The 120,633-nt window shown below is 54.5% G+C and overlaps 3 protein-coding genes across 7 annotated transcripts; all 3 read left to right on the top strand.

Annotated features, from left to right (window-relative positions):
- Positions 1-1,221: 1,221 nt before the first annotated feature.
- On the top strand, positions 1,222-31,522 carry GNA11 (G protein subunit alpha 11). The gene is made up of 7 exons (XM_064280248.1): positions 1,222-1,379; positions 23,593-23,777; positions 24,752-24,906; positions 25,403-25,531; positions 26,537-26,666; positions 26,866-27,019; positions 28,444-31,522. The coding sequence occupies exons 1-7, from the start codon at positions 1,244-1,246 to the stop codon at positions 28,632-28,634; spliced, it is 1,080 nt and encodes a 359-aa protein (XP_064136318.1). The 5' UTR covers positions 1,222-1,243; the 3' UTR covers positions 28,635-31,522.
- An 11,268-nt stretch (positions 31,523-42,790) lies between these two features.
- Positions 42,791-89,714, top strand: LOC100669150 (guanine nucleotide-binding protein subunit alpha-15). Of its 3 annotated transcripts, XM_064280249.1 has the most exons (8): positions 42,791-43,834; positions 56,424-56,608; positions 57,779-57,933; positions 58,745-58,873; positions 60,760-60,889; positions 64,882-65,035; positions 77,197-77,282; positions 77,753-89,714. In XM_064280249.1, exons 1-8 carry the CDS (start codon positions 43,690-43,692, stop codon positions 79,022-79,024), a joined length of 2,256 nt encoding a protein of 751 aa, XP_064136319.1. In that variant the 5' UTR covers positions 42,791-43,689; the 3' UTR covers positions 79,025-89,714. The 3 variants fall into 3 exon arrangements, with proteins under 3 accessions (XP_064136319.1, XP_064136320.1, XP_023396704.1); XM_064280250.1 differs by lacking the exons at positions 77,197-77,282; positions 77,753-89,714 and adding an exon at positions 71,231-72,184 and having other exon boundaries at positions 42,849-43,834; XM_023540936.2 differs by lacking the exons at positions 42,791-43,834; positions 56,424-56,608; positions 57,779-57,933; positions 58,745-58,873; positions 60,760-60,889 and having other exon boundaries at positions 64,923-65,035; positions 77,808-89,714.
- A 731-nt stretch (positions 89,715-90,445) lies between these two features.
- NCLN (nicalin) lies at positions 90,446-115,418 on the top strand. 3 transcript variants are annotated; one of them, XM_064280257.1, is made up of 15 exons: positions 90,446-90,687; positions 98,755-98,945; positions 100,722-100,866; positions 102,760-102,854; positions 104,371-104,451; positions 106,155-106,258; positions 107,936-108,024; positions 108,121-108,260; positions 108,649-108,827; positions 110,355-110,442; positions 110,523-110,561; positions 111,465-111,628; positions 112,751-112,804; positions 113,522-113,600; positions 113,796-115,418. In XM_064280257.1, exons 1-15 carry the CDS (start codon positions 90,504-90,506, stop codon positions 113,853-113,855), a joined length of 1,692 nt encoding a protein of 563 aa, XP_064136327.1. In that variant the 5' UTR covers positions 90,446-90,503; the 3' UTR covers positions 113,856-115,418. The 3 variants fall into 3 exon arrangements, with proteins under 3 accessions (XP_064136327.1, XP_064136328.1, XP_064136329.1); XM_064280258.1 differs by having other exon boundaries at positions 111,468-111,628; XM_064280259.1 differs by lacking the exon at positions 90,446-90,687 and adding an exon at positions 96,714-97,915.
- The last annotated feature ends 5,215 nt before the right edge of the window (positions 115,419-120,633 follow it).

Consider the following 120,633-nt stretch of genomic DNA (forward strand, 5'->3'; position numbering starts at 1 on the left):
CTGTACTGAAGGCTGTGGTCTTTGATCTTCATTAGTAAGTACTTCAAGTCCTCTTCACTTTCAGCAACATGTTTCAGGAAAATCTTGAGTAGGCTTGTTTTCCTACAGTCACATTCCTGACCCCCAAACTTATTTATTAAAAGTGTCTTGGGGCAAAAGCCAGGCGGTTAAACAAGATGATTGATAGGGGGCCAGGGTCTCCTGGTTCCACCCAGCCGGAGGCGCATGGCTGTATGCATATGAATGGGAAGAAGTCATGGTTACATTCTCAGGAATGCTGGAGCTGGAACTTGTAACAAACTGGAGTTTTGATTCGGACCTTATGTTAGCCATTTTATTATGTCAAGTGCCTCAGTTTTAGAGATTTGCTAGCACAAATGTTTGTTCCATGTCTGGTATATAGTAGGCGCTCCATTAATGCTTGTTCCACACCTTGTGTACAGCAGGCTCTGCATTAATGGTTGTTCCACGCCTGGTATACAGTATGAGTTCCGTTCATGCTTGTTCCCTTAATGGATGAGCGGAAAGTTCGTTCCCAGTTATGTCATGCCTTGGCGCTTCCCGGGGGAAGCGCTGGCTCCCTGCGCACGCGCAGACCTGGGAGGCTGCGACCCCTCCCTCCCCTCCTCCCAATTGCCTGGTCTGCGTCTCCCTTTCCAGGGCCGGCCCGAGCCGACCCGAGCCGACCCGAGCGGAGCCGAGCGGAGCCGAGCCTGTCCCTGTAGTCCGCCACATTCCCACAATCCTGGGCGGCCGCGCCCCGGCTCCCGGCTGCGCGGCCCTCTTCCCACGTCGGCGCAACCAAACCCGCGGGCGCCCCCGCCCGGTGCCGCCCCGCCCTTCGCTCGCCGCGACGCCCCGCCCCCGGCCGCGCCACTAGTCCCGCCCCGCGGTGGGCGCGCGGGCCGCCTCCCCCTGCCATTGGCCGCGCGGGCTGCCAGTCCGCGGGCTGTTTTCCCAGGGGTTAGGTTGTCCGGCGCTGTCGCTCGGTCGCGGCGGCTGCGGGTGGCGGCGGCGGCTGCGGGTGGCGGCGGCGGCGGCGGCGGCGGCGCGGGGGCTGAGGGGCGGCCGGCGCAGCGCGCGGCCGAGCGGAGACCCGGCGGCTCGCAGGCGGCGGCTGAGGCGGGGCCGCGCCGGCTCGGGGCCGAGGGCCGAGCGGGCGGCGGCCGAGGAGGCTCCGGCCGGGACCCGGGCCGCGGGGCGGCGGCGGCGGGGGCGGCCGGCGGCGGCCGGGGCCGGGACGATGACTCTGGAGTCCATGATGGCGTGTTGCCTGAGCGATGAGGTGAAGGAATCCAAACGGATCAACGCCGAGATCGAGAAGCAGCTGCGGCGGGACAAGCGCGACGCCCGGCGCGAGCTCAAGCTGCTGCTGCTCGGTGAGTGGGGCGGCGGGGCCTGTTCGCACGCTGCCGCCCGGGCCAGCCTGCCTGCCGGCCAGGGTGCGCCCCAGACCTCCGGGGTAGCTGTCCTCCTGGCCGGGGTGTGTTTCCAAACCTCCAGGGCATCCTGTCTGCCGGCCAGGGTGCGCCCCAGACCTCCGGGGTAGCTGTCCTCCTGGCCGGGGTGTGCTTCCAAACCTCCAGGGCATCCTGTCTCCCGGCCAGGGTGCGCCCCGAACCTCCGGGGTAGCCTGCCTGCCGGCCAGGGTGCGCCCCAGACCTCCGGGGTAGCTGTCCTCCTGGCCGGGGTGTGCTCCCAAACCTCCAGGGCATCCTGTCTCCCGGCCAGGGTGCGCCCCGAACCTCCGAGGCAGCCTGCCTGCCGGCCAGGGTGCGCCCCAGACCTCCGGGGTAGCTGTCCTCCTGGCCGGCGTGTGCTCCCAAACCTCCAGGGCATCCTGTCTGCCGACCAGGGTGCGCCCCGAACCTCCGGGGCAGCCTGCCTCTGCTGGCCAGGGCGCGCCTCAGAACTCCAGGACAGCTTGCCTCTGCTGGCCAGGTTGCACCCCCAGATCTCTGGGGCAGCCTGCCTCCTGGTCAGGGTGTGCCCCAGAATCTCTCCTGTGCCAACCCTGCCTCTGCTGGCCCGGGTGCACTCAAGGATCCCACTGTCAGAATGGACCCCCAGCACACCCATGGTCAGCCCTGCCCCTGCTGGTCAGGGTGCATCCCCAAGCTTTTCAGGGTCAGCCCTACCTCTGCTGGCTAGGGCACACCCCCAAACCTTCTGGGGCTAGCCTGCCTCCTGGTCAGAGTGCCTCCAAATCTCTGGGGCCAGCCCTGGTTCTGCTGGCCAGGGTGCACCCCAGAGTCCCACTGTCAGCCTGAATCCCCAGGACACTGGGTCAACCCTGCCTCCACTGGCCAGGGTTCACCCCCAGATCTTCTAGGGTCAGCCCTACCTCTTCTGGAGAGGGTGGACTCCCTAACCTCTGGGACCAGGCTGCCTCTTGGCCAGGGTGCATCCCCAAACCTTCCAGGGTCATCCTTGCTCCCGCTGGCCAGGGCGTATCCCCAAACCCTCCAGGCCAGCCTGTCTCTGCTGGTCAGGGTGCACCCCCCAAACTCTCTGGGGCCAGCCTGCCTCTGCTGTCCAGACTGTCCCCCCAGGATCCTCTGGGATCAGCCCTGCCTCTTCTCTGGGGACAAGCCCCCTCCACGCACAGGACTGGCTCTCTAGGTGCCCCCCACCACCACCCAAGGGCCGTAATCCACATAATGCACCCCTCACCCCCCAGGATCCCATCTGGACTCTTCCCCACCAGGTGGAGCCCTGTCATTTACACACAGGGCCTGTCCTCCTCCAGAGGCCTCTGGGCCCCCTTCCCTTCAGGGCCACTCCCCTGCCTCTACTCCGTTTCCAGGAAAAATCGCCCCTTGCAAGGTGTGGAGAAAGCTTTCCTCTCTTCTCGGGGTTTGCCTGTGCTGGCCTGCGCTGGCTGGAGGCTGGGGGGAGGGCGGGGGGCTGATACCTGAAGGCACCTCTGCAAGTTTTCAGGATGGGCGGACTCGTCCGCCTGCCGCGCCATCAACCCCCTTTCCTTAAAGTGTTGGGAGCTGGGGTATAGAGTCAGCCAGCCAGGCCCGAAGCCCATGTTCCCCTAGGTCCTCCTCCTGGGGGGGAGGGGGCGATTCATGTCCAGGGCTTCCTCTCCCAGAGGCTCACCTGTTAACAGGTAGTAAGCTGGCCCAGGTGTCCGCAAAGTGTTGTCACCCCAAATAAGGGCTGTTGAAGGACTTACCTTTGCAGTCAAAGGCAGGCAGGAAGGTCGTTTACACAACAGAAGCCCTCACTGGGGGAGCACCTGGTTTCCCTCCTGGACTGAGGGGAGGCTTGGCTTTATGGCTGAGGGAGGGGGAGGGAGGAGGGCTCGTCACAGAGGGGTGCATTGGAGGACAGTGGCTGTGGGTTTGAGAAGCTGTGTCTGATGGTGAGTGAGCACCTTGCTGGGTGGCCACTGGGAAAGTGGCGGTCTCGGTGGAGAGTATGTTGCTTCCGCACACAGTGACCCTTCTGCATCCCTCCCCACCCTGGGCTAGAGAGGAGAAGGTATTCAGCAAGTGCTGTCATTGGGTGCCATCAGGTCAGTTTTTGAGACATAGTGTCCCCATGTGACAGAGTAGAACTGCCCTGCAGGGTTTTTTAGGCTGTCATCTTTAAGGATGGCCCATTGTATAACCTTTCAGTGTGTGCATGACTACCAACCTAAATGTTAGTGGTTCAAACTTACCAGTGGCAATGCGAAAGAAAGGCCTGGCGATCTGCTTTTGTAAAGATTACAAGGAAGAAAACCCTATGGAGCATTTCCACTCTGGAACACATGGGGTTGCTCTGAGTCGAGGCACCTAAAAACAACAACCTTTGTGGGAGTAGATTGCCAGGGAGCCTCGGGGTGGGTTTGAACCACCAACCTCTTGCGCCAGCCAGGGAGTCAAGGAAGGCAGGTATCAATGCCCAGCAGAGGTGCGAGCAGTGAGCTTTGGGGTTGGGAGGACTTCCTGGAGGAGGTGTCTCAGAACGAAACCCTGAGGGTTGATTCCTATGGCGATTCCGCTTGTTTTGGGGACTTCTCAGGAATCCAGGGGACCTATGCTCCCTCATTCTCTGAAAATTCACATCTGAGCCGCATTGTATCACAGATTGAGGACACCCTGCTGGGAGGATTTTAATGTCCAGGGGATAGGGCTGGAGGGTGCAGGAGAGGGAACTCAACCCTTCACCTGCTTAAAAGCAATTGCTGTGAACTGACCCCCTGACTCATAGCGCCCCCATGTGTGTCAGAGGGGAACTGTGCGACACAGGGTTTACAGTGGCGGATTTTTCAGAAGCAGATATCCAGGCCTTTCTTCTGAGGCGCCCCTGGGTGGACTTGAACCTCCAACCTTCCAATTGGCAGCCAAGCATGTTAGCTGCACCACCTGCTTCCAGGGAGCTATCCCGCTCCCAGGAAGCAGGCCGTGGGTGAGTGATGGTCCCCATCTTGTAGGGAGAACTTTGAGGGTTACCGTGAGGTTGGCCCAGCTGGGGGGAGCCGTCAGGCTCCGTTCCTGCAGCAAACAGGCAGGTGTTGGGGATCGCCACGTTGAGGCCACAGAGTCCCCTCTGCACTGTAGTGGGAGCCAGGCCTTGCTTTTTCCTGGAATTCTTCCCTCCCCCTCCCCTGTAGGCCGGAGCTCAACTGCTTCCGGCTCCTCCTGGATTAGCACCGGTTCCACGCCCTGGGCTCCCACGTGCCTCCTTTGTGGGGTTGAGGGTAGAGCCGCAGGGCTCACCCCTTTGGTGCATGGTCCTGGCCCCGGCCCCTGCCTCCAGAAAGCTAGGCCACTCAGCAAGTGGCTTTGACACCTGTGTTTGTGGCCAGGTGGGGCTTGCTGTGGTCACTTGAAGCGGCCTGGCCCATGCTGTCCTTCCAGTCCACCACCTTCCGGGGCTGCACACACCTGTGGGGTGGCTCGGCCTGGCAGGTTTTTTTTTTCCTCCATTGTTGTTATTAGCGGCTGTCGAGTTGTCCCCGACTCATGGTGACCCCATGCCCAGTGGAATGAAATGTTGGCCCCTCCTGCGCCATCCCCATGATCAGTTGTGAATGGGACCATCGTGGTCCACAGAGTTTTCACCAGCTGGTTTTCAGAAGTCGGTCTCCAGGCCTGCCTTCCCAGTCTGTCTTAGTCTGAAAGCTCTGCTGATACCTGTTCATCACCATAGCAACCTGCAAGCCCCCGCTGGCGGATGAGTGGTGGCTGTGCCTGAGGTGCACTGGCGGGGAATCGAACCCGGGGCCCCGTGCGGAAGGTGATAATTGCACCACTGAACCGTCAGTGCCCCATTAGGGTGACCGTATTCGTTACAGTTTATTGGGTTCTCATCTCTCCCCCCATTAGACTCTGGGGCCCAGGAGGGCAGCCCGGTAGGGATTTTTAATGACACTTTCCTGGTGGTGGGGGACAGTGACCCAGTGGGGGTCCCAGAGCCCGTCTCTGGTGAGCCCAGAGCTGGAGTCTGGTTCCATCTCCGGTCTGCACAGGCCCTCCATCCTGGACTGCCTCTGCAGCGCCTGTGAAGAATTCCTCTTAACTCTTCAAATCTGGGTCTCCTTCCTGGAGGGCAGCGTTCCCCACTCCACACCCCGGCACTGCTGACACAGGGCCGAGTCCTTCTCTGGAGTGGGGCTGTCCTGTGCGCAGTAGGATGGTGAGCAGCACCCCTGGCCTCCGCTCACTCGATGCTAGTAGCGCCCCTCCCCCCACCTGTGGCTACCACAGATGTTCCCAGACATCGCCAGGTGTCCTCTGGGGGGCAGAATCACCACCGATAAGAACCACCTTCACACCAAATCAAAAAACCCGTTGATACTGAGTCAGTTCCGATGCCTAGCAACCCTATAAGACAGAGGAGAACTGCCCCATAGGGTTTCCAAGGCTGTAAACATTTCTCTCCCGAGGAGCGGCTGATGGGTTTGAACCACTGACCTTTCGGTTAGCAGCCAAGTGCTTAACCACTGCACCACCAGGGCTCCTTCACACAGTACAGTGGTACACAATATAAAATGCTTATTGAGAAGCTGGTGTTTAATGAATCACATGTTTCATGGATGCTTGAAAAGTGAGTAGTTTTGTAAAGCCCAAAGCCATGTGTGTGTGCATACGTATGAATTCAGTAAGACCATCCGCCATCGAGTTGGTTCTGACTCCTGGCGACCCCGCGTGTGTCAGAGTAGAACCGTGCTCCAGAGTTTTCAGTGGATGATTCTTTGGAAGTAGATTGCCAGGCCTTTCTTGTGACGTGTCTCTGGGTGGATTCAAACCACCAACCTCTGAGTTAGCACCCAGGTGTGTTCAGCGTTGGCACCGCCACCCAGGAACGCCACGTGTTCGGTGGTCAATATATGTAGGAATATTTGTATTCGGAAGGAGCCGTGGTGGCGTAATGGTTAAGTGCTCGGCTGCTAACCAGAAGGTCAGTGGTTTAAACCCACCAGTAGCTATGGGGGAAAAGACGTGGTGATCTGCTCCTGTAAAGCTTTTAGCCTAGGATACCCTATGGAGCAGCTCTGCCTGGTCCTATAGGGTCGCTATAAGCTGGAATTGATTCGTTTGCACACGACAACAACAAAATATACAGTGAAACTTGCAAGAGCCAGAACACAATGGGACTGCCTTGTTTTACGGGGTCTTGCAAGTTTTCCACCTTTGACAGGGTGCAGTCTTAACACTTTTCTGTCACTCTCTATTAAAAAGTGGAAAATATTTGAGTTTTTCTTCACTGACGGTTTCTGCCTTACACAGGTTCCAGCTTTCACAGGCTTACTTTTTGTTAGCAGCCTGGGATAGAGCAAGCAGTTTATGATGAAAGACTGGTGCTTTGAACTTACCCGGGGTACCGCAGAAGAAAGACCTGGCAATCTGCTTCTGGAAAGATTGCAGCCAAGAAAACCCTAGGGCCCAGTTCTGCTCTGACACACATGGGGTAGCTGTGAGCTGGGGGCCTGCTGGACAGCAGCTGACGCGTCTAGATGATTCCTGTCTGCATCCTTATTCATTTTCCTGTCTCTTGATAATGGCAGCTGCTGATGGCGAGGGGAGTACTGTGTACTGTCATTTCTCCCGTGCACCATACCAGCCACTGTGCTAGACACGCTGCCACGGTTGCCCGTGGATCCTCCTCGCCTCTCCCAGAGCTCTGCACTATTCCTCCATTTTACAAATGAGGATTCCAGGGCCCCGAGGGACTAAAGACCCAGTTTGTAGCTACTGGAGTTGGGATTCCTAGGTGGTCCGTGCATTTACCAAAGGGACCCTTGATCCATTTGGTCTGTTGTTTTAAAATCAGGATTTCCCCGGGCATCCCGATCCTGGGGTCTCAGTGGCCCTGCGCATAGCCGAGCAGAGTGACTCTGGGATTTCTAAATAAAGCTCGGTGGTTAGTTCTGGAGGCTTCCTGTCCGGCCTCCGCAGGCCCCCAGTGGGCTCTGACTGGCAGAGAATCTGTATGACTGGCCGGCAGATGGGAAGGACATGGCCCCTGAGCGCTTTGGAGGCACGTAGTGTGGCCACAGGCACACCCAAAGTCTCTATGGCACATCCCTCGTGGATCTCAAGAGAGGAAGTGCCCTCAGACAGCCTCTCAGACCCCAGGCCAGAGCCTGGGGCTGTGGAAGGCCAGTGACTCACCCCAGGACTCATCCTTTTAATTGTATTTACAGTTTTGCTTGAAGGGGCTGTGTTCTCAGGGTTCCGTCCCTGGAAGTACAGAAAGTTGCAAGTAGGAGGCCAGGATGGCTCAGACCCCTCCTCGCCCTGCATGTCCCAGGAGGGGGACCCCAGGAAGCTGTTTGCTTAGGGTACAGTTCTTCCCTTTACTGAGCTCGTGGCCCAAACCAAACCAAACCTCTTGCCATTGAGTCAGTTCTGACTGATGGCGACCCCCTGTGACAGAGTAGAACTGCTCCATAGCGTTGTCTTGGCAGTAATCTTTACAGAAGCAGATTGCCAGGCCTTTCTTTTGCAGCACCACTGGGTGGGTTTGAACTGCCAACCTTTAGGTTAGCAGCCGAGTGCAAACTGCTTGCACCGGCCGTGAAATGATCCCCAGGAGGACGGCGTGTGTTCACAGAGAGCTCAGGACCTTGGCCAGCCTACCGGCCTTCCTCCCGCCCTCCCAGGTGTCATCCAGGCTCTAGGGGCTCCCGGGCAGTGATGAGGACCTCTCCGCCAGTGACTGAAGTTTGGTGGTTTTGCGCCTGCTCTGCGTGCCGCCCGCTGCCTGCCCTCCCCTGGCAGTCACCACGGTTTTGCCCCTGCTCTGCGTGCCGCCCGCTGCCTGCCCTCCGCTGGCGGTCACCACGGTTTTGCCCCTGCTCTGCGTGCCGCCCGCTGCCTGCCCTCCCCTGGCGGTCACCACGGTTTTGCCCCTGCTCTGCGTGCTGCCCGCTGCCTGCCCTCCCCTGGTGGTCACCGCGGTTGGAGTGGAGGAAGTACTTGCCCTGCCTCCTCAACCACACCCGGTTTCACTTTCTGCTTTCTGTGGTGCAGCTGCTCTCCGCTAGAGGCCAGGATCCTTGGCGGCCCTGTGTGCAGCCAGGGGAGCTGGGGATTTGGAGGGGTGTGCAGCGGAAGAAACGGGTGGGCATAGGGCTGGGGTGGGGTCATGTGGACACGCCTCATTTAGACTTAGGAGCCCCAGCCCCACCGACTCTGGCGTTTGCTGTCCCAGGCTCGGCGCTCTTGGCCGTGAACTGAGGACGGTGAGCCCTGCCAAGAGCTGGGGTGGCCGCGGGCTTTGGAAGCACACACATGTGGGATTTTGTTTGGCTGAAATGAAGACGACTTACAGAACTGGGACCCTCCACCTTGGGGCTGCTGGCTGGGGCTGTGTTCGCAGCCACTGGGAGATGGCGATGGAGTCCCTGGCGGTGCGAACAGTTCACACACTTGGCTGCTAACCAAAAGGTTGGAGGTTCCAGTCCATCCAGAGATGCCCAGGAAGCAAGGCCTGGAGATAACTTTCATAAATGAGCCACTGAACACCCTGTGGAGTACAGTTCTACTCCGACACACACGAGGTCGCCAGAAGTCGGAGTTGACTCCGCGGCAACTGGTTGGTTATCTGGTTTGGATCCTCCTAGTCTGGCCTGCCCCCCCCCCCCCGCTGCCAGGCTGCTCCCGGAGGCAGGACCGGGCGGGCAGTTCCAGCCCTCCTCGGCGCCCCTCCTCGGCGCCCCTCCGTGGCCCTGGGGGCCATCCCGGGCCCCCTGGGCAGTGTCATGTGGCGGGTGGGCCCAGGGACTGCGGCGACTGCAGAGGCTCAGAGGCCACAGCTGCCGCTTGATGGCGTGTGGCTTTAGGCCTGTGCCTCGGTTTCCGTGTCTGTTAAACAAAAGGCCGGGACTGAGGAATCGGTGCTGACCGATGCGGAGCGTTCACCGAGTGCTAGCCGAAGGACACGCAGTGGGTGCCCCATTAGCACCCTTCTGCGAGCAGATCCCTGGCTAGAATCTGCCCCGTGGCACACCTTCAGAAGGGTCTCCCCACCTCGGCACTGCTGACACGGGAGCTGATCCTTCTCTGAGGTGGGGCCGTCCTGTGCACCGCACTGTAGGGTGTTGAGCAGCACCCCTGGCCTCCACCCACTCCATGCCAGTAGCAGCCCTCCCAGTTGTTACAACCACAGACGTCTCCACATTGCCCAGTGTTCCCTGGGAGCAGAATCACCCCTGGGTAAGGACTACTGACTTGTGCCTCTTATGAACCTCCCCATTTCCCTCCCCATAGGCCTGACTAGGGGTCCTGGGTGCCCCTCCCCAGGAAGCAGTGCCGTGTGTTACCAGCTCCCAGCCCCACGACAGGCAGCCTAGGGCCGTGTGAGTCTCAGGCCTTCCAGAATGCTTGTTGAGTGACTTGACTTTACTTATTGGAGTCACAAATCTGGGAGGTTGAATGGAAATCCTCTGGGGCTCCCCACACCCGGCTTCCGGGAGCCTTCACACACTGGCCTGGGGTGCGTTTCCAGTGCTCCTGTGTGTGTGGAGAGGCTGAGGACCCTCTGGAAAGATGGGGTGCCAAGGGACAGCCCGGAGCTGTGCCTCTTGCCAGCTGCCCTCCTCTCTGTCCCCCTGTGGCCTGGGGGTACAAAGCCACCATGGTGCAGCCAGCCAGTTACCTCAATTCTGTAAGCCTCAGTTTCCCCATCTGTCAAATGGGAACGATTCCACTCCCCCAGGGGCTTATTGTACAATTACGTGAGATGGTGCTAGTGAAGGGTTTTAGCGCAAAATAGGATTAATATTTTGCTCTTCAAAGTAGTCGGAATCCTGGGAGGTAGGTGCTGCCCAGCCTATGCATGAGGACCACGAGGCCCGGGAGGCACCAAGCTGGTCTGTGGAGGGATGGAGCTCTCCCCGGCCGGCCTCAAAGTCAGGTGCTCTTTTACTGTACTGTCTGCCTCCCTGAGCCTCAGTTTTCCCTTCTGCTGAATGGAAATAGTTAGACTTTTTAGGGTCATTGTGAGGATTAAGCGGGTGATCTGCGTGGGGGGTGTTGTCCAGCAGGGGAGCACCATGCTCATGATCACCATTGTCGTCGTCGTCTTTTTTTTTTTTTTCAGTTTTGTTGTTGTTGTTGTTGAAGCTGTACACAGCAGAACGTACACCAATTCCTCAGCTTCAGCATGAACAATTCACAGACGCTGATCACACTCTTCGAGTCGTGCAGCCATTCCCACCCTCCTGTTCTGAGCTGTTCCTCCTCCATTAACCTAAGCCACATCCTGTCCAACCTTTCGAGTTGCTGTTGTCAATTTGATCCCATATAGACAATTCTGTTATTTTTGGTGGAAATATACAGAGCAAAACCTGCGCCCATTCCAGTTTCTAGACGTAGTGGTCAGTGACATTGGCTACATTCTTCACATTGTGTCAGCATTCTCGTTATTTCTGTTCTGGTCGCTTCCATGTCTTTCATCGCCCAGCCTCCCAAACTTCTCTCTGCTTTAAAATAGCTGTTGACCCTTTGGTTTTACGTAGATAACTTTTGTTTTTTCTTTTAAACAAATGGAATCTTGGTGGCGAAGTGGTTAAGAGCTCAGGCTGCTAACCAAAGGTCAGCAGTTCGAATCCCCTGGCCACTCCTTGGATACCCTACGGGGCAGTTCTACTCCATCCTGTAGGGTTGCTATGAGTCAGAATCGACTCGACAGCAATGGGTTTTTGGTCTTCCTTAAATAAATGCAATACTCAAGGATGTCAATCTTTACTCATTGGGCTGAAGTGTTTCTTAGTTTAAAGGTGACTTCAGGGGATAGTTTCAATTCAAGGTTTGAAGAGTAACTCAGGACCGTAGTCTTGGGGACTCCTCCAGCCTCAGTAGGTCCAGTCAGCCTGGATTTTTTAAGAATTTGAAGTTCTGTTCCTCATTTTTCTCCCTTTTTATCAGGATTCATCTGCTGTGTTCTGGGTCAGTAGCAGCAGCCGGGCACCATCTAGTCCTTCTGGTCTCAAGGTGGAAGAGGCAGTGGTTCACGTAGAAGAGCACAATGCTCAAAGCAGACCTTCTTTACTAATTAAGCTAAACTATTATTTGGCTTAAAGAAGGCTTCAGGGATATTTTTGGTTTGAGGTTTAAGATGTAAAGATTATCTCAGGGCAGTAGTTTTGGAGGTTCACCCAGCTTCCATGACTCCACAAAGCCTGGATTCCATGAGAATTTGCACTTTTGTATATTCCCTCTTTTGGTCAGTCTTCTTATATAGAGTTTTGGATTGAAACATTCAGTAACAGTAGCCATGTATCATCCAGTTCTTCTGGTCTCATGGCAAAGGATATCACCATCATTATTGTTATTCCTTGTGGTCCACACCCATTGGTGGCGATCCCCTCGACCACTGAGCGGGGTGTCCCTGTCCCACAGCAGGCATCCCCCGAGATGAGGCCACACAGCTTTGGCTGTTCCAGTACCTTCTTGAATCTGCAGTGCCTGGATCTAGCTTGGTACCGTGGGTGTGCACTGGACACTGTCAAATGAACCAGTGGAAACCACCCTTCCCAACTCTGCACCCTTTGCCCAGAGGCCTCGGCCGGGTTGGAGTTGAAAGGGACCAGACTGGCAGCTCAGAGCCCTCACTGGAGGCCCCCCAGGGGTAGGTGTTGGGTGGAAGGGCAGGTCTGAGGCTTCTCGGGACTCTGCCCCTCCCCGTCCCACATCACAGCTCTCACCCGAGCCTCATGGCATCGCTGAACTGGGCAGGCCAGGACTTCAGCCTGGTCACGTTGTGGACACCCAGGCCCAGCACCCACAGGAACACACAGCTTGCCCAGGCACTCAGCTAGCCAACAAATATTCACCCGCTACTGTGTGACCCGCGTCTGGCTCCTGGCCTGTGCTCCTCATGTGCGGCCACCACCCATCTGTCAGCGGAGGCTCGTGTGTTGCTAGGCTGCTGGACAGGTTGCAGTGTGCAGAGCTTCCAGACTGAGACAGACTAGGAAGGAAAGCCTGGTGATTGACTTGTGAAAATCAGCCAGTGAAGACCCTAGGGATTGCAATGGTCCGATCCGTAGCCGCTCACGGGGATGGCGCAGGACCCAGCAGTATTTCATTCCACTTGTGTGTGGGGTCGTCACGAGTCAGGGCTAACTTAACTTCACCTAACAATGACAACAACAACAGATAGCTAGGCACTGAGCTGGGCTCGGGGAACACAGCAACCCAGGGGAGAGGAAGAGCTGATAGTAAACCAGGAAAAAGGAACTAAGGTTTAGATGGGACTGCTGTGTGTGTCGTGTTGGAGGATGACAGCTTACTTTGGGTGGCCAAAGATGGCCTTTCTGAGCTGTGACCTGAATGGCAGGTGAGAAGGCTGTCCTTCTAAAGCCAAGAGGGAGGGTTCCAAACAGGGAACAGCCTGTGCAAAGGCCTTGGGGCAGGACTGTGCCTGGCGAGTTGGAGGAACAGCAAGGAGGCCTGTGTGGCTGGAGCAGAGTGAGCGGGGGGAAGAGAGGAGGAGGGGAGGCAGGAAGGCACAGGGTCCTGTGGGCTGCAGGGAGGGCTGGGGCTTTTACCCAAGGGAGATGGTGCAGATGGTGGGTTGGGCAGGACTCAGGCTCACTCAGGTCTCCCCAGGTCCCCATGTGGTGTGGCCATGGACAGTGGCTTCAGGAGGGGTTGTGATCAGACTACAGTGTGTGGAGACAAGGATGAGGGCCTCAAGAAACACGTGTTGAATGAATGACACACCACGGAGCCCGGTGGAGGCAGGCATCCCCACCTTCACCAGTGTGCGTGGAGACCTGGTCACAACAGGGTAGCACGGCTGGGGCCCCGAGGTGAGGATGGGTCTGCACCTCCCCCAGGCCCCTGCGCCCCCTGCAGACTTTGCCTCTGGCACAGTGATAAGATTACCCAGCAGAGTCCAGAGGTAAGTCCCTCTGGCACGCTTTGCCTCTTGCACAGGTGATAAGATTATCTGGCAGAGTCCAGAGGTAAGTCCTCACCCGTCACCTGCAGGGCAGAGGCTCCCGCTGCTCTTCCTCGAACTGTGCCAGTCAGGTGCCCTCCATTCCTCTGTTCCCTGGAGACCCGAGGCCATGAGGGCCTTGGTCCAGCCCACTGTGCCTGCTGAGACGCTGAGCACTGGTACCAGTGAAACATGGGGAGACCACAATCCTGGGGTGGTAGAAACAAGGTGTCCTTGTGTAGCTAGAAGACCTGAGTCCGCTCTGCTCTGACAGGCACCGCTGTGTGACTTGAGGCTGCTGCTTGACCTCTCTGTGCCTTAGTGTCCTCCCTGTCACCCGGGGCTATGGTCTCGGTTGCCCCAGGGCTCCTGAGAGTTCAGTGAGAGGACGCACGTGCCGGCAGCAGTTTGTAAACCTGCGGCAGTGAACCGTAAAGCTGACACGTGGAGCTGTCCTCCTCAGAGGGTTTGCACTTTCTCCGCCGCCTGGATAGGAAGTCAGTGCCCTTGAGCCTGAACTTGCTGACACAGCTTGTGATCCTCAGCTCCGTGAGATCTCTGGGCTGTATTTCCAAAGGCCAGGAGCATTGAGATCCCACGCACATGCGGAGGCACACACCCACAGGCACACACGTACACATGCACGCGCATGCGCGCGTGTGCACAGAACACGCACACTCACATGTACACACAGGTACACACCCACATGCTCACATGCACACCCACAACACATACGTACATGCAGGTACACACCCACATGCTCACATGCACACCCACAACACATGTACACACAGGCACACACATGCTCACATGCATACCCACAACACATATGTACATGCAGGTATGCACCCACATGCTCATATGCACACCCACAACACATACATACACACAGGTACACCCTCACATGCACACCCACGACACATACGTACACACAGGTACACACCCACATGCTCATGCAGACCCACAACACATACGCACACGCAGGTACGCGCCCACATGCTCACATGCACACCCACATGCTCACAGGCACACCCACGACACATACGTACACACAGGTACACACCCACATGCTCATGCAGACCCACAGCACATACGTACACACAGGTACGCACCCACATGCTCATGCAGACCCACAGCACATACGTACACACAGGTACGCGCCCACATGCTCACATGCACACCCACAACCCATACGTACGCGCAGGTACACACCCACATGCTCATGCAGACCCATGACACATACGTACACGCGGGTACGCACCCACGTGCTCACATGTGCACGTGCATGTACACGTACACATGCAGGCACGTGTGCACATGATACCACATGTATCACCTCTGAGGCCGTGTGTTCCCTGGCGCTGACCAGGGGTGATCAGAGTTCCCAGCGTGGCCTGCGCTGCTCTGGGTGTGTCTGGAGTTTGCCCTCCAGGTTCCTGCAGTCCTGGGGACAGGTGGCCTCATCGTCCCCAGCACACAGCCACGGCCCGGAGGGCCTCACTGGCCCACAGCCGGCTGCCGCCTGAGCCCTGGGCTTTGGCTCTGAGCTGCGTGCCCTTGTCCAGACTTCACCCTCCCTGCCAGGGTTGTGGGTCTGTGGTCACTGTGCACTGAGATAGACATTGGGCTGTCAGAGCTGGCTCACCAAATGCCTGCTGCTCCGATCCTCCCCTCGCTACCTGGGGACCTTGGCCAGTGGCCCGGCTCAGAAGTAACCCCTCCTGGTGTGTCTCTAGACCGTGACCCAGTGGTCAAGGTGGGGACAGCGATTTTCTCTTCCTGCCCTAGTGGCCTCTGCTTTCCTTCCCCTCCTTCAAGCTTGGCTCTGCCGTCATGCCAGCGATGACACTCAAGCCACTGCCTGTGGTCAGTGGCTCCTCTGTCCCCCGGCCCGCGCAGGCCACTCAGTCCAGCAGCTATCCTGCCCCGTTTCCCAGACACACCCTCAGGCTGCAGAGGCAGAGCAACTTGCTGTGGTCCTGTGGCTGGGCAGGGCCAGGACCCCTGGCCTGTTCCAGGGTTGGGACGAGGTCCTTGTTCTCAGCAGCATGAGGCGGGAGAGGAGCAGTGAAGTTGGCCTCACGGGCAGGGACCAAGGATAGGTACCAGGTCCATCGTCCATTCATTCACAAAATACGTGCCTCCCCCTTGTGTCCCAGGCCCTGTGCCATCGGCTTGGGGTGTGAGGTGGGTGAGCCAGACAGGCTCCCTGCCCTAGCGGGTGACATCCCAGTGTGGGGGGCAGCTGGGGAACCTGGGACCTACCCACCGTGCAAGTGGGGGGTCGGTTACAGGTAGGTGTGCTGTGGAAAAGAGAAGGGGGGCTTCATAGGGGTGACTGGGAGGGCTGGGGCTCTTCTTGGGAGACATCAATTTAGGTCTCTGGAAAGGGAGTCCCTGCTGTCTGGAAGGAGGACCCAGTTGGGGGCAGTTGATATTGAAAGTGGTCCCAGAGAGTTGAAAAGGCCTGTGTCCTGGGGTGGAGCCCATGAGCATTCTGGGACAGCCAGTTCCCAATGGGCCAGGAAGTGAGTCCTCGCTGGGCTGGGGTCTGGAGCCTCCCCTCGGTGTACAGCGTGCAGGTGTGGAGGCCCAGACAGAGATTCTGATTCGGCCTGCGTTCAGGCCCCAGGCACCGTGTGCAGAGAGGTGGCTGGACTGAGCTGGCTCAGGGAGAGAGGGCGGCCTGAGCAGGGGCCAGGCCAGGTCTTCAGGAGCACAGCTGGCAGCTGGCCACCAAACCTGGGCTGCAATGGCTGCCTCGGATGCCGGCCACAGCCTCCGCCGTCCTCCCGCCCTGCCCTGGTGGCCAGGCTCAGCAGGGGCAGAACGCCGAGCCCTAGCCAGCTGGGCCTGGCCTGACTTCCCACCGCAGCTGACGACGCTCCAGGTGCTGGCCCTTCTGGCTTGGACACTGCTGGCCAAGAGCGCGCGTAATACGAGGGGGCAGCACGCCATGGTTGCGTCCACCTCTGCCCTCCCACCCCTTCCGTGGTACCTCATCTGTCTTCCAAAGGGACGGTTTCCCCAGGTAGAGGGGCCAACCAGTCAGTCTGAGCACTGAGAGTCCTATGTTCCTGGCAGATGGGGACAGCCGGTCCCTTACCCCCAGGCGGTCCTTCATGCTTCTCCTGGAGGTTGGTCCCTAGGTTGTGCAAATGGTCAAGCACTCGGCTTCTAACTGAAAGGTTGGCAGTTTGAACCTACCCAGAGGCACCACACGAGAAAGGCCTGGTGATCTACTTCTGATGGGGCATAGCCGTGAGCACTCTGTGGAGCACAAGTTACGGGGACACGTGGGGTGGCCGTGAGTCAGAATCGACTTGACGGCAGCCGGCTTGGTTTTTTTCTTTGGAGGTCAGTCGTGGGCAGTCTGCTTTGTCTCGTGAGCCTGTGAGACAGCTGGCGGGACAGCGCTGTTGTGAGGGACATGACTCGTGGCCCCATTCCTGGGGACCCATCCGGACATGCTGGCACATCCACAGACCAGATAGATGGGCAGGGTTCAAGACACACTTCTGGGTGACCCCGGCCCCTGCCTCATTAAGGACCCTCTGACCTTTCAGGTGGCCGTTCCCACCTTGGGCCTTCTCCGTGTCCTGTGTCTTCTCACCTCCTGATTCTAAGGGAGGGGTCTGGCAGGGGACTCCGCCTCCCAGCCCGCGGGGTCTCTGATTTATCAGCCTTTCCGCCCGCTCTCTCACTGCCCGCTTCACTCACAAATCTTGGTGAAGATGGCACCGTTCTCTGCCATCGTCTTTGTTTGTTTCTTGGCAGCTTTAATCTGCCCACCAAAGTCAAGGTCACGCTCTTTCCTGGTGTTCGAGGCCCCTGCACCCTTCTCTCACCCCTGGTGCCGCACTGTTTGCTGCTTTTTGAACACAGGAGGCCCTTTCTGGCTCTTGCCACGTTGGCTCCAGCATCCCCTGGATATTTCCTTCTCGTCCTTTGGGCCCCGTCCTCCCTGGGAGAAACGAGTGTCTCCTTCCCACACACATCCTGGCCCTAACGGCAGGGACGGTGGAAGCCGTGGCCATGGCAACAGCTGACCATTATCAGATGAGGCAGCCGAGGTTCCCACCTGCCTGCCTGCCTCCACCGCCCGCCCATGGGCACCAGGCACAGAGACACCCCCGGAAGACAAACGCAGACAGACCCCACGTAGCAGAGGAGTGAGGCCCCGCGCTTCCCATTCGGCCTGCGTCTCAGTTCTCTAGTGCTGCTGTAACAAAAATACTTCAAGTGGGCGACTTTGAAGAACAGGAACTTACCATGCCCCAGCTCAGGAGGCTAGAAGTCTGAAATCAGGGCGTCAGCTCCAGGGGAAGGCCCTTCTTTGTCTCTTCCAACTTTTAGTTGTTGTGTTGTTAGCTGCTATCGAGTTGGCCCCTGACCCCGACTCAAGAAGACCCTTGTGCGCGACAGAAGGGAACACTGCCCAGTCCCGCGCCATCCCCGTAAGCGGTTGCAGATCGGACCGTTGGGACCTGTGGGACTTTCATTGGCTGATTTTCAGAAGTAGATCTCCGGGCCTTTCCTTCCTCGTGCACCTTAATTCGGAAGCTCCGCCGAAACCTGTTGAGCATCAGAACAACACGTGAGCCTCCACTGACAGGTGGGTGATGGCTGCACATGAGGTATACCGGCTGGGACTCGAACCCAGGCCTCCGTACGGAAGACGAGGATGCTACCCCAGAGCTGCCACTGCCCTCCACCTTCCAGGAGCTGCCAGCAGTCCTGGGCGTTGCTGGGCTTGCGCCTGCCCATCATCAAGTGGAGTCGAACCCCTCCATAAGGTACCAGGCGGAAGGGTTGGCTTTAGCGCCCGCCCTACTCCTGTGTACCCTCACTAGCATAACAAAAGAAAACCCAGTATCCAGACGGCCGCGTCCACAGGTGAGGGGCTGGGATTCCAACATGTAGCCCTGGGCGACACAGTGTAGCCCGTGACAGGCCCCCAGCTGGTTCTCTAGCTGGCATGTCCTGGAGACATCTGGGAAGGTGGCATCCTAGAGGGCGAGGTTTGTGGGTTCGTGCTCCTCTGAGCTGTCTGACGTGCGTGCTCCCACGTGGCCTGTGCTGTTGTCGCTTAACCATACTGCCCACCGAGTCCCGGGCCCTGCTGGGGCTCCCGGGGAAAACCCTGCCGTGCAGTCCTCACTCCAGCCCGACTGTCATCCCCTCAAGGGCGAATGGGGTCTCACTGCCTCTTACCTGCCCCCTGCTTTCTGAGCCCACCTGCAGGCCCTGCCTCTCTCCTGAAGTGCCTCCACTGGGCTGGGCAGCTCAGAGCCTGGAGCCACATGGCCTAGATGGGCTCAGCACCCCCCTTCCCACGCTGGGCCAGCAGCATCACCTCCCCGAGCCTCATCTCTACCTCTCTGTCCTGGGGTCGTGGCGGCCACCCCCAGGGGAGTCAGGGGAACCACATTCATCAGTGTGTGCGAAGTGCCCAGTAGCTGCGGGGCTCCCCACCTGCACGGTGCACTCACCTCCCAGTGGTGTGACTGTAAAGCACGCTTGGTCCTCATCATTTGCAGCTCCCTATCTGCGAGACCGCCTGTCCACTCGCACTGTTTTCACAGACTAGCTCACGCGCAGGGCGGCTGGTCCTGTGTTTGCGAGACTGTAAACCACCCAAAACCAAACCCGTTACCATTGAGTCGATTCTGACTGAGCGACCCTACAGGACAGAGTAAAACTGCCTCCTGGGGTTTCCAAGGCCGTAACCCTTTTGGAAGCAGACTGCCGTGTCTTTCTGCCATGGAGCGGCTGGTGGGTTCAAACTGCCGACCTTTCAGTTAGCTGCCGGGTGATTAGCGACTGTGCCACCGGAGCACGTTTTATGGACGATTGAAATTCAACTATGGTGAATGATTAGAACTGACCGGTATTTATCATTCTGTTTTAGGCTGCTTCCAAATTTCTGCTATCCCAAAGAATGCTACAAAGAGTGTTCTCATACCGAGCCCCTGGAGGCAAGTGTGTGACTGTTTCCCTGAAGTTTATATCTAGCAGCTTCTTGTTCCGTCACGCCATACCCAGCCTCTTGCAAAAACAAAAACCAAAGCAGCCCCTGTCTAGTCGACCCTGACTCATGGCAACCGCATATGTATCAGAATATAACTGCACCCTATAGGGTTTTCAAGCTTTCACAGGTAGATACCCAGGCTTTTCTTCTGAGGTGCTTCTGGGTGGGCTCGAACTGCCAACCTTTTGATTATCAGCCCAGTGCTTAACCGTTTGTGCCGTGCAGTGTGTGGTGTATCTCTGGTGAGGTTGGGGTCCCCGGGCCTTGGCTTAAAGAAACACAGGGGCTGTCGGAGGGCGAGGTGTTGATGTGTAAGTAGGTTGGGGAGGAATTCGAACTTGCAGCTGCAATGGTGCATCTTGGGCCCAAGTGACGAGATGCTCGTTTCTCGTGGGGCCTGGACCCAGGCGTGTTGGTCGAAGACTGCTGCTTCGGAACCTTGGTGTCGTTGGTGGCACTCCAGATAGAACGAGAACGAAGCACGGAGAGGCCAGAGCGGACGGCTAGCAATGATTAACCAGGCAGCCGCTGCCCTCTCCGCTGCCCGCAGCACCGCCGGGAGCCAGGCCAGTGCACCTGCGTTTAGAACACACTCAAATCTCACTTCCTATTTTTGTAAAAAATAATTTTTTGTTGTTGAGAATATACACAGGAAAATATACACCAATTCAGCAGTTTCTACAGGTACTGTTCAGCGACATTGATAACATTCTTCGAGTCATGCAACCATTCTCAGCCTCCTTTTCCGACTAGTTCCTCCCTTATTAACGTAAACTCACTGCCCCCTAAGGCTCCTGTCTAACCTTTCGCGTCACTGTTGTCAGTTCGATCCCATGAAGATAGTTCTTCAAAGAGCACAGCGCTCAAGGCGCTCACTTCCTATTCAGGGCAAAGTGCAGCCTGCTCGCTCTGACCATTGAGGCTTCCACATGGCCTGCGGCCACTCAGCTCTGTCCCCACATCCCTCCCCCCAAGTGTGCCCACACTTTCGGGCCATTCCTCGGCCTCTCGGGCAGTGTTCTGTGGTTTTCAGGTGCTTTCGTGGCCTCCTGGATCTCCCCAGCCCGCTGCTGGGCTGAGGCCTGCCCCCCATGCCATAGGGAGGTGGTGGCAGCACAGAGGGGCTGTGCGCTGGGCCATGGCGAGCAAAGGGGCCAGCGGAGTAGCTGCGTCTTGTAGCGGACGGGCCGGGCTTGCCCCTGCTCTGGGTATTGGGCTTCAGATGGCTGTACCTGTTCTCCTGTTTCCAGGTGAAATACTCTTCCGGAGGAACCAGCAGGGAGCCATGTTTGTAATAGCATTTTGTACAAACCAGGGGTCCTGTGGGTGATGTCTGGGGACATTTGTGGGTGTCATAACTGGGGAAAGGTGCTACTGGCATCGAGTGGGTGGAGACCAGGGATGCTGCTCAACACCCTACAGTGCACAGGACGGCCCCACGCCAGAGGATGATCCAGCCCCGAATGCCCACAGCGCCGATTTGGAGAAAGTGGTATTAATTATTTGGAAAAGAGGTCGGTTTGATCCCTGCTGACACTCTTGCAGTTGTTAGCTGCTGTCAAGTCGCCCCACACACCGTGGAATAAACCCACTGCCCAGGCCCGTGTCGTCCCCACGGTCAGTTGTGGATCGGACCATTGGGATCCATAGGGTCTCATTGGGTGGACTCAAACTTCCCACCTGCCATTTAGCAGCCAAGTTCATTAACTGTGTGTACCCCCCAGGGCTCCTGGGAAGGTTGTATTAGTCAGGGCTCTCCAGAGAGACAGAGCCAGTGAGATCTGTATTTATACTCCCTCTGTCTGGGCACCGACCTTACAGGGTTCAGCGCAGTTCCTCTCACAGGCTCCTCTCCAGAGGCCCTCCTACCCTCAGACAAGCAGCTCTTCCTCTGTGATAGGGAATTTTATGTCAACTGCTGTATAACGGCTTGGGGACCACGTCCAACCTCCTTTCTGTTCACCAGGGAGAGGGAGGAACAAGATCCACAGCCCGAGGCTGATTCCTGTGAGCCGGAGGTCAGACATACCTCCTCTCCCCACCATCTTTACCAACTGTGACACCAACCGTCCCTCCCACGGCACTCGCTACTTCCCTCCTGGGTTCCATAAGTCATGGCAACGGCCACACAGAACTCACAGACTGTGCTCACGATTACAGGGTTTATTAGGGAAGTAACAGGTTACAACTCGAGCTCAGGAACACTTAGGATACAGTTCTTTCTTCAGGACAGCCTCTCCCCAGCCGTGCTCACAGGCACACCTCTCCTGGCCCTCAGCCTCTGCCCGAAGGCACGCAGCTGTCTCCGTCCGTGGTCTGGGAAGCCCACAGCGCTGTCTCCTGCTGCCAGGTCTCTCCTGCCACCACTTCTCACTCTCTTCAGGGTTACAGCTCTCTCTCTCCCAGTCTCCTGCTGCTTCTCAGTACAGGGATCCCTCACCGTCTTCAGGGTTACAGCTCTCTCTCTCCCAGTCCCCTGCTGCTTTTCAGCACAGGGATCCGGGATCCGAAAGACATGCTGGCTCCTGGCTGTTCTTCCCTGGTGGTGGTCAGATCTCGCTCCCACCTCTGGGGTGGCTCATTTCAAGCCCAGTGGGGTGGCAAAACTGACCAGTCCCTTTGTGAACCACAATTGCTCTATCACACAGTCCCGCCCGATCATTTGGCTGGGAGTTAGAAGACCATGGCTGGAAAGGCCACACAAAAGTGACCTGTCACACCACAGCTGGCTTGGCCCTGGTGCCTGGCTATTTGGTCAGTTTCTGTGAAGGTGTGACTCACACATGATTAACATTGAAGTCAGTCCCCTTTAAGTAAAGCAGATTACCCACTACGATGTGGGTGGGCCTGGTCCAAGCAGCTGAAAGCCTTAGGCGCAAGAACCAAGGTTTTCCCAGGGAGAGAGATTAAATATAGAGATTGATTTTAAGGAATTGGGTCACGTGATTGTGGGGGCTGGCAAGTCTAAAAGTCATAGTTGAGGCAGCAGGCTAGAAGCCCCGCAGCATATAGATGTTACAGCCTTGAGATAGAATCCGTGTCCCTGGGGGAACCGCCCTTTAAGGCCTTCAACTGATTGGATCAGGCCCACCACACTTGGAGGGTGATCTGCTTTTCTTGACGTCGACTGATCTACTCTGGGTACTAGTCTTGGTGGTGGTACCGTTGCTGGTTTTCAGCCTCAGAAAAGCTGGGTTTGACTTCATCTCTGTCACTCACTTCCTGGCAGTGTGACTCCGGGCACGTCACTTGGGAGGAATGGGAGTTTCGTTCTTACTAAGCAGGTCTTATACTTTTGGGGTAAGCACTTTGCAAGCATCACTCCTCATGCCCCTGAGCCTGAGTTTCTTCCTGTATAAAATGGGGGCATACATGAGGGGATAGTGGAGGTAAAACACGGGGAAGAGCTTTACAAAGTGGGCAGCTGCCTGCCATCTAAATGTCTAGACGTCTGCCCTCCTTAGCCAGGAGTGAAGCCGGCAGAGCAGCAGCCCCTACCCTCTAAGAGCCTTCGTTCCTAGAGCAGAGGGGTCTAGCAAGGCGGCTAACAGACAGGCTTTGGCCCCGGCCCACCAAGAGCCCTGGGCAAGGAACCCTACCTCTCCGTGCCTTGGTTTCCTCATCTGCAGGATTCAGTGTGCCAGTGGGTGTTACCCAGCGTGCACTACGGTGGCGCCCAGGGGACACTAAAGCAGCACCCAGTGTGCACTGTGGTGGTGCCCAGCATGCACTACAGGGGTGCCCGGCGTGCACTACAGGGGTGCCCGGCGTGCACTACAGGGGTGCCCGGTGTGTACTACAGGGGTGCCTGGGGTACACTAAAGCAGCACCTGGTATGCACTACAGGGGTGCCCAGCATGCACTACAGGGGTGCCCAGCATGCACTACAGGGGTGCCCAGCGTGCACTACAGGGGTGCCCAGCGTGCACTACAGCGGCGCCCAGCGTGCACTACAGCGGCGCCCACGGTACACTAAAGCGGCACCCGGGTGCACTACAGCGGTGCCCAGCATGCATTACAGCAGCGCCCAGCGTGCACTACAGCGGCGCCCGGGGTACGCTAAAGCAGCACGTGGCCGATGGGGACTGTCCTTGGCAAACGTGGGCGAGTCACGGGGCTCCCCCCTGCGGCCCCGGCCCCAACGTCCCCCCCACTCCGTGGTTTTGCAGGCACGGGCGAGAGCGGGAAGAGCACGTTCATCAAGCAGATGCGGATCATCCACGGCTCTGGCTACTCGGAGGAGGACAAGCGGGGCTTCACCAAGCTCGTCTACCAGAACATCTTCACGGCCATGCAGGCTATGATCCGGGCCATGGAGACCCTGAAGATCCTGTACAAGTACGAGCAGAACAAGGTCAGCTGCCAGCCAGGGCACCACAGTGTTGACCTGAGGGGTGCTGGGGTCACTGGACTCTGAAGTTCAGGGCGTTCCGTGAGAGGAGAATTGACCCTGGGCCACGAGCAGGCTTCGAGGCCCAGGGAGGGTGGCTCATGGGGCTCCTAGAAACCATGGGTCCACTTTGACCATCTGTCTCCTCCTGCCATCAATGAGTGATAGTGATACCTTCCTTCTCAGGCTGCTTGCTCTCAGAATTGACTTGACAGCAACTGGCTAACTGGTTGGAGGTTGGCATGGAGTGCATTTTTGTTTAAATGTGGTTGAAATTAACACGTTTACGTAAGGCTCGGGAAGGCTAGTAAACCTGCCTTCTAGTATGTCTTGAATTTGAGTCTTCTTCCCTTTATCTTTTGTTCACAAATGATCAGGATCCTTCTAGGGCCTGCTGTTGGGTTGGGGTTGGAGTGTTCTGGGTGTGTGGTCTCTGTGAGTATCTTGCCCCTGGGCCTGGTTTGCCTCCCCTCTACGGTCTCTTCCAGCTGTGGCACTTTATGAGCGTCCAGGTTTGTATTTGCACACAAATCTCCAACAGCATCTAGAGTAGGGGTCGGCATACTATGGCCTCTGGGCCAAATCCGGTCCTCCAGTTGTTTTTGTCGATAAAGTTTTATTGGTACACAGTCACGCTCACTTGTTGACAAACTGTCCATGCGGATTTTCTCCTCCACAGGGCTGCTTTATCGGTGGGTTTTACTGTGGGGGACTTGTACTGAGAAACCATTACTATCACTGGCCTTCGCTTCTTTCAGATGAATATTCATGGGAAACCTGAGTCATGATTCCAGCTCTGTGGTCAGAGAGATGCTGCCTGGTTGGGCCAAGACCCCGACAGGGGCCCAGCAACGAGGCTCCCGTCGCTCCATGGGGCGTGGCGCCCTTTGCCAGGCCCACTGCTGCGGCTCATTGCCCCCCCTCCCCCCACCTTGCAGGCCAACGCCCTCCTGATCAGGGAGGTGGACGTGGAGAAGGTGACGACATTCGAGCACCAGTACGTTAACGCCATCAAGACGTTGTGGAATGACCCCGGGATCCAGGAGTGCTACGACCGGAGGCGCGAATACCAGCTCTCCGACTCCGCCAAATAGTGAGTGTGGCCCCGCTGGCACAGCCTGGGACGCAGGAGGGGGCTGCCTAGTGAAGATGGCGCATGGCTGCAGGGCGTGGCTCTCCCAAACTTGCCAGAAGCCCCCCACCCCTGCTCCCCAGACACTTCACCCGAGACCTGCAAAGCTCTTCCATTCCAGCCCTCCGGGGCCTCACCTTCCAGGCAGGAACCCCTGCCTTTCCCACACCCGGGCTCGCAGTGGGGCCTGGTTCTCTTTGCTGAGTGGAATGGAAGTTTCTGGGCGCTGGCCTGGTAAGCTCATGCCTGCAGTGGCGGGAGCCCTTCACGGACATTCTGGCACATTCCATCACTTTTTGGCCTGCGCCTGCCTCCTTTCCCCAGCTGGCCATTGCCGCCTTCCATCCCCAAATGATTCCCGAGTTTCCCGCCCCCCTTGGTTTTGGAGGCCAGCATGTGGCTGGGATGCGGTGCAGGTACCGGCCTGAGCAGCCCCCTCTGCCGCACTGTGTTCCAGCTACCTGACTGACGTTGACCGCATTGCCACCCTGGGCTACCTGCCTACCCAGCAGGACGTGTTGCGGGTCCGCGTGCCCACCACCGGCATCATCGAGTACCCCTTCGACCTGGAGAACATCATCTTCAGGTAGCCGGGGGGACGTGGTAGCTGGGGCGGAGGGGGGCGTGCATCCCCTAGTTATGCTCAGGGAACCCTGAGACTGATAAAGACTCTGGCCCAGTCTCAGTGTCCCGGGCTCTGATGGCCACAGGGACAGATGCCAAGGGACATTTGAGGGGTGTGGTGGCTCCCAGCCACCTCCAGGGAACGGCACCTGGCTAGGCCTTGGGAGATGAAATGGGGACTCCAGTGTTGATTCTGGGTCTGAGGGACATGGAGGGGGGCGGGGTAGTCCGGACTTCTGCCAGAGCCTGGTGCTGCGGGGCAGGGCGAGGGGTCCTAGTCACCACAGCTGGAAAGGTGGAAATATAAGCTGCTTGGGACTTGAGGTTGAGGAGCGGGGGGTGGGGTGGGGAGTTGTCCTAAAGGCCCCCAAGGGACTCCCACCCCGTCCTTCCCACCCTCTGTCACACGCTGTCCCATAGGTGGCCTCTGTTGTCACGAGCTCTGAGGGAGGCTGTTGTCTAAGTTCCCCACTGGGCAGATTACAGAGCAGAATGACGGTCTCAGCCCTGGAGGCCAGAAGTCCCAGTCTGCGGTGCCTGGAGGCTGTAGGGGGGGATTCTTCCTCACCTCTTCCAGCTTCTGGTGGTCCCAGGTGTTCCTTGGCCTGGGGCTCCTTATGGCCATGTCACTCCAGTCTCTGCCTCCGTTGTCACACGGCCGTCTTTTCTCTGTGCCTCTGTCTCTGTCCCTTCTCTGTTATGTGACACCATTCACGGTATTAGGGCCCAGGCTAGCCCAGTGCCACCTTGTGTTAACCTAACTGATTACATTTCCAAAGACGCCGTTTCCAAACAAGGTCATGTTGCAGCTACCAGGGCTAGGACCGGAACACAAGGCTTTGGGGACACAGTTCAACCTGCAGCAGTGGGGACCTCTTGACTGGCACGGGGCTTGTGGAAGGTGGATCATGTCGGCAGACCTGGTGTCGGGAGCGTTGAGTCCCCTGTGCGCCTGTGTCCCCCGCAGGATGGTGGATGTCGGTGGGCAGCGGTCGGAGCGGCGGAAGTGGATCCACTGCTTCGAGAACGTGACGTCCATCATGTTCCTCGTGGCCCTGAGCGAGTACGACCAGGTTCTTGTGGAGTCTGACAACGAGGTGGGCGTCCCGCGAGTGGGGCTGTCAGGGGCCGGGTATGGGCGGTGAATGTGGGACGTGGCCCCCCACGCTTCCCAGGGCGGGGACAGAGCTGAGGCCTCAGGGCTGGGTGAGGGGACACGCCTGGTCGGGCCGGCGCGGGGGGCACCCTGTGTGGGGCTGGTCAAGGGTGAGTGAGGCCTCACCGCTCTGCCCCCAGAACCGCATGGAGGAGAGCAAAGCCCTGTTTCGGACCATCATCACCTACCCCTGGTTCCAAAACTCCTCCGTCATCCTCTTCCTAAACAAGAAGGACCTGCTGGAGGACAAGATCCTCTACTCCCACCTCGTTGACTACTTCCCCGAGTTCGACGGTGAGCTGGCCTGCAGGGGTCCCCAGCCCCACTTCGCAGACAGGTTGCCTGAGGTGTGGCCGGGCTCTGCCCAGCCTCTATACACCGAGGTCCTCATGGGACCCGGGGAACATTCTGGAAGGATGTCAAGTTCAGTCCGCAGGGATCCAGGGGATGACACCCCCACTGGGCTCAGTGGGCTCTTCCGAGCAGAGCATCTGACAGACGCCTTGGCCATTATTCGTGCTGTTGTCACTGCTCAGGGTGCTAGGTCAGGGGGGCCGGCCTCCCAGGGAGGGGGAGCCCCGAGGCTTCGCTGGATTTCAGCTCCAGGAGCCTTGCCTTCCTGCGGGGCCTTCCTCCTGCTCGGCACCTGGGCACGGGGGCTCAGACGGTTGGCAGCCGGACAGCAGGAGCTGGCATTCAGGACCCCTTGGTCTGATTCAGCTCCTCTGAGCAGGAGGCCCTTCAGTCAGCAGCCTGTGCACCGCCGCCCACGGCCACCAAAAGGGCAGCAGAGGGCACTCTTTGAGGCCTGGGAAGCCAGAGGGTGGACTGAAGGATGCCCCAGGACCACCGCCCGACCCCTGCCAACTGACCCAAGGCCTACCTGGAGCGAAGCACTGTGTGCGGGTGGTCCCTGAACCTTCCCACACAGCCCCCATAGCCACTCAGCTGGGATCAGTGGGTGGGGGCAGGTGAGGCTGGGCAGATGGGCGGGGCCGTGCTGGTGGGGGGCGCAGGAGAGTGTCACGTGCCAGAGCCCCGAGTGAGTGGAGGGTCCTGCAGCTGTCACTGTGGGTAACAGTGCTGGTGGCCCCCACAGGCTGGAGCCGAGTAGGAGGCTCCATCGGGGTCTAAAGGCGGGAGAGTGGCGGGAGCTCAGAGAGTCCCCAGGGGACCCTGGGCCAGTGCCTCTCCTCCTGGGGGCTGGAGTACCCCCTGTGATGTAGCGGTTGCGACAGGCACTGGGGGCAGTGTAAGGGTACGTGTGTGTGCGCGCGCATGAGGGTACACTGTGCATATGTGCACCTGTGTCATTCCATGTGCACGTGGGTGTGAGGGGCAGGCGTGGGGGGAGTTTTTCCCGGGGGAGGGGGCGCCGTGGGCATCAGGGCCTGGGCAGAGTGTTTGTGTTTTGCCTCAGGCCAGGGCAGCTGCTCAGCAGGTCAGCAGGGGGATCCAGTGGGGCCCCAGGGCCGGGAGCTTCCCGGGCGAGCTGGGCTGAGCACCAGGGGTGGTGGGTGGGACTGTGGGTGAAGCCGGCAGAGCCCTGAGGGGCTGGGGGCAGAAAGCGGGCCCTCGACCCTGAGGGATCGCCCTGGGGGGTGCGACGCAAGTGAGCAAGGCCAGGTGGGTGGGTGGGTGTCAGTCAGGATCAGCCGTGCAGCGGCGTCTAGGAGCCCCCCGTGAGTGCATGCCTGACTGCCCCCCCATACCCCCAGGACCCCAGCGGGATGCCCAGGCTGCTCGGGAGTTCATCCTGAAGATGTTCGTGGACCTGAACCCTGACAGTGACAAGATCATCTACTCGCACTTCACCTGCGCCACTGACACGGAGAACATCCGCTTCGTCTTCGCCGCGGTCAAGGACACCATCCTGCAGCTCAACCTGAAGGAATACAACCTGGTCTGACGCCCGGGCAGGCGCCCAGGGCCTCAGGCCGGGCCAGCCGCAGCCGGCGTCACCAGCGGGCTCGGGCTCGTCCCCAGTGGGCTCGTCCCCCAGCGGGCTCGTCCCCAGCTGGCTCGGGCTCGTCCCCCAGCGTGCTCTCCCGCCGTGGAGGAGCCCTCCCGTCTTTTCCCTTCCTGTTTTTAACCGATGGTTTTTATTTCACAGCTATCAGGGGACGGACAGCTTTCTTTCTACAGACTCCACACTTCGGCACCTCCTCACCCGGCTCCGCCAGGGCGGCCTCTTCCTGGCCTGGACCGTGAAGCTCGGGTTTTTTTGTTTTTGTTTTCGTTTTTTAAATGAAACACAAGGACTGGCCACATGCAGGCACCCCATTTTCCCCGGCCCGGCCACCCTTCCAGCCAAATGTTGGGGGCCCTCGCCCACCCCGCTCTGGCCTACCCCGTCACTGGTCGCCGAGTCTTTCTCTCTCTGCCCTGCCGTTTTTTTCCCTCTTGATTATGAAAGGTGTGGAGACTCGGAGGCTGTGATTTCTCTGTTTTTAAGTTATTGAGTCCTGTGCATCTTCACGGTTGACGGCTCTCTCCGCTCACTGGACTCCAAGAAGAGGGGGTGGGCAGCGCCCCCAGTTGCCCACCCTGGGAAGTGCCTAACCACTTTTTTTTTTTTTTTTGGAGGAAAAACAAGGACAACACCTGGCTTTGCAGGTGGGAGAGGCACCCCTGGGCCTCCCTTGTGGTCCCTGAGGAGATGCCGCCTGGCCCCGTGCCCCGAGCTGTGGGGCTCGGGCTTTCTCTGGGCGGCATTTCCAGTGCCAAAACGTGGCCAGGTCGGAGTGCCTCGGATTGTGGGCCTACCCGGGCCTGGGGAGCAGGAACAGCAGGAACGGAGGGAACGACAGCTGGGAGGCGAGTGTCAGGGCCCCACCCAACTCTAGTTTGTTTTTTCACCCGTGTGGGCAAAAGGAGGGTGGGGTGGGGACTTTTAGAACATTCTCAGGTCTGTCCCCGAGAGGTGGAGAGAGCAAGGGCCAGTGAGGGAGATGCCTCCTTGTTGCCGCACAGCCGCCAGCTGAAGCGCTTCTGCTCACCCTGCCCCGGCCGTCCCGCCGGGCACCCCGCACGGGCACTTTGCACAACGCGGCCGGCCAAGAGGGGTTTGCAGAAGCGGTAGCTGGCACCTAGCCCCCCTGGCCAGCTCCGACCACAGCCAGAACTGAGCCAGACATGGCAGCCCTCGGGGCTTCTGCAGGGCCCGCACACCCAGCTCTCCCAAAGGGGCTGTGAAGGCAGGCACCGAAGCGGGGGCTTTTAGTTTTTGGGGGGGTAGTGGGGTAGGTAGGCTTTTCATCTGTTGCAGACTGAACACTACTGTGTTTTCTATGCATTCTGGTTGTTTTTTTTTGTACAACTGTCATGGGAGTAATGAACTGCCAGCGATGCCTTTGACCCCTTTGTGACATGGGGACCTTGCCCCCCAGCAGTCCATGCAGCCACTGCTCTCTGGGCCCCCCCAAAATAAAAACAACCACTTGAGAGTCAGACCAGCCAAACAGCAGACTTATGTGCCCCCTCTCGCTTCTCTTCCAGGCAGGGGACAGAAACCAGGGGAGGCCTAGGGGGTGGGGGGCAGGGAGACAAGTCAGTTGGGGGGCAGCGACGTTCCTGGGGATCAGCCCCATTGAGGGGCAGGAGGGGGTTGGGGCAACCCCTTCCTCACACCCATCTCCCTCAGTGTCTACCCAAAGGCCCCTTTCTTGTGCCATGTGTCTGCTTATGAGGGTTGTCCCAGAAAAGGTGCACAGACAGGCTCCCCTCAGCCTTGACCCCGCCCCATGTGTCTGTCCATTGCTGGTAGTACACCTGCTAGCGGCTTGGGGTCCCCTGGAACCAGCACCTCCATGTCTTAGTGTCTCCCAGGAAAGGAATCAGGTGTGACCCACCGCCCAGGCCCCTCTCCAGTTGGGGCTCTCTGGGGATGGTGTGAGAGTTACTCAGAACGTGGGGGAGGTGACAGTGTTGACCCTTCCTGAGGGTCAGAGAGCCAAGCATTCCAGAGCTGGGGGCGGGGGCCAGGAGGGAAGGGGACTGCCAGATCCCAGGACCTCACAGAAACCCAGTTTGCCTGTGCCGCACCCCAAGAGTGGAGGCAGGGCTGGTGACCCCTCCACTTGGCCCCAGAGAACACAAGACAGCAGTTCCCACGCCAGTTGGGGGCGGGAAAGGGGCATCCCACCCCAGGGTCCTGCCGGCCCCAACCCGGGGCCTCCATCCGACCTTGGCTTTCGAGTGCGTGGCCAGCAAGGCCCTCGGGTTCCCCATGTCTGAGGTTTTACTGTCTTTTGGATGAACTTAATTTCTGTAACTGCTTTCTCATGAGTGCTGCCTGCCTTCGCCTGTCTGAAATCAGGGCGGCACAGTTGCCAACAGAAGTCCAGCTTGGCGCCCTGGTCGCCCCCCCCCCCCAGAGAAGTGTTATTGTGCCAACCGCCCTCGTCCCAGGGTCACACTCGAGACTCACAGTGCCAGCGGAGTGGACGTCCTCCGGTCACACTTGTACAGTACACGGCCCGCCCTGAGACAGCCTGAACTGTGACCTATTTCAAAGAGAAGATTATATAAAGCGCCGTTTTTAAACCTTTTGTCATTTGAAATGCATGTATTGTCGTGCCTGTTGGGACTGGGGGGAGGAGTGGGGTGTGCCCGCTCAGTGCAAACCCCCTCGACTGGCGGCTGCCCAAGTCCTCAGCGGGTGGGGCAGCACGAATTTTGCTCAAGGTGTTGGGGCCCTGACCCCCTAATCCAGAAATACCGATGGAAATCGACTTTTCATATCTTTCTCCTAAAATGAACTGTCTGTTTTAAATTGGAATAAATTTTGTTCCTAAATGCTGCGGCCCCCTTCTGGCCTTATTTCCTGTTCCTAACTGGTGGCTGGGGACGGGTATGCAGAGGCCTGGCTCCCAGGGAAGCTCTTGAAGGCCCTCGAGGCTGCCGCCTGGGCTGATGGCGGGGGCGGGGAGGGGGGCTGGGACTGCACACCTTGTTTGGGGAAGAGAGGACACAGATGGGAGAGCCCGGATTTGGGGCCCAACGCGCCACTCTGTCCCAGAGGCCCTTGGGAAGGGCACCCCTTGGGCCTCCATTCTGGCAAATAGCGAGGTGTCGGGCCAGCGAATCTTCCACTTCCCTTGAGTTTTATCTACCGGTTCATCAGTCAGATGTGCCCCAAGGGCCCACTGGGTGCTAGCGCTGTGCTGGGCACTGTGACACAACCCTGCCCCCCCCCCCAGCCAGGGAGAAAGCTCTGGTCACCATGACATTTTATGTGTGCACACAAAGAGGAGGGGGTGGGTGGGGGTGGCAGTCGTGATTTTCAGTGGGCGCCCCACCAGCGAGAAGTGAGCCATCCTGTTACCCCAGGGAAGAGGTCCCAGGCAGAGGGAACAGCACGTGCAAAGGCCCTGGGGTGGGAGGGCATTCAAGGACCAGCCAAGAAGAGGTCAGTGTGGCTGCAATAGTGAATGAGGGGAAGTGGATGAGGTACAGGAGGCTGTGTGGGCCGCTGGGAGGACTGAGGGCTTTCCCAGAGAGGTGGGAGCCCTGGAGGGCTGTGAGCAGAGGACAGATGGGCCCTGACTCAGGTGCTCACGGGCACCCTCTGGCTGCTATGGGGAGAACAGATTGTGTTGGGGGGTGGGGGGTGAGGCCAGGAGCCAAGCGGGTGTCTGGAGAAGGGCATTCCAGGCAGAGGGACCAGTCCGTGCAAAGGCCCTGGGGCAGGACCAGGCCTGGTGAGTTGAGGGAACAGTGAGAAGGCCTGTGTGGCTGGAGTGGAGTGAGTGAGGAGGAGAGAGGAGGAGGTGAGGGCAGGGAGGGGATGGGGCAGGTTGTGCAGGACCCTGTGGGCCGCAAGGAAGACTTGGGCTTTTACTGAGGGAGGTGGGAGGCCTGGGGGGCTGTGAGCAGAGGAGGGACGGACCCTGTCTCAGGTACTCACGGGTGCCCCCAGGCGGCTGTAGGGAGAACAGACTTTGGGGATGAGGGCGGGAGCCGGGGACCAGGGTGGAGGTGACTGTGCTGGTCTAGGCGGGCGATGAAGGGGCTGGACCAGGTGGAAGCAGAGGTGGGGAAGTCGAATTCAGGATCAAGGGATACTGTGGAGGGCGCCCCAGACGACGCTGCCGTTGTGGGGGGAGAAAGAAGAGGGCCTGTGGATGTCATTCCTCCTGGGTCCAGCAGGTGTCACCAAAAGCAGCTGAGAGCCTTGGCTGCCAGAAGTTAGCCTTTCCCACCCACCATCGGAAGCCAGGACCTCTCCTTGTCCACATTTTCTGAAAGGGAAACTGAGGCACAGAAGGGAGGTCGCCGTCCAGTGGATTCCAGCTTATGGCGACCCCATGTGTGTCAGAGTAGAACTGCGCTCCACAGGGTTTTCTTTTTTTGTTGTTTGTGTGGATTTCTTTTGTTGTTGGAAATATACACAGCAGAACAGTGGTGTCTGTAAGGGTGCAGGGGGTGCAGGCAGCACCGGCTGACGCTGTCAGAGGGGTAACACCAAAATGACTGTCTATAAAATTTTTATGCAGTGTTTCAGGAGAGATTTGTTATTTTTTATGAAAATATCCCTATAGTTATAACAACAAATACGTTTTTTGTAAGCCCAGCTTTGTTGTTAGGTGCCATCGAGTCAGTTCCGACTTATAAGGATCCCACGTACAACAGAACGAACCAGTACCTGGTCCGGAGCCATGGCACAATCCTTGCCGTGGCTGAGCGCATTGCTGCAGCTGCCGTGTCAATCCATCTCATTGAGGGTCTTCCTCTTTTTTGCTGACCCTCCATTTTACCAAGCATGGTGTCCTTCTCCAGGAACCAAGACCTCCTGATAGCACGTCCAAAGTATTTGAGACCAAGCTTTGCCGTCCTCGTCCTCACTTCTAATGAGCATTCTGGTTGTACTTCTTCTAAGACAGATTTGTTTGTTCTTTGGCAGCCCATGGTATATTCAATGTTCTTCCCCAACACCGTAATTCAAAGGCGTCCATTCTTCTTCAGTCTTCCTTATTCATTGTCCAGTTTTCACATGCGTACGAGGTGATTGAAAATACCATGGCTTGGGTCAGGTGCACCTTAGTCTTCAGGGTGACATCTTTGCTCTTCAACACTTTAAAGAAGTCCTTTGCAGCAGATTTGCCCAACGCAATGCGTCTTTTGATTTCTTGACTGCCGCTTCCACGGCTGTTGATTGTGGATCCAAGTAAAATGAAATCCCTGACAACTTCAGTCTTTTCTCCGTTTATCATGATGTTGCTCACTGGTCCAGTTGTGAGGATTTTTGTTTTCTTTGTGTTGAGGTGTAATCCATACTGAAGGCTGTGGTCTTTGATCTTCATCAGCAAGTGCTCCGAGTCCTCCCAGCTTACATGTATCAGTGTAAGTACAAGGCTAAAACTCTGTGCTAATTTACTTTTTGAACCTTCTAATGCACTCTGATCAGAGCCATCATTATTAGCCAATTACAAGGATGCTTCCAATCACATGGTTCCATCTGGACACGCTACGAGCAGGCGCTGTTATTCTCATTGCTGCTGGTGTTATAGGCGCTGATTTTGTCAAATTTTCTGGTCTTTTAGCTCCAATACTGTGGTAATTAGTATTTGTGAACCTATATCAATAACTTTTTTGAGAGCGAAGTAGTAATTAATGGAAACCAGGGAGTGATATATGGGAATTACGATTTACAAGTAACATTAGCCCAAAAAACATGACTAAGGATTCTGCGTGGTCTGGTACGGGAGGAAGTTCATGGGGGGTGACACCATGAGTTACCGCACTGGGTGACACCAACCCTAGTGTCGTGACTGGCAGGACGTACACCCATTCAAGTGTCTACATGTACAGTTCAGTGACGTAGATTACATTCTTGGAATCGTACAACTGCTCTCACCCTTCTTTTCCAAATTGTTCCTCCCCCGCTAACACGAGCTCACTGCTCCCTAAATTTCCTATCTAAACTTTCGAGTTATTGCTGTCAATTTGATGGAATATAGATAGACCTTAAAAGAGCAGTGTTCAAAGCAGGCATCCTTCTCCAGTTATACTACACTATTGTTTGGAACAAACAAATCTGTCTTGAAAGAAATACAGCCAGAGCGCTATTTAGAAGTGAGGATGGTGAGGCTTCATCTCACGTACTTTGGACATGTTACCAGGAGGGATCACTACCTGGAGAAGGACATCATGCTTGGTAAAGTACAGGGTCAGCAAAAAAGAGGAAGACCCTTGACAAGATTGATTGGCCCAGTCGTGCAGCCATGGGCTCAAGCATGGCAACAATGTGAGGGTGGCGCAGGCCCAGACAGTGTCTCATTCTGTCGTGCATAGGGTCACTATGAGTCAGAACTGACTCAACGGCACCGAACAACAACATTGTTCGGGTTTAAGAAGATTTCTTAGGACATTTTTGGTTTCAGGTTTAAAGATCATCTTAGGGCAATAGTTTTGGGAGTTCATCCAGCCTCCAAGTCTCCAGAAAGTCTGCAGTCCTTGAGAATTTGAAATTCTGTTCTGTATTTTCCCCCTTTTGATCAGGACTTTTCTGTAGAATCTTTGCCCAAAGGGTTTTCATTGGCCGAGTTTTGGATTTAAATCACCAGCCCTTTCTTCTGAGGCACATCTGGGTAGACTTGAACCTCCAATCTTTCAGTTAGCTCTTCCCAGGCCTTGACACCACAGTCCAGTTTGCCCGGCCAGCTCAGGCGTGCCACCAAGATTGACGACGTACTTTGCTGGCTGGTGCAAAATGAAAACGAAGGACCCATGTTAAACAATGATGCTGAATTTCAAGATGGTGACAGCAGGGCCTTAAACCTTGAGCAATGTCCTAGGCCCATGAAGCCAGCTCTGCTGCTGCCCCAGGCTCCCCCACCCACACCAACGTTAGAATTCTCCCTCTGTCCTCACAGGTAGCCTTGGGGAGGTGCTTCTGACTTCTGATGCACTCCTTCAAAAGCAGAGGCCCAAGAGGTTTGGACTTGCCCAAGATGACATTTCTGCAGCAGCAGGCTGAGTCAGACCTCAAACACAGACCATCTGACTCTCCGCCTGGAGTCATCTCCTCATCCACACCCCCAGGAGCACGTATTGAGTGCCCACAGCCTGTTGGGCCCTGGGCTGAGTGTTTAGGGGGCACAGGGCAGAAGGAGACCAGTCCCTCACTGCCTGGTCTTGTTGGAAAGACAGGTGAACCCCCACAAGCCGAGATGGGGATGCACAGTGCCTGGGGAAGCTATGGAGAAGGCACGACCCATGGTGCCCATGCTGGGGAGGCCAGCTACTGGGGAGTCAGGAAGCATGGGGTTAGTTTCTCTGGGATTTTAGGATCAGCCTTAGAGTGGGGCAAAAGACCTCTTTAAAGTGTTAAAAAGCAAAGATGTCACTTTGAGGGCTAAGGTGTGCCCAACCAAAGCCATAATATTTTTCAGTCAATTCACAGACATGTGAAAGCTGGACAGTGAATTAAGAAGACTGAAAAAGAATTGATGCCTTTGAATTACGGTGTTGGTGAAGAATACTGAAGATACCATGGACTACCAGAAGGTTGAACAAATCTGTCTTGGAGGAAGTACAGCCAGAATGCTCCTTGGAAGCAAGGATGGAGAGACTTCGTCTCACATACTTTGAACATGTTATCAGGAGGGACCAGTCCCTGGAGAAGGACACCATGCTTGGTAGAGGGTCAGTGAAAAAGAGGAAGACCCTCAGCGAGACGGGTTGACACAGTGGCTGCAACAATGGGCTCAGACATAACAACGATTGTGAGGATGGCGCAGGACCGGGCAGTGTTCCTTCTGTTGTACATGAGTTTGCCGTGAGTTGGAGCCGAGAAGAACAAAAACTTAGAATTACAAGGGGTCTAAGAGAAAATTGAATCCCATCCCCTGTCTTAGGTGGGTTCCCTGAAAACAAACTCTAAGACAGGAGATAGGGGGGAAGAACTCTCGGGGCATACCTGTAAGGGGGTCAGGATGGCAGGCTTAAGAAGCAGGAGGCAGGGCAGTTGCTGCTGAGAGTTCGGCCAGTCCCCCGGGAAGCCCTGGCGCAGGGGTGGCCCTTTCCCAGCTGGCTTCAAGAATCTGCTGGAAAGAGCAAGGGGGTTTTTCCCATATGTTGGTCTAGTCACCACAGTAGTGAATGACTACCCAAAACCCAAGTGTGTCCTTCTGGCTGTAATAAACCAAAAGCAGTTCTGACTCATGGCGACCCCATGTGTTTCAGAGTAGAACTGTGCTCCGTAGGATTTTCAGTGGCTGATTTTTCAGAAGCAGATTGCCAGGCCTTTCTTCTGAGACACCTATGGGCAGACTCGAACCTCTAACCTTGTGCTTGGCAGCTGAGTGAGTTCACCGTTTGCACCACCCAGGGGCTCCTTGGCCATAATGGGTGTAACTAAACGGGAATCCTAAATGAAGAAGCCAGCAGTTCCTGGGACCAGATTGAAACGAATCCTACTGAAAAAGAGAAAAACAAAAATATCCAAAATGTTCTACTTCCTTTATAAAAGGAAGTAGCATAGAGACTTTTTTTCTTGTCCAAATAAATGGTTCATCAGTAAAAGAAAAAAAAAGTCGGGGGTGAAGGGCCAGGTCTTTGTGTTCCAGCATTGGCTGTGGGCTACCCCTGAGAGCGGGAAAGACATTGGCCATGGCCAAGGGCAAGGGCAGAGTCCTGTAAATGACACAGCTGTGGGCCCCCAGCAGCCAATACTCCCAGCACCTGGGGGTAGAGGGGAGTCGGCCGTGAAGAGGGATCTGGTAGAGCCCAAAAAGGTCCACTACGGTCCACCCCTCCAAGCTTGGAGATATAGCACCCAAGGGCGCAAAAGACTTATTCAGCACTTGTCAGGCCAGGACTTGTCATGGTTGTTCGCTGCTATCAAGCTGGTCCCCGACTCATAGCAACCCCCGTACAACAGAATGAAACATTGCCTAGGCCTGTGCCATCTTCATGATCATTGGTATACTTGAGTCCGTTGTTGCAGCCACTGTGTACTTTGAGTGCCTTCCAACCTAGGGGACTCATCTCCCAGCACTATATCGGACAATCGTCTATGGTGATCCAAGAGTTTTCACTAAGTGATTTTTGGAAGTCAATCACCAGGGCTTTCTTCCTGGTTCATTTAGCCTATAAACTCCGTTGCCTGGTCTTGCACCATCTTCATGATCGTTGGCATATTTGAGTCCATCTTTGTGGCTATTGTGCCAATCTATCTCACTGAGGGTCTCCCACACCCTCCCTGGCCCTGTACTTCACCGAACATGATGTCCTCCTCCAGTGATTGATTCCTCCTGATGACATGTCCAAAGTAAGCAAGTCGGATGTTCTCTTTTGATCCACAGGGTTTTCACTGGCTAATTTTCAGAAGTAGATTGCCAGGCCTTTCTTCCTAGTCTTAGCCTGGAAGCTCCACTAGACCGGTAACATAGCTTCCAGCACCACAGCAAGATGCAAGCCACCACAGTATGGCACACTGACAGACGGGTGGTAGACAGGAATCCATACATTCGCTGAAACTCATAGAACTGAACACGGAGGAAAGCAAATAAAACTCTAGGGAAATTAAAAAAATTAAAAGTCAAATAAATTTTATTAGTCAAAAAAAAAAAGCCCAACCCTAAAACGTGTAAGTGAATACCATAGAAATCAGAACAGTGGTTAGAGCTGGAAGAAGAAGAAGGGCGTGACTGAGAACAATATCACGGGTGCTAATAATGCCCGTCATTTATTTGAAATTTTTTTACCGTGATAAAAAGTATATAACAAAACATTTGCCAATTCAACGTTTTTTACGGGTACTGACATTGATTATACTCACGTTGTGCAAACATCGCCACTGTCCTTTTCCAGATCATTCCATCCCCCTCCCCAGGAGCTCTGTGTCCCCTAAGCTATGAGTTCCCCTTTCCCCCTCCGTCTTCCCCTCGTCCTTCCTGAGCACCCTCATGTCGCTCCTGACTCACGGCCACCCTATAGGACAGAGTAGAACTGCCCTGTAGGGCTTTCTAGGCTGTAATCTTTATGGGAGCAGATCACCAGGTCTATCTCCTGAGGAGCCGCTGGGGGGGCTGAAACCGCCAACCTTTCAGTTAGCAGCCGACGGCTAACCACTGAGCAACCAGGGCCCCTTTTGGTCTCTATACATTTGCCTATTTTATATAAGTGGGACCATGCAATATTCGTCCTTTTGTGTCTGACCGATTTCACTCAGCATCGTGTTTTCGGGGTTCACGTATTAAAGCTTCGTTTCTCTTTAGGGCCGAGGGATATTCCATTGTAGGGATGGGCCACACTCTGCTTTTCCATTCATCTGTTGATGGACATTTCCGTTATTTCCACTGATAATATCCTTTATCTTGGCTGAGTGGGTGTTTGGAGAGTGTCGGTTAACAGTTTATTAAGTTATGTGGGTCCCTGGGTGGAGCAGTACTGCTCTGTCCTATAGAGTCACTACGAGTCAGTATTGACTCCATGGCAGCAGGTTTGGGTTTTTTGGGGGGGAGGGGTGGCATGAATGGTTTGCACTCGATTACTAACTTAAAAGTTGGCAGTCTGAACCCACCCAGTGGTGCTGCAGAAGAAAAGCCTGGCAATCTGCTCCTGTAAAGATCATAGCCAAGAAAACCCTACGGAGCAGTTTTGCTCTGTGACACATGGGGTCAGCATGAGTCGGAATTGACTGGATGGCAACAGGTTTGGTTTTTGGTTATTAGGTTCTACACTCGTGTTTGATGCATTTTCTGTGTGTTTTGTGTATTTTCTGCCAACACACTCACCCTGTTGTTGTTGTTAGGTGCCATCGAGTCGGTTCCGACTCATAGAGACCCCATGCACAACAGAACGAAACACTGCCCGGTCCTACACCTTCCTTACAATCATTATGCTTGAGCTCATTCTTGCAGCCACTCTGTCAATCCACCTCGTTGGGGGTCTTCCTCTTTTCCGCTGACCCTGTACTCTGCCAAGCATGATGTCCTTCTCCAGGGACTGATCCCTCCTGACAACATGTCCAAAGTATGTAAGACGCAGTCTCGCCATAGTTGCTTCGAAGGAGCATTCTGGTTGTACTTCTTCTAAGACAGATTTGTTCGTCTCACCGTGGTCTCCTCAAATGCAGCTAAATGATGCTAAGTCCAGAGCTGTGCCTGCCACGTGGTGAGGAAGCCTGTTTGGGGAACTAGAAGGGAGCCTTGTTTTGAAGCTGGGGACGTGAGCAGAGGCTAGACCACAGAATGCGTGCTAGGCCCCGGGGTTGAGCAAGGGAACTGCCCCTTTCCTGGAGTCAGCAGGAGCCACAGAACGTGGTAGATGGAGGCCTGACACCGTGGACGCCCTCCTGTTGTGACTTGCTTGGGATCTGGCGTCCCATCCGTAAATGGACAGCAGGGAGCAGCCAGGAGGGTGACCCTCCGTGATCACAGGACCTGGGCCTCCCTTCATTCCCGGCTGGGACTCTGCCTGACCTCCTGCTCGGCCAAGCTGGTCATTTCTGTTCTGCAGAAGCAGCTGTCCAGCTGCTGCTGAGCAGCCCCAACCCATTTCTGCTTTTCTTCACCTGCCTAGAGTAGGAAGTCCCCCAGCCTCCTGCCTTGGGGAGCCTTAGAGGGGGCAGGGCAGGGCCTGCTGGCCCTGGTGACCCACCAAGGGCCCCTATCACGCTTGCCATCTGCCATTCGTTATGAATCAACGGCGGAGAAAACCACACGTTTGTGCTGAGCTGGCCTGGGCCCCTTCAACGGCTGCCACTACAAAGCCTGGGTGTGGGGGAGGTGAGACCGTTGCAGCCAATTGCACCCTGGGTGCCTCACTCACCCTCTCTGAGCCCCGCTGGTGCCATCCATGAAGGGGTCTGTTGTTGGGTGCCATCGAGTTGATTCCAACTCATATCGACCCCATGTGACAGAATAGAACAGCCCCAGAGGGTTTTCTTGGCAGTCATCTTTACAAGAGAAGATAGCCAGGTCTTTCTCCTACGGAGCTGCTGGTGGGTTCCAGCTGCCCGCCTTTCAGTTAGCAACCGCCAGCGCTCCTGTGAGGGGTCTAGAGGCCCCCCAAACGATGAGTATCTCTCAGGGAGTTCGAGCAGGAACTTTCAAGAGAGACTCCCCCAGTGGGAAGTCTGCACCCCAACGTAGCAGTGAAGATTTGTTGAGTTGGAGATGCCCCAAGACCCCTCTTTAGCTGCATCTACAACCAGGAACCCTGGGTGATGCAAATAGTGGATGCACTCAGCTGCTGACTGAAAGGTTGGAGGTTCAAGTCCACCCAGAGGTGCCTCAAAAAGAAGGGCTGGCCATCTAGAACACGAGCCATCGAAAGCCCTGTGGGGCGCAGTTCTACTCTGACACACAAGGGGGCCCCATGAACCAAGGTGGACTCCATGGCAACAGGCCTAGAAATCAGCCCTGTTTGTCACGCCACTTCCACTTCGACGCTCCACTTCCAGGGCCCTGGGCCTGAGAGGGGCCAGCAAGGCGACCTCGTGGCCGTGTTTGACCAATGGATTCAACTCCAAAGTCCCTTAATACCTTAGCTGCATGTTTGATATCTGTTTCCGGTCGCAGATGTCGTCTGTCAGTGAAGCCTTCCCTGACCACCCTTTTTAAAGACCCGACCCTGAGCTTCTCAATTTACCATTTCCCTTCTCTGCTTTATAAAAAAAAAATACTTCTCCCCAAATGTATCACTTGAATATTCTGTTTACTCTTTTCATTTTCTGTCTCCCTAGTGAGAATGTTAGCTGAGGGAGGTTGGGGGTTTTTGTCATTTCCCTCTCCGCTGGGCCCTTGGTGCCTAGCACTGTGCCCAGCACACAGTAGGCACTCAATAAATGTTTGCAGATTAATGAGTGGCTTAGGCAGAGGCTCCCTCCTCCAAAGCTGCCTGGTTAGAGTTTAGACTCTGGGCCCGACAGACGAGAGACAGAATCCCGGGGGCAAGTCTCTCTAACTGTTCTGTGCCTCAGTTTTCCCATCTGTAAAATGGGAATAATACTAGTAACTGGAGGTTAAAGAGCCCTCCTGGCGCAAAGGTTAAGCACTCAGCTGTTGACTGAAAGGTTTCTCCTCCGGAGAAAAACCTGGCAATCTGCTCCCATAAAGAGTACAGCCTAGGAAGCCCTACGGGGCAGTTCTACTCTGTCACGTGGACTCGATGGCACTTAACAACAACAGTACGGCGCCCCACCTGTCTGTCAGGTTGTCATACTGTGCTGGCTTGTGCATTGCTGTGATGCCGGAAGCCATGTCACCAGTCCTTCAAACACCTGAAGTGTCAGCCATGGAGGACAAGTTTCAGCAGAGCTTCCAGACTAAGACAGACTAGGAAGAAAGGCCTGGCAATTAACTTCTGAACATCAGCCAATGAAAACCCTATGAATCACAATGGGACATTGTCTCATATAGTGCTGGGAGATGAGCCCCCAGGCTGGAAGGCGCGTGATATACACAGTGGTTGCAACAGTGGACTTGGGCAGACCAACAACGGTGAAGACGGTGCAGGACTGGGCAACATTTCATCCTGTTGTCCATGGGGTCACCATGAATCGGAGCCAACTTGACAGCAACCAACAACAACGACAGTATTGTTTATTGTGGTCTTGTTTATGGGCTATACACTTATAATTGTTTTGCTGCTATTTATAAGGTTTTCACTGGCTAGTTTTTTCAGAAGTAGACTGCCAGGTCTTTCTTCCTAGTCTATCTTAGTCTGCAAGCTCCACTGAAACCTGTCCGCCACGGGTGACCCTGCTGGTATTTGAAATACCGGTAGCATAGCTTCCAGCATCACAGCAACACGCAAGCCACCACAATATGACAAACTTACAGACAAGTGGTGGCAGACATTGTGTATTATGGTGAATTATGGCGTTGGCGAAGAATATTGAATATTCTGTGAACTGCCAGAAGAACGAACAAATCTGTCTTGGAAAAAGTACAGCCAGAATGCTCCTTAGAAGCAAGGATGGTGAGACTTTTTCTCTCGTACTGTGGATGTGTTGTCAGGAGGAACCAGTCCCTGGAGAAGGACGTCACGCTTGGTAAAGTAGAGGGCCAGTGAAAAAGGGGAAGATCCTTAATGAGATGGACCGACACAGTGGCTGCAACAATGGGCTCAAGCATAGCAACGATTGTGGGGTGGCGCAGGACCGGGCAGTGTTTCGTTCTGTTGTGCACGGCGTTGCTATGAGTTGGAGCTGACTCAGCGGCACCTAACAACAGCGGCAACACAGTTGTAATTGCTTTAATAGTCATTGTTAACCAGTTGCCGCCGTATGGATCCCAACTCATGACAACTCCATGTGTTTCAGAGTACAAGTACCCTCTGTATGGTTTTCATGGCCGTGACCTTTCGGAAATAAATCTCCAGGCCTTTCTTTCGAGCTGCCTCTGAGCGGGCTCAACCACCAACCTTCTGTTTAGTAGCTCGGTACTTAACTGTTTTCACTATCCAAGGAGTCCAACAACAATAGTGTTATGATGAGCATCTCCAACTGACTTGGAGGAGGGTGAGTAAGTGGTGGGGGGGGACAGCGGGAGAAGCGTTAGAGGCCCCAGGAGGAGAGTGTCCACCCCTTCTCCGGAATGAGGAAGGAGAGCCCAGCGGAAACCGCCGGGACCCAGACTGCTGTTGGGGTTTTTTCTTGACGCCACCCCGCCCTCGCCGGGGGCACCCATCTCACCTCTTGGGGTGCCTTTCACCCAGCAACCTGTCTGGCTGGGTCTGGGCAGGTCTAGTGATGGGCGGGGAGCCCTGAGCCTCCCCACCTCTCCTGCCCCTCCTCTGGCCCCTCCCTGTTCCCAGACTCAAGCGCCTCTGAGTTGGGCTCCCCGGAAGCCTGAGACAAGGAAGTCAGGGGACCTGGGGGGGTGACCCCCAAGAAGGCATCTCCTTTGCATGCGGCTGCCTGGAGCCCTCCCTGGAACCAGCCAGCGTGGGGTGCCCTCCCCGTGGGGGCCGGGGGGCCATGCCGCCTGGCACCCTCTGAGGCCCACACCATGGCCCGGGCGCTGACCTGGCGCTGCTGCCCCTGGTGCCTGACGGAGGATGAGAAGACGGCTGTCCGGATCGACCAGGAGATTAACAAGATCCTTCTGGAACAGAAGAAGCGGGATCGTGGGGAGCTGAAGCTGCTGCTGCTGGGTGAGTCCGGGGGAGGGGGGACCAACCGGACATGGGAGGCCGAGACGGGACCTACTTGCATCAAATGTGGTGCCAGGAGACACGGGGAGCTCATTTTACTGATGGGAAGACTGAGGCTCAGAGAGGCCACATTTTTCATTCAAGGTGAGACTCGAACCCTGGCCCATCCACTTGGCAGGGCATCTGTGAGGGTAGAAGTGGCTCAGCCCAGCAGCTGGTGGCAGCCCGGCTCCTGCCAGGCAGGCCCAGCCCGCCCAGCCTGCTTTTGTGTCACCGGGAGGGAATGATGGCTCAGGTGTGCAACCGGCCCTGGCCGGGGAGCCACGTGGGCTGGGCCGGCTCCTGCCTCTTGCTCTGTCCTCCAGAGGGCTCTGGACCCTCCTATCCTTTCTCCTGCTGGTTGGGATTGGTTCTGGCAGCTTCCTCAGTAGCAGCCCTTCTAGGGGCTGGGGCTGATTGATTGATTCATGATTTACTGAGTACCCACTGTCCACGAAGGTTAAGCCCTCAATGGTTAAGCGCTTGACTGCTAACCGAAAAGTTCAGCAGTTCGAACCCGCCAGTCACTCCTTGAGAGAAAGACCTGGCGATCTGCTCCTGTAAAGATTAAAAGAAAAAAAATTGCTGTCCAGTGGATTCCGACTCAGAGACCCTGTAGGACAGAGTAGAACTGCCCCATACGGTTTCCAAGGAGCAGCTGGTGGATCCGAACTGCCAACCTTTGGGTTAGCAGGCGAGCTCTTAACCACTGCACCATTACAGCCTAGGGAATCCTATGAGACAGTTCTACTCCATCACATGGGATCACACAACAACAACTAGCAGAGGTTAGGGACACAGCAGCGAACAACATAGAAAAGATTTCTGCCTCCCTGGGTCTCATCTTCCAATATGGAAACAGGCATTAAGGCGTAAGCCAATAAGCAAATGAAATAATTTCAGGCAGTGAGAAGAGGTAGAAGGGCAAGAAAACAGGGCAAGGGAGTAGAAGTGACTTGGGGCGGCTTTGGAATTGCTGATGTAAGGCCCCAAGGTATTGTAGCCCACAAGTCTCTGTTCACCCAACCATCTTCCCCTGCTCGTGACCAACCTTATTGCAAGAACTCTAGCCTTGGAGGGTCTTTCTGGGACTCCCAGAGCCATGGAAGCTCCTGAGATGGGGGCTAGAGAAGGTTCCAGGCACCCTAAGGTCTTTGCTGGGCAAAGAGGCAGGTCACCATGTATGGTCGCCATCTTTTTTCCCTTGTTAGGTTTTTTTTTTTTTTAGGTGGGAGGAGACAGCTTGTAGAGTGGAGAGTGGGGAAAAACAGTGGGGAGCAGGGCCCCCTAGGAATTACACCGTAATTCGGAGCCCTTCCAACTCTAGCCTTGGTCCCTCTTGCTGAGCTAAGTAAAATAGTTTTTCTTCCGAGGAGCTGGTATGGCACAAAACTCAAACTCTGGCCCCCCATGACCTCTCTAATGTCAGCGTCTACTCTTTTCTCCTACAATTCGTTGGCTGCAGCTACCTGGATTCTTTGCTATTCATCGACTACATCATTTTTTTCCTGAAATGTTTGGTAGAATCATGAGTGCAACCATCTGAGCCTGGAAAGTTTTAAATTATGAATTCAATTCCTTTAGCGGATATTCCTATTTGATTTCTTTAATAGGTATAGGGCTATTGAGGCTATCGATTTCTTCTTGAGTGAGCTTTGGTCATTTCTATCTTTCAAAGAATTTGTCCATTTCTTCTAAGTTGTCAAATGTATCGGCATAAAGTTGTTTATAATAATTCTGTCATTATCCTTTTTAATGTCTGTATGATTTGTACTGATGTCTCGACTTACATTCCTGATACTGGTCATTTGTGTCTTTGCTCTTTTTTCTTGATCCATCAGGCTAGGTGTTTATCAAAATTGATAAAATTATTTCTCTTTCCTTGAACATCTCAAGTTAATTTATTCCCACCTCAGGGCCTTTGCACTTGCCATTCGCCCTGCCAAGAGCACTCAGCAGTACCCAAACCTTGGTATGACTGGCTCCCTTACTTCATTCAGGTCTCAATTGAAGAGTCACCTCCTCAGAAGAGTCTACCCTGACTAGCCTAACTACAAAGATAGACCCATCATTCTATTTCCCCTTTCTCTGATTTTTTTTTTTTCATAGCACTCATTAGAAATACCTGTTTATTTCTTTATTGCCTGTATCTCCAATTATCCAGCATATGACACGAGGTCAGGGGCTGTGTCCGTCTTGTTCAGTCTTGTGTCCCCAGCATCTAGCACAGATATACAGAGCCTGGTGCCTAGTAGCTGCTCCATAAATGCTTTTATTTTTTTAATTTTCTATTTTTTGTTGTTGTTGAAGATCTACTCAGCAGGACATACACCAATTCAACAATTTCTACATGTACACTTCAGTGACACTGACTGGATTCCTCAGGTTGTGCAACCATTCGCATCCTCCTTTTCTGAGTTGTTCCTCCCCTTTTCGCATAAACTCACTGCCCCCTCAGCTTCCTATCCAATCTTTTGAGTTGCCACTGTCAATTTGGTCGCATATAGATAGTTCTTAAAAGAGCACAATGCTCAAGGCAGACATTCTTTACTGACTAAGCTAAATGGTTGTTTGGTTTAAAGAAGACTTCAGGGAATATTTTTGGTTTAAGGTTTAAACATTATCTCAGGCCAATAGGTTTGGGGGTTCATCCAGCCTCAATGGCTCCAGAAAGTTCAATAAATGTTTTTAAATGAATGAACAAATCCTGTTTCAGAGGGTATTTTCCCCAGAGGCTGTACCGTATCTTCCTGTAGCTGGGGACATCCTTTACCCACAACATTCTGACCACTGCTCAGCCAGCCCCAAATCAGAAAGCCCCTTCTACTGGTGGTAGTGGGGTCTGTCTTCGTCCCCAAGCGCAGATGGTGGCACTATGGGTTGTCGTTTACACCATCCCCATCTCAACTCTGAGAGTCACCTTTACACCTTCCTCTCTTCTTGAAAACAAATTGAATCCAAAAGTTTTCTGTTTTTTTTTTTTTTCCCTGGAGGTGGTGGCTGGCGATCCTTTCGAGAAAGAGGGCAAGGGGCTTGGAGGTCTGTCCTTGGCATGAATGGGGGGACAAAAAAAAAAAAAAAAGGCAGAATAAAGCAATTAAACGTGCCAGCTCTGGCCTTAGCACTTTGAGGTAGGTACTGCTTATATCTCCAGGTGAGGAAACTGAGGCCCAGAGAGGGGAAGTGACTTGCCTAAGGTTGCACAGCCAGGATTGGAACCTAGAATTCTGGTTCCAAAGTCCATGTCCTTGACTGCCCTGTTTAGCCTGCCTTGGCAGGGAAGAGCCATAGAACCTCAACAACAGATGGGGAAATTGAGGCCCCGGGAAGTAGCAAGATTAGTCTGCAGTCTGCAGCCTGAGCCAGGCTTGGGAGCTAGTCTCCTGCCCCCAGCTGCCCAGGCCCATCTTCCTGTCTCCCCAGCAGCCCCGTTTCCTGGGCAGGTGGCAATGCATGCCGGGGTGGCCATCCCACCCAGGAAGAGCTGGGCGCAGGCCGCCTCATGATGTCCTGGGCTTGGCGTTTTCCCAACTCCTTCCCAGTTTCTGCCTGGTTCCACTTCCTTCTTGCTCACCCCCAGGAGGAAGCAGCCACTTCCTGTCTGGGCTGTATGGCTGCACCAGGTGGGAAAGGCTCTGCCACAGACCCCAGCCCCATTTGGGGGGATTTCCAGAAACAGACCACTCCCCTCATTTCCACCGAGAAGCTTCAGGGCAGTCATCAGCCTGAAAGAAGCACCTCTGATAAAGTTTCGAAACTTTGGGTTGTGACCCACTTGTCATTGGTGAAGTCCGTTTAGTAGATTGTGACCAGAATTAAGAAATATTCTTAAGGTAAAATATACATAAGGAGCACTGCTATAAACGAAAGGTTGGCGGTTCAATCCCACAGAGCTGCTCCTCGGGAGAAAGACCTGCCGATCGGCTCCTGTAAAAATTACAGCCTAGAAAACTCTATGGAGCAGCTTTACTTTGTTGCTGGGGTTGCTATGAGTCAAAATAGACCTCACGGCACCCAACAACAACAAAATACATAGAACATAAATTTGCCATTTTAACCGTTTTTAAGTGTTCAGTTCACTGGCACTAATGACATTCATGGAGTCCCTGAGTGGTGCAAACGGTTAAGCGCTCGACTACTAGCTGAAAGGTTGGCAGCCCAAACCCACTGAGAGGTGCCTCGGAAGACAGGCCTGGCAATCTGCTTCTGAGAGTTCAGAGCGTTGAAAATCCTGTGGGGTAATTGTACTCTGAGACCCGTGGGTTCGCCGTGAGTGAGAGCCAACTTGACAGCAACGAACAACAATTACATTCACGGTGTTGTGTGACCATCACCACGATTCATTTCCGAAAATATTTCATCACCCCAAATGGACTGGACTTTTTTTTTTTTTTTTAATGAAGAAGAACAGAGGAGAGAAATCAATCCAACTCAACAAAATGAAGTTAACTGTTGCTTCGTGAAACATTTGTTGGTTCTATGCATTTTCGGGGGGACCCTAAATCTGAGAGTTGAAAGATGCCTGAGGGGTCACAGGGTCCGACCCCCCGCCTGAGGTCTAACTAGCATCTTCAGTAGCACCAGAGAAACTGCCCGAAGTCCCGTGTGGTACAAACACTAACCTAAAGATTGGTGATTTGAACCCACCCAGTGGCACTGTGGAAGAGAGTCCCAGTGATCGGGGTCCATAAAGATTACAGCCAAGTGGTTATCTAAAATACTTCACGGGTCCCACTCCATCTGGAGCAACGGAGAATGGAGAAAACCGAAGACACAAAGGAAAGGTGAGTCCAAAGGACTAATGGACCACAACTACCACGGCCTCCACCAGACTGAGTCCAGCACAACTAGATGGTGACCAGCTACCACCACTGACTGCTCTGATGGGGATCACAGTAGAGGGTCCCAGACAGAGCTGGGGAAAATGTAGAACAAAATTCTAACTCACAAAGAAAGACCAGGCTTACTGGTCTGACAGAGACTGGAGAAACCCCAAGAGTATGGTCCCCAGATACCCTTTTAGCTCAGTAATGAAGTCACTCCTGAGGTTCACCCTTCAGCCAAAGATTAGACAGGCCCATAAAACAAAAGGAGACTATATGGGCACACCAGCCCAGGGACAAGGGCGAGAAGGCAAGAGGGGACAGGAAAGCTGGTAATGGGGAACCCAAGGTCGAGAAGGAGAGAGTGTTGACATGTTGTGGGGTTGGCAACCAATGTCACAAAACAGTATGTGTATTAATTGTTTAATGAGAAACTAATTTGCTCTGTAAAGCTTCATCTAAAAGTACGATTAAAAAAAAAAGATTACAGCCAAGAAAACCCTATAGAGCGCAGGTCTACTCTGTAACACGTGGGGTCGCCATGAGTTGGAATCTACTTGACAGAGACTAGTACAGAAGCCATCTAGCTTCAAGTGGCCATGGAAACATCATATTAACTGGCATTTTGATGACCCCTGACCCAGCCTCTTCCTTGGCCACGTCCCATCCGCTTGATTAGGGGCCCAGACCTGGGTTTACTCATCTGGGAGTTTGCTGAACAGCTAAGTCACCTTACCTCTCTGAGCCAAGGGCCTCCTCTCTGAATTGTGAAATAGCGGGACTCTTTGTGGGAATCAGAAGTCCCCGGGTGGAGGGGGAGGCGCACACAGTTAAGCACTCAAGTACTGACCAAAAGGTTGGAGGTTAATGTCTGCCCAGGGGCACCTCGGAAGAAAGGCCTGGCAACCGACTTCCGAAAACTCAGCCATTGAAAATCCTATTCAGCACAGGTCTACTCTGACACACACGGGGGTCCTGGTGAATTGGAACCAACCCCACTGCAACTGTTTTTGTTGTTTGTTTGTTTTCCGGTTTTGTGAGGATTGAATGAGGCCTCAGTAGATGGAAAGAGTTAAATGAAGTTCGTTGTGATGATGGCGATGATGATGTTGGTGGTGACTCAGGTGGGACGTGGGGGAATTCTTGGGTATAATCATTAAAAATCCCATGGGCAACTATTGCCTGAGATCATCCTTAAACCTTGAAACAAGAACATCCCCTGAACTCTTCTTTAAACCAAAGGATGCTGTTGTTGTGGGCCGTGGGGTCAATTCCAACTCATCGCGACCCTGTGTGACAGAGTAGAACTACCTCACAACGGTCTAGCTTGTAACTAAGGAGTGTCTGCCTTGAGCATTGTGCTCTTTTAAAGAACTATCTCTATGGGAGCAAACTGACGAGATCAGACGAGAAGCTTAGGGGGCAGTGAGTTTGTGTTGATGGGGGAGGAACAATTTGGAAAAGGAAGGTGACAACGGTTGCACAACTCGAAGGATGTAATCCATGTCACTGAACTATACATACAGGTTGTTGAATTGGAGTATGCTCTGCTCCAAAAAATTAATTAATTAATTAAAAGAATTATTAAAAGAAAAAAAAAAGCTCATGAGCTGTGCGTCCAAGCTCACCAGCTACATGACCCAAGGCAATCCCTTTCACCCATCCGAGACTCAGTTTCCCCATGTGAAAAATAGATGAAGAGATGTCCCTCTCCCTTTGGGGTTCCTGCGAGATGGTGCATGTCAGGTTCTTAGCACGTCGTGAGCATCCCATATAGAGCGAGCCAGCTCACAGCCACCTCTGCAGGCCCTCAGTCCCCCTTCAGGATCCCCAAACCTCCAAAGCTCTGAAAACCTGAAGGTCTCCAGAAGATTCTACGAGGGAGACCTCCTGGCAATGGTGGGAGGGTGCCTGCTGACTCTCTGCTGTGAACGTTCATAGGTTCTGCTGCTAAAAAATTCATGAGTTTGATAACCGCGTGCGGCCCCAGATGCTGCCCTGGGTGTGTGGCCAACGTGCTGCGTCTTCTTCTTAAAATCCGAGCAATCCCCGAATCTGAGATACATACAGCCCCGCATCTGAGCGTTTCAGAGAATTTCTGATTGTGTACCTGTGGGGTTTTTTTTGTTTGTTTTTCTTTGTTTAGTAAATTTTATTTTGGAATAATTTTAGCTTTAGAGAAAAGTTGCAAAGATTATACCCAGAGTTCCTGTCTACCCCGCACCCAGCTTCCTCCGAGGTTAACGTGTCCCCGACACCTGGTGCCTTTGCCACAACCCAGAAACGAACGTGGGTGCCTCCTTACTAATGAAACTCCAGACTTTATTTGAATTCGACCGGTTTTCCACTGAGGAAGAGAGGGTGCCAGCCTCATTTTTTTCTGTTCCACATTGCATCGAAGGCTTTGTGTGTGTGTGTGTGTGTGCCAAACTTTTTATTTTGAAATAATTTCAGACTTATACCAAAGTTGCACCCAGGGTCCCCAAATGTTAACATTTTACTACATTTCCTTTACTCCTCTCCTCTCTCCATGTATGTGAATACGTACATATGTCTATAATACACTTACGTAAACCAAAGGAAACAAACAGGTGTTGTCGAGCCAGCTGGGACTCATAGCAACCCCACGGGTGTCAGAGGAGAACTGCACTCCATAGGGTTTTCAATGGCTGAGTTTTCAGAAGTAGATTGCCAGGCCTTTCTTCTGAGGTACCAGCGGGTGGACTCAAACCTCCTACCTTTCGATTAGCAGCCATGTGCTTAACTGTTAGCCCACCCAGGGTCTTCGTATACATACCTACATATACGTGTATGTATACACACACACACATATATGTCTATTATGTACTCAGGCGTGTATAGACTTGGAGCCCTGGTGGCATAGTGGTTAAAGAGCTCAGCTGGTAACCAAAAGGTCAGCAGTTCAGATCCACCAGCCGTTCGGTGGAAACCCTACGGGACAGTTCTACTCTGTCGTATAGGGTCGCTATGAGTCGGAATTGACTCAACGGCAACAGGTTTGGTTTTTGTCTTTTTTTGGTATATATGTTCTTGGCATCCTGAGAGGCGCAAACAGTTAGCTCGCTGGGCTACTAACCAAAAGGTTGGTGGTTGATTGAAAAGCCTGCGGAGCACAGTCCTATTCTGAGGTACGTGAGATCACTGTGAGTCGGAATCAAATCCACAGCGACTGGTGGTCAGTATATACCCTTACAATTTATATCATACATAATCGTGTATAAATTTGCGTATTACATATTCATATATTTAATACACACATGCATGCTTTTTTTCCCCTAAACTATTCCTAAGTTCTGGGCATGATAACTTTTCAAGCCTAAATATCTCGGTGGGTTTTTGAGCCCCACTTAGAAATGGCAGGACCGTGATCAAATGATCAAAACAGCAGTCAGCAGTTAGCAGGCTGCAGTGCTTCCCGTCCCGCTCACCCACAGACCCTATTCACATGGGGCCAGCTTTCCCAGGTTCTCCACCAAAGTCCTTTACAGCAAGAGGAAAGCAGCCAGTTGTCGTGGGCCAAAAGTCCGATAAACCTATTTAACAGCTGGGGAGCCCAGGGCAGAATGGGAGGCGGCCACCCCGACGTGTGCTGACAGTGTGCGTGTTGGGGTGTTGGGGTGTTGGGAAGCACATGGAGGACAGAGAGGCCCTTGGCAGGAGCTTCTGGGAAGATGGCCGCCCTCTTCCTCTCTGGCTTCCCACCTCCCTGCCCTCCTTCTTGATCCCCTTCTGCTTCCTCCTGTTTCCTCATTCTGGGCTCCAGTCGGGTCACCCCTTCCCTTTTTTCTGCTTGTTCCAGTTCCTCCTGTGCCAACCTACCCCCCCCCGACACCGACTTCACATCCTGGGGGAGGCAGGAAGGAATCCTCACCCTGAGCCTCCTGTGGCCAGTGTCCAACAGGAGCCTCCAGGCACACTATACCCATTTTGCAGATGAGAAAACAGAGGCCAAGGGACCATCTTGGGATTTCAGAGTTTTGGCAATAGGGAGCTAGCCTTAGTCTTTGAGCTTCAAGTCTTGGGCTCTCTGTTTTTTTTGTTTTTAATATTTTATTTTTGGTGAAAGTACACACAGCAAAGAGAACCCTGGCAGTACAGTGGTTAAGTGCTCAGCTGCTAACTGAAAGGTCCGAGGCTTGAAAGAACCCACCAGCTGCTTCTTGGGAGAAAGATGTGGCAGTCTGCTTCCTTAAAGACTGTTGTTGTTGTTGTTGTTGTTAGGTGCCCTCGGGTCCATTCTGACTCACAGTGACCCTACACACAACAGAACGAAACACTGCCCAGTCCTGCGCCATCCTCACAATCATTGTTATGCTTGAGCTCATTGTTGCAGCCACTGTGTCAATCCACCTCGTTGAGGGTCTTCCTCTTTTTTGCTGACCCTGTACTCTGCCAAGCATGATGTCCTTCTCCAGGGACTGATCCCTCCTGACAACATGTCCAAATTACATGACATGAAATCTCGCCATCCTCACTTCTAAGGAGCATTCTGGCCGTACTTCTTCCAAGACAGATTTGTTCGTTCTTCTGGCAGTCCGTGGTATATTCAATATTCTTCACCAATGCCATAATTCAAAGACATCCCTCCTTTGGTTTTCCTTTCTCATTGTCCAGCTTTCACATGCATATGAGGTAATTGAACACACCATGCCTTGGGTCACCTTAATCCTTAAAGTGACATGCTTGGAAACCCTATGGGGCAGTTCTCTACTGTCCTGTAGGGTCGCTACGAGTCAGAATCAACGCTACGACAGTGGGTTTGGTTTCTACACAGTCAAATAGGTTACCATTCAACCATTTCTGTATGTAATATTCCGCGAGGTTGGTGACATTCTTCAGTTTGTGCCGGCATTCTTATTTCCATCTGAGCTGTTTCACCCCCTGCCCCCAAACTTCTCATCTGTGCTTTGCAGTAGCTGTTGTCTATTTGGTTTCATACGGATAAATTTTAAAAGAGCAGTTCTCAAGGGTGACATCCTGGACTTTGAGCTAATCCGCTATTTAGTTAAAAGGTACTTTCAGGGAAGTCCTGGGCTCTTGAAGTTTTGAGTATTATTACAACAGACCAAGGGCCAGCAGAGGCCCCCCTCCCCCAAATTCTGTAGCCAGCCCTTCAAAGACCCCTCTCCCCCCTTTGTTTGATCTGTCACCAAGGCCATGGTGATTCTGTCTCCAAATATCTCTCAAATGTGTCCTCTTCTTTCCTCCACGGTGGCTACCTGGACCAGCCCCATCATGGCCCACCTAGACCAGTGCGGTAGCCTCTACCCGGTCCCCAGCTCTCACCCTCGTCCCCCACAGTCTGTCTTCCCCACAGCAGCCAAAGAGTGCCCCCGAGCACCTGAGTCAGTTCAGTCCCTCCTCTTCTCACAGCCTCCAGGGCTCCTACCTCCCTCAGTAAAAGACCAAGTCCTCCCTGTGGTCCACAGGGCCCTGCAAGACCTGCCTCGTCCCCTCCCTGCCCTCCCTTCCTCCTCTCTCCCCCTCACTCACTCCGCTCCAGCCACATAGGCTTCCTCTCTGTTCCTCCAACTCACCAGGCCCGTTTCTGCCTCAGGGCCTTTGCACGGGCTGTTGCCTCTGCCTGGAACACCCTTCCCTAGATCCAGGCATGATAGCTCCCTTCCCCGCCTTTAGATCTCAACCTCACAAGGCACCTCTGATAAGAAGCCTTCCTTGACCACTCAGCTGCCACTCATCCTACTTATCCTGCCTTGTCTCCTTCATAACATTTTCTCCACCTGAAATTATTATAGCAAATAGCAATAATAATTATTATAACAGGAAAATACTGTAGGAAGTAATATTTCTTCTTCTTATTAGCATATATAAGGAGCCCTGGTGGTGCAAGAAAACCCTGGTGGCGTAGTGGTTAAGAGCTATGGCTGCTAACTGAAAGGTCGGCAGTTCAAATCCACCAGGCATTTCTCGGAAACCCTATGGGGCAGGCCTATTCTCTCCTATAGGGTTGCTATGAGTTGAAACTGACTAGATGGCAACGGGTAACGGGTTTCTGGTGGTATAACGGTTAAGCACGCAGCTGCTAACCAAAAGGTTGTTGGTTCAAACCCAGCAGGGGGAGAAAAGACCTGGAGATCTGCTCCCATGAAGATTACAGCCTAGGAAACCCTATGGGGCAATTCTACTCTGTCATATAGGGTCGCCGTAAGTTGGACTTGACTTGATGGCACCCAACAACACCATTGTTATTACATGGGAAGTAATAATAATAATAATAGTGAACACATGTAGCTTTTACTGTGTGCCAAAAACCAAACCCATTACTGCCGAGTCAACGCCGACTCGTGGCGCCCCCTTGTGTGTCAGAGGGGAACTGTGCTCCACAGGGTTTTCAATGGCTGAGTTTTCAGAAGTAGACCTCTAGGCCTTTCTTCTGAGTGCCTCTGGGTGGACTTGAACCACCAACCTTTCACTTACCAGCCCAGGGCTAACCATTTGCACCACCCAGGAATTTCAACTCTGTGCCAGGCATGGTTATAAGCATCGGAGTCTGAGAGCCCCAGGGAGCTCCCCAGGGAAGAGGAACCCAGCCCCGCTTCAACCCCAAGGGCCCCATCTTTTACATTTATTACCACAGTTTTAAACAAAACCGTGTCTCAGGAAGGGTGTGGTAACTTGAGAAAGGGAGAGAGGAGAGAATAACTTTCCTACGGAAAAAACACCAAGCTCCTGACCCTGGCAGTCTGTTCCCTGCTCTTCATGTCCCTAACCCCGCCCAGCTCCAAGTCTCTGCTCTAACCCAGGGGTCAGCACACTTTCTATAAAGGGCCAGAAAGTCAATATTTTTGGCTTCATGGGCTAGACAGTCTCTGTCTCGACGGCCCAACTCAGCCTTTTAGCACGAATGCTATACATCAATACATCAACGAATGGACCTGGCCGTGTGCTAATAAAACTTTATTGATGGACACTGAAATAGGAATTTCAAAGAGTTTTCATGTGTCAAGAAATAGTCTTCTTTTAATTCAAGCACTTAAAAATATAAAAACCACAACCACAAAAAGTATTGAAAAAAATTTTTTTAAAAAAAACATAAAAGCTGGCTGGCCATACAAAAGATTCTGCCCGTGGGCAGGAGTTTGCCTGACCCCTGCTGCAGACACTTTACCGTAAACTTATTTATTCCTCAAGTCAACTTCACAAGGCAGGGCGGAGGCGGTGGTGACTCAGTGGTTGAATTCTCACCTTCCAGGCAGGAGACCAGGGCTCGTCTCCTGGCCAATGCACCCCACGTGCGGCCGCCACCCGTCTGTCAGTGAAGGCATGTGTGTTTCTCTGATGCTGAACAGGTTTCAGGAGAGCTTCCAGGCTCAGACAGACTCAGAAGAAAGGCCTGGCTATCTACTTCTGAAAATCAGCCAATGAAAACCTTACGGATCACATGGTCTGATCCACAACCAATCATGGGATGGAACGGGACTGAACAGCCTTTCGTCCTGGTGTGCATGGGGGCCGACTCTATGGCACCTAATAACAACAGATTGCCACCCAGGTGTTACATATGGGGAAACTGAGGCACAGAGAGGGGAAGTGGCTCACCCAGGGCCCAGAGCAGGGGTTTGAACTCAGGTGGCCACCGCCTGAGTGGATGCAGGTTGTGGCCCTTAGTGGCCTGTGCTTGCTGATGCGGGTGTCTCTGGGGGGGTCTCAGCGTGGAGAGCTGAGTGATCATGGCACCCCCACAGGCCCCGGCGAGAGCGGGAAGAGCACATTCATCAAGCAGATGCGGATTATCCACGGGGCGGGCTACTCGGAGGAGGACCGCCAGGGCTTCCGGCCACTGGTCTACCAGAACATCTTCATCTCCATGCAGGCCATGATTGAGGCCATGGACCGGCTGCAGATCCCCTTCGGCAGGCCTGAGAGCAAGGTGAGCCCGACCGCCATGTCTCCCTCAGACCCCAGGGCAGGGCCCTGTCCCCCCTCAGGCTCCCCTAGAGCAGGGCAGTGTCTCCCTTTCAGGCTCCCCTAGAGCAGGGCCCTGTCCCCCCTCAGGCTCCTCTAGAGCAGGGAAGTATCTCCCCCTCAGGCTCCCCTAGGTAAGGGCCGTGTCACCTCTCAGGCTTCCCTGGAGCAGGGCTGTGCCTCCCTCAGATTTCCCTAGAGCAAGGCCATCTTGCCCCAGGCTCCTCTAGAGCAGGTCCGTGTCCCCCCTCAGGTTCCCCTAGAGCAGGGCCGTGTCCCCCCTCAGGATCCCCTGGAGCAGGGCCCTGTCCCCCATCAGACTACCCTAGAGCAGGGCCCTGTCCCCCCTCAGGACTCCCTAGAGCAGGGCCCTGTCCCCCCTCAGGCTCCGCTAGAGCAGGGCTGTGTCCCCCCTCAGGCTCCCCTAGAGCAGGGCCCTGTCCTTGCTCAGGCTCCCCTAGAGCAGGGCCGTGTACCCCCTAGAGCCTCCATTTCCCATGGCCGAATGACATTACGTTAACAATAACTTCTTCAAAGACCCTATTTCCAAATAAGGTCATGTTTGCAGGTACCAGGGGGAGGACTTGAACATATACATATTTTAAATCCAATACATTTAGGGATATGCATAATCAGTTATGCATCATAATTAAACATAAATGGCAAAGTGTTCACAAAACCGATCATTAGTTGGTTTATTTTTTTAATTGATGATTAATTGAACATTGTTGTTAGTTGCTCTTGATTCGATTCCAAATCATGGCGACCCCATGTGTGCAGAGTAGAACTGCTCCATAGGATTTTCAAGGCTGTGATCTTTTGGAAGCAGGTTGCCAGGCCTTTCTTCCAAGGCACATCTGGGTGGATTCAAACCGCCAATCTTTCTGCCAGTAGTCCAGAGCTTAAATGTTTGTGCCACCTAGGGACTTATTTTTAATATTTTTAGATACCTTTTTTTTTTCACTGTGATATACCTATTTGTTACCTAGGCCTCAAAATGTTTGCCATGTCAACAATCTTCACATGTACATTGAACATGTGTTTTGGGGACACAATTCACCCCATAATAGGAGGGGAGAGGAGACTTTCGGAGATGCCCGGAAGGGTAGCTCTGACCTGCCCACCCACCCCCCAGCACCACGCCAGCCTGGTCATGAAGCAGGACCCCTACAAAGTGACCACATTCGAGAAGCGCCAAGCACTGGCCATGCAGTGGCTGTGGAAGGACCCGGGCATCCGCACCTGCTATGAGCGGCGGCATGAGTTCCACCTGCTGGACTCAGCCATGTAGTGAGTCTGGGCTCCACGGGGGACGGGCCAGGAGGGCGACGGGGAGGGAGCACTGGGCATGGCCAGAAGGAGAAGTTGCCAACCCCGCCCCAGGGGACCACTCCCCATGGCTGGGGAAGGATGTTGGACACAGACAGCGGGGTGATCTGCTCCAGGCTGATATTGCTCCTGGGGCTACACTGCTCCTGGGGTAACCCTGGTCTTGCGGCGATGCTGTTCTTGGGGTAACCCTGTTGTTGGGGTGATGCTCCTCCTGGGGTGATATCACCTCTGGGGTGATGTTGCTCCTGAGGTACACTGTTCCTGGGCGACCCTGTTCTGGGGTAACACTGTTTTGGGGAACCCTGTTCTGGGGTAACACTGTTCTGGGGAACCCTGTTCTGGGGTAACACTGTTCTGGGGAACCCTGTTCTGGGGTAACACTGTTCTGAGGTGACGCTGTCCCTGTGGCTCCTGGAGCGCTGCTGTTCTTGGGGTGACATTGGATCGTTTGGGGTGCTTCGCTGCCTGGGACCATTCCTGGTCTCTCCCTGTTCTTGGTGCTGAGCTGCTGTGGGGCTGCAGCTCTACTGGAGTGACACCGCTTCCTGGTGACATGCTCTAGACATCTCGCTGTTCCTGGGGCCACGCTGCTCCAGGAAAAACTGCTTCTCAGTGATGCTCCCACAGCTTCAGGGGGTGCTCCTGGTCACCTACAGAACCCAGAGCGGGGGGCTCTCTTCCCCTGGGAGCATCCTCTCTGGGCCCTGGGTGGGGGTCTGAGAAGCAACAGGAGGCCACAAGCCAGGCCTCAGGGCTCCTTGCTCCACAGCTACCTGTCCCACCTGGAACGCATCACTGAGGAGGGCTACATCCCCACGGCACAGGATGTGCTCCGCAGCCGCATGCCCACCACTGGCATCAATGAATACTGCTTCTCTGTGCAGAAAACCAACCTACGGTGAGCACTCAGCCAGGCCCACCTATAAGAGGGGCAAGGGAGGTAGGGCTCTGAGGGATGAATAAGAGTTCCACAGTCTTAGCCCTCAAGGAGCTGTCAGGCTAGAGGAGGCAAAACTACATAGACACCTCCATCCCCATGGTTAGGACTGGGACAGAGGGATAAACAAGGTGTAGGGGAGCTCCAGGAGATGGGGCATGTGTATTGGGGCATTGAAGGGTGAGTAAGGAGTTCCCTAGTCGTGACCCTCTAGGGTCTGCTTGTAGGTTGATGACAGGTTGCTAAGGAGGGATGTGAGGCAATGCATGGAGACAGGGATTGTGTTCAGTCCCCCAGTACTTTGTCCCTCTTTCCAAACACTTCCTCCAGTGGAAGGAGAGTCCACAAGTTAGAGCCAAGTTTGGTTCTCTTGTTTCTCTAGTGATCAGCTCAAGGTCAGAGTGGGAGCTGGTGAATGTGGGTGGGTGGGCAGAAGGATGGAAGGATGAATGGATGGATAGATGGGTGGATGAATGAGTGGGTGTATGGGTAGATGGGTGGGTGGGTGAATGAGTGGATGGATAGATGGGTGGGTGAGTGGATGGGTGGATGGATGGATGGTAGATGGATGGGTGGATGAGTGGATAGATGGATGAATGGATGGATGGAAGGAAGGAAGGATGGGTGAATAGATGGATGGGTGGTGGGTGGATGGATGGGTGGATAGATGGATGAATGGATAGATGGAAGGCAAGATGGATAGACGAATAGATGGGTGGGTGAGTGGGTGGATAGGTGGATGGATGGACGGATGGAAGAGTGGGTGGGTGGGTGGATGGATGGATGAATGAATGGATGGGTGGGCAGATGGATGGATGGATGAATGGATAGAACAGTTAGGAGATGGGGGATGTTCACAGGGAAGTTGGGCTGAGGGGTTATTTGTAGGTTGGGGAGAGCGTTGAATATGTTTTGGGGCTGAGTCTAATGACTAGAGTGACATCTCAGAGGAAACTGAGCCTTGGAGGGGAGGTAACTGGCCCAAAGTCCTTTGACCATCAAGTAGCTGACCTCAGCTTCAAAACCTACCCAATCTCCACCCCTGTACTCCCTCAACCCCCTTGGGATATGGGGTTCCAGGGAGTCTGAAGACAAGTGAGAGCACTTGGTCTTGGGAACCAGGATGCTCAGGCCTGGACAGAGCCCAGCCACTGGATCCCTGGCCTTGGTTTCCCCTCCTGTAAAATGGGCAAGTCCCTTCTTGCTCTGAGGTTTCTGGTCTCCTCCCAAGCCTCAGTTCTGGCATTTCCCGTCAGGCCGCCTGAGTAACGGTCGCATCCCTGGGGGAAATGACGTAGCCTGCTATCAGTGACCCACATTTCTTAGAAGAGGGAACAGGAAGGGAGGAGGGCTCAGGCTTTTGTTGCGGCGTGTGGGGGCGGAGGCTGAGCCCTGCCCTGGGCCACACACAGAGTGGAGGATGTCTGCTGTCAGAATAGCCTTCGCTGCCACCTGTGCCCCTGAGTGGAGACTCTCATACCAGTTTTACTGAGGGGTAAACTGAGCTCTGCAGAGGCGAGGCCATCTTTCCTGAGTCACACCAGAGAGACACCAGCTCTGTCTGACTGGTGCCCTCTACTGGGGGGCGAGGAGAAAGCAGGCAGCTCAGGGTTGGGGAAGTTTAGGCAAAGTCTCCTCTCTCCTCCCTGATGAGCCCCGGTTTCCTCATCTGTAAAATGGGGATGACGTTTACACCTGCCTTATGGGTGTGCCCGGCTGCAATCCACAGGATATATGTGAAGAGTCCCATGGTCTTGCTGTTGTTATCGTTGGTGTTGGGGTGCCTGGGCCTGACTAGGGTCTGGGGTGCTGATTCAACCCTGGAGCTGAAACGGGGTGTCCTGTAGGATCGTGGACGTCGGGGGCCAGAAGTCGGAGCGCAAGAAGTGGATCCACTGCTTTGAGAACGTGATTGCACTCATCTACCTGGCCTCGCTGAGCGAGTACGACCAGTGCCTGGAGGAGAACAACCAGGAGGTTAGGGGTCTCCCCCTGCGGCCCTGGGACCCTGCTCTGAGCCGGAAGCCCCAAGACGCAGACCCACAGCAGTTACAGAGGGGAGCCGAAGTACACATACAGACACACGTGTGTGCACACACACACACTCAGCTAACACCCCAGACACACACTCAACCAGGTATCTCAGACACAGACACACGCACATGAGCACACACACACGCACACTCAACCAGATACACACATGACCGGACACGTGCACACACGCTCAACCGACACCCGCAACACACACACACACGCACAAACACAGGCAACTAGATATCCCAGACACACACTCACACACCCACACACACCAACCGGGCATGTGGAAATTCCTGCCCACCAGGGGCTCAAGCTCAGAGGGGCTCCTCCCAAGAAACCCTCGAACAGTTAGAACAGTTACACCTGTTCACAGGCACAGCCTCGGGGGAGTCACAGACACGGATCCACAGTCACGTGCACCCACGCAGGAACACCCAAGCCCAGGGACACGGGCCTGCAAACACACTTGCAAATATACATGCACAGCCCCTCACAGCCCTCAGGGCCCCTCACGGCCCTCACGGCCCTCAGGGCCCCTCACGGCCCTCACGGCCCTCACGGCCCTCACGGCCCTCAGGGCCCCTCACGGCCCTCACGGCCCTCACGGCCCTCAGGGCCCCTCACGGCCCTCACGGCCCCTCACGGCCCTCAGGGCCCCTCACGGCCCTCACGGCCCCTCACGGCCCTCACGGCCCCTCACGGCCCCTCACGGCCCTCAGGGCCCCTCACGGCCCTCACAGCCCTCACAGCCCTCAGGGCCCCTCACGGCCCTCACGGCCCTCACAGCCCTCAGGACCCCTCACGGCCCTCACGGCCCTCAGGGCCCCTCATGGCCCTCACGGCCCTCAGGGCCCCTCACAGCCCTCACGGCCCCTCACAGCCCTCAGGGCTCCTCACGGCCCTCACGGCCCCTCACGGCCCCTCACAGCCCTCAGAGCCCTCACAGCCCTCAGGGCCCCTCACGGCCCTCACAGCCCTCACAGCCCTCAGGGCCCCTCATGGCCCTCACGGCCCTCAGGGCCCCTCACAGCCCTCACGGCCCCTCACGGCCCTCACGGCCCCTCACGGCCCTCAGGGCCCCTCACGGCCCTCACGGCCCCTCACAGCCCTCAGAGCCCTCACAGCCCTCAGGACCCCTCACGGCCCCTCACAGCCCTCACAGCCCTCAGGGCCCCTCACAGCCCTCACGGCCTCTCACAGGCCCTCACGGCCCTCAGGGCCCCTCACGGCCCCTCACAGCCCTCAGGGCCCCTCACAGCCCTCACGGCCCCTCACGGCCCTCACGGCCCTCACGGCCCCTCACGGCCCTCACAGCCCTCACAGCCCTCAGGGCCCCTCACGGCCCTCACGGCCCTCACAGCCCTCAGGACCCCTCACGGCCCTCACGGCCCTCAGGGCCCCTCATGGCCCTCACGGCCCTCAGGGCCCCTCACAGCCCTCACGGCCCCTCACAGCCCTCAGGGCTCCTCACGGCCCTCACGGCCCCTCACGGCCCCTCACAGCCCTCAGAGCCCTCACAGCCCTCAGGGCCCCTCACGGCCCTCACGGCCCTCACAGCCCTCAGGACCCCTCACGGCCCTCACGGCCCTCAGGGCCCCTCATGGCCCTCACGGCCCTCAGGGCCCCTCACAGCCCTCACGGCCCCTCACAGCCCTCAGGGCTCCTCACGGCCCTCACGGCCCCTCACGGCCCCTCACAGCCCTCAGAGCCCTCACAGCCCTCAGGGCCCCTCACGGCCCTCACAGCCCTCACAGCCCTCAGGGCCCCTCATGGCCCTCACGGCCCTCAGGGCCCCTCACAGCCCTCACGGCCCCTCACGGCCCTCACGGCCCTCACAGCCCTCAGGACCCCTCACGGCCCTCACGGCCCTCAGGGCCCCTCATGGCCCTCACGGCCCTCAGGGCCCCTCACAGCCCTCACGGCCCCTCACAGCCCTCAGGGCTCCTCACGGCCCTCACGGCCCCTCACGGCCCCTCACAGCCCTCAGAGCCCTCACAGCCCTCAGGGCCCCTCACGGCCCTCACAGCCCTCACAGCCCTCAGGGCCCCTCATGGCCCTCACGGCCCTCAGGGCCCCTCACAGCCCTCACGGCCCCTCACGGCCCTCACGGCCCCTCACAGCCCTCAGGGCCCCTCACGGCCCTCACGGCCCCTCACAGCCCTCAGAGCCCTCACAGCCCTCAGGACCCCTCACGGCCCCTCACAGCCCTCACAGCCCTCAGGGCCCCTCACAGCCCTCAGGGCCCCTCACGGCCCCTCAGGGCCCCTCACGGCCCCTCACAGCCTCTCACGGCCCCTCACAGCCCTCAGGGCCCCTCACGGCCCCTCACAGCCCTCACAACCCTCACGGCCCCTCACGGCCCCTCACAGCCCTCAGGGCCCCTCACAGCCCTCACGGCCTCTCACAGGCCCTCACGGCCCTCAGGGCCCCTCACGGCCCTCACGGCCCTCAGGGCCCCTCACGGCCCTCACGGCCCTCAGGGCCCCTCACGGCCCTCACGGCCCTCAGGGCCCCTCACGGCCCCTCACGGCCCTCACAACCCTCACGGCCCCTCACGGCCCCTCACAGCCCTCACAGCCCTCAGGGCCCCTCACAGCCCTCACGGCCCCTCACAGCCCTCACGGCCCCTCACAGCCCTCATGGCCCCTCACGGCCCCTCACAGCCCTCACAGCCCTCAGGGCCCCTCACGGCCCTCACAGCCCTCACGGCCCTCACAGCCCTCATGGCCCCTCACAGCCCTCACGGCCCCTCACGGCCCCTCACAGCCCTCACAGCCCTCAGGGCCCCTCACGGCCCTCACGTCCCTCACAGCCCTCACGGCCCCTCACAGCCCTCACGGCCCCTCACAACCCTCACGACCCCTCACGGCCCCTCACAGCCCTCACAGCCCTCACAGCCCTCAGGGCCCCTCACGGCCCTCACGGCCCTCACAGCCCTCACGGCCCTCACAGCCCTCATGGCCCCTCACAGCCCTCACGGCCCCTCACGGCCCCTCACAGCCCTCACAGCCCTCAGGGCCCCTCACGGCCCTCACGGCCCCTCACAGCCCTCACGGCCCCTCACAACCCTCACGACCCCTCACGGCCCCTCACAGCCCTCACAGCCCTCAGGGCCCCTCACAGCCCTCACGGCCCCTCACAGCCCTCACGGCCCCTCACAGCCTCGCGCAGGAAGACTGGACACTTTCTACAGTCACATTGTTGCCTTGACTCAGAAAGGCTGGAGGTGGCTCTTCTGTAGGTGTGAACCTCTCTCCTTTCCTCCTAATTAACACCCAAATGTGCAAGTCAGAAAAGTGATTATCTAAGGGATGTGTACCTTCAGGGGTTAAAGTTTCACACGGTTTGGGGCTCTGAGGTTCAAATATGAGAATTTCAGCTTTCAGAGGGAATCAGGTCGAATGAATTCTGGGTCATTCTGACACGCCTCTTCCTAGAATTGAGCCACGTATCCAAGACCACATCTTACTTATACGTGACAGAAATACATACAGCCAGAAGATTGTGGCCAAAACCAGACACGGGGGCCATCCCCAGCTACGCAGACAAAGACATTCCCGGGCACTCAGATCCACTCAGACGGTCATCACACATGGATGTGCAGCCTCACGGGGTGCACAGGCAAAGATGCGACCAGATATACAACACACAGCTGGGTCCAGAGAGAAAGCCACAGACAGTGCACATTCAGGAAGGACACTCAGACCCCCAACCACAGACCCAGCTCAGCGACCACACGTGTCCAGGCCCAGCGGGCACACAAGCTGAGGGTGGGCACAAAGCCATGTCAGGCAGCTGGCCACACAGAAACATGGGCACACCCCCTCAGGCCCAGCAGGGCAGGAAGGGACACATGTCCACGTGGGCGAGGGTTCCCTGTAAAGACGGAGCTAGCTGACTGGAGCACTAACCTGTCTGTGTCTCCAACCCAGAACCGCATGAAGGAGAGCCTGGCCTTGTTCGGCACCATTCTGGAACTGCCCTGGTTCAAAAGCACATCTGTCATCCTCTTCCTCAACAAGACTGACATCCTTGAGGAGAAGATCCCCACCTCCCACCTGGCCACCTACTTCCCCAGTTTCCAGGGTAAGTGGTTCTAGGGCTTTCTACAAGTGTCACCTCCCAAAAGAAGCTCCCAAGAGAAAAACCACTCTGGGTCCTACCCCAGCCCGGAGTCGCTGGGGCTTCAAACAGGACTTCTGATCAGACAGACCTGAGTGCCAGGCCCAACTCCTTCCCCTTCCCAACCTCCCTGGGCCTCAGTTTTCCCACCTGTAAAATGGGGATAAAAGAGAAGAAGTCCTCTTAGGTTATCCAATCTAGACTAAAGTGAAGAATTATAAAATATGTATATATTGCTGTTGCGTGCAATTGAGTCAATTACGACTCAGAGCAACACTATGAAACCTTTGAGAGCTAGAACTCGACAGGACCGCCTTGTTTTTCCAGGTCTCACAAGTTTTCTGTCTTTCACAGGGTGCAATCTTACCACTTCTCTGTCTCTGTCAGTGGAAAATATTTGAGTTTTCCTTCTCTGACAGGCTTCTGCCTTACACAGGTTCCAGCTTTCACAGGTTTTACTGTGTGTGTGTGTGTGTGTGTGTATACATATACATGTTGGAGCCCTGGTGGCACGGTGGCTAAGCATTAAGCTGCTAACTAAAAGGTTGGCAGTTTGAATCCACCCGCTGCTCCTTGGAAACCCTATGGGGCAGGTTTACTCTGTCTGATAGGGTTGCTATGGGTTGGAATCAACTGACAGCAACGGGTTAACGTTTTGTTTAATTGTGTGTTAATCAAGACAAGCACAACTGGCATAAACAGGTTTGGGATCAAATCTTCAGTTCGACCAGAAGGGCAAAGGCCCCAGGCCAACTGGGGAGAAACACAGTAAACTCTGGGTTGTCGTTGGGTGCCATCTAGTCTATTCTGACTCATAGAGACTCCATGTGACAGGGTAGAACTGCCCCATAGGGTTTCCTAGGCTGTAATCTTTACTGGAGAAGATTGCCTGGTCTTTTTCCCATGGAACTGCTGGGTGGATTTGAACCACCAACCTTTCAGTTAGCAGCTGAATGTTTAACTGTTGTGGCACCAGGGCTCCTAAAGTGTTGGGTACCATTTAGTATATTTTACAGAGGGGATGTAGGGTTTTGGTTAATCCAGGGATGTGGGTAGGAAAGGTATGTATTAGCTAGCACCTTCCCCAGAGAGCCACTCTGAGGATACAGAGAGGTGATAGAAGGATCCTAGTTACCCCTTACTGAGGTAACGAGCTTGGTGGCTTAAACTAAATAAACAAACAAAAAAAACAAATCCGTTGCCTTCAAGTTGATTCCAACTCATAGCACCCCATGTGTGTCAGAGTAGGGTTTTCTCCGTCAGGTTTTCTTGGCTGCCACCTTTAGAGAAGCGAATTGCCAGGCCTTTCTTCCATAGTGCCGCTAAGTGGGTTTGAACTGCCAACCTTTCAGTTACTAGTCGAGCACAAACCATTTGTACCACCCACGTGTCTTGTCTTAGTGGCTTACCCATTGCCTATTGCCCTGGAGTCTATTCCAACTCATAGCGACCCTATAGGGCAGAGTAGAACTGCCCCACAGGGTTTCCAACAAGCGCCTGGTGGATTTGAACTGCCAGCCTTTTGGTTAGCAGCTGAATTCTTAACCACTACACCACCAGGGTTTCAGCCACGCACTCACGATTTTGTGGGTTAGCCATCCGGGAGGAGTTCTGCTGGGTGAATTCGCCTCTGAGGTATCCACACAGAATGAGCGGGGTTGGCTAGGATTGGAGATATCTTTCCAAGACAGCTTTTTTTCCTATGTGTCTGGTGCCTTGGTGTTCCTTGGCGTGTCTCTCTCTTCCTCTCTTTGTCTCATTCTCCCCATTTGGTGTCTCAAATCCAGGGCCTCTTCATGTAAGTTGGGCTTCCTCACAGCGTGGCAGCCTCAGGGTAGTCGGTACATGGCAGCTGGCTCCCCCTAGAGCTAACAGGGACTCATTAGCCCTCATTCAAACACTATGCAGTAGGACTTATTCTTCTCAGCATCATATAGATGGGGAAACTGAGCAGAGAGCCATTCAATCACTTGCCAAAAGTTGTACAGCCAGTAAGTGGTAGAGGTATGATTTGAACCCAGGGTGTCTGAATCTGGAGCCTTCCGCCCTTAGCCACTATTCTATCCTGCCTTCTGAAATAATGATGATCACACAAGATCACAAAGGCTTCTGACAACTGAACACAAAGTCCTCTACATGATAGCGTTGTGTCTTCACAACAAGCCTATGGGGCTCACGACTGTTACAATCGTCATTTTACAAACGAGGAAACTGAGCCTCAGAGAGGTTAACACGGATTATATGAGGTAACTCAGGAAGGAGCCCTGGTGATACAAGGGTTAAGTGCTCACTTGCTAACCGAAAGGTTAGTGGTTTGAGCCCACCAGTGGCTCAGTGGGAGAAAGACCTCGTGATCTGCTCTGATAAAGATTGTTGTTGAGGTTGTTGTTGTTGTTGGGTGCTGGTGAGTCAGTTGACTCATAGAGACCCTCTGTATAACAGCACAGAACACTGCCCGGTCCTGCGCCATCCCCACAATCGTTGCTATGCTTGTGCCCATTGTTGCAGCCGCTGTGTCAATCCATCCCATTGAGGGTCTTCCTCTTTTTCACTGACCCTCTACTTTAACAAGCATGACGTCCTTCTTCAGGGACTGATCCCTGTTAATAACATGTCCAAAGTATGTGAGATGAGGTCTCGTCAGCCTTGCTTCTAAGGAGCATTCTGGTTGTACTTCCTCCAGGACGGACTTGTTTGTTCTTCTGGCAGTCCGTGGGATATTCAATATTCTAAGCCAACACCGTAACTCCAAGGCGTCAACTCTTCTTCGGTCTTCCCTATTCGTTGTCCAGCTTTCGCATGTATATGATGCGATTGAAAATACCATGGCTTGGGTCAGGCGCGCCTTAGTCCTCAAGGTGACATTTTCACTTTTTAACAGTTTAAAGAAGTCTTTTGCAGCAGATTTGCCCAACGCAATATGTCATTTGATTTCTTGACTGCTATTTCCGTGGGCATTGATTGTGGATCCAAGTAAAATGAAATTCTTCACAACTTCGATCTTTTCTCCTTTTTTATGATGTTGCTTATTGGCCCAGATGTGAGGATTTTTGTTTTCTTTAGGCTGAGGTGTAATCCATACACAAGGCTGTGGTCTTTGATTGTCATCAATAAGTGCTTCAAGTCCTCTTCACTTTCGGCAACCAAGGTTGTGTCACCTGGATAACGCAGGTTGTTAACAACTCTTCCTCTAATCCTGATGTCACATTCTTCTTCACACAGTCCAGCTTCTCAGATTATTTCCTCAGCAGACAGACCGAATAAGTATGGTGAAAGAATACAACCCTGACGCACACTGTTCCTGACTTTAAACCATGCAGTATCCCCTTGTTCTCTTCGAATGACTGCCTCTTGATCTATGTACAGGTTCTTCATGAGCACGATTAAGTGTTCTGGAATTCCTATTCTTCACAATGTTATCCATAATTTGTTATGATCCACACAGTCAAATGCCTTTGCATAGTCAATAAAACACAGGTAAACATCCTGCTGGTATTCTCTGCTTTCAGCCAGGATCCATCTGACATCAGCAACGATATCCCTGGTTCCACGTCCTCTTCTGAATCCAACTTGCAGTTCCCTGTCAATGTACTGCTGCAACTGTTTTTTAATTATCTTCAGCCAAATTTTACTTGTGTGTGATATTAATGATATTATTCAATAATTTCTGCATTCGGTTGGATCCCCTTTCTTTGGCATAGGAATTCACATGGATCACTTCCAGTAGGTTGACCAGGTGGCTGTCTTCCAAATTTCTTGGTGTAGACAAGTGAGCGTTTCCAGCATTGCATTCATTTGTTGGAACATCTCAATTGGTATTTCGTCAGGTCCTGGAGCCTTCAATGCAGCTTGGACTTTTTCCTTCGATACCATCAGTTCTTAATCATATTCTACCTCCTGAAATGGTTGGACATCAAACAATTCTTGTCAGCTCAGTGACTCTGTGTATTCCTTCAGTCTTCTCTTGATGCTTCCTTCATCATTCAATATTTTGCCCATAGAATTCTCTGATATTGCAACTCAAGGCTTGAATTTTTTTCTTCAGTTCTTTCAGCTTGAGAAATGTGGAGCACGTTCTTCTCCTTTCATTTTCTAACTCCAGGTCTTTGCACATCTCATTGTAATATTTTACTTTGGCTTCTCAAGCTCCCCTTTGAAATCTTGCGTTCAGCTCTTTTACTTCACCATGTCTGCCATTCGCTTTAGCTACTCTATATTCAAGAGCAAGTTTCAGAGTCTCTTCTGACGTCCAGTTTGGTCTTTTCTTTCTTTCCTGTCATTTTAAAAACCTTTTGCTTTCTTCATTTATGATGTTTTTGATGTCATCTCAAAAACTCATCTGGTCTTTGGTCATTAGTGTTCAATGCCTCAAATCTATTCTTGAGATGGTCTCTAAGTTCAGGTGACATATACTCAAAGTCGTACTTTGGCTTTCGTGGACTTGTTCTAATTTTCTTCAGCTTCAACTTGAACTTGCATATGAGTAATTGATGGTCTGTTCCTCGGTTGGCTCTTGACCTTGTTCTGACTGATAATATTAAGCTTCTTCTTCATAGTTTGTCACAGATGTAGTCAATTTGACTCCTGTGTATTCCATCTGGTAAGGTCCACACGTATAATCGCCGTTTATGTTGTAGAAAAAAGGTGTTTGCAATGAAGAAGTCATTGATCTTGCAAAATTCTATCATGCAATCTCCAGGGTCATTTCTCTCACGAAGGCCTTGTTTTCCAACTATTGATCTTTCTCCTTTGTTTCCAACTTTCTCATTCCAGTCACCAGTAATTATTAACGCACCTTGATTGCATGTTTAATTAATTTCAGACTGCAGAAGTTGGTAAAGATGTTCAGTTTCTTCATCTTTGACCTTAGTGGTTGGTGCATAAATTTGAGTAATAATTGTGTTAATTGGTCTTCCTTGTGGGCGTATGGATATTATCCTGTCACTGACAGCTTTATACTTCAGGAGAGATCTTAAAATGTTCTTTTGATGATGAATGCGACACCATTTCTCTTCAAGTTGTCGTTCCCAGCATAGTAAACTGTCCGATTCAAATTGGCCAATATCAGTCCATTTCAGCTCACTAACGCCTAGGATATTGATGTTATACGTTCCATTTCATTCCTGATGACTTCCAATTTTCCCAGATTCATACTTCGTACAGTCCCTTTTCTGATCATTAATGGATGTTTGGCAGCTGTTTCTTCTCATTTTGAGTCATGCCACATCAGCAAAGGAAGGTCCCAAAAGTTTGACTCTATCCACATCTTTAAGGTCAACTCTTCTTTGAGGAGGCAGCTCCTCCCTAATCCTATTTTGAGTGCCTTCCAACCTGAGGGGCTCATCTTCCAGCACTAAAGCAGACAATGTTCTATTGTTATTCATAAGGTCTTCACTGGTCAGGTTTTTTCAGCAGTAGACTGCCGGGTCCTTCTTCCTAGTCTGTCTTAGTCTGGAAACTCTACTGAAACCTGCCCACCATGAGTGACCCTGCTGATATTTGAAATACCAGTGACATAGCTTCCAACATCACAGCAATTTGCAAGGCACCACAGTATGACAAACTGCCAGACACATGGTGGCCCATAAAGATTACAGCCTAGGAATTCCTATGGGGCCATTCTGCTCTGTCACATGGGGTCGCTATGAGTCGGAATTCACCCGGCACCACCCAACAACAGTAAGTCACAGGGCCGGGTCTGGGAATCCAGAAGGTCTTATTCCCGTTGCGTTTTCAACACATATGTAACGAGTGCTCCAGTGCGCTTCACCGGGGAGCCACTTAAGGTGCCTTTGGGGACTGCCCTCCCCTTCTCTTGGCCTCAGATTCCCCTCTGCATAGTACTGGGATGTCTGTCTCTGCCACTTCAGGCTCCCATCCCCCCAGCACCACAGTTCTGCCCAAAGTCCCAAAGCAAAATCCCATTTGGCCGTCTCAGGTCATGTGAACCAGTTGATGCTCCTATTGGCTGGACTCAGTCATGTGACCAGCTATAAAACCAAAAGGTGGAGTCAACATAATGGAACTCTGGCCGCAGGAGTTGTTGGGGCGCACCCAGCCCTGATGCTGTGGTTATGGAAGAGGGGTGCTCCTCATCAAAGCTTCTCCAGAGCCCCCTACATGCCACCTGTCCTGACCTCCTCGCATCCTTTCCCCCAGGCCCCAAGCAGGATGCTGAGGCAGCCAAGAGGTTCATCCTGGACATGTACACCGGCATGTACACGGGCTGCGCAGACGGCGCCACAGAGAACAAGAAGGGTCCGCGCTCCCGCCGCCTCTTCAGCCACTACACGTGCGCCACGGACACGCAGAACATCCGCAAGGTCTTCAAGGACGTGCGGGACTCTGTGCTCGCTCGCTACCTGGACGAGATCAACCTGCTGTGACCCAGGCCCGGTTCCTATGGGGCTCAGATCCGCCCTGGCGGCGGGGGCGCGCGGGGCATCCTGAGGGCGCAGGCTGCGCGCAGGGCCACTTGCTCCGTTGGACCTCAAAGCCCCTTGTCTTCCTAGGCCCAGGTGTCAGGAGGGCCGCGATCGAGCAACTCGGAAGGTGGGAGACTGGTGGCCGCCACTCTCTGCCTTTCACCAGGACAGTTCGCGTTTCCTTGACTCAGTTTCCCTGCTTGGAAAGGGAGCAAAATGGCCACTTGTGTTGCCAGAGGGGAGGAAAGAGTTAAAAAGTGGGGGGCTCGAGTACTTAAGTGGGTATGTCTCTCGAAGGAGCCCCACCCCCAGGATGTCGCCTCCTGTCTAGAGGTCTGGGACCCCTGGAGGGGGGACGCACCTCCGGGAAGCGAGGCCTGGTCCTTCAGGCCGAGAGACCCGGGCTCTGGCGCCACCTAGCGGACTTCATGGGCAGCGTAGGGTCTTCTGTTTCCTAGGGACCAAGAGGCCACCAGGAAACGCTGCCCTTTTCAGAGACTACCTCCCCGCCAACTCCGTTTTACAGACTAGGAAACCCGAGGCCCACAGGCACCCCCTCCTGTCCAGGCGAGGCCGGGGCCAGGGCGTACTGCCTCTCCCGCCCTTCTGTATTTATTCCCTCACCTTCTGCGGGGCCCCTTGCAGCATTAAAAAAATGACATTCTGGAAACCTATGATTTCTTAAGGACCTGGTCGCCAGCATCCTGCTTTTGTCCCTCTTGTTCCTTTCTTAGATCGTCTTCCCCGGGACCAGCGGTTCTGGTGGTTGAGGGGGTGGGAATAGCAATATAGAGAAGGAAGGGAAGTTCTACTTGTTATCCACCCACCTGTGCCAGGAGCAGTGCCAGAGCTAAGCGGGACTGTGGTCACTCTGAGCCAGGCGGTGGACTCCCAGCCCCCTCCCCGATTGAGGAGACAGTGGCAGACCCTCTGTTGCCACATTCCCCTCCAAATTCCAGCAGCAGCCCCAGCCCAGCTTGGTTGAGGCCGAGGAAGATGATGAGGATGGCTCCACTTAGTCTATCCTAGACTCTGGTTCATGCCTCTGGCCACCCTCAGAGCTGCCCCATTACGTAGGAGCTGTATCACCCCCATTTTACAGATGAGGAAACTGAGGCACAGAGAGGTTGAATGATTTGACCGAAGTTACACACCTGAATGCGATAGAGCCAAGATTCCATCCATTCATCCATCCATCACATTTGGGGTTTTTTTTTTTTTATTATATTTTTATTTTGGTGAAAATATACACTTTGTTTTTTTTTTTTTTTTTTTACTGTAAAACAAACAATCTTCTACAACTGTTTTAGACTGAGGGAAAAATTCGAAGATGGTACGGAGTTCCCTTCTAGCCCTCACCCAGTCTCCCCTGTTGGTAACGCCTTATATTGTTGTCTTTAGGTGCCGTCAAGTCGGTTCCAACTCATAGTGACCCCACGCACAACAGAAAGAAACACTGCCCGGTCCTGTGCCCTCCTCACAATCGTTGCTATGCTTGAGCCCATCATTGCGGCCGCTGTGTCAGTCCATCTCTTTGAGGGTCTTCCTCTTTTTTGCTGACCCTATACTCTACTAAGCGTGACTGACCCCTCCTGATAATGTGTCCAACATGATAACATGTGAGACATAGTCTCGCCATCCTTGCCTCTAAGGAGCATTCTGGTTTGTACATCTTCCAAGACAAATTTGTTCATTCTTTTGGCAGTCCATGGTATATTCACTATTCTTCCCCAACACCACAATTCAAAGACGCCAGTTCTCCTTTGGTCTTCCTTACTCATTGTTCAGCGTTCACATACATATATATGACACGATTGAAAACACCATGGCTTGGGTCAGGTGCACCTTAGTCTTCAAGGTGACATCTTTGCCTTTCAACACTTGAAAGAGGACTTTCGCTGCAGATTTGCCCAGTGCAATGCGTCTTTTGATTTCTTGACTGCTGCTTCCATGGGTGTTGATTGCGGATCCAAGTAAAATGAAATTCTTGACTACTTCAGTTGTTTCTCCCTATATCATAATGTGGCTTATTGGTCCGGTTGTGAGGATTTTTGTTTTCTTTCTGTTGAGGTGCAATCCATACTGAAGGCTGTGGTCTTTGATCTTCGCCAGTAAGTGCTTCAAGTCCTCTTCACTTTCAGCAAGCAGGGTTGTGTCATCTGCATAACACAGGTTGTTAAAGAGTCTTCCTCCAATCCTGATGCCCCGTTCTTCTTCATATAGTCTAGCTTCTTGGATTATTTGCTCAGCATACAGATTGAATAAGTACGGTGAAAGACACAACAACATCTTATATTAGTGTGGTCCATTTGTCACAACTGAAAAACCAACATTGGTATGTTGCCGTTAACTAAACTCCATACTTTATTCTCAACAATCAACGCCCACGGAAGCAGCAGCCAAGAAATCAAACAAGGTATTGCACTGGGAAAATCTGCTGCAAAAGACCTCTTTCAAGTGTTAAAAAGCAAAGATGTCACTTTGAGGACTAAGGCGCACCTTACCCAAGCCATGAGATTTTCAATCGTCTTGTATGCACGTGAAAGCTGGACAGTGAAAAAGGAAGAAAGACAGAGAACTGACACCTTTGAATTATGGCGTCGGTGAAGAATATTGACTATCCCATGGACTGCCAGAAGAATGAACAAACCTGTCTTGGAGGAAGGACAGCCAGAATGCTCGTTTAGAAGGATGGATATTTCTTTCCCCTCCAGTGAAGAACATGGTTCCTGATAATATCAATATATCTGCTACGTTTCTCGAAGCCATCATACCCGTGCTAGTTTCAGAATTGCTACACCCGTACCGCTCCCAACGACAAACCGACTAAATAAATCTCACGATTTCTTTGTCATTCTTTTTATCTTTAGACTCAGTGCTGTGTTTGAAAGTTACATGGACTGGTTCTTTTTTTTCTTTTTTTTTTCATTGTGGTTATGTTGTTCATTTGAAATACATTTCAGTTCATTTGTTTTCTATTTGTGTTTCATTTTAAAGCACTTTTTTTCTCCATCCTTGTTGATTTAATTTTACATTTCTGAGTATAGACAACACTAACAAAGTTATAAAAACTATGTTGTTTTTGTTGGTCGCTGTCAAATCAGTTGTGACTCACGGAGACCCCATGTGTGCAGAGTAGAACTGCTCCATAGGGTTTTCAAGGCTGTGATCTTTATGGAAGCAGCATTGGCATCACTAGAGGGATGAAGGGGGTGCAGACCACACCAGGTGACACTGTCAGAGGGGCAACACCAAAATGACTGTCTATAAAATTTTCCTGTGTTGTTTCAGCAGAAATTTATCATTTTTAATAAAAAAAAATATCTCAGTGGTTAGTATAACGACAAAAACATTTTTCGGAAGCCCAGCTTACAAGGTATCAAGGTATCTACGCAGCTAAAACTTTGTACCGTTTACTTTTTGACCCTTCTAACGCCCTCCGGTCAGAGCTGTCATTGTTACCCAATCACAATGATGCAGCAAGTCCCGTGATTTCGTCTGCACGCCCTGTTGTTTTAGTTCCTGCCGGTGTTTTTGTAGTCGCTGACTTTGCCAAATTTTCTAATGTTTTAACTACAATATTGTGGTAATGAGTATTTGTGAACCTAATATCAATACTTTTTTGAGAACGAAGTAGTAATTGAAGGAGGCAGTGATATACGGGAATTACCATGTATAAGTAACAGTAGTGCAAAAAACATGACTAAGGATTCTGTATGGTGTGGTACGGGAGGAAGTCCGTGGCGGGGTGACACCATGAGTTACCGCACTGGATGACACCAACTCTAGTAACGCCACTGGGAAGCAGATTGCCAGGCCTTTCTTCCATGGAGCCTCTGGGTGGGTTTGAACTGCCAACCTTCCAGGTAATAGCGGAGAACTGAACCGTTCGGCTGCCCAGGGACTCCTGTAAAAACGTCACAAAGACTACTATACGACCCACTCACAGAGCATCATTCCTTTCCCTGTCCAATTTCCATTCTACTTACCATTTCATTAGTTCCTGTAGGTAACCAATTTCATTAGTTCCTGGTTTATCTTTCCTGTGTTTATTTTGCAAAAATAAGCAGATGTGTGTATTTTTTTCTCCTTCTTTATTACGCAAAAGGTAGCATACTACATACACTTTTTTGCACTTTTCCAAAAAATGTAATACTAGGTCCTGGAAATCACACCATTCTGTTCATAGAGCCATCCTCCTCCTTTTTCACAGCTGCATAGTACTCCACCATGGGCTCAGATTAGTTTATTCAGCCACTTTCCTGGGTATAGGCATTTGGGCATTTTCTGTTATTTTGCACTTACAAACTACACATCAATGAATGTTAGATGCCATCAAGTCGGTGCCAACTCACAGTGACCATATGTACAAAAGAACAAAACACTACCCAGTCCTGCGCCATCCTCACAATCATTGTTATGCTTGAGCCCATTGTTGCAGCCACTGTGTCAATCCATCTCGTTGAGGGTCTTCCTCTTTTTCTCTGACCCTCTACCAAGCATGATGTCCTTCTCCAGGGACTGATCCCCCCTGATAATATGTCCAAACTACGTGAGACAAAGTCTCACCATCCTTGCTTCTAAGGAGCATTCTGGTTGCACTTCTTCCGAGATAGATTTGTTTGTTCATCGATGAATCCACCTCTGCGTATTAATTTTGTTAGAGCTGTATCTTCAGAGTAATCTCCTAGAGGGGGGACTATGTCTATAACACGGAGATAATTGTAGGATTAAATGAGAAGCGCTTGGCCGCTAACCAAAAGGTTGATGGTTTGAACCCACCCAGTGGCTCCGCAGGAGAAAGACCTGGCAATCTGCTGCCATAAAGATTACAGACTAGGAAACCCTATGGCGGGGGCAGTCCTACTCTGTGACATGGGATCACCATGAGTCAGAATCGACTCACCGCACCTAACAACAACAAATGTACATAAGAGGCAGCAGTGGTTCAGTGGTAGAATTCTCGCCTTCCATGTGGGAGACCTGGGTTCGATTCCCAGCCAGCACACCTCATGCCCAGCCACCAGCCGTCTGTCAGTGGAGGCTTGCATGTTGCAGGGGTGCAGAACAGGTTTCAGTGGAGCTTCCAGACTAAGAGGGACTAGGAAGAAAGGCCTGGCAATTGGCTTCTGAAAATCAGCTAGTGAAAACCCCGAGGAGCACAAAGGTCCAGCTCGCAACTGATCATGGGGTGGTACAGGACTGGGCAAAATCCTGTTCTGTTGTCGACGGGGCCGCCGTGAGTCGGGGCCAACTCCACTGCAGCTCACAACAACGATGCAGGTAAAGCCTCTCACGCAGGAGGCTGCAGTTTATGGAAGGTCCCCGTTGGACAGATCTGCCTACGTTCAGCTGACCTCTGCTTTCTCAGCACATCTTGATTTAGACCTGAGTTTACTGTCTGGGCCTGGGCTCAGTGTCTCAGCAGGAGCCACGTGCTCAGTTGGGGTCGGGGCTCAGTCCAGGGTCAGTACAATGCCCCTCATGGCATACCTATGTCTCTCTTGAGGATATCTGTGCTCCATGGGACACTTGTACCTTTCATGGGACACCCGAGCCCCCATGGGACACCTGAGCCCCCATACGATACCTGAACCCCCATGAGACACCTGTGCCCCCATGGGATATCTATGCCCCCACGGGATACCTGAGCCCCCCATGGGATATCTGTCCCCCATGAGACACCTGTACTTTTCACAGGACACCTGTGCCTTTCATGGGACATCTGGCTAGTAGAGTTGCCTCCACCACCTCCTCCCCATGGCCAGGGGCCACCATTGTCTCGGGTAAGCTCTTGATCAAATGACCTTGGGGTGGGGAGGGGGCCTAGGGGCACGTGGGGAACCTGCAGGGCCTTCTCAGGTGGCTGGAGGTCACCCCTCGGGGGTTTGGTGGGTTGGTCGAGGAGGTGATTGTGGGGTGGGGGAGGGGCCAGGCAGGGACAGTCATACTCACACCTCTGGATTCCTGTGCCATTTCCCACCCCCGTACCCCAAAACCTGGCCCAGGAAGAGTGGACCATTCCAGGCATGCTTCTAGAAGTCGGGGGACCCACAAGACCTGGAGGGCGTAGCTAAGGGAGGGTGGGGACCCTCTCCACTGGGTGACTCCAGCAGTTGGCCCCTGCCACCTCCAGGGCTTTCGAGGGCCAGAAGGGGGCAGCTGGGGCAGGGCCAGGGTCTGCAGCAGAGACTGGCCACGGTACCCTCCTCGGGCCCCATCGAGCCGACCGTTGGGTTGCTCCTCCCTGTCCCAGGCCTCACCACCACCCTGGGGGTACCTCGAACATAACAGGAAATTTCAAACAACAGGAAACAGCCGGGGCAAGGCAGTAGCTCCACCCTGCCCGGCCCAGCCACACCGGGCGGCAGTCTGCCCCGGGCCCGCTATGAATGCTACAGGGTACCCGGTGGTGGCCCCTGAGTTCTGCCAGCAGCTGGCAGACGAGGGGCACAGCCGGCTCATCCTGCTGCACTATAACCACTCGGGGCGCCTGGCCTGGCGCGGGGGGCCTGAGGACAGCGGCCTGGGGGCCCTGCGGGGCCTCTTCGTGGCTGTGAGCTGCTTGGTGGTGCTGGAGAACCTTCTAGTGCTGGCTGCCATCACGACCTGTATGCGGTCCCGGCGCTGGGTCTTCTACTGCCTGTTCAACATCACGATGAGCGATCTGCTCACAGGTGTGGCCTACCTGGTCAACGTCTTGCTCTCGGGCGCCCGCACCTTCCACCTGACACCCACCATGTGGTTCTTTCGGGAGGGCCTGCTCTTCACAGCCCTGGCCGCGTCCACCTTCAGCCTTCTGTTCACCGCCAGCGAGCGCTTTGTGACCATGGTGCACCTGGTGGCCGAGAGCCGGACCACGAAGAAGGGTCGAGTCTTCAGCTTCATCTTTCTGTGCTGGCTGTTGGCCGCGCTGATGGGGCTGCTGCCAATGCTGGGCTGGAACTGTGTGTGCACCTTTCAGCGCTGCTCCAGCCTCCTCCCGCTCTATGCCAAGGAGTACATCTTCTTCTGCGTGGTCGTCTTCGCCCTCATCCTGGCTGCCATCACCGTGCTCTACGGTGCCATCTTCAGGCTGGTGCGGCTCAACGGTCGCCAGGCCCCGCGGTCCCGCCGGATGCTCCGCACCGTGCTCATGATCCTGGTGGCCTTCATCGTGTGCTGGGGACCGCTCTTCTGCCTGCTGCTGGCCGACATCTTCGGCTCCAACATCTGGGCCCAGGAGTACCTGCGGGGCATGGACTGGATCCTCACGCTGGCCGTGCTCAACTCTGCAATCAACCCCATCATCTACTCCTTCCGCAGCCGCGAGGTGTGCAGGGCTGTGCTGGCCTTCCTGTGCGGGGGCTGTCTGTGGCTCGGCATTCGAGGCCCTGGGGACTGCCTGGCCCGCGCCGCCGAGGCCCACTCCGGCGCCTCCACCACTGACAGCTCGCTGAGGCCCAGGGACAGCTTCCGGGGCTCCAGGTCGCTCAGCTTCCGCATGCGGGAGCCCCTGTCCAGCATCTCCAGCGTCAGGAGCATCTAGGGCCAAGGCGGGGGTGACAGGACAGCCGCCAGGCGTGTGCCTACGCGGTGTCCTCCTTCGGCAGAAGAGGGGGGCCTGGGGCCAGCGGGTTCAGGAGAGGCGTGCGAGAGAAGGGGTCTGCCGGGCCCTGAGGCCCTCCGGAGGCCTCCCCTGATACCGAGCAGGTTTCCGGTCGTCTCCGTGGAGGAGAGGACTGCGCGTTGGAGTAGAGAGCACTCCGGAGGCGGGCCAGTGGGTTTGCCTGCAGCCCGGCGCCTGTGTGATTCTGGGGAGTCCTGGCCCCAGGCTGCGAGGGGCAGGCTGTGGGTTTGATGCCCTGGCAACAATGACATTCGATGACGGTATGACATGCCGAGGTCTCCCTCTTATTCATGCGTGTGTGTGCGTGCTGAGGGGCCATGTGTGGGGCCGAGAGCCGGCAGCGTGCGGGTGGGTGTGGCCCCAGCCGGAGGGTGGGCAGTCTGGGCTTGGGGGTGTGACTGTGAGGACAAGGGGGCGTGGGGGTGCGTGCGTCTGCGAGTGGATGGGTACCCTCCCTCGCGTGTGAGAGATGGAGACGGAGAGGGACAGGAGAGAGACAGAGAAGGAGGGAAAGAGAGAAAGAGGGGGAGAGAGGGACAGGGAGAGAGGGAGAGACAGGCATCTGGGGCGCCGTGTGTTTCTGACTCTGTGTGAGTGCGTCTGTGTGTACGATGTTTCTGAACGTGTGTGCTTAGGCGAACTAGTACCTCGGGGTGTGCCCGTGAGTGTGTGCCCTGAGTGTAACATAAATAGTAGACAATGTTCATATGTCTGCGTGTGCACAGACACCTGCGTGTCGGTTCTCTCGTGCGAGGGCGTGTGTGCGTGTGTGTGCACACGGGCGTGTGCATGCCTGTGTGCGTGTATGTCAGCACGTGTTGTGCATGCATGTTTGGGTGCGTGTGCATGTGTGTCACCAATCACTCTCACCATGTGTCTGGTCCGGCCGTTGGAGACTTCCCAGGCCCGCCCCTTCTAGCTCACTTCCCCTTTCCCTTCCCCTCCCCTGACCTCAGGCTGGGGGCCCCCAGGCTCCTCCCCCACCCCCCAGGAGTTGTCCAGCCAATTTTTCACAAACTGAAGCTAAATTGGTCCGCGGGCTCTGGTCTCTGTCTTTCCAGGTCTCAGCCTGGGAACTGGCAGAGGGGCTGCCTGGCCCACCTGGCCTGGGGGAATCTGGCCCACTCTTCTAGCTTTCCCTTCAGTGCCATCTGTAAAATGGGCTCGTGGCAGCACCTATGACCCGAGGTACACACCCAGAGCTGGTCATTGTGCTGGGCTTTCAGTGGTCCCATAACATGTCCTGCGATGTCCCGTACGGCAGCCACCAGCCTGTGTGTGTGACTGCTGAGCACTTGACAGGTGGCCAGGGCAACTGAAGAACTGAACTTTTAACTTTATTTAATGTCCATTAATTTATGTTTAAATATCCCCATGTCGTTGTTGCTGGGTGCTGTGGGGTCTATTCCAACTTACAGCAACTCCATGTGACAGGGTAGAACTGCTCCATGGGGTTTCCAAGGCTGTAATTGATCCTTACGAGAGCAGATTGCCAGGTCTTTCTACCGTGGAGCCACTGGGCGCCTGCACTGTCTGTCATTCTTCACTCGACTGTCACCTGCCCATCCTCCAAGTCTCAGCTGAGGCACCACCTCCTCCGTGAAGCCTTCCCCAGTTTCTCCTCCCTAGGCCTCCTCTGGGCTCCCTCAGCTGCCTATGCACCCCCTATTGTGGCTCTGCCTGGCCTGCGTCTTCTCTCATTTTCCTCCTGATTGCTGCCTTCTCAACCTTCAGGTCTCAGCTGAAGTACCACCTCCTTCAGGAAGGCTCCCCTGATTTCCTCTCCTCCCTAGGCCTCCTTGTGGCTCCCCCAGCTGCCTGTGTGCCCCCCCATTAAGGCTCTGATATCCCCTAGTTATATATCCACCTCCTCCAGTGGACTGTGAGTTCCATGAGGTGGAGACTGTAGCTTTGTCTTGGTCATCTCTGTGTCCCCGGCACCCAGCCCAGCACACAGTAGTCGCTCAACAGCCAGAGCTCTGGGAGAACTGCACCCAGCAGCCCGCCTGTGGCTGAGCCTTGGAAGTCTCTTTCTTCTCCTCCTTCTCCACTCAGCCTCTTTCCTGGTGGCAGCAGGACTGTCCTCAAGAGCCCTGACTTGTGCTGGCTGGAAAACTCAGTGGCTAACAATGACCCCTGTGCTGGCATCTGTAACAATTGCTGCTCCTTAGCTCTGCCACAAACCATGGGCCTCAGTTTCCTTATCCGTAAAATGGGAATGGTGGTAGCCCCTGCCCTCCTGGGTTGCTGTGAGGATTTGGCAAGATCGGGCACATAAAGACCCTGGCACTTAGCAAGTGTTCACGAAATGGGACGTGTGCGCGTATGTTTTAAAGAATAACAATAACGACAAACCCTTATGTATTGCCTGGTGCCTGGCATTGTTCTAAGCAGTTTGTATTAACTCATTTAATCCTCATGAAACCCCTATAAGGTGCTGTTATGGGTTGAATTGTGTCCCCTAAAAAGATACGCTGGAGTCCTAACCCCCGGTACCTGTAAATGTGACCTTGTTTGGAAACAGGATCTTTGCAGATGGTATCGGTTAAATTCACAGGATGTCATACTGAGTAGGGTGGGCCCTAATCCCACCTGAGTGGTGTCTTATGAAAAAGGAGAGGGGACTCAGGGAAAAAGAGAAGGCAGACAACCACGCGAAGGTGAACCTGCGAGCCTAGGAATGCCTCGGGCCACCAGAAGATGGAAGAGGCAAGGAAGGACCCTTCCCTAGAGCCTTCTGAGGGAGCGCAGCCCTTCCAATGCCCTGAATTCTGATTTCTGGCCTCCAGAACTGTGAGACAATAAACTTCTGTTGTTTAAAGCCACCCCCTTTGTGGTTCTTTGTTATGACAGCCTTAAAAAGCTAATGCACGTTGTTACTGTTAGACGCTCCCAAGTTGACTCCGACTCATAGCCACCCGGGGCAGATTACCCAGTACGCACGGTGTGCACCGCTTTGCATTGAGCAAGGTACGAAGGTACGAAATTGTATTTACTTGCTAATCTGTGGTGAGCAATTTCACACGGGTTTCATCATATAGTTGACGTGGTAGTGGACAGGTGAAATTATGCACTGCAGATCGGTGGGAAGGCACAATTGGGCCAGTGCATACCTTGCTTATTAGGTAATCTGGCCCTGAAGCCACCCCACGTATAACAGAATGAAACGTTGCCTGGTCCTGTGCCATCCTCATAATTGTTGCTGTGTTTGAGCCCATTGTTGCAGTCGTTATGTCAACCCATCTCATTGAGGATCTTCCTCTTTTTCTCTGACTCTCTGCTTTACCAAGCATGATGTCCTTCTCCAGGCATTAGTCCCTTCTGATAACATGCATTAGAATGCTCCTTGGAAGCAAGGAACACAGGTACGTACCGCCATTAACCCCATTTGAAAGATGGAGAAACTGAGGCACAGAGAGGTAGTCAGGTGACTAGCCTTATGCAGGTAAGAAGAGAGGTCTCAAGCCCTTTTAGGAGGCAACCATATTAGAGCCTGGGCTGTCAACTCGCTGAGGGCCAGAGCTGCAATCTTCTGCATCCTCCAGCCTCAGTCTTCCCATCTGTACAAGGGGTGGAGTGGCTGATAGTCTTTAAGTACCACTGGTCCTGAGACCTGGATTCCTAGAGATGCCGAAGTGTCTTAGTTATCTCGTGCTGCATAACAGAAACACCATAAATGATGGACTTTAACAAACAGAAATTTATTTTCTCACAGTTTAGGAGGCTACAAGTCTGAATTCAGGATGTCAGCTCTGGGGGAAGGCTTTCACTCTGTCGGCTCTGGAGGAAGGTCCTTGTTCCTTTCAGCTTCTGCTCCTGGGCAATCTTCATGTGTCTTGGCATCTCTCTTCCCCCATCTCTGCTTCTCTCACGCCTGCTTACTCTCTTTTATATCTCAAAAGAGATTGACTCAAGACACACCCTATATTAATCCTCTTATTAACATAACAAAGACAGCTCATTCCCAAACGGGATATAACCACAGGTATACCCTGTTAAAATCATTGCCGCACGTCTGGGGTCTTAAACGCTAGCAAGTGGCCACCTAAAATGCATCAATTGGTCTCAACCCACCTGGATCAAAGGAGAATGAAGAATACCAAGGTGTCGGGGACAGCCCCAGCAAGGAAAGACCCTCGCTGCACATCCTGGCAGATAATCTGAAGAACTGACAAATAGCCCTTTCCAGACTCATACGTTCAGGGAAACTTACTGGCACGGGCAAGCTGCTGCTCTCCAGTGGCGGCCGGCTGGAGTATTTTCCACAACCACCTGGCAAGGGACCCAAGCTTATATACCATTCCAGCTGGGACCAAGGTTCATCGTTTTCTCCCACGTCCTTGGGCAGTCAGTGTTCCCAGGGACTTCATGTCCAGGCCCAGATGTTTTCCTTCTTGTTGCTACGGCATTCTTTGGCCTTGGCCACTGGCCCAGTCATGCCACTCCCGGCCTTGTACATTAGCCCAAGTCCATCCCGAATTCAACCCCAGCACGCTTCAGGGGAGAGCAAAGCTGATTCCATTAGGGGAGGATGCATATAGCTGAATAACATTACCTTACAGTCCACCCCTGCATACCCTCCTATTGTCCTTACCATCTTACGGCCCCCTCTTCTGTGATAGCCCTCGGACTTGGCATGCAGAGGAGCGTTGCAAAGCCAGACCACATTCTCAGTATAACCAGCAACACAGGAACAGACATAGTAGTAAGAGTCCCAATATCACCCAGAAGCCTGTGCGCCAGGCGGACGGGAGGGATTGCAGCCAGCTGGAGACAGGGTCAGCAGCGTCATGTTTGATAGAAGTGTGGTGTTGCTGCAAGTCCTACAGAGCCAAAGACGCATTTTTAGAGGCATCGGGGCTATACATGCAACATTCAACTTTTATCATGGCATAGGTGCCACCATAGGTGGCAGTCAGGATGTCAAGGGCCATCCTACTCTGAAGGACGACCTTCCGTATTTGTTGAGTCACCCTATTCAGAAGGGTGCTAGCCCACCTGGTGGTGTTAAGTGCAGCTGTGGTGTGTCTGGCTAGCACCCCTACCTGCCAGTCCACATCTACAGTGGTGGCCTGGGATGAGAACAGGGACGAGGGGCAAAACCACCACGATGCGCACTGGTATCTGTGCTGGACTGTTACAGTTTGCCAGTTGTGGTGTAAATACCAACAGCTATGTACAGCCGCCCAGGTGCAGTTCCCCACCCAGTTGTAGGGCAGTTATGGCCACCCATGGAAGCCGCATGTCCAAAGCCACCCTTGGGTGATGGGCATGCCCCTGCCCATAGGCTTTGCTTTTGCTTCCCTAACCAACTATTGGCAACAACTAGCAGGGTTCTAGCACACTGTTATTGGGGGTCCAACCCATCACTCTGAGGGGACAAGAGGTATTAGTCCCATTCCGATGCTCCCAGTAAAGGGAAGCTTGGCCCTTTATAAGGACTTGCTTCCACCTGCAGTCAGGCATTATACACTGCGCATGACTTTCTCCAACATGCGGTACCTCTCTTCCGCTCCACGCCACAACCGGGACCGAATTCCCAGTGGCACTCTCTCATTGCTTTGCTGTGGCCACAGGCCCTACCCGTACCCCTCGGGGTAACAGGGTATGTCCAGTTGGCACGGCTGACCTTGTATTAACACTCCTAAAGCCTGTATTTGTTTTCCAGCGAACTTCGCCTGCTGGAAGGCCTCCTCTTCCTTTGTCTCTCAGTCCCACACTGCCCTTTTTTCACATTCTCTGTCTCTCTTCTTATACCCTCGCTTTCTAGAACTCTTCCTAGTTTCACTTGTCTCTCTCTCTCATTCTCTTCCCCTCTAGCCCCCCATATCGCTTTCTCATCCAATCTTTTTGTTTCTCTCCTTCAGTCTCACTTCTTTTTTCGCTAACCTATATAGGGGCCGTAGGGTGTGGGCTATGTGGGGTACTAAGGGGTGCTAGTACCCCAAGAACAGGAGCCCGTCAATTGCCTGTAGTTGCTTCACAGTTTCTGGGCATGGGTAGGCTTGGACTTTATCTATCGCTGCTTCAGGCATCACTTGTGTCTTACCCAACTACAAAACACCCAAGTACCTGACCGACACACCAGGCCCCTGCGTTCTTCCCTCATTCACTGCCCATCCCCGCAACTGGAAGTGCATGACTACTTCACTAACTGCAGTCTGCAAAGAAGCAAACAGTCAAAGGTCAGCATGACATCATCAATATAGTGGAATACAGCCACCTCAGCAAGGGGAATCCACCACTTGAGGTCAGTGGCAACCACGCCATGGCATATGGTGGGACTGCGCAGGTATCCTTGTGGGAGCACGGTGAAGGCCCACTGCCTCACTTCCCGACTGAAGGCAAACTGGTCCTGGCTGTCTGGGTGTAGAGGGATGCTAAAGAAAGCATTAGCCAAGTGGTAAGTGTCCAATGCCTCCCCCATTTGCCCCATCATCTGCGCGATGTTGAGTACAGCTGCAAACAAGAGGGGAGCCACCTTATTCAATTCCCAGTAGTCTACCGTCATTCTCCAGGAGCCGTCCGGCTTGTGCATTGGCCAGACAGGACTATTGAAGGGGCTCTCGGCTGGTCTCAGAATCCCCACTGGGTGTAGCTCCTTCACGGCCTCAGTGATTTCTTGGTGCCCACCAGGGAGGCAGTGCTGCTTAAGGGCCATGACCTGAGCTGGGGAGTGCAACTGCACAGGGAACCATTTAGCATTACCCTGTACTACAGGTTTTACGGCTTTCACTTGCAGGCAGAACTCACCGGAGGTCTGCAGCTCCAGCCCCAACAAGGTATCTCTGCCCAGAATGAATTCCAGTATCAGGGCATGGGAAGGCCTTTGGGGGTAGCCTTCTAAGCTGCAGCACTAGTTTGATTTGCTGCACCCTGACACCCCCACCCCCGTATCCATCGATAGCTGTTTAGTGGCCCTTTAAAGCTATTTGGGTTACCATACATCAGGCTGCATTCTGCCCCAGTGTCTACCAAAGTCAAAACATGTTGCTTGTTGGTGAGGGTCCAGCGTATGATCATTTCAATGTGTGGCCTCCGGTCCCCTGTCACCCAGCGGAGGGCTTCCTGCACCTGCGGTGCACCTTGGCCACACCTCTAGTCCAGGGATGAGGGAGATTCCCACCCCTTGGTCGGGGAGCCTGAGGCTTGGCCTCCTCTCGTGGGCTCTGGTCAGAGCCTTTGCGGAACTCAGATCTTTTGTCAGGAACAATTTTACACCAAAGACACACATTTTATAGAATAGACAGTTTGATCAAACACACGGCACAAATAAATGCCCTTGCAGGGAACTGCTGCACTGAGACCCCAGACTGCTTGTCTGAGATGCATGGTCCGGGCTGGGGTTGTCTCCTCCCCTCCCATCAGCCATTTAAACCTGTCCATTGAAGTGCTCAACTGCCCCTATGTCTTGGGGTGATAAAGAGTATGAAGAGTTCGTTCAAGATCCAGCGGAAGCCTCTGTATAGGATAAAATGCCCCGATACGATTTACCTGCTGAGAACACCCTGGCCTGTTGGCTGAGGAATCTGTCCCTGCACAGGTTTAGTCTTGGCCAGGGTCTTGTAGGCAGGTCAGCTTTCCTGTGCTATCCAACGTTTTCTGATGACAGTGGCAGTCCATGCGTGTAGGGCAAGTCTAGGAGGGTGCGTGAATTCCATGGGCAGTCCTCTCTTACATCCAGGAGGTGGTCGATTGCACATCTCTTTACCCTGGAGCAGACAATGCTTCAGCCTCTGCAGTCAGCTGGTAAGACCGGTCTGCTCGTTGGCTGTTTTCCACTCTCAGCACAGGGGCTTTTCTGATGACTATCCACACAAGTAACAAAAGTTTCTCAGGAGCAGAACTGATTTTGTTATTTATTTCGTCCAGATGTCTCATCTCTGTAGGGGATTGCTTTATATGTCAGTCCGAGGGTTTTCAGCGGCCAGATTGAATGGCCAGGCTGTTAGCTATAGCCCATGTCACAGTTTCCTCATGCCCCTCTAAAAATGGCCCTAACTGCAGCAATTCCCATCAGGACTTGGAGGCAAAAGTCTACAAAGGTGTGCATTAATACATCGACATCATCAGTACATGCAGTAAGGAGTTGTAGGGGCCCCAAGGGACTTCTCCATAGTCAGGCTGGGGTAAGTGTCTCAGTGAGAGTGACCTCAGGCCCAAAGTATACCTCACTGGACTTTAATTTTAACACAAGGCCTTTGCTCCTCGTTGGTAACAGAGGAATTAGGCTTAATCCTCAATCTTAATTATTTCTGAAAGATCTGGGAAAAGTTGGCAGAGCCCTCACTCATTTATGGGGCCACACCTCCATCACACCAAGTGCAAGCGTGGGTCCAGCCCAGTTACCTGGTAACCTGGAGGTGGGCCCCCTCTTTTAGTTTTCCCCTTACCATTGCAGCTACAGCTGGGTTGCTGTTCAGTTACCTTGGTGGGGGCAGCTGTCAGAGAATTCTGAGGTCTCTTCAAGGTCGCTCAACACAAGCTATCCTGACGGGCTTTTTACTCCTGTTTTTTCTTTTTTCCCTGCTGTTTTAACTCTTGCTTTGCACTGGGTGTTACAGGGCGTTCTCAGTGCCAGAGACCTGTTTATCCCCTCCAAGTAGCTCCAGTCCCATGCTCTACCGATTGAGCTAGCCAGGCTTGGCTGGCCACCCCAGGATTTCTCCCACAGAAAAGCATACGGGCCAGACCTCCCCACATAGAGGTCGTTGGCCACCCCAGGATGTCCCCCGAAAATGCCTCTTGCTTCCACAAACGGGGCACTAATGTTTCAGGGGAGGAGGAGTATGCTGCCCGCAAACCCTCCAGTTGTAGCTCTGCTTCCAGCTGCCTAGTTAGGGCCCTAGCGGCTGGCTCCGCATCGGACGCCCCTCTCAGCGCTGCCAGTAGAAGCCACCCCACACAAGCCGCCTCGGTATGGCAATGTGGCTTTTGCTTTGGGGACTCCCAAGAATATCGCCATGCCCACAACAGCAGCCACACAACTCCCGCAACCAAACCACGAACAACCTTTTCTTTCTCAGCATGCAAAGGCTTTAGTAACTGCAACAATCCCTGTGGCACTTTAGGGGTGTCCCCATACTCATGCACAGGTCCCCAGGCACCAACAGCCTGGGCTAGTGGTCCCAGGGTATGCGTCCCTGGCCACCCTGGGATTTCCCCCAGTGGAGCCCGCTTTTCCCCATGCATCTGGGAAGGCATGGTGTGCCCTTCAGATCCTGCTGACTGCGCCACTTGTCGGGGAACAGCCCCAGCAAGGGAAGACCCTCGCTGTGCATCCTGGCAGATAATCCGAAGAACTGACACATAGCCCTTTCCAGATTCATACATTTATTCAGGGAAACTTACTGACATGGGCAAGCAGCTGCTGTCCAGTGGCGGCCGGCTGGAGTTTTTCCTCCACCACCTAGCAAGGGACCCAAGCTTATATACCATTCCAGCTGGGACCAAGGTTCATCGTTTTCTCCCACGTCCTTGGGCAGTCAGTGTTCCCAGGGACTTCATGTCCAGGCCCAGATGTTTTCCTTCTTGTTGCTAAGGCATTCTTCAGCCTTGACCGCTGGCTCAGTCATGCCACTCCCGGCTTTGTACCTTAGCCTGAGTCCATTCCGAATTCATCCCCAGCATGCTTCAGGGAAGACCAAAGCTAACTCCATTAGGGAGGGAATGCATATAGCTGAATAGCATTACCCTACACAAGGACACAAAGTGATTACAAGCCTAAGAGACAGAAATGGCCACATAAACCAGAGACTACATCAGCCTGAGACCAGAAGAGCTAGATGGTGCCCAGCTACAACCGATGACTGCCCTGACAGGGAACACAGCAGAGAACCCCTGAGGAAGCAGGAGAGCAGTGGGATGAAGATCCCAAATTCTCATAAAAAGACCAGACTTAATTGTCTGACTGAGACTAGAAGGACCCCGGTGGTCATGGCCCCCAGACCTTCTGTTGGCCCAGGACAGGAGCCATTCCCGAAGCCAACTCTTCAGACATGGATTGGACTGGACAATGGGTTGGAGAGGGATGCTGGTGAGGAGTGAGCTTCTTGGATCAGGTAGACACTTGAGACTATGTTGGCATCTCCTGCCTGGAGGGGAGATGAGAGGGTGGAGGGGGTTAGAAGCTGGCGAAATGGACACGAGAAGAGAGAGTGGAGGGAGGGAGCAAACTGTCTCATTAGGGGGAGAGCAATTGGGAGTATGCAGCAAGATGTATATAAGTATTTGTGTGAGAGACTGACTTGATTTGTAAACTTTCACTTAAAGCACGATAAAAATTTAAAAAAAAAGGTTTATGCAAAAAAAAAAAAAAAAGAAAGAAAACATTGCCGTAGTTGATTCTGACTCATAGTGACGCTATAGGACTGAGTAGAACTGCCCCACAGAGTTTCCAAGTAGTGGCTGGTGGTTTGAACTGCTGACCTTTTGGTGAACCCCCATAGCTTTTAAGCACTGCAGTGAGGTTACCATTTACAACACATATTTCTGGGGGATACAAATTCAGTCCATAACACCAGACTTACCAAACACAAATACAGGACGCCCAGCTAAATTTGAATTTCAAATAACAACGAATAATTATTTAGTACAAGTATGTCAAAAATATAGATAAGTATAAATATAAATATTATCTCTCTCTCCACACTACAAGTCCCATAATCCACTGCCTAGGAAACGTCTATCGTAATTTCTTCTTTCATTCATTCAAACCTTGCATAGACCACTTATGGTGTGCTGGGTCTTATGTCAGGTATTGGGGATACATCAACGCAAAAACGGACAAAAGTCTTTCCCTCCATGGAGTTTATAATCTACATTCCCAGGGAGTTTTAACTGACTACCTCTGAAACTTCTGCCAGGAAGACTACAACTCCCATGAGCCTCTGCGCTTGTTCACCAGGACTACAATTCCCAGGAGGCCTTGCGCACCAAACAGGCCCTCCCTTCCCTCGTGCCCAACCTCCTTCTGGGTCGCAAGGTCACGTCCTGGCCCCGCCTCTCGCCCCTCGCCCTCGCCATAAAGACAGGTTTTAAGAAAGTTCGATTGCAAGTTTTTTTTAATCATTTTATTTTGGGACCATGAGTTTATGTGAAACTTCAGCAGCGTTAGCCAAATAGTTCACAGTTTCCAGCAGAGATTGGGAGGAATACCAGAGTGGGCCTACAACTCCCAGGTGGCTGTGCGCGGCGGGAGGACCACAGCTCCCAGGAGGCTGCGCGGCAGGCGTGCCGGTCCGCGGCGCTGCCTGCAGGACCCCGCGGCGGGCTCGGGCTGCCCGGCGCGGTGCCCACAGGACCCCGGCGGCTACCCATGCCGAGGTGAGTCCGCGGGAGCAGCTGCCGCCGTCCCGTCCCCGCCACCGCCGCCCCGAGCGGCCCCGCGCCGGCCAGGATGCTGGAGGAAGCCGGCGAGGTGCTGGAGAACATGCTGAAGGCTTCGTGCCTGCCGCTCGGCTTCATCGTCTTCCTTCCCGCGGTGCTGCTGCTTGTGGCGCCGCCGCTGCCCGCCGCCGACGCCGCGCACGAGTTCACCGTCTACCGCATGCAGCAGTACGACCTGCAGGGCCAGCCCTACGGTGCGTGCCCCCGCGCCCCCGGCCTCCCTGCTCCGGCCCCGGGCCCCCTCGGCCGGGGCTGGGCGCTCCGGGCCCCAGCACCCGCCGCTCCGGCCTGTCCAGGTGAAGTCCCGCGCAGAACTCACCTGGGCGGCCAGACGTCTCCTTGGCCCCGGACGAGGCAGAGCTCGGCTGTCCTGGACCCCCTCCTCGGCCCCCGCTGTCCTTGGCAGGTGCCCCCGTAATCCGCGCGAACTTCCGCAGCACCCAGGCCTGGCCCTCTGACTCCCCCTGACATGCTCGTGGCCCCGACCCTCTGGCCAGGCTCCCCCTTCTGGATCCTTATTGGTCCCCTGTCCGGTCCCCATCCGGACCCGAGCCCAGCTGCCTTGCCGTGGCGTCTTCCCCCGAGGTGCCTGGCCAGTGCCCCTGTGACCAGAGCCCCCTGCTCTGACCTCCAGCCCCAGGCGCCCTCCCACGGCCCACCACCCAGGCCGGTGCCCCGGAGGTGGAACCTTTAGCCAGCTTCATTTGAAGTTAAGCGTCGCCTGGGTTCTGCGGGTTCTGCCTCGCTCCCACTCTCCACGGCCCCTGCGTATTCCTGTCCTTCTTATCCGATGCCCACTCTCTCCCCACTTCCCAGCTCTAGCGCCTGCATCAAGTCCCCCTTTCTGCCAAGCAGTTTGCCCCACTTCCAGCTCATGGGCCAGATCGAGATTCCTCAGCGTAATCCCTTCACCTGCCTCCCCAGCTCAGTCCCCTTGCTTGGACTCCTTGGGGTTCTCTTGGACCCCACCCCTTGTCTCCTCCTGGGTTGCATACTGATCCCCCTCCTCCCATAATCTCAGTTCTTCCATCGTCCCAGGATTTCTTGATTGTCTCTGATTCTGGGTCAGCACCCCTCCTTTAAGGCCCCTCATCCAAGTCAGCACCCTCAGGATTTCCGCCCCCCACCAGAACCTGCCCAGCTTCCTCTCACCAGTCCTGCCCCCTACTGGCCTGACCTCAGTGCCTGAAACCCAAAAATGCAAACTGATTTTGATTCTTAACGACCTCATAGGGCAGAGTAGAAGTGCCCCACAGAGTTTCCGAGGCTGTAAGCTTTACAGAAGCAGACTGCCACATCTTTCTCCAGCTGAGCGGCTGGTGGGTTCACTGCTGACTTTTTGGTCCGCATCCAAGCACTTAACCACTCTGTCACCAGGGCCGCTCCCCCAGTGCCAAAATCATTCTAAATTCCCTTGTCTTGTCTCCTGACTGTGAAGGTATTCGGGACCCCCAGTGAGGTCTAGGTGTTCCAGAATCTTCTAGCATTACCAGAAGCCCCTGGTTTTTCTTCCAGCCTGGCCCCCTGCAAGTCAAGGCCTGACCTTCCCGTAAAGGACCTGCATTCCCAAATTCTTGTCCCCCTGGATTCTAAGTCCAGCTTCTCTTGAACTGACCCTTTTGTTGGGACATATCAGGCCCAGCCTGGGGTCCCTTGGCCCCCTCCAGCTGTCTGCCAGGCCCTTGGGGGCCCCCAGTCCCTGGAGACTGATCCAGACCATCCCTCAGAACCCCCTACCCAAAGCCACTTTGTTTCCATTTATGGCAGTGGGTCTCACGAGGGTGATTCTGCCCCCCAGGGACACTTGGTGATGTCCGTGGTTGTCACAATTTGGGGGGGGGTGCTATTGGCACCTCAAATGTGGAGGCCAGGGATGCTGCTTAACCCGGTACAATGCAGTGGACGACCCCCGTGTCAGCCAAGCCACCGTGGAGAAAGCCAGATTCTAAGTCTGAGGTCCCAGGCCACAGAGGGGTGAGAGTGGGAAGCAAGGAGCCGCCGGCAGTATGAGCGCGTTTGTAGGCATCACTTGGCGTTTTCCTGGGGAGGGTCCTTACCAGCGCTGTCCAGTGGAATTTCTGCCGTAAGGAACACGTCGCTGCCTGGTACAGCGGTCCCCAGCCCCATGCAGCTGCTGAGTACTTGGTATGTGCTGAGTCCAACCAAGAAATCAAACGTTGAATGGTAATTGTAATAAATTTAAATAGCCACAGATGCTAACTGGCTGCTGTCGAGTGGACTGTGACTTTCGGCGACCCCGCGTGTGTCAGCGTGCAGTTGCGCTTCGCGTGGTTTTCAGGGGCTGATTTTTGGAAGCGGATGCCAGGCCTTTCTTCTGAGGCACTTCTGGGTGGACTCAGACCAATAGTGCCACTCGGGGACTCCTAAGTAGATGAATGATAAACGGATGCGGAATAGACATGTCCAGAGCAAGAGAGTTGGACGGTGTTCTTTTGTGACCCATAGGGTTTTCAGTGGCTGGTTTTTCAGAAGTCGATAGCCAGGGCTTTCTTCCAAGGTGCCTCTGGGTAGAGTCAGACGAGGCCGAGCGCGTTCACCGGCTGTGCCTCTCAGGGCTTCGCGCGTGTGGCTAGGGGCTACCACATTGGACAGCCCGGGTGTAGGGCTCTAGTGGATTTCCCAGAGGAAACCCAGATTCCAGAACTGGAGTCAGCCTGTTTTCTCCAGGTCCTTCCAAGTGGCTGTTGGTTCCTGTCTCAGCCCCTCCCCCGCCTGCCCCCTTCGCCTGCCCACAGCCTGGCCAAGAGGCCCTTGCCAACCCCTCCCAGCACCCCCAACTTCTCTCTCAGCCCCTGGGCAAGCGGGCAGCAATGATCTAGCTGACCCCCCTCAGGCGTCCCCTGGCTGACGTGCTGTCCTGCTTGCAGACGGAGGGGGACCCTCTCTCTCCCTGCAAACCTGCCCAGGAAGTGGCAGTCCCGCCTTTTCTTCACTGGGACAGACTTTCCGACTTGGGAGAATGGTCCTCTTAGTTTCCCTCCCAATCCTTGCAGACCCTTCTGGAACCTTCTTTTCTTTTCACCACCTTACTTGTCATTTACCGTATTTCCTCCTCTGTTCCCACAGTCCTTTGTTTTCTCGAATTTTCCTCAGCTTCTGTGTTTCCTCCCTTCCTTTCCCCCTAAAACAAACAAAAAAACAGTTGTCATTGAGTCAACTTGTAGCGACCCCATGTGACAGAGTAGAACTGCCCACAGGGTTTTCTAGGCTGTTATCTTTACAGGAGCAGATCGCCAGGCTCCTGCAGAGCTGATGGGTGGGTTTGAACCTTTGAATTAGTAGCCGAGTGCTTAACTGTTACACCACCAGGGCTCCTTCACCCCATCCTACCCAAAACAAAACCAAACCCGGTGGCGTCGAGTCGATTCCGACTCATAGCGACCCTATAGGACAGAGTAGAACTGCCCCACAGAGTTTCCAAGGAGCGCCTGGCGGATTCAAACTGCCGACCCTTTGGTTAGCAGCCATAGCACTTAACCACTACACCACCAGGGTTTCCGATCGTAGGCACCTGTAAACCGGTTGCCATCAAGTTGACTCCGACTCATGGTGACCCTGTGTGTGTCGGAGTAGGGTTTTCAATGGCTGATTTTTCAGTAACAGGTCACCAGGCCTTTCTTTTTTTTTTCTTTTTAAATGTTGTATTTTAGATGAAGGTTTACAGAGCAAATTAGTTTCTCATTAAGTAATTAATACACATATTGTTTTGTGACATTGGTTACCAACCCCACAACATGTCAGCACTCTCCCTTATCTACCTTGGGTTCCCCATTACCAGCTGTCCTGTCCCCTCCTGCCTTCTAGTCCTTGTCCCTGGGCTGGTGTACCCATTTAGTCTCATTTTGTTTTACGGGCCTGTCTAATCCTTGGCTGAAGGATGAATCTCAGGAGTGACTTCATTACTGAGCTAAAAGGGTGTCTGGGGGCCATACTCTCAGAGTTTCTCCAGTCTCTGTCAGGCCAGTAAGTCTGGTCTTTTTTTGTGAGTTAGAGTTTTGTTCTACATTTTCCCCAGCTCTGTCTGGGACCCTCTATTGTGATCCCTGTCAGAGCAGTCGGTGGTGACAGCCGGGCACCATTTAATTATGCTGGACTCAAGCTAGATTGCTAGGCCTTTTTTCTGCGGTACCTGTGGGTAGACTCGAACCACCAGTCTTTGGTTAGCAGCCAAGCATGTCTACCATTTGTACCACCCAAAGACTCCATAAAGTTACAGCCAGAAAACCTTATGGAGGGAGCAGTTCTGTAACAGGCGGACTGCCCTGAGTAGGGATCAACGTGACGTTGGTTGTGTGTGTATGGTGGGGGGAGGCATTTAAAAAAAAATGGGGAACTTGTGGTCAAGGCCAGGAGATCTGACTCCTTGTCTTCTCTGGCAGCAGCCCAAAGGCCAGTATGGTGAGGGCTGGAGAGCTCCCTGGCTCGCCCATGGGCCCAGGATCCCCGAGGGAGCCCCGGGACAGCCTGAGTGCCTCTGCCCCTGCCGAGTCACTCCTGATTGCAATCACCTTCCTGATCTCTTAAGAGCCTTCTCTTGTTTGAGCCGCCCTTGGTTCACTCTTCTTTCCCAACTTCCTTTCTGCGGCTGTTGAGAAACTTAGGGCCGGGCTATTTGTTTCCAACTGTCGGAAGACAAGCTGTGTGCTCTTTGTGCTTAGGTGTGAGCTGGGTGTCTGAGGGTAATTGGCCAGGTTCAGGGCCGCAGGCAATCTAAGGCTCCCCTCCTGCTGGATGGACTCTGGCCCTCCTTCCCTGAGTGCTTCCTTCGTGTGAGTCCCAGGCGTTAGTTAATAACAACAGGTAGTGTTTGCTGGAGGGCAGTGGAGGCTCTGTGGTAGAATTCCCGCCTTCCATGTGGGAGACCCGGGTTCGATTCCCAGCCAGTGTACCTCATCCACAGCCACCACTTGTCTGTCACTGGGGGCTTGTGTGTTGCTAGGATGCTGAACAGATTTCAGCGGAGCTTCCAGACTGAGAGGGACTAAGAAGAAAGGCCTGGCGATTGACTTCTGAAAATCACCCAGTGAAAACCCTATAGATCACAATGGTCCGATCTGCAACCGATCATGGGGACTGCACAGGACCAGGCAGCATTTTGTTCCATTGTGCTTGGGGTTGCCATGAGTCATAGTCAAGTAGACGGCAGCTAATAACAGCAACCAAGTGTTTTTTTGAACACATAAATTGTGCCGGGCAGTGTGTTTACCGCTTCCCTCCGTCCCATCTCATTTGATCCCCATGAGGACCCTCTGAGGTGGGAATAGCACCCCTCAGGAGGCCCGGCTCCAAAGACCCCTGCCAGCCAGACTTAATCTGGTAGGGTTTGAGAAACTACAGCTAGTAGTCCAAACTGCCCCCTCACTTGTGTTTGTCAATAAAGTTTTATTGACACACAGCCATGCCCCATGTGTTGTTTTATGGCCTGTGACTGCTTTGCGCTGACTGCATCATCTGAGGTGAACGTTGCAACAGAGGTGTGCAGTCAGCAAAGGTGAAAATATTGACCATCTGGCCCTTGACAGAAAGAAGTTTGCCAAGTCTGTTCCCGTGTGGGGAACCAGACTCTTCTTTCTGTCCAGGTGCCCAGCGCCTGTCTTTGTGGCTGTCCACCACGCCCTGCCTTGTGCTTGTCCAGACACGGGTGTGAGGGAGGCCACTCTGGTTTTACCTCCCTGGCAGCTAGGGGCCAGAGGAGGAGCGTGAGCTCTGGGTGGGTCCCCTCCTGCCTCTGGACCTCAGATTCCCCATCAGTGAACCACAAGGCTCACTGAGGACACGTCCATAAAGCCCCAGGCTCCAGGTGGAGCTAATGGGGAGCTTCATCCCAACCGGGACCCACAGGGAGCCCAGGCCCAGTAGCCATCCCCGCCCTGCCTTGTCGTGCCACCAGGCACCTCCTCTCTGGGCTCCATTGCTCCCTCTCACAAATGGGGCTCACATTTGCCCCCGGCAGGGTCATGGGGCCGAGGAGGCTGAGGGCTTGAGGAGACAGGTGGCGTGAGGGGGAGGGGCACTCCCAGCATCCGAGGGCTCCAAGGACCTCCTCAAGGTCTTTGCTGCTTCCTCTCCTTTTTCTCCCTTGGGGCCTTCCGGCCCAGCCTAAGGCAGAGCATAGGCCTGGGCAAGGGCCTGAGCCACCGATTCTAGGGGGCAGGGGGCCAAGGCGGGAGCCCAGGGCCTGGGGTGGGTGGTCTGCTCTTGCTCCTTGGTCAGACACCTTGGCGGCCCAGCTGGGACAGACGTTCCTCCTGGGTCCTGTCTGCACCCCTGTGTGAGCCTGTCAGAATGTGCCATTTGGGATTGGTTCTTCTCACGCTCTGCCCGCCTCTCCAGATGTCCCTGGAGAGCAGACACAGAGGCTGCTGCGCTCCTGGCCCCAACCCCAAAGCAGCACTGAGGCCTCACAGAGATCTGCCCCTGAGCGCAAGTGGCCGACCCTTAGGACCAAGGTTGGCTCTGGTTGGGCGTTGAACTTGCCTGAGCTCAGTATTTCTGAGCACTTCCTGCCTAGGCCCTGGGGCCAAACCCAGCTGCACAGTGTTGGGGAGGCTTTGTATGTTCTGGGGTTGGTCTGCACAGCCCTGAAGTCTTTTGGATTCGTTGCTTGTTGTTAGCTGCTGTCAAGTCAGTCAGACTCATGGTGACCCTGCGTACAACTGAGCAAAATGCTTTCCCGTCCTGCACCATCCCTGTGATCAGTTGCCAGTCGAATCATTGCAGTGCACGGGGTTCTCCGTGGCTGATTTTCAGAAGTAGAGTGTGTGTGATGCTGAGGCTACAGCCCCACCGAGACAAGTCCTGGGCCCACCCTGAATGCCTGCTGATAGCAAGTGAACAAACCAATTCTAGAAGGTACCAAGGTCTGTGAAGGGAGCAAACAATGGCTGTTAGACCGGGTGGCCAGGGAGACCTCCTGAGATCGAGAGTGGGTATGCCTGGCATGAGAGAGCCACAGAGAGAGTGCCCAAGAGAGGGGGACAGAGCTGCAGGTGGACAGAGTGGGCAAGGTGAGGTTGGAGGGCAGGGCCAGGGGCTCAGGACTGAGGCAAGCAAGGGGTGGAGTTTGAATTCTTTCCCCAGGGCATTGGTTGCTGTGGACGGATCATCACAGTAACTGCAGGGGTGACCTGGGTTCTTGGTAGATGGCCCACTCCGTTTTTATAACTGAAGTTTTATTGGCACACAGTCACGCCTATTCATTTCCGTATTGTCTGTGGCTACTTCCACACTACAGTGGCAGAGCCGAATCCTCAACACAGACATTGTGGCCTGCAAAACTGACAGTATGGGCTCTCTGGCCCTTTTGGGAAAACATTTGCTGGCCCCTGATCTAGAATTACGAGCAGGAGACGGATTGTGGCTTTTGTCAGACTCTCAAGAGACACTGTAGCTCCACGGAGGGTAAGTCTCGGTTTAAAGCGAGCGCTAAGCCCGTGGGAAGGAGCCCTGGTGATGCTGCTCTCAGAAAGGTTGGCAGTTTGAACCCACCTGGCAGCTCTGCAGGAGAAAGACCTGCCGATCTGCTCCCCTAAAGATTATAGCCTATAAAACCTTATCAGGCAGTTCTCTGATACATGGGGTCGTTATGAGTCAGAATGACTCCAGGCACCTAATGACAACGTACCCCTGGGCAGTGGGATGGGTTGGCTGCTAATGGACCTGAGCCACGTACCCCCATGGTCCCCGTCACCAGCTACATTGGGGACAGACTGGGAAGGACCTTGGGAGGATCCTGAGCCGACGTCTCAGAGACTCCAGCGCCTGGTGCAGGCGGGTGTGTGTGTCTAGGGCAGCACGGGGCTGGACGCTGCCCCCTTCCCCACGTGACCTGCTGTCCTCCCCACATGACCTGTCCTCCCCACGTGGCCCAGCGCCCTCCCCACATGTCTTGCTGTCCTCCCCACATGACCTGCTGTCCTCCCCATGTGGACCGGCGCCCTCCCCACATGTCTTGCTGTCCTCCCCACGTGTCCTGCTCTCCTCCCCACATGGCCTGGCGCCCTCCTCATGTGACCTGCTGTCCTCCCCACGTGGCTTGGCCCCCTCCCCGCGTGGCCTGCTGTCCTCCCCACGTGGCCTGCTGTCCTCCCCACGTGGCTCGGCCCCCTCCCCACGTGGCCTGCTGTCCTCCCCACGTGGCCCGGCCCCCTCCCCACGTGGCCTGCTGTCCTCCTCACATGGCCTGCTGTCCTCCCCATGTGTCCTGGCACCCGCTGAGGGCCCCCGTCCTGTCCCCGCAGGCACGCGGAACGCAGTGCTCAACACAGAGGCGCGCACCATGGACGCGGACGTGCTGAGCCGCCGCTGTGTCATGATGCGCCTGGTGGACTTCTCCTACGAGCAGTACCAGAAGGCGCTGCGCCAGTCGGCCGGCGCCGTGGTCATCATCCTGCCGCCTGCCATGGCCGCTGTGCCGCAGGACGTCATCCGGGTGAGCCCTGAACCTCCCCCTCCCTCTCTTTCTTCCCCGCCGTTCTGCTCCCCCAGTCCCTGCTCTCCTTGCCCCTCCAGCCTGTACCACCCCTTCTCTTCCCTCGCCCCCTGCTCTCCCAGCCCTTCCCTTGCCCGCACAGCTTCCCCTTGGCTCAGTTCCAGGAGCTTCTGTGGAGCCAGCTATGTGACCTCAGGTCGCCTGCCTTGTCTGAGCCTTTCTGCTTTTGGAAAGCAGAGATGGTGCTTGTTCCCCTTGATCATTTGTCCACATCTGGGATGATTCTGCCCCCAGGGGACACTGAAGATGTCTGGGGACATTTATGTTTGTCACAATTGGGAGGGGGATACTACTGGCATCCAGTGGGTGTGGGTCAGGGATGCTGCCCCACACCCTACAGTGCACAGGATGACCCACCCCAGAGAAGGATCAGGCCCCCTGTGTCAGCAGGGCTGCCTTAATTATTGAGGGGCGGGGAGGAAGGGTGAGTTTGATCCCTACCTCACACCATACAGCAGGAGAGCTTCCTGCTGGGTTAGACAGGGTAAAGCAGGTTGGTTCTCCAGCTTCTGGGATTTTCCTCTAAGTCACGGGATCTGATAAACACCAAGAAGATACCGTGGGTGAAGGTGGTAAGGCTGGCTTTATGCTGGGTGGCTCCTGCCATCAGCCCGTGAAGCCCACGTTGATCACCCAGTTTACAGCTGAAGAAGCTGAGGGCCAGTGGAGGGTAGCCCCAGTGAACCCAGGATCCAAACCCAGACCTGGCTGGCTCCCTAGCCCATTCATTCTCCACCCAGCCCATCCGCTTCCTAACACTGACTGTCCAGAGGGGCTCTGAGGGGTCTCCACAGACCTTCCCCATCCCCTGGTCCCCTCGTCTGCCTCCTGCCTCTCATCCTAGTTGCCTGCGTGATTCACACCCCAGCTGGACCGCTTCTCACCCTTGCTCCTCACACCCCACTCAGAGTGCCTCCGGGAGGGGACAGCCGTTAGGGCCCCTCCCCCTGCTCCCGCTGGTCCCCTGTAGTATGGTTGAGGGAAACCAGGGCTGGTGGAGGACAAAGATAGGACCATGTACTACAAGGTATTTACCGGGGCAGCTGCAGTGACAGCCACATGTGGTGGGGTGGACCCCTGGAGCAGGAAGTCGACCAGAGGCAAGGGCACTGGAGTCACCAGAGGGGAGGAGGGAAGGGAGCCTTCACCAAGTCCTTCTGCAGCACTGTGGGGAGTCGGGGTCCGAGAGCTCCAAACGCAGCAGGACCTTGGGGCCCTTATAGGCCCAGGGTTTTATGACTTTGATTCCCGCCCGTGGAGGCTTGTGTGTTGCCGTGATGCTGAACAGGTTTCCACGGAGCTTCCAGACTGAGACGGTCTAGGAAGAAGGGCCCGGGGATCGACTTCCAAAATCAGCCAGCGAAAATCCTGTGGGTCACAACGGTCCCATCCCGTTGTGCCTGGGGTCGCCATGAGTCGGGGCCGCCTTGATGGCACCTAACAGCAACAACAAAGTTCTAGCACTTGTTGGGTGCAGTGTCATGGGGTGCGTTAAGCAGGCAGGTTCCGAGTGGCTAGAAGTCTGCTTATTTGGGCCGTTTTTAAAACAATGGGGTGTGTACGAATTTGAGTTTGGTGCAGTGGGCATTCTGGGCCAGCGGGCCTCACTCAGCTTGGGTGCAGAGGTAACCAGCTTGGGCCAGGACACAGGAGCTCTCTTTGACTCAGCGACATGACACTTTGGGCGGAAGCCCCCTGACACTGGCTGTCCTACAGCAATTCATGGAGATTGAGCCTGAGATGCTGGCCATGGAGACCATTGTCCCCGTGTACTTTGCCGTGGAGGACGAGGCCCTGCTGTCCATCTACGAGCAGACACAGGCAGCATCCGCCTCCCAGGGTTCTGCCTCAGCCGCTGAAGGTGGGCACAGGGCACTGGGGCCCGGGCAGAGAGGTCTAGTGAGGTCAGGGATGTGGGGACTGACAGGAAAAAGACAGGACCACAGGGTGGCAGTGTTGCCCAGCAAGCGCTTTACTGGGTCCGGGGCATTGACTCGTTTGGTGGGGGGCCCGGTGTGTCTAGATGATGTCCCCCACCAGCAAGGTGTGGGGGGTCTCTCCTTCAGAGAGCTCTGGAGGGCAGCAGCACCTTGGAGTCTTTGTAACTACAAGCTTCTATCTAATTTAGGTCCCTGGGTGGCACACACGGTTAAGCACTCAACTACTGGCTGAAAGGTTGGTGGTTCAAACCCACCTAGAGGCGCCTCAGAAGAAAGGCCTGGCCGTCTGCTTCCAAAAAGGTCGCAGCCTTGAAAACCCGATGGGTTACGGCTCAACCTCGCCCGCGTGGGGTCACCATGAGTCAGAGCTGACTCGATGACAGCTGACAACGGGTCTGATCTATGGCCGGCAGACGTTGCGTGCAGTTTTCTTGGGGTATGCAAAGCAGGCAGGCTCTAAGTGGCTAAGAATCTCTCTCTTTGGGCTATTTTTAAAGCGGTTAGACGTGCACAAATTTGAATTTGGCACCGGCAGGCTTGATTTGGGGCTAACGGGCCCCAGCCCTGTGTGAAGACTAAACCACCTGGGGCCAGCACTCAGGGCCACCTTGAGCTCATTTATATGTAACAGGTTTCCCTGCGGGAAGGGGCCCGAGGGTGTTTCTCTAAGTGAGCGTGTGGCCCTCCTGGCCTGTGGTTAAGGTGCAGGTTGTGGCACCTCTACCTGCCCGCCCGCCCGCTGGCAGCATCTCCGCCTCTGGGCCAGGGCCAGCACCCTGCATTCTCCCAGCACCCCCAGATTCCAATGCACACAAATGTTTGAGCACTCAGAAGGAGACATGTCCCGTATTCAGCCTCTCGTGTGGTTTGTGAAAACGCGGGCATCTATTCATTTCTCTCTGTCCGTCCCATCTGCCACGCAGAGCCTCAGAGCCACGATCTTGGTCGAGGATGTTGGGGTGAGTCAGTAGCATCCTGAAAGAAGATACACTGCCTTCACCCAGTGCGATGGTGGACCAACACTGAGCACTGGAGTAGGAGCTGGGACCTGTGGGGCGGAAGGGAGCAGAGAGTGGCCAGCGGGGATAACAAAGAGCCGCCAGGGGACGAATGGATAGGCGAAGTAGCTCCTGTCTGTACTGTGGAATATTGTTTGACTGTAAAAAAGAATGAAGCTATGGTACACACCATGACGTGGATGAACCCCAGAAACACTGTCGTTAGGTGCTGTCGAGTTGGTTCCAACTCGTGGTGACCCCACGTACAATAGAACAAATCACTGCCCAGTCCTGCGCCATCCTCACAATCATTGTGTGTTTGAGCTCATTGTTGCAGCCCCTGTGTCAGAAACAGCGAGCAAAATAACCAAAGACCAGTTGCCATCAAGTCAACCCCAACTCGCGGTGACCCTTTGTGTGTCAGAGAAGGTGCTCCATAGGCTGATCTTTTGGAAGTAGATTGCCAGGCCTTTCTTCCAAGGTGCCTGTGGGTGGACTCGAACCACCAGCCCTTTGGTTAACAGCTGAGTGCGTGAACTGTTTGCACCACCCAGGGGTCTGTTACCTGCTTACAGGGGTGGAGTAAGTCAGACACAAAAGAACAGATAGTGTATGGTCTTCTTTACATGAAACATCTAGAAGAGGCAAACCCTTAGAAAGATTAATGGTTGCTAGGGGCTTGGGGAGGGGAAGAATGGGAAGTTATTAAAAAAAAGAATCAAAGAAGTGCAGCCTAAAGGAGCCCCAAAGGGCTGTTTGCACCTCATACCACGAGCCCACTGGGGGGCTCGGCCTGACGCACCCCTCTGTGTCCAGTGCTGCTTCACACGGCCACCGCCAACGGCTTCCAGATGGTCACCAGCGGGGTCCAGAGCAAGGCCGTGAGTGACTGGCTCATCACCAGCGTGGAGGTGAGTGCTCCACCTGCCCACCCGAGACCTCGGCCCCGGGACCCAAGACCCCGGCCCTGAGCTGAGCCCTGCCTTTGTCCCCGGGGGTCCAGACCAGACCAGAGTGGAGGAGACTTGGGGGAGCCATGCTTTTGGGGCCTCGCTGTAATGACTGGGCTGGCCGCCTTTCCACCCATTTCCCACTAGAGGGAGCCCTTAGCAAGGGCACTGTGGTCAGGTGCCTCTGCTTTGCTTAAAACCCTCCAGTGGCTTCTTGTGGTGTCCGAATAAAACCCAAATTCTTTCCTGCGCAGTGGCTGGGCCCGGCCAGCCCCTCTGGCCTGTTTCCTGACATCTTCCCTTGGAATCACCGCCCCAGCCACTCGCGCCTCCTTGTCCCACCTCAGAGCCTGTACACAGGCTGTTGCTGCCTCACAGAAAGCTCTCCCCGAGGCCTTAGAACAGCCAACAACCTGTGTTTCCAAATAAAAGTTTTATTGGCGCACAGCCACACCGTGTTTTGGACAGACTGTCCTTTGCGGTTTTCACACTAAAATGACGGAGCTTAGCAGTTGCAAAGGAGATCATGCGGCCCACAATGTCAAAGATACCGACTATCTGGAGCTTTGCAGAAAATATGCTAACCCCTGGGCTAGAGCAGAGAGCTGGGATCGGGCGGGGTTAGAGGCAGGGAGAGTTGGGACCGGAGTGCCGGGGCAGGGGTTTGGCCTTTGTCCTACTGGAAAGTTCTTCTCATGCCTCTCTCTTTTTTGTTTTTTTGTAAAAATATACACATTAGAACATAATAGCACTTCAGATTTTTCCATGTATAATTCAGTGATATTGATGAAATTCTTCGAGTTGTGCAGCCGTTCTCACCCTCTTTTTCTGAGTTGTTCCTCCTCCATTACCATAATCTCACTGCCTCCTAAGCTTCCCGTCTAACCTTTCGAGTTGCTGTTGTCAGTTTGATCCCGTATAGATAATTCTTTAAAAGAGCACAATGGTCAAGGCAGACAAAAAAAAATCCTTATTAATTAAGCTAGACTATCGTTTGATATAAAGAAGACTTCAGGGAGCAGTTTTGGTTTAAAGTTTAAAGATTATCTTCGAGGATTAGTTTTGGGGCCCATCCAGCACCCTTAGCTCCTGGAAGTCTGGATTCCTTAAGAATTTGAAATTCTTTTCTGCATTTTCTCCTTTTGACCAAGATTCTTCTAGAGAATCATTGATCTAAACAGCGCATCTTCTTTTATTAAAGTATAACATCCCTCTTGTAGACACAGCCTTCCACAGAACCTTGATATGGAAAATATAAAAAGTGGGGCTTTGGGTGCCGAGGCAGGGGTGAGGTCCCTGTTCCCCTGGGGAGTAAAATGGGGATAGGGGGCCACAAAAGGCTGGGAGCAAGGCTGTAACAGGTTCAATGTGGAACCTGCAGTGACGATGCCCGGGGGTGGGGGGGGGGGCTGTCTCTGTCTGCCCGTCTGTCTGCCCGTCCCTGGCCCAGCAGGCCCCTCACAGACTCTCCCTGCAGGGGCGGCTGACTGGGCTGGGCGGAGAGGACCTGCCCACCATCGTCATTGTGGCCCACTACGACGCCTTCGGAGTGGCTCCCGTATGTAACCCTCAACTCCCACATGGCCCCTCCTTGGCTACCCTCAGCCTGGCTCAGATTCATGAGTTTGTCCAGTGGCCTCAGTCTGAAGGGCAGCATTGTCACATGCTGGCCTTTACCTCCTTCACATCCCCCAGGGCCCTGGGGTTGGGTGTCACCATGTGGCTGAGGGGGAGGTCAAGCGAGCTGGGCTGGGTCTCTTGCCTGGGGTCCCCCAGGTGTCTTAGTCACCTGGTGCTGCTGCAGCAGAAAGACCACAAGGGGTGACTTTAAAGAACAAATTTATTTTCTCACAGTTAGAAAGCTAGCAGTCCAAATTCAGGGTGTTGGCTTTAGGGGAAGGCGCTCTCGGTCCTCTCTGGGGGGAGGTCCTTGGACATCTCCCAATGGCACCTGTCTTCCCCATCTGTGCTCTCTGGTTTCTGTGCCTCGTCTGCTCCTTATATCTCAGAAGTGATTGCCTTAAGACACACCCTACACCACTGTGGGCTCGTTAACATAGCAGAGAAAACCCTGTTCCCAAATGGGATTACATCCACAGGTATAAAACCTGTCAACCTGTTGCCCTCAAGTTGATTCCGACTCATAGTGACCCTATAGGACAGAGTAGAACTGCCCCACAGGATTTCCGAGGTTGTAATTTTTATGGAAACAGACTGGCACATCTTTCTCCTGCAGAGTGGCTGGTAGGTTCCAGCCACCGAACTTTTAGTTAGCGGCTGAGCACTTTAGTCGCTGCACCACCAGGGCTGCTTTCCACAGGCATAAGGGTTAGGATTTACAACACATTTTTTGAGGGACACAATTCAACCCATAACCCACGGCAAACAGTTGGCCAATTCTGGAACCGAGCCCAGCACATCTGCACTGGGGTCCCCCAGGCCACCAGCAGTTGGGTAATTGGTAGGAGGACTCAGCGATAAAACACAGCATGGTCAGAAAAAGGCGCACGGGTGGAATCCGGGGAGCCCCAGGCACAGCACCCAGTCTCCTCCCCGTGGGGTGACTCGGGACGTGCTTCATTCCCAGCAGGGAGTTGGGCTGTCCACCAGGGAAGCTCTTAGAGACCCAGCGCCCAGGGTGGTCATTTCGGGGGCTGGTCACAGGTGCCCCTGCCTGGCACCCCCCAGAATTTCAGACCCTCAGAAGGAACACACAAATCACGTTGTTGACATGAGTGGTGCAGGCACAGAGAGCCGCTCTTATCGGGAAATGGTGGGAACCCTCCCGAGTCCCCATTCTGAATGTCCCTGGGGGTTGCCTACCCAGCACCCCCACCCAGGGACGCCAAGCTTACAGAGATCCTATAGGACAGAGGAGAACTGCCCCATAGGTTTTCCAAGGGCAGGTGGATTCGAACTGCTGACCTTTTGATTAGCAGCCAAATTCTTAACCACTGAGCCCCCAGGGTGCCTCCAGACTGTGTATTGTTTTTGGTGCCTTGGAGTCCATTCCAACTCAGGGCAGCTCCATGTGCCAGAGTAGGACTGCTCTGCTGGGCTTTCAAGGCTGTGGTTTTACAGGAGCAAATCACCAGCCAGGCCTTTCTCTGGCAGAGGGGTAGGGTAGGATCGAGCCGCCAGCCTTTCAGTCAGCAGCCAGGCATCGAACCGTTGCGCCCCTAGGGTTCCTTAGACAGTAGGTGAGGGTGCACTTGTGTGGCTGATTGTGAGTTGACCGTGCGGTCTCTGGCCCGTCTGCAGTGGCTGTCCCACGGCGCAGACTCCAACGGAAGCGGTATCTCCGTGCTGCTGGAGCTCGCCCGGCTCTTCTCTAGGCTCTACACCTACAAACGCACCCACGCTGCGTAAGTGCCCACAGGTGGCTGCCGGGGGGGAGGGGCGCCCACACTGCGTAAGTGTGCACGGTTGGGTTGCTTGGAGGGGAGGGGCACCCACGCCAAGTAAGTGTCCACGGGCAGGCTGCTGTGGGGGAGAGGTACCCATGCCATGGAAGTGCGCACGGGCAGGCTGTTGGGGGGCAGAGGTACCCATGCTGTGTAAGTGTGCACAGGTGGGCTGCTGGGGTGGAGGCGCACCCATGCTGCGTAGGTGACCAAGGGCAGACTGCTGGGGGGGAGGGGCACCCACGCCACGTAAGCGTCCACGGGTGGGCTGCTGGGGGGGGCACCCACATTGCATAAGTGTGCACAGGCCGGCTGCTTCACGGGGGATGGGGGCACCCACGTCACCTAAGTGTTCACGGGTGGGCTGCTCCACGGGGGGAGGCACCCAGACCATGTAAGTGCACGTGAAGCTGCTGGGTGGGGGCAGGGCAGCTCACCAACGGGGTCCGGTGTTCAAGCAGCATGTTTACGCCCGTTCCCATAAGAGCTTCTGGCCTGGAGATCACAACCGCAGAGCCAGTGGTGGTCTTTCATTGGGAGCTGCTCTTTCACCAGACCCGGGGCCAAGCTCCCACCACTTTGTACTGCAGCCTCAAGCCTAGAGCCGGCTTCCTTCCCCCTGGCACTGCTGATGTGAGGGTGACCCTTCTCTGGGTTGGGGCATCTGGGCACTGCAGGATGTTGGGCAGCATCTCTGGCCCCCACCCCATCAATGCTAGTAGCTCCCCCTTCTCCAGTCATGACAACCACAGATGTCTCCAGACATCCGCCTAGGTGTGCCCTGAGGGGCAGAAAAGGGTTCTCTGAGCTCGCTCAGATTCGGGAGGGGCTGGGTCAGTTGACTGAAATGAGCAACCGCCACTTATCCAAAAACTGAAATAGAATTATCCTCATAAAGAATGAAAGAAAAGCAGCCCCGCTTCCCCTGACGCAGGGCTGCAGCCAGGACTACACTGAAGGGCGGACAGAGACCGAGTCCCTGCTCTCTCCCAGGACGGCCCCCCCAGAGCATGACCTGCCGCGTGTCAGCAGTGCCGAGGGGGAGGATTCCTGCGTTAAATATTTGGAAAGCTGTAGTTTAATTCCTACCTCACTCTGTACACCAGAAAAAACTGCTGCTGGGTTAGACAGTGTAAGCCAGGGGGACCCTCCAGCTCTTGTGATTTTCCTCCTTTCTCCTCCCTACCCAGTGTGTGGATTTAAAAGTGGGCAGCATCCTAGATCATCAGTCGATCAGATGATTATGGGATGCAGAGTCTTTTGGGGGTCAGTGGAAACCCCTAACCCAGGGGTTCTCACCCAGGTGATTCTGCCCCCAGGGGACACTGGACAATGTCTGGGGACATTTGTGAGTGTCACAACTGGAAGGGGGCCGTTACTGGCATTGACTGGGTGGAGGCCAGGGATGCTGCTCAACACCCTACAGTGCACAGAACGGCCCACCCCAGAGACAGATTCAGCCACCGGGTCAGCAGTGCCGAGGGGAGACACCTGCCCCAAAGGGCTGCTCAGGTGTTGTCAGGTGGGTGGTCCTCCCCAAGTTGCCGGTCCTCATGGGGATCTGCGACCTGGCCTTGTCTCTCCTCCAGCCTAGGATGCTCACCTGTCTCAGTAACGCACCCGGTCCTCCCCCGCCAGGTACAACGTCCTGTTCTTTGCTTCCGGAGGGGGCAAGTTTAACTACCAGGGAACCAAGCGCTGGTTGGAAGACAACCTGGACCACACAGGTGAGGGGATGGGAGGGAAGGGCACCTTCTGATTTCTCCCCGCTCTCATCCCCCGCAGTTCTCTCCCCTTCTCACCAGCTCTACCCCGCCTCCCAGATTCCAGCTTGCTCCAGGACAACGTGGCCTTCGTCCTGTGCCTGGACACTGTGGGCCGGGGCAGCAGTTTGCACCTGCACGTGTCCAAGCCCCCCCGGGAAGGCACACTGCAGCACGCTTTCCTTCGGGAGCTCGAGATGGTAGGCACCCCCTGGCAGGCGGCACTGTGACCCCTGGGGCCAGTCCGGGATGAGCAGGGCCTGGGGGCAGCAGGACCCCTGTGGGAACCCCCCTGTGCCCCAGAGCCCCTGGCTCTCATTCCAGCCCCCGTCCCCTGCCATGTCCTCTGCTCCTGCCCACCCCTGGCCCTGCACTCTGCTCAGACCAAGTTCCTGGCAGTAGGCGTACGTCCCCCTTCTTCAGACACAGGTAGTATGGGACACACCAGAGCCCCGGTAACTTGGGCCGAGCCTCCCAGGGCCCTGGTTGGACGTCAGCAGAGCCAGTCAGTGTGGGGTTGGGCCTGAGGGAGCTTGGCCCAGGGAGCCCTGACAGCGTCGTCATCATCCCCCCACCCCGCCCCCACAGGTGACCGCCCATCAGTTCCCTGAGGTGCGCTTCTCCATGGTGCACAAGAAGATCAACCTGGCAGAGGATACGCTGGCCTGGGAGCACGAGCGCTTCGCCATCCGCCGCCTGCCTGCCTTCACCCTCTCACACCTGGAGAGCCACCGCGATGGCCAGCGCAGCAGCATCATGGATGTGCGGTGAGGTCCTGCCCTGCAGCCACTGGGGGAGAAGAGAGGCGGGTTGCGGGTGAGGTCTGGGGAGCAGCTGTCGTCAGTGTGAAAGCAGGATGGGGTGTTTTGAGGGGAAAGGTGGCTGGGGGGTGTCAGGGCACCCGGGAGGGCTGCCTGAAGGAGGCGGCATTGACATTGAGGGTGAGCTGGGGCAGGCGTCCTAGGCAGAGGGAGCCGTGAGGGCACAGGGTCCCGGGGCTGGAGAACCATCCTAGGCCAGTCCCCACAGGGGTTCCAGGCCGCTGTCTCAGGCGCCCCTACCCACTCATTCAGCTCCCTGGAGGCCTCTGCTTTTTGCACCCACTTGCATGGTGAGGTTTTGCCCTCGAAGTACCTGTTTTATGGGTTTAAATAAAACCCAATTTAGAAAAGTATAGGACACTTAGTTAAATTTGAATTTCAGGTTTGCTTTTTTTTTAGTATATCCTAGACGTGCACGGGTTATATTTATACTGAAAATGTGCTCACTGATCTGAAATTGAAAATTAACCGGGCACCTTGCATCTTGACTGGCAACCCTACACCCCCACCCACCTGCTGCATTCCTTTTCTATGTCCCTCCTGGATCTGAGAGGTCCCATGGGCCTCCCCCAGTGCCTGCTGCTCACTGCCCTTAAGTCCAGGGCTCTTCCCCCCTTGGGGATTATGGTGTTAGATACAGGCAATCCTCAGATTACCACTGAGCTCCATTCCAAAGTCCGTCTTCAGGTGAATTTGTACATGAGCCCAGACAGGTACAGTTTGTATCTAACATCAGTTAATCAAATGTTTATCTAAGTATATAGTATATTGTGTATCTGTGCATAAAAACAGTAAAGAAACACTTTTAAGTGTACTAAAACATCTTTAATATACAAATACAGTAATGAATAATAACGTTTTGATGGCCGTTGCAAAATAACATGTTTGTTATTACAAACAATTGTTTATGTACCTCAAATTTTTAATATAATAGGCTTTACAGGTTTGGTTCCTAACTACGGGTTGGTTTGTACCTAAGTGAGACATTGGTAACCTAGAGGCTGTCTGTTTTATATCACTGTGTTACTACAAATGATGCCAATTGAAAATCAAACCAAACCAAACCCGTTGCTGTCGAGTCAATTCCGACTCATAGTGACCCTACAGGACAGAGTAGAACTGCCCCATAGAGTTTCCGAGGAGCACCTGGTGGATTCGAACTGCCGACCTTTTGATTAGCAGCCATAGCACGAAACCACTAAGTCACCAGGGTTTCCCTGATTGAAAATATGTGTATTTTAATTGTATTATTATTACATCAGAACCCTGGTGGCACAGCGGTTAAGAATTTGGCTGCTAACCAACAGTTCAGCAGTTCAAATCCACCAGCTGCTCTGTGGAAACTCTGTGGGGCAGTTCTCCTCTGTCCTGTGGGGTCTCTATGAGTTGGAATCTACTCAACAGCAACGGGTTTGGCTTTTTTTTTTATAAGCAATACAGATATAAAAGACATATTTTTTTATCTCCTTGCAGGTCCCGGGTGGACTCTAAAACGCTGACACGGAACACAAGAATCATCGCGGAGGCCCTGACCCGAGTCATCTACAACCTGACCGAGAAGGTGAGCCCCCAGGCTGCGGGCACCCGTCATCTGCCCACCCACCAGGGACCTGGGCTCAGGCGTCCCTCCTTTCTCCACAGGGGACCCCTCCTGACATGCCTGTCTTCACCGAGCAGATGGTAAGGGGGCCGGAGCAGGAGGGGGCCAGGGTGGGGGGACAGTGCGGGATGGGGCCAAGGTGGGTGTCAGGGTGGGAGGGGGGCCGGGGCGGGTGAGCTTAAGGTGAATAGGGCGGACTGGGCGAGGAAGAGCCAGGTAGGGGGACTGGGAAGGGGGCAGGGAGGGATGGGAATACTGGGGCGGGGGGCAGAGCTGGAGGGGAGCAGGGCAGGGAGGGGATTGAGCTGAGTAGGAGGGGCACAGGAAGCCTGGTAGGGACAGTGCAGGGTGGGTGGTACTGGGGCTGGGTGGGAGGGGAAGGGAACGGGGGCAGGGTGGGTGTTGGGGGGTCTCCTATGGGAGGAGAGCAGAACGTGCCAGATGGGCTGGACAAGGGCGGTGAGCATGGCATGGGGGCAGGTGGGGGCAGTAACTGCCACGTGGGGGTGGGCAGGCTGCAGTGAGTATGGTGGGATGTGGGTGGGGCGGTGACCACGGTATACAGGCGATGGTGAGGCGGTGATCCCTGTGTTGGAGGGTGGTAGGGGGCTGTGACCACAGCGTGGGGGTAGTTGGGAGTGGTGACCACGGCTTGGGGGGGTGGGGGGTGCTGACCACGGCTTGGGGGTGGGTGGGTGGGGGCGGTGACCATGGTGTAGGGTGGTGGGTGGGGTGGTGACCAAGGCGTGGGGGTGGTTGGGGGTGGTGGCCATGGTGTGGGGGTGGGTGGGGGCGGTGACCATGGTGTAGGGGGGTGGGTGGGGTTGGTGGCCGCAGCATTGGGGGGCAGGGCGGTGACCACAGCATGGGGTGGATGGGGGTGGTGACCACGGTGTGGGGGGTTGGATGGGTGGTGACCACAGTGGGGGGGGCAGTGACCGTGGCATGTGGAGGGCAGGGCGGTGACCACATGCTCCCCGCAGCAGATCCAGCAGGAGCAACTGGACTCAGTGATGGACTGGCTCACCCACCAGCCGCGGGCTGCCCAGCTGGTGGACAAAGACAGCACCTTCCTGAGCACCCTGGAGTACTACCTGAGCCGCTACCTGAAGGATGTGAAGCAGCACTACGTCAAGGCCGACAAGCGGTGCGGGGCGGGTGTCCCCACCCTCTCCCCCCAGCTGCTTACGTGCATCCTGGATGGCCCGCCCCTCTTCGGGCCTTGGTCTCCCAAACAATGGAGCTCACGAGTGGGCGGGCCCTCACCTCAGATGGAGCTTATGGAGCCCCCCACCCCCAGGGAGCCAGCTCTAGCAAATACAAGTAGAGGATAGAAAAAAAAAACTATAGGCCACCCAGTTAGATTTGGATGTTAGTTTTAAAAAGAAAAAGGTTTTCTTAAGTGTAAGTATACACCAAATATTGCACGGCCTGTACTTATACTAGGAGCCCTCGTGGCACAACGGTTAAGTGCTCAGCTACTAGCCCAGAGAGATTAATGGGTTCAAACCCATCAGCCACTATGCAGGGGGAAGACATGGCAGTCTGGTTCCTTAAGGATTACAGCCTTGGAAATCCCACGCGGCAGTTTTATTCTGTCCCGTAGGGTCACTGTGAGTCAGAATGGACTCAACAACAATGGGTTTGGTTTTGGCCTCATTGTTGATCTGAAAGTTCAGTATGAACTGGGGGTCCCGCATTTTGTGTTTCGACCCTACACCCCACCCACCCACTGAGTTCCTTTCGGGCTCCAGTGTCTTCCAGCGTCCCCGGATTTTATCTTTTTTGCACCTGGAGCTTCTGAGCTCCCCAGTTGGGCCAAGCCAACACCTCAAGACCTTTGTGTTAGGAGGGGGGCCCACTGGGCATCATAGGCAGGAAATGTCCCCTGAGACCACCCAGTGCCCCCTCACTGGCTCGACTCTGTCCTTCTGTCTCACGGCTGCTCATAGCTCTCTCGAGAGACAGAAGTCTTAGACAGAAAAGGACACCGAAGCTCAGAGTGGACCCAAAGCCCGCAGGCCGAGGTTTCCCTCCCTCTACAGAGACGCTTGCAGGACAGTAAAAATTTGTACAGTCATCACATTTCGCTTTTAAACACCCCGAAACGGTCATAGGAGGGATCTTATTTCAGGACAAGAGACAGCCTTCCCCAGAAGGGACCGTCGGCAGCCCTGTGCCGACACCCACGAGGTGCTAGTGTTCCTGGGCTAAGTCCGGTGTTGGCTCAGGATGGGGCTGGCCCCCTGACAGCGCACTCTCTCCCCAGGGACCCAGAGTTTGTCTTCTACGACCAGCTGAAGCAGGTGATGAACGCGTACAGGTGAGTGGCAGGTGGTGGGTTGGCCTCCTCTCTGGGAGTGTGTCTTTATGTAGCTCGTCAAGCAGCAGCACCCCGTCCATCAGGGTCAGGCTGCCCTGGACCAGGAGTCCATGCACGTACATCGTCCCCACATGTGAGGATGTAAGGCAGCGTACTCAAGGCCACCCTTACTTCTGACACCACCTACAAGCCCGGGGGCTCCGTAATGCTAGAAGGACTCCCAGAAGCCGTTGTACTCGAGGTCACGGTGTATCACTGGGAAAGGGACAGGTTAAAGTCAGCCCGAGGAAGGGGCGCTGGGGGCAGGGTCCAGGGGGACACGTCAGCCTTGCTGTGTCAACATCTGGCGACACGCGGAGCTCTGCCAACGGGGGCACTTCCCTGAGCCTCGGCATCCAGACATCTTGTCGGGGCTCCGTCACATAGGACGATTTATCAACCCATTGATCCACTGATTGCCACGTGGCTGCTCTCAGTCTCCAAGTTGACCAACACGAGAGTGCCAGATCCCCCACCCTAAGTAGCACTGTCGGACTGCTCAGTGAGACCAGAGCCCCAGGCAGGCAGACCACTTCAGGGGGCCCAGCACCCCAGGGCTGACAGGTCACCGTGCAGAACCTCGCGGAATCTCAGTCCAGGTTCACCCTGCACACCTCCTGTTACAGCTGCAGGGACAGCCCCTGCACTCTCTGACCCACCACCTGCCCTTCCCCCCAGAGTCAAACCAGCCATTTTCGACCTGCTCCTGGCTGTCTGCATCGGTGCCTACCTTGGAATGGCCTACACAGCTGTGCAGGTGAGCAGGCAGGGTGGGGCTTGGGGGCTCACCTGGAGACTGGGGTTGACGTGGCGGGGGCTAGACCCAGGTGTCAGTCTCCGAGCAGGTGACCACCCAGTGCTGCTGGCCACAGACACCTGTAGGTGTCCATGTGGCCCCCAGGGTTTGCTGGCCCTCACCTTGCCCTCCCTCCCTCCCTCCCATGGTGCCCAGCACTTCGACCTCCTGTACAAGACGGTCCAGAGGGTGCTCCTGAAGGCCAAGATGCAGTGACCCAGGCCGGAGGGCCGCGCCACACGGACCCCCCAGGCCTTCCTGCCAGCCCAGGTGCCAGCTGGGGACAGAGCTTACCTTCCACACCTGTGGTTGAAACACTGAATTACAGAGGTGTTCCGTATTGCTCTTTCGGACTTGGGGGGTGCTTTCCTTTTTCCTTTTTTCCCTCTGAACTTCATGGAGGAGAGCCTGGTAGAAGCCCAGGGGCAGCCCCGGACCAGGGGAGCCCCACCAGCTTCGTGTAGCATGAGCTATTAAAGAGGAAACGCACCAGGATGCTGACCTGGACCTGGCTGTGCTCTGAAGAGGGCAGCCTGGCCTGGGCAGCCACCTCTGCCTCTGTCCTGCCCACATGCCAGCCTGTGTGGTGTCCCCGGCCGGGCCAGAGAGCTGAGGGGCCAATGTAGGCCAGGACCTCATGAGCCCTGAAGACAGCAGCCCTGACCAGGGCTCCGGGTGGCCTTGCAGGTGCTCTGTCCTCCGCACCTCTCACCTCCCCTCTGTCCCTTCCTGTCGTGTTCCTGCTGATGTGGCCCGAAAGTGACCAAGCACGGCTGCTGGCCCCACCCTCCCCTCGTGGCTTTTCCACGGCTGCCCCACAGTTGTGGCCTATCTCTCTGGGTATCCAGGTGTTTGTGGTGACCCGGGGCCGGGGCGCGGCTCAGTGTCAGAAGGGCTGGGCCAGACAGGTTGACAGCAGGTGTCTGAAAGAGGGAAGGGGCCGCTAGCCCCCCGGGACCCCCAGCCCCACTGTGCCCTCATTAACCCCCTTTCGGCTGCCCTCCTGGGACCTGGAGGAGGTGGGAGACCAGGGAACTGGGGGGGCGTTGTTGATAGCACCCTGCCAGGCCGTGTGGCGTGTGAGGGGGCAGGCAGTTAACCTCAGGGAGACCCAGGTGTGTCCATTCGTTAGCAATATAATTAATGAAGTGTTCCCCAGAGGGCCAGGGTAGGGAAGCAGGGACAGGGGCCTGGAACCTGCTGAGGCCCTGTGTCCATGGTCGCCAGGTTCTGATGCTGAGGGGCAGGCTGCCCTGGGAGGGTCCTTGCCCACATACAGCCCCTGGCTGTCCTTGAGAACTCAGGACTGAAGAAGGGGGGAGCCTAGCTTCCTGCCCAGCCAGTCCCTGCGTCCCATCCCCCCCAACGCTGGAGGTTCCTGGTAGCAATGTCTCCAGGCCCACGACTCCCAGGGCCAGCTGGGCTGTCCCCCACCATGTCAGCCCAGCCTGGCGTCACTGGACTCCCAGGTCCAGCAGCTCCTCGTGTAGGGAGGCACGGCCGTGGGGACGGAGGTTCTCCCTGCCCTGCCTGGGGGTCCCCTCAGAGCCTGTCCATCAAGCATACCAGGGGCCGGGTGCAGCACTGAGACTGGCTCCCAGCCACGGTGGTGGGGTCCAGGCGTGTGTGGGGGTCCTCTGAGCTGTTAACACTGATGTCCCTGAGCAAGCACTTCCCCCTTCCTGGGCAGGGCCTCCCAGTGGCCTGGCTGTCCCGGGGGCCCACGCTGGTGGGGGCAGTGGCTGTTCTGGGAGAGAAATAAAGCCATATTGAACGATCGACTGCAAGTGTCTTTTGTGGGCGCCTGGAGGACTTGTGGTCCGTGCCCTGTCTTGGGGTCATCTGCCGCCACTGTGGATGGATGACACCGGGAAGGACAAGCTGGCCCTGAGCCCAGTGGGAGGAGGGGGGTCCCCGCCTGGTCTCAAGCCCGGCCCGCCTCCTTCTACAAGCCAAGATACACCTGCCGCCTTGTGTCTATCTGTGTCCTTGAGCGTTTGTCACCCCTGTGGCTCTCAATGCCAGGCACCAGGGTCACGAATAGGAACAAGGTTTCACCCAGACGCAGCATCCTTTAGCGCCCTGCGCAGGCACCACTGAAGACTCTGGCCCGTCCACTCGGGGAGCAATGACAACCTTCGCTCTGGGTGCCCAACCCTATCCCAGGGTCCAAGAAGGGCTCAGCCCTGGACCCCCCTCACAGGCCCCCAGGCTGGCAGAACAGGCCAGGGGTGGACACAGCCCACAGAGGGACCTGGGGCAGGGGGGCTTGTCCAGAAGGCCTGGTGAGACTGGTTCTAGTTTGGTCGTGGGTCAGGCATGGCAGTCACGGAAGGCTTCCTGCAGGAGGGGTCTTGTGCCACGAAAAGTTGGAGTCTGCCACGAGGCAGACAAGGGCAGGAAGGGCATTCCTACAGTGGGGACAGAGCATAGGTGAACACAGGCCGTGATGTGTAAATGGACTATTTTTTAGAGCAGTTTTGGGTTTGCTGAAAAAGTGCAGGAAGTACAGTTCACATAGACCCCTAGGGGGCTTTTGAGGGAAATCAGAATGACAAGGATTAAGCCATGTGGGGATGGGCAGGAAGCAAAGGCCCTGGGGCAGGACCAGGCCTGGTGAGCTGGAGGAACAGCTAGGAGGACTGTGGCCGCGGTGGAGTGAGTGAGGGGGCAGAGGAGGAGGGAAGGGCTGGGTCAGGTCAGGTCGTGCAGGGCCCTGTGGGTTGACGAAGGACTTGGGCTTGTCACCGAGGGAGGTGGGAACCCTGGAAGTCTGAGCAAAGGAGGGACCGGCTCGACTCGGATGCTTATGGGCGCCCTCTAGTGGCCGCGGTGGGAACAGCCTGTGGGGGTGTGGGCGAGAACCAGGTGGGTGTCAGGGGAAGTGTTTCAGGGGAGGGCTGTGGGCCTGGGGCGTTGTTTGCATTTTATGATCAGTGTGATGGGAGCCCTGGGAAGGGATGTGGCCAGGCTTGCAGTTTGGAAAGGTCCCCAACAGGCTGAGGACGGCTATGAAGGTGAACTCAGGTCATGCTCAGGCCAGACAGACGCGAGGGCTCCCTCAGTGACCCTGTGCATCCCCTTAGGTCCCCATCCACCCGGACAGCAGCACAGGAGGTGACTGAGACACATTCTCGAGGGCATTGCACACTCTACCGGGGCCCAAAAGGAGGCCGCGGCCAGTGGCTTTCATCTGTTCCTGGAGGACCTTTTTTTTTTTTTTTTTTTAAGGCAATAAAACGTAAGTTAAACCCCATATGTCTCAGAACTGTGCTCCATAGGATTTTCAGTGGCTGCTTTTGGGGGAGGTAGATTGCCAGGCCTTTCTTCCAAGGCACATATTGTCCTAGACTTTGACTCACTTACTTTAGACGTGTCATCAGGAGGAGCTGATCACTGGAGAAGGAAGGACACCATGGTTGCTAACGCAGAGGGTCGGTGAAAACAAGGGAGATCTTCGATGAGATGGCCACACGCATACCAGCGACCATGAAGATGGCGCGGGAGGGGGTGATGTTTTGTTCTCTTGTACGTGCGGCCACCGTGAGTCAGAGCTGACACAACCCACAACAACACAACACTGATAACTCAGAACCCACTTTGTGGGCGGGCTTCCGATGTGTCCAGGCCCACAGACTCACCTTTCTCTCCCTCAGCCATTCCCTGATGTGGCTGAGCTATGCCCAGTCATCTCAGGGAATAAATTCCAGGGATGAGTGTCATTTGGGAGTCAAGACGCTGGATTTAAGCCCCCGGAGGTCAGACCTGAGCTGCATTAGGCTTCTCTCAGCCCTCCCCCCCGCCCACACACACACACAATTATTCTATGTGGAAGGAGGAGGAGGAAGGGGCTAAACAGACACGTCTTTGGCTCATGGGAGGGTCGGTGGGTTTTTATGTGTGCCTTCTTAGTGATGCTGCATCACAGCAGAGGCCCACAGGGCTCTGAGCATCTTGCTCAGGTCTCCATGGAGACAGTAGCTGCCTCCCTGGGCCTGGCCAGGCCTCAGCTGAGCCTGAGTACCAGGGCTGGGCAGGGCCAAGGGGTGGAGTGTAGTAAAAACACTCCTAATCCCTCACCCCTGCTTTGCTCCTCACCCAACCCTGACATCCCACCCATCTGGGGGTGAGCAGCTGGCTGCCAGTTATAATGACAGTGGCCGGTTTATTGAGCACCAAGGATGTCCCAAGCCCTCTGGGTTGTGCAAACTTTTTGCTCTCAGCTAATAACCTGAAGTCCACCCAGCAATGCTGTGGTAGAAAGGCCTGGCGATCTCCATAAAGATTGTTGTTGGGTGTCATCAAGTCGGTTCTGACTCATAGCAACCCCATGTGACAAAGTAGAACTGCCCCATAGGGTTTCCTAGGCTGTCATCTTTACAGGAGCAGGTCACCAGGTCTTTGTCCATGGGAGGAAGATTTGTGGTGTTCTTCCATAAAGATTTTTAGGTTTGGAAACCTTATGGGGTCACTTTGAGTCAGAATCAACTCGATGGTAGTGGGTGTGTTTTTTTGGGGGTTTTCTTCTTCGGAGCTGCTGGGTGGGTTTGAAGCTCCAACCTTTCAGTTAGCAGCCAAGCACTTAACCGTTGTGCCAACAGGGCTCCTGTTGGTAAAGATGACAGCCAAGAAAACCCTATGGATCTGTCCTACTCTGTAACACATGGGGTGGCCATGAGTCAGAATCAACTGGGTGGCAGTGGGGTGTTTGTTTGTTTTTTAAGGATATACCAAGCACTATGCTAAGTCCCAGGACTTAGCTTATTTAGTCCTCCCAAGGATCCGCACTCTTTTAGCTCCATCTGGCAAATGAGAAGGCTGAGGCTTAGCTTCCTAAAGCATAGGAAATACGATAAGGGATCACGGGAAGCGGTACGGGCTCTGGAGCTGGCTGCTGTTGTTGCGGGTTGCCGTCGAGTCAGCTCCAACTCATGGCAACCCCGTGTGTATCAGAGTAGAACCATGCTCCATAGGCTTTTGAAGGCTGTGATCTTTTGGAAGCCGATCTCCAGGCCTTTCCTCCAAGGCACCTCTGGATGGCTTTGAACCACCAATCTTTCACCTAATAGCCACCCAGAGGCTCCTTGGAACTGGCTCCAAAACCCATTGCCATCAAGTCAATTCCAACTGTTGGAGTTCAAATCCCAGGTACCCTGATGTGTGGCCTTGCACAAACGACTTGGCTGCTTTGAGCCTCAGTTTCCCCCTCTATAAAATGGGTATAGGAACAGTACTTGTGTCCTCAGGTGGCTGGGAGAAACGAGCAGGAACTCCGTCGTCAGGATCAAGAATAGTTTAATGCAATATATTTTTAAATCAAAATTAATGCCAACAAAATTCATGATGCACAAAGTGCCAGCATTTTAAATATAGACAGGCTCAGCATTGTTGAGTTTTCCTTTTGGCTCGGCGGGGCACTGGTACCCGTCTTGTCTTTCTTTATTTAATTTAAATTTATAATAAAAATAAAGACACTAAACAACTATTGCAAAATTACGATGAAGACGGGATCAGTAACAGTGCCGTGCCCAGGCGAAGGAAAACTCAGCCATCCCAATGCTGTCTTTATTAAAAATGGACATGAAATATTTCACGAAAATATCATTTTTTTTTTTTTTTTTTTTACAACTCAGTGGCTTTTTAGTATATTCTTGAGGTGGTGCAAACATAAAAAGTAAATAAATAACCAAATCTGTTGTCGTCGAGTCGATTCTGACTCATGGCGACCCCGTGTGTTACAGACTAGAACTTCTCCATAGGGTTTTCTTGGCTGTTATCTTTATGGAAGCAGATTTTCAGGTCTTTCTCCCATGGAGCTGCTGGGTGAGTTCAAACCACCAACCTTCAGGCTACTAGTCAATCGCAAGCCACTTGCACCACCCAGGGACCTGTGTAAATATCAGACCCAAAAAAACCCCAGACCCATTGCCATAGAGTCGTAGCTACCCATTAGGACGGGTTAGAACTGCCCCATAGGGTTTCCAAGGCTGTACTCTTCACACGAAAGCAAGATCACCAGCTCTTTCTTCCGCAGAGCAGCTGGTGGGTTGGAACAATCAACCTTTTGGTTAGCAGCTGAGTGCTTAACCACTGCACCACCAGGGCTCCTTGTGCAAACATCACCATTATCTAATTCCAAGACATTTTGATCACCCCAAGAGAAACCCCCTTCCCAGTAGCTGTCACTCCCCATTTCCTCCTCCCCCCAGCCCCTGGCAACCACCAATCTACTTCCTGTCTGTGGATTTGCCTCTCCTGGACCTTTCCTATCAAAGGGATCACACAGTATGTGGTCTTTTGTGTCTGGCTTCTTTCACTTTAACGTAGTGTTTCTGAGGTCCATCTATTCTGTAGCAAGTATGAGAACTTCATTCATTTTTATGGTATTCCACTGTATGGATATACCATGAACAAAACGTAGTATATCTGTACAACGGAATATTGTTTAGCTTGATAACTGCGGTTTTTGGTTCCCACACCTTGAATTTTGCACTTGAGGAAAATGTGTCAGTCTCCTCGCCCTAGTCCCAGCCCTGAGGATTAACCTTCACATAAATTGCTTCACTCGGTGCCTGCCTGGAGCCCCTGCAACAGCCCAGCACAGACTTCTGCCTCCAGTTGCTCAATGCGGTGTTCATCTTATTCCAGCCACACCAGTCTCCTTACTGTTCCTCCAACTTGCCGGGCTGCTTCCTGCCTCAGGGCCTTTGCACTGGCTGTTCCCTCAGCCCAGGCGTCCTTTCCCCCAGTTCTTATTAGGCCACCCCTTCACCATTCAATATTAACTTGAAGGCCGCCTCCTCCGAGCAGCCCTCCTCAAGTCTCACAAACACTTCCCTAGTTCTAGCACTTCCATTTCATTTATCACAGTCTGAAAGTGTCCTGTTTATTGGCGCCCACCGCAGGGTTTGCTGTGTGGATTGAACAAGTTGTTGTTGGTGTTGGGTGCTGTCAAGTCAAATTTGACTCAGAGACCCCGTGTGACAGAGAAGAA

Source organism: Loxodonta africana, chromosome 3, assembly GCF_030014295.1.
Source record: "Loxodonta africana isolate mLoxAfr1 chromosome 3, mLoxAfr1.hap2, whole genome shotgun sequence".
NCBI classification, from domain to species: domain Eukaryota; kingdom Metazoa; phylum Chordata; class Mammalia; order Proboscidea; family Elephantidae; genus Loxodonta; species Loxodonta africana.

Coding starts and splice junctions, on each gene's coding strand:
- GNA11 (XM_064280248.1), top strand. CDS start 1,244: ATGACTCTGGAGTCCATGATGGCGTGTTGCCTGAGCGATGAGGTGAAG. Junction 26,667..26,865: donor TTGTGGAGTCTGACAACGAG/GTGGGCGTCCCG, acceptor CTCTGCCCCCAG/AACCGCATGGAGGAGAGCAA. Junction 27,020..28,443: donor CTACTTCCCCGAGTTCGACG/GTGAGCTGGCCT, acceptor CCATACCCCCAG/GACCCCAGCGGGATGCCCAG.
- NCLN (XM_064280257.1), top strand. CDS start 90,504: ATGCTGGAGGAAGCCGGCGAGGTGCTGGAGAACATGCTGAAGGCTTCG. Junction 110,443..110,522: donor TCTACAACCTGACCGAGAAG/GTGAGCCCCCAG, acceptor CTTTCTCCACAG/GGGACCCCTCCTGACATGCC. Junction 111,629..112,750: donor TACGTCAAGGCCGACAAGCG/GTGCGGGGCGGG, acceptor CTCTCTCCCCAG/GGACCCAGAGTTTGTCTTCT.
- LOC100669150 (XM_064280249.1), top strand. CDS start 43,690: ATGGCCCGGGCGCTGACCTGGCGCTGCTGCCCCTGGTGCCTGACGGAG. Junction 56,609..57,778: donor TCGGCAGGCCTGAGAGCAAG/GTGAGCCCGACC, acceptor CCCACCCCCCAG/CACCACGCCAGCCTGGTCAT. Junction 65,036..77,196: donor CTACTTCCCCAGTTTCCAGG/GTAAGTGGTTCT, acceptor TACTTTTCACAG/GACACCTGTGCCTTTCATGG.